This window comes from Arachis stenosperma, chromosome 4 (assembly GCF_014773155.1).
Source record: "Arachis stenosperma cultivar V10309 chromosome 4, arast.V10309.gnm1.PFL2, whole genome shotgun sequence".
Taxonomy (NCBI): Eukaryota; Viridiplantae; Streptophyta; class Magnoliopsida; order Fabales; family Fabaceae; genus Arachis; species Arachis stenosperma.
In genome coordinates this window covers 7705505-7849683 of record NC_080380.1, presented here as the reverse complement: position 1 = coordinate 7849683, position 144179 = coordinate 7705505, and the positions used below count along the sequence as shown (strand labels likewise).

The 144179-nt window shown below is 35.0% G+C and overlaps 9 protein-coding genes and 3 non-coding genes across 16 annotated transcripts; 9 read left to right on the top strand and 3 right to left on the bottom strand.

Moving 5' to 3' along the window:
* Positions 1–1390: 1390 nt before the first annotated feature.
* LOC130973303 (DEAD-box ATP-dependent RNA helicase 36) lies at positions 1391–5347 on the bottom strand. The gene is made up of 6 exons (XM_057897772.1): positions 4757–5347; positions 3972–4294; positions 2981–3184; positions 2806–2887; positions 2233–2331; positions 1391–2107 (listed from the first exon to the last, which is right to left on the bottom strand). The coding sequence occupies exons 1-6, from the start codon at positions 5345–5347 to the stop codon at positions 1874–1876; spliced, it is 1533 nt and encodes a 510-aa protein (XP_057753755.1). The 3' UTR covers positions 1391–1873.
* A 13846-nt stretch (positions 5348–19193) lies between these two features.
* LOC130974532 (uncharacterized) lies at positions 19194–19652 on the top strand. The gene has a single exon (XM_057899406.1). The coding sequence runs from the start codon at positions 19194–19196 to the stop codon at positions 19650–19652; it is 459 nt and encodes a 152-aa protein (XP_057755389.1).
* Positions 19653–29646: 9994 nt separating this feature from the next.
* LOC130976240 (NADH-ubiquinone oxidoreductase 20.9 kDa subunit) lies at positions 29647–30333 on the top strand. Its single transcript, XM_057901044.1, has 2 exons — positions 29647–29875; positions 29985–30333. Exons 1-2 carry the CDS (start codon positions 29722–29724, stop codon positions 30134–30136), a joined length of 306 nt encoding a protein of 101 aa, XP_057757027.1. The 5' UTR covers positions 29647–29721; the 3' UTR covers positions 30137–30333.
* A 23428-nt stretch (positions 30334–53761) lies between these two features.
* LOC130973635 (scarecrow-like protein 13) lies at positions 53762–57371 on the top strand. Its single transcript, XM_057898254.1, has 2 exons — positions 53762–53966; positions 55067–57371. Exon 2 carries the CDS (start codon positions 55356–55358, stop codon positions 57009–57011), a length of 1656 nt encoding a protein of 551 aa, XP_057754237.1. The 5' UTR covers positions 53762–53966; positions 55067–55355; the 3' UTR covers positions 57012–57371.
* Positions 57372–58397: 1026 nt separating this feature from the next.
* On the top strand, positions 58398–60519 carry LOC130973636 (uncharacterized). Of its 4 annotated transcripts, none has more exons than XM_057898257.1 (5): positions 58398–58848; positions 59030–59504; positions 59595–59765; positions 59954–60140; positions 60251–60519. In XM_057898257.1, the coding sequence occupies exons 2-4, from the start codon at positions 59168–59170 to the stop codon at positions 60106–60108; spliced, it is 663 nt and encodes a 220-aa protein (XP_057754240.1). In that variant the 5' UTR covers positions 58398–58848; positions 59030–59167; the 3' UTR covers positions 60109–60140; positions 60251–60519. The 4 variants fall into 4 exon arrangements, with proteins under 4 accessions (XP_057754240.1, XP_057754241.1, XP_057754239.1 ...); XM_057898258.1 differs by having other exon boundaries at positions 59583–59765; positions 59954–60079; XM_057898256.1 differs by having other exon boundaries at positions 59583–59765; positions 60258–60519.
* A 1298-nt stretch (positions 60520–61817) lies between these two features.
* Positions 61818–61891, top strand: TRNAT-AGU (transfer RNA threonine (anticodon AGU)). Its single transcript has one exon. It is a non-coding gene; the product is annotated as a tRNA-Thr (tRNA).
* Positions 61892–61987: 96 nt separating this feature from the next.
* Positions 61988–62091, top strand: LOC130978147 (small nucleolar RNA SNORD96 family). Its single transcript, XR_009085806.1, has one exon. It is a non-coding gene; the product is annotated as a small nucleolar RNA SNORD96 family (small nucleolar RNA).
* Positions 62092–63546: 1455 nt separating this feature from the next.
* On the bottom strand, positions 63547–67243 carry LOC130973651 (thymidine kinase b). The gene is made up of 5 exons (XM_057898268.1): positions 66908–67243; positions 65881–66503; positions 64497–64586; positions 64261–64382; positions 63547–64131 (listed from the first exon to the last, which is right to left on the bottom strand). Exons 1-5 carry the CDS (start codon positions 67212–67214, stop codon positions 63870–63872), a joined length of 1404 nt encoding a protein of 467 aa, XP_057754251.1. The 5' UTR covers positions 67215–67243; the 3' UTR covers positions 63547–63869.
* Positions 67244–76733: 9490 nt separating this feature from the next.
* Positions 76734–85732, top strand: LOC130974227 (heterogeneous nuclear ribonucleoprotein 1-like). Of its 2 annotated transcripts, none has more exons than XM_057899014.1 (4): positions 76734–76806; positions 82373–82601; positions 83280–84474; positions 85226–85732. In XM_057899014.1, exons 2-4 carry the CDS (start codon positions 82374–82376, stop codon positions 85237–85239), a joined length of 1437 nt encoding a protein of 478 aa, XP_057754997.1. In that variant the 5' UTR covers positions 76734–76806; position 82373; the 3' UTR covers positions 85240–85732. The 2 variants fall into 2 exon arrangements, with proteins under 2 accessions (XP_057754997.1, XP_057754996.1); XM_057899013.1 differs by lacking the exon at positions 76734–76806 and adding an exon at positions 81602–81841.
* A 1087-nt stretch (positions 85733–86819) lies between these two features.
* TRNAL-CAG (transfer RNA leucine (anticodon CAG)) lies at positions 86820–86900 on the top strand. The gene has a single exon. It is a non-coding gene; the product is annotated as a tRNA-Leu (tRNA).
* Positions 86901–109767: 22867 nt separating this feature from the next.
* On the top strand, positions 109768–113430 carry LOC130976422 (inositol transporter 4). Its single transcript, XM_057901286.1, has 6 exons — positions 109768–110071; positions 110144–110214; positions 110511–110846; positions 110944–111051; positions 111647–112252; positions 112620–113430. The coding sequence occupies exons 1-6, from the start codon at positions 109939–109941 to the stop codon at positions 113130–113132; spliced, it is 1767 nt and encodes a 588-aa protein (XP_057757269.1). The 5' UTR covers positions 109768–109938; the 3' UTR covers positions 113133–113430.
* Positions 113431–114883: 1453 nt separating this feature from the next.
* LOC130976423 (U-box domain-containing protein 4) lies at positions 114884–117202 on the bottom strand. The gene is made up of 2 exons (XM_057901287.1): positions 115666–117202; positions 114884–115331 (listed from the first exon to the last, which is right to left on the bottom strand). The coding sequence occupies exons 1-2, from the start codon at positions 116995–116997 to the stop codon at positions 115269–115271; spliced, it is 1395 nt and encodes a 464-aa protein (XP_057757270.1). The 5' UTR covers positions 116998–117202; the 3' UTR covers positions 114884–115268.
* Between the last annotated feature and the right edge of the window lie 26977 nt (positions 117203–144179).

Below are 144179 nucleotides of genomic sequence, written 5' to 3'. Positions count from 1 at the left end.
TTTAAGTGAAGTTACAAATATAAATATATGATTTTTTATTTATCAACCACAGTGAAATATTTATATTTTTTAAAAGTATAAATACCTTAACTTGATACTATATTCTAACTAAAAAAATTTTGAATTATTAATGGAACTGGAACGTAAATAAAAACATGGTTGGAAAACATGCGATGTTTTTCCTTCATAGTGTAGGTATGAATACCATTTAAAGGGCTTCTAATAAATGATAAGTGATGACATCTCTGTCTTTAGTCATCCATGCGCTGAGATCAGTTTTTCGTTTTTCTTTTTTATTTTTTATTTATTTATTTATTTATTTTTTATCTTGCAGTGACTAACGAACTAATTGTATTTTTTTTCTAATTTATTTATTTTTTTGGAAAATAAAATGGGATATTTCCGTATATCATAGGCAAAGGGCCTTTATGTTTTTGGTAGTAGAGACCACAAAGTTTGAAACTTTCCGTGTGTCCCATTGCGCCCAACCCAAGTAAAAATAGGAAAGCCCACATTGCAGCATTGGGACCCCTTCAAATTAATAAATGAAAATTACTAAATTAGTCACCAATAAATAAATAAATGAAAATTATGATAGGTTTGATGGTTGAAGCCTTGAACCCTGTATCTGCTCAGGTAAAAAGAAAAACCAACTAAGTGATAATATTTGGTAGGTAAAATAAAAGGCAATAAAAGGCTGCATTCTCCTCTGCATCATTGCAATAATAACGTTTACAAACTTTTTCTTATCTTTTCTTTTCTATTGTTCATCTCTATATTAAGTTCCCGGCTCCGTCCCCGGAGGCGGAGCCTCTTTTTCCCAAGTATATATAAGTAGCGTTTATTTTAAAGTATTAAGACGGAAGACTAAGACTCAGTATCATGTTTGTTAGCTCAGAAATTAGTACTAAAATTTCTGTCTCTGTATCCAAAATTTCAATATCTCCAAAAAGTGGAGACACAAAGAACTGAAATTTTTAAAGACAAATATAGAAACTTTAATAACACTTTATACCTAAAATACTCTCATTTCAATTAATTAATTCCAATTTTACCCTTTGTGTAAATTAAATTAGAGCTTTATTCTTATTTCAATTTTTGTCTCTTATTTTACACCAAATAAAATACTAAAATTTATTTCAGTCTCTATCTCAGCATCTCTTATGTATTGGAATTATGCGAGTTGAGTCTCGAAGTTTAATGATGATACGTAATTTAGTTCAACCGAATAAAAAAAAAGGTTTAGAAGGTTTTGGTGGACTAAATAACTCTAGAAGAGATAAGAGTTCAAATAATATACACTAACGATATATACTTATTCGACTTAAAATGCCTACATCTAATCTCCTTAGTCGGAATATCTTTGTAAGTACCGAAACCTAGAGCTCCCAAAGAGTGTTAACCCAAAATAAACCTCACCAATTGCCTCGGCCTTCGTAAAATGTAAATACTCCCACCGTACCGTGCATACATTGGAGATTCTCTCAGGTTCCAAAAAGTTCCAAACACTGGTCAAAATTTGAAAAGCAATGTGGTGCATAAATCTTTTCCTCCATAGAGAATGATAAAACTTCTTACAAAAAATTATGGTCCTAAAATCTAACGTCAGTAATACATGCATTCAGTGTAATTTTTCAAAAATTAGACCAAGTGACAAACAAAATCTGCCACCTTGTAAAGATGTGAAAACCACTCCAAATTGTTGGAACAGCCATAACTTATCAAAACACTACTATGTTTTAGTACCATTTAGCCCTCTACTTCAATGATCTTTCTCCTCTTCCTTTTGCTTTGAATTTTGACTACTTCTAGGCCCTTTTCTTTAATAATTCCAATTTGTCCTTTGAGGGGCTTTCCCCATAGTCATACCAGTTTACTCCCTCTTCTTACTCACCTTTTTTAAGGATGACTTATCTGCTGATGCTTCCACCTCTTTTTTCTGCTTCTTTCCTTCTGCAAATTTGTTTCTTTTTCTCTTATTACCTCTTTTATTTAATAATCCTTTCTCTGCTAGCATTTTCAGTTTCTGTTTTTTCCTCTCCTTTGCTTTCTCCTCAAATCCATCATCCATCATCTTCATTTCTGCCACATTTTTGGCACTGAAAACCTACAACACCACAAAGGGGAAAAAAAGGAAATTGGAAAATGTTAAACTTTGCAGAGTTTCTGATTGAACAAGCCACAACCACAAAAGAGAGAGGGGAGGGAACCAATTATGAAATTCAGCCATACCTTTTTCATGATAGAAAGAACCTCATTTTCTTTGTATTCAATCATTTCAAGTTGCCTTTCAATAAGAGCTTCTATTTCACGAACAAGTTCAACATCATTCTGCAAGAGCCAAGTTAAAATGATAACTTAGTTACAAAATCAATGCAATGAAAAATCACAATCCTTGATGTTCTCATTAATGACATGAAACAAATCAAATAACAAGGACACTGCAACAGCAAAGCCTATAAAGTTACAACACAAAAAGACACCTATCACACAAACAAATAAAAGGAGAGATATCGAGCAACTAGCAACCACCAATACCCCAAAATTTCACGGCCCTCTACAGAAAACAAGAGGACAAATAGGATGAAAAGGAAGAGGAGGAAAGTAAGCTTCTGGGAATTCAATTTTATTCGCTGGTACTTTCCACTAAGAGTGGTCAGAAGTAATAAGCCAGATAGTACAGTGGTCTTGGTTCAAGCAAAGGTAAGAATTAGAAGGGGTGAAAGACAAACAAATCAATATACTTACCAAAAGGTATTCCAAATATTATTAGCAGCTCATTATATTTCTAAGAATATGACTTACCTGGGTGACAAGGCTCAAAGCCAGTCCTCCTCTACCTGCTCTGGCAGTACGACCAACACGATGAACATAGTCTCGTGGAAACCTGCAGATGAGAAGTTGAACTACCTTTTATCAAATATCAGGTGCTTCAGAAGTCAACTACGAAATATTATAAAAAATGGTCAAGAAAAATAACCTTGGAACATCATAATTGATAACAAGGTCGACTGTCGGGATATCCAAACCACGGCTGGCAACATCTGTTGCTAGCAGTATAGAGACCTTCCCTGATTTAAACCGTTGAAGTGCCTCAAGCCTTTGAGCCTGCGATTTAAATGAATATAGAGCTGCTGCTTCAAGATCAAGCACTTCTAGCATTAAACTTAAACGATGACAATCTCTGCAATTGAGGAACAATAGATGTTATCAATCTTATATGGGGATATCAGTGACAGGCAGCACAAACAACCTTTACATAGAAAGCGGAAAAGCCAGTACAGTTAACATAAAATTAATATTTTAATTAACTAAGAGACTATGACCATTCCTTGAAAAGTATAAATGCATAACAATAATCTACCGAAATTGCAAGAATTTAACTGTATTATAGTAGTTATTCTATGTCAAAAAACCATTGTTATGCTATTATCACTCTTCCAGGTCTGGTCATAGTTAATTAAAAGTTGCATCAGATTACCTAAGTAAAGTTATATATATCATCACTTTTTTTTACCCAAACAGAAGAGTAGATCAAATTGAGGATAGTTCAACAGGTAGGCGGGATAAGGAATACAAAGAAAACTATGGACAGAAACATTAAACAAGACTTGGATTTTAATTAATGGATCGGGCACTCGGCCATAAACATGGTTTACAGTAGGACACATAATGTCATTTGATTCATAGACAGTACTCTGCTAAGTGAAAAAAAGTTGCTGTTATAACCGTGAAAGTTGTCTGGGATTAGCTGATAGTTTTCCATAGATGCATAAGTGCCAACTATAACATTAGAAAAATAAGTAGGCATACTTGTTTGAAATATTACCCAAAATGGCAGCACGGTGCTTTAGAACCCAAAATAAATAAATAAGATTATGCACCATAGATAAGAAAAAATGAACAGGAAACCATAAAACAGAAAACAAAAGCGGGTTATGAAAGTTCACTAATGTTATTAAGAGAGATACCTGCATGTAGAGATGAATACAATGGCAGATCGGATGTCCATATCTTCCATTTTTGATAAAATATGCATCAAATATACCTCCTTGACCTTTTTAGGGATGAACATAGCCTGTTGCTTAAGTGTTTCTACAGTTTTCAGGCCTTCATATGCCTCGTAGACATACAGTCTATCCTGGTAACGCTCAGACAACTTTTGCAGATTACTTGTGGTTGTTGCAGAAAAGAACAGATTTTGCCGATTTTCCGGTAAGCACTTAAAGATAAATTTCAATTCCTCCTGAAAACCGACATCAAGAACTCGATCTGCTTCATCCAGGACAAGGAACTGCATATAAATATGAAGGTAAAGAAATGCATAACATTTAGATCTATACAATGTAGTTCCATATACATATACACATATATAACCTATGTCCTACCTTCCAAGCTTCTGGGACACAGTTCTACACTACAAGCCCTCCATATACCTCCATTGAAAATCACAGCATCATTAACAGTAAACCAGAACCACAACAACATCAACACCAAAACCTCATTATCCATTAACAGAACAAAAAAACATCACGATCACTAATACATAGATTAAAATAAATCCACTGAAAGTTGCTTCCTAGAAATTCCCTGACTTTTAAACCTTCCTATAATTTAAAAATTGCAATTGAATTCTTCAAATTAAACATTTTTTAAGCACTCACTCTTCACAAACAGTACTGATAGTTTGAGAAATTATGAACAATCACATATTTTTAGACTATGCAAACACGAAAGAGTTGAACCTAGTTATTACCTTAGTTCTAGCAAAAACTAGAGGAATATCAGGATTCTCGAGCAAGGCCTTGATCCTCCCCGGCGTGGCAATAACGACGTGGGGCCTGGCAGCAAGCTCCTTGGTCTGCCGAAGCATGTCCATGCCGCCGACAACCACTGCAATGCGGAGGTGGAGGCAGGAACCGAGGGCGCGGAACTGCTCCGCTAGCTGGAACGCCAGTTCCCTAGTGGGCGTCACCACCAACGCGAACACACCGAACGGGTGCTCCGACAGGCGGTGGAGGATTGGGAGGGCGAAGGCGGCGGTCTTGCCGCTGCCAGTTTCATCGATGCCGAGCACGTGGCGGCCCTCCAGCACGCGCGGGATGCAGTGGGACTGAACACGCCGGGGACGCTTCATCCCGAGCTCGCCGCAAGTCTTGACAGCCCATTCGGCAAGGCCGAGTTCGGCGAATGTGGAGGCGGAGGAATCTGTGGTGGTGGATGCGGCGGCAGCTGGTGGCTTAGAGGTTGAGTGATTGTTGTTGACGGTGGAGATAGGGTTTCGGGAGGGTTTGGAGGTGGGTTTGAAGAGAGGGAAGTTTTGGTCTGCAAGGATTTGTTGCTCCATTATGTTTCCTAAGCGTAAGCCAACATGTTTCCCTAATATTCACTTTTTGGGTATTAGTTAATTACTAACCTCTCTTACTTTTTTTGTTATTAGAGAAATTTTGTTTCAACAACCAATATAATAATTTTTTATTTATAAATAATATTTATTTTTTGGAACCATTCAGGTAGAGAAGTTTAAAACGTCTTTTTCAAAAAATATATTTTTTAATAATTAAATTTTAATATATATAATTGATTAAATCGTGTTATTTTTATTAAAATTAGGTCAGACAAATTAGTTTGACCGAAAAAATAATAAATCAAATTTTGAACTGATATAAATTATTATTATTTTTTATAAAAAATTATTATAATATCTTTATTATAGAAAATAACTAAAATATTCATAATATAATATATATTAATTTTGAAAACTCTAAATTCTAGCCCTATAACAACAGAAAAATAAATGGCTAGAATTTAGAATTTTCAAAATGAATATATATTAAGAGGAGTATTTTAGCCATTTTCTATAATATATAAGAGTATTATAGTCATTTTTTATAAAAAATAATATTAATTGAGACCAATTTAAAATTTAATTCACTATTTTTTCGGTCAAATTAATTTATCTGACCTAATTTTAACAAAAATAATAGTTTAATTAATTATATGTGTTAAATTTTAATTACTAAAAAAACATCTTTAAAAAAAAGATGTTTTAAATGTCTTTATCTGAATAGCTCTCTTGTTTTTTATCAGCCAAAGAATTATAATTCAAATAATCTTTCCATACTTATCTAAAAAGTCGTGGGTTTGAGTTTTCTTATTTTTGGTAAAAACAAAATCTTTATCCTTTACTATAATATTATTCTTATTATTAGATTATACTACTAAAATTTATGTCTAATTTTTTAATTTGTCGATAAAATATTTTAAAATGTTATAAAAATACTCAAACGTTACATAATTATTTTTAAAAAATTTGTTACAGATTAATAATGTGAGTTTTTATAAATATGATTTAAAAAATGAGATATTTTTATATTTAAAATTTGATGATTTTATTAAGTGAATTATTTATATTTTTTTGTTAGTATTAAAATACTTTTGTTCGTTCGTCGACTTCCGAACAGGTCAGGTGAACAGAAGATGCAAAGGTGGATAGGTGAGGATGTCTTAGTCCTGGTCGCACAGATTGTGGGTCTGCCGAGCTAACGAGCACTTGGGCTGGTGAACGGACGAGGGGGGAGCCACCTGCAAAGACACTCCAACGCTCAAGTCAGTAATGTGCAGGCGGGCAGAATATTGGGGTGAGAGAATGTGACATACCCCGAGGGAAGAGCCAATCTTCCCCTTATATACATGTCAGTAGTGGGCCCCTTGAGAGGACAGGCCCATACCCCCAAGGACATTGTCCTGCAGCCGCGTGCCGACCGTACAGGACGCGTGTCCGGGTCGGTTGGAGGGCGCGTGTCCGGGTCGGGTAGGACTTGGGTCGGGTCGGCCCAAAGCTGATTCTGGGCCGGGCCGTAACAGTGCCCCCACGCGCCAATGGTAGTCGTGGGAGCTACCAATGGCGTGTCGTCTTTGCATCTCGTTTGGTCGGTCGCTCGTGGGGAGGACGTGCCCCCAAGGCGCGTCTCTTGGTTGCTCAAACAACCGTTTCATCGCTTCGTTTCCTGCGCCGAGCATTGAATGCTCATAATGGGGTAAAAAACCCCGTTTGAAAAGACCATTTTGCCCTCAGGCGTTTCGCGCTCTGGAGGCAGTTTTTAAACGAGTGGTTTTGATATTTCTGCACTTTATGCACTTTTTTCGCACTCCCTATTCTCCCTTCTTCCTCCTTGCTACAAGGCTTTGCTGTGGTGCCTTCGTTCGTGTTTCTTCTATCTTCCCAGATTCAACTTCATCTTCCTTTCATTAATTCAGGTAACTTTTGGATCATCCCCTTTTTGTGCATTATTTCTGTATGCTTGTTGTTTGGTTCTTTGAAGTTATCGTGCGGTCTCTTAGTTGCGAGTAGACGTGTTAGGGGGAAAAGTACCATTCCAGGGTAGGTTTTTTCTCGCTCTTTTAGCCATTTTAGTCTTGTTTGGCCTTAGTCGGGAAGTCGTGAGGGTGGTGTGTGTGTTCGGCTTGAGCAACCGATCTCTTAGACTAACTGGATGGTACCCCATGTAGGTATGGCTCGCACGGTCTCCCGGGCATCCGTCAACCCTGCAGCGTACGACCAGTATGCTTGGGTCGTCTCTGATGTAAGGGATTCACCCAATCAAATGGGCGAGGAGGAGCTCACCGAGTTCCGACAAGCCGGGTATCTGTGTGGCGGGACCGACGAGGAGGCCAATTACGACGTTTTCGTCCCGGCTCCTCATGAGCGATTGTACGAAATCAACTTCCAACCCCGCCAGGTCGCCGACTGGATTTGGTTCTACAAAGCCATGTTCACTCAAGTCGGAGTTCGCATTCCTTTCTCAGCCTTTCAAATGGCGCTCTTAAACCGAATTTCCGTGTCACCGTCGCAGTTGCATCCGAACAGTTGGGCTTCGATCCGCTGTTTCGAGATGGTCTGTGAATATCTCGAACTGCCGGTGTCCGTGGATGTCTTCCTCTTCTTCTTTAACCTCACAAACCCTTCCAAGGAGGGAAAACATAGAAAAGGATTCATGTCCTTCCGTGCTGCCCAGGGTCGGAAGATCTTTGGTTTGTTTGAAGATTCCTACCATGGGTTTAAGGACAAGTATTTTAAGGTCCGCCCTGCCAAAGGTCGTCACCCGTTTTGGTTGTCCTTGGAGGGGGTACGGCTCATCCCGACTTATTGGAGCTTCGGGGCAGGGTCCAATAGTTTTATTAAGGTGGTTTATAAAAACATGTCGGCAGTAGATCAGCAGATTGCCGAGGTGCTAAACGCAGTTTTTGGGAAGAACCCGGTAAATCCCCATCTCCTTATGGGTGACCGGGAGTCCGGCCGTAACTATATTTGTGAGAAGCTTTTTACTTTCCCCTTTGTCTTTTTTCCCTTTTGTTGATATTATGTGACGATTAATCGACCTTCTTTGTTTTCTTGCAGTGGATATGTCTGCGTCGGTGACGGGCCTTGCCGATTTGTTTCAAACCTTTCTTGCCGGCGGCGACGACGAGGAAGGTGACGAGCAGCCTGCTTCCGAGGGGCCTGATGCTCCCCCGGAGGGCCAGGATGTTCCCGAACAGAAGGCCGCAACCGACGGGATCGGGACCTCGGCTCAGGGCGCCTCGGTTGAAGGTGGCAAGGCGGTCCGTGTTTCTCCTATCCGTGAGGTTGTCGGGACTGGGGGTTCGGTGCCCAATCCGGATGATGAGGAGGAGGTGGTGGAGGTCTCTAGCCTGAAGAGAAAGAGAAAGAAGACATCCACGGCGTCATCTAGTCCTGAGGGTGTCCTTACCGTCATGGAAAGGAATTTCGATGCCAGCAACTTCATAGATACCCAACTCATTCCTGGCACTGAGGAGTACTTCCATGAGTCTTCCCTTGCCGGGCAGGCAAGGTGGATGTACCGAACTCTTCTGCGGGGCGCCGTGATAGCCCGGAAGGCCGAGTTTGAGCTATCCGGGATGGAGTCTCTCCGTCGAAAGTTGGACTCCGCTGGGAAGGCCAACAATGAATTGAAAAGTGAAGTGGAAACTCTCCGGGAGCAGTTGACTCAAACTTCGGAGAAGTTGGATGCCGCCGAGAAGAAAGCCACCACCGCCGAGCAGAAAGCTACCTCCGCCGAACAAAAGTTAACAGCTGCCGAGAAGAAACAGAAAGAGTCGGTCGCGACGATTGAACGTCTGGTCGAGCGTGAGATGGCTCTGGAGAAACAGGTCGGCGAGGCGCAGAAGTGTACGGCCGAAGTCGAGAAGGAGAAGCAGGCCGTGGAGGCCGAACTGGCAACATGGAAGGCCAAGTACAAAGACGTCGTCAAACAGGGTAAAGGCGCGATTTTGGGCACCGAGGAAGCCTTGAAGGCTCAAATTAAAATTGTTGCCCCTGAGTTTGACACGTCGGTAATTGGCGTTTTTAAGATTATCAAGGATGGCCAGGTTGTTGATGTTCCGAAGAAATGAACTCTTTGTTTTTGTTTAGCCGTTTTGTTTTGGCTTGTAGACAGTTGTTTTTTAGCCGTTCTGGCTTATACGAACAGTTTAATCTTAGCCGTTTTAATTTTGGCTTGTGAACAATGACTCTTTGGTCGCTTGCTCGTGTTGTCACGATGAAGTTTATCTTACTTGTCCGATTGTTATCGTTTTTAGTAACCGTTTTTGGTTTAGTTGTTTATATCGGCGGCCCGTGGGCTCTCGTGTAGTTGTTCGTTACAACGGTAGTTGATGACCTCCCGGGGTGATCAGTCCCGGGTTAGGTGTCGTTGCTAGTCACGACAAGATGATTTATCTGAAAAATGGAGATAAAATAGAATGGAGAATTTGCACAAGTGTATCTTATTCGGTATCCACATAAAAGACTTGAAAGTTACTATGAAGTTCAAATGACAAATTAACTACTTAGCTAGATTAGCCGGCAGGTCGCTCCGTCCTCTAGGAGTAGAATCTTCTAATGTTATCCGCGTTCCATGTTCTCGGGACCTCCTTGCCATCGAGCCTTTCTAACTTAAAGGCCCCTTTTCCCATCACCTCTTTGACTCTGTAAGGACCTTCCCAGTTTGCCGCTAGCTTGCCTTCTCCGGGGGTCGGTGGGCCGATATCATTTCGCCTTAGGACGAGGTCGTCAGGCTCAAATTCCCTCTTGAGCACTTTGGTGTTGTATCGCAGAGCTATTCTTTGTTTTAGCGCTGTTTCCGTCAAATGGGCCATCTCTCGGGCTTCATCTATTAGGTCTTTTTCTACAGCTTCCTCCACTCCTTTCAAAAGCAATCGCGGACTCGGTTCACCGATCTCTACGGGTATTACCGCATCCACCCCGTACGTTAATCGGAAAGGAGTTTCCTTGGTGGAGGACTGCTCGGTTGTTCGGTAAGACCAGAGGACCGACGCTAGCTCGTCGGCCCAAGCACCCTTCTTATTGTCCAACCTCTTTTTCAATCCTGAAAGGATAACCTTGTTGGCGGACTCCACTTGTCCGTTTGTCTGAGGGTGTTCTACTGAAGAGAACTTTTGCCTTATACCCAGGCCGCTGAGAAATTCTGTGAACTTCTTGTCGGTAAACTGCGTGCCGTTGTCCGAGATGACGACTTCCGGTATCCCGAATCGTGTTATCACCTGCCTCCACATGAATTTTCTACAATTGGCCGAGGATATGCTAGCCAGTGGTTCGGCTTCTATCCATTTGGTATAGTAATCAATCGCTACTATGAGATATTTGACCTGCCCAGGGCCGACTGGGAAGGGCCCTAAGAGGTCGACTCCCCACTGAGCAAACGGCCGGGAGGTCGTTAGCAAGCTTAACTCGGAGGCCGGTGCCTTGGCGAAGTTGGCGTTCTGTTGGCACTTGATGCACTTTTTGACGAACTCTTTGGAATCTGCCATCATCGACGGCCAGTAGTACCCAGCTCGGATTAACTTCCTTGCTAGGGCCCTGCCTCCGATGTGGTGCCCACAGCAGCCCTCGTGGACTTCCCTGAGGACGTAGTCCGTTTGGTCGGGGTGTAGGCACTTCAGTAGGGGTTGGCTAAGCCCTTTTCTGAACAGCTGTCCTTGGATGACGGCGTATTTGGCTGCTTCTCTCCTTAATCTCACCGCATCCTTTTCATCGCCAGGGACTTGGCCATGTTCTAGGTAGTTGGTGATGGGGTCTAGCTATGAAGAACTTAGGGTTGTTATATGTAGCGCAATTGCTGGTTCCTTTGTCATACCTTGGATGAGAGACCGGTTTCCCTCCCCTGGCTTCGTGCTAGCTAATTTTGATAGGAGGTCTGCTCGTGTGTTCCTTTCTCTGGGTACATGCTGGACCGTGACCTCTTCGAACTTTTGGCTCAAGCTTTTGACCTTTTCCAAGTACTTCTGCAACAAGGGGTCCTTGGCTTGGTAGCTGCCGTTTACTTGGGAGGTGACGACTTGGGAGTCGCTGCATACCTCCAGCCTTCTTGCGCCGACCTCTGTTGCTAAGGCCAAGCCTCCTATGAGGGCTTCGTATTCTGCTTGGTTGTTCGAGATGGGAAACTCGAATCTGACCGACTGTTCGTATACGACCCCGTTTGGACTTTCTAGGATGATCCTGGCTCCTCCGAAGGTCTGGTTCGAGGCTCCGTCCACATGGAGCTTCCACCGTGTGCCCATGTCTTCGCCTGGGTCTCCTGTTACTTCAACCAAGAAATCCGCCATGGCCTGCGCCTTAATGGCTTGCCGGGGCTCGTACCGTATGTCATATTGAGAGAGTTCGATGGACAAAGTCATCATTCTTCCCGCCAAGTCGGGTTTTTGGAGAACTTGCCGGATCCCTTGGTCCGTTCTGACGATCACTTGGTGGCTCTGGAAGTACTGTTTTAACCTTCTCGAGGAAGTTAGGAGTGCTAAGGCTAGCTTTTCCAACTTGCTATATCTTAACTCTGCTCCTTGTAGGGCCCTGCTTATGAAGTAGACTGGCTGTTGGGTTTTCCCGTCCTCCCGTACTAGTACTGCGGCCAGGGCTTCGCTTGTTATAGCGAGGTATAGGTATAGTGGTTCCCCGTCCCTTGGCTTCCCGAGAACGGGAGGTGCCGCCAGGATTTCCTTGAAGTGTTGAAAGGCTTCTTCGCACGCGGGTGTCCACTCAAAGGCCATCCCTTTCTTCATGAGGTTGAAAAATGGCAGGGCCTTTGTCGCCGAGGCCCCGAGAAACCGGGAAAGTGATGCCAATCGCCCTGCCAACCTCTGGACGTCCTTGATACAGCCCGGGCTCTTCATCTGAAGTATTGCCTGGCATTTCTCCGGGTTAGCTTCCAACCCTCTCTGAGTTATCATAAATCCCAGGAACTTGCCGGCTTCCATGGCAAAGGCGCACTTGAGGGGGTTCAGCCTCATACCGTGTTGACGGAGGGACGCGAATACACTTGCCAGGTCGTTTAGGAGGTCGTCAGGTCGTGTTGTTTTTGCCAGTATGTCGTCCACGTAGACTTCAACCGTTTTTCCTATGAGGTCGTGGAATATCCTGTTCATCAGCCTTTGATATGTCGCCCCCGCATTTTTCAAGCCGAATGGCATTACTTTGTAGCAAAAGGTTCCTCCTGGCGTTATGAACGCCGTTTTGTCTTCGTCTGGTCGGTGCATCGGTATCTGATTGTAACCGGAGTAGGCGTCCATGAAACTCAAATACCGGTACCCCGCCGCAGCGTCAACGAGTGCATCTATATTGGGGAGGGGGAAGCAATCTTTGGGGCATGCTTTGTTAAGGTCAGAGTAGTCCACGCACATTCTCCATCTGCCGTTGTGCTTTTTCACCAGCACCACGTTTGAGAGCCATGTCGTGTAATCCACTTCTCGTATAAAGCCTGCTTCTAGGAGGCCGGCCGTTTGTTTGGCTACCTCCTCGGCCCTTTCCGCCGACATTTTCCTCCTCCGTTGAGCAACTGGGCGGGCTTCTGGCTTGACGGCTAGGTGATGAGAGATGATTTGTGGATCTATGCCCGGCATGTCGGCTGGTGTCCATGCGAACAAGTCCCTGTTGGCCCTTATCATTTCAATCAAAGGCTCCTTCAACTCATGTGGGAGGTTCTTGTTGACGAATGTGAACTTTTCCCCTTCGTCACCGATGCTAAATTTCTCCAGGTCTCCTTCTGGTTCCGGCCTCGGGTTGTCTTCTATTCTGGCATCAAGGTCGGCTAGGAATACGCCAGATGCTTCTTTGGACTTCTTTCTGATGGAAAGGCTGGCGTTGTCACAAGCGACCGCCGTCTCGAGGTCTCCTCTTATGGTCCCTATGGATTCATCGTCGGTGACAAACTTCATAACTAGTAACTTGGTGTTGATTATGGCTTCAAAATCATTGATTGTTTTTCTTCCCAAGATGATATTGTAGGCTGTGGAGTCTCGGAGGATCACGAATTCGGCCATCGCCGATCTTCGGCCTTGCATCTGTCCTACCGAGATCGGTAGGGAGATGACTCCGTCTGGTTTGATGAAGTGGTCGCCTAACCCGATAACCCCGTGCTGGTGAGTCGTCAGGTCGGCATCCTTCAGCCCCAGTGCGTCGAACACATTGCGGAACATGATGTTTGAATCAGCTCCTGTGTCGACAAGGATTCGTTTGACGAGGCCGGTTCCTACTCTGGCCGTTATGACCATGGGAGGGTTTTCCGGGGCGTCGCTGAACCATTGGTCTTCTGGGCCAAAAGAAATGGACGGAGGTTTTTTGGCACTCTGCACTGGTGGAGATGAGATCGCCAGAACCTTGGCGTCTTTCTTGTGTGCCGACCGGGACTTCGGTGCAGTGTTTTTTGCCGTTACTACGTTTATTACAGTGAGGCCGTGGTCTCCGTCTTCGGGCTCCTGTCGCCGCTTGGTCGAGCGTGTCTTGCCTTCCTCATCTCGCTCACGATACCGCCTTCTCGGCTCCCTGATGAGATGGGAGAATGCTGCTAGCTTTCCTTCCCTTATCGCTTGTTCCAATGCATCCTTCAGGTCGAAACAGTCCTGTGTTTGGTGGCCATATCCCTTATGGTAATCGCAATAAAGGTTCTTGTTTCCACCCGTGCGGTCCTTGAGTGGTCGGGGCTTCGGAATAATTCCCTTTCCAGCTATTTGTTGATAGACCTCCACGATGGGGAGGGTGAGCGGAGTGTAGTTAGTAAACTTCCCGACTCGAGGAAACGGCCTAGGTGCTTTGTTTGATGCCTCCTCTCTGGCCTTTTCTTTTGCTCTATACCCGTCGCCACCGTACTGACGAGCCTGGCCGTAACCGGACTGCCGCTTATTGGCAGCCACTACTCGGCTGACTTCCTCATCGTTTATGTACTCTTTGGCTACCGTTTGGATTTCATGCATTGTCCAAACCGGCTTCGTGGTAAGGTGTTTTCGGAAGTTCTCGTTGAGGAGGCCGTTCGTCAGGCAGAGACTGGCCACCGAGTCGGTTAAGCCGTCGATTTCCAAGCACTCGTCGTTGAACCGATCTAAGTACCTCCTGGTCGGCTCTCCTTGTCTCTGGGTTACCCCGAGAAGGTTGATAGGGTGCTTGGCCTTTGCTATTCGCGTTGTAAATTGAGCCAGGAATGCGCGGCTGATGTCTGAGAAACTGTGGATGGAACCTTGAGGGAGGCCGTTAAACCATCTGATCGCTGGTCCTGCTAGGGTCACCGGGAAGGCGCGGCATCTTACTCCGTCGCCTACTCCCTCTAGATTCATCCTGGCCTCAAAGGCCGTGAGGTGTTCTAAAGGGTCTTGAGTTCCGTCGTACCTCATGTCCGTTGGCTTGTCGAAGTGTTTCGGCAGCCGGACCTCGAGGATAGATCGGTGGAACGGGGTGGCGCCCATTATCACAGGTTGTCGTGTTCTTCCGTCTTCGCGACCTCTTGTCGCTCGATGGGTCGGTCTGCCGCGGGAGTAGATAATCGTGTCATTTCGTCTCCTCACTACGGGTGACTCCTCCCGCGAGCTCTCCGCTTCCGTCCGCGGGCGGCTTCGGCGAGAGTCTTCCTCCTCGCTCCCGGGAGACGGGGTGTAGCTCGGATCGGTAGACCGCCCGTCCCGCTCCCGGTCGGCAAGCTGTCGCTCCAGGTTCTGGACTCTGTGGCGTAGCTCTTGCATTATTATGGCGCTATCGCCGCCCGTTCCTCCGAAGGGTCGGGTCCTCGTGTGTCGATGGGGGGACCTTCGCCGCCCCCCTTGCGAGGCGACGGAGGCTACCCCCTCCGCTCCGGCAGCCCGGCCTTGGTCGCCGGGACCCAGTACGACTTCCATTTAGACGGTCCCCACAGACGGCGCCAATGTTCGTTCGTCGACTTCCGAACAGGTCGGGTGAACAGAAGATACAAAGGTGGATAGGTGAGGATGTCTTAGTCCTGGTCGCACAGATTGTGGGTCTGCCGAGCTAACGAGCACTTGGGCTGGTGAACGGACGAGGGGGGAGCCACCTGCAAAGACACTCCGACGCTCAAGTCAGTAATGTGCAGGCGGGCAGAATATTGGGGTGAGAGAATGTGACATACCCCGGGGGAAGAGCCAATCTTCCCCTTATATACATGTCAGTAGTGGGCCCCTTGAGAGGACAGGCCCATACCCCCAAGGACATTGTCCTGCAGCCGCGTGCCGACCGTACAGGACGCGTGTCCGGGTCGGTTGGAGGGCGCGTGTCCGGGTCGGGTAGGACTTGGGTCGGGTCGGCCCAAAGCTGATTCTGGGCCGGGCCGTAACAACTTTTAAATAAAAAATTCTAAAAATTTAATTTTGATAATTTTTTATATATTTTTTAAATATTGTTACAAAATTTTGGACGTCCATGAGCAAGACAACAATGAGTCGGTCCTTCATATTGTTGGAGACTGCTTCATATTCAACGCTAAAAGTATGCAAACCAACACTTTGTTCAACTTGGATTTGATAAGCTGGATTGAAAATAATCTCTCTTCTCCTAATAATCTCTCTTTATGGTTTTACACTTTTTGAAGGTACTACTATCCCAATTTCAGTAGCTTTAAAGCAAATTAAAGTGCGGAACAAGAAATTCTTATGTCATGAACTATAAAACATGATACAACTTTTTGAGTGATGTCAAGGTCTAAGCAGAACCCAGGCATCTATTATGTTAGCTGGTTACATGTTTTTCGTGAAGCAAATTATGTTGCCAATATTATAGCAAAGAAAGGGCAAAATCTCCCCTAAGTTCTTTGATTGTTTTGGCACCCTTGCTTTCATGGGATCTTCATTTGCTTCCTTCTCTTTTTTCCTTTCCTGGAATCTTTGACCCCCTTCTCACCAAAAAGTAACTCTCCCAAATAGGGATGTCAATGGGGCGGGGCGGGGCGGGGCGGGGCGGGGACGGGGGATGCTTCCCTACTCCCCGTCCCCGCCCCCAAAATTAATCTCCGTCCCCGCCCCATTCCTCGTCATGGGGGATAATTGTCCCCATCTCCGTTCTCCGCATTCCCCGCGTTCCCCGCGGGGCCCCATTCCCCATCTCCTTATGTTTAACATTCATATGGAAATTATAGTAAAAAATATAAAAAAAAACAAAAAAACAAACTAAAAAATATTATTACAAACACACAAACATATCTTATCTAAGATTATAAGTCCAGAAATACAACATAGCAAATCATAGTCCATAAAATAAAATCTTAAAATGCAACTTCCATTATAAAGAAAGCAATAAAACAATGTCTTTAACATCAAATATTCTTTCATTGTCGGCATAAAACTTCCAACAAACATCTCCATGTTCTCTGTTAAAACAATAGAGACAAATATGTTAACATACAATGACAAGAATGGAAGCAAACACGCAGACGCAGAAGTGGAGAGGAGAAGGACGCCGTGCCTGAGGAGAGAGAACGACGCGGTGAAGCTGCTAGGGTGACGGCGCAAGAGTGGCCGGTGACTAGCTGTGAGGGTTTTGAAGTTTGAACAAAGTGGAGAGTGAGTGAGTGACTGGAGTCTAGAGAGTTGGGGTTTGGATGGGAATAGAGAGTTAGAGAGGGCGCAGCAACAAAGGTGAGAAGGGAATATAGGGTTAAGGTTTTTTAATGGGTGAAATTACTAAAATACCCCCTATGTTAGAAATAAAGTAAAAGTATTTAAGTAAGTTTAACAATTCGGGGAATTATCGGGGATGGGGCGGGGATCCCCGCTCGGGTCCCCGCGCCTGTCTCGGGGGAATTTTGCTCCCCATCCCCATCCCCACGGGGAAAATTCCCCACCATCGGGGCCCCATTTGGGGCGGTCCCCGCGGGGATCCCCGCCTGCTGGGGATTTTTGACACCCCTACTCCCAAAACCAAATTAGCCAACACATTCTAGACAGAAAAAATTATTAAAATAATATCTAAAAATTTATTTTGATGACAGATATAATTTTAAAAGATATTAATGATAAATAAGTTTCAAACAATAAAAAATATGATAAAAAAATTAAATATTAAATATATTTTTTTTAAAAAATAAAAATTATATTCTAATGTAATTTTTTGGAAACATCATTAAAAAAAATAAGATTTCTGAATTTTGTTAGTATACTTTTTAAATATTTATTCAAATGTTCGGTACAAAAATTCAAATTAAATAGATAAATTGTTTGAAAAATATAAAAATTTTTTTGTTATTTGTAAAAAATATAATATTTATTAATTATTTTTATCATATTTTTAAATTATTTAAAATCTGTTTTGTTAATAACATTTTTAATTTTTTTAAAGATTTTATCTGTATTTAAATCTTTTGAATATCAAATACGTAGGTAATTATTGTAGATATTATTGTGGAAAAAATACAGAGGGTCACAAATTGACCGAGGCGCTCTCACTTTCAACATCCTTTTCTTAAAAAATAAGCTAAAGTTCTGCATGTAATCTCAGGGTGATATGATGATTTGGCACTTTGTCTAAGGTTTTCTCTATCACCATCATTTTGTCATACGAAAATTTTACATTCTCTTACTTCAATGTGTTACATCTGCTAGTTTGGATCTTCATTTCCGTCCTAATGTGGAATTGCCCTCACCAGATAGGTGACAGTAAATGTAAAATATTTTAAAAAAAAGTTTAGGAGCAAGCAGTTTTTGTGTTTTTTGACTAGCACTTAATCATTAAAAGAAAAATGAGTGATTTTTTATCATTAGATATAATCTCACACCATTAAAAATACTATTAATTGGCAATTAATGGTTATAAAATACCAAAATTACTGGCCCTTAGCGTTGCTCATATTTTAATTAGATTCAAACTAGTAATGATATGTACTTTTAAATATGCTCCAAATTTTTAAACAAAGTAAAAACCGAATATATTTAATATTTTAAAAATTTACGAGAATATAATATTAAGTTAGTAACTAATGTTTTCCTTAACCAATTTGTTTTCTTAATTAAAAAAGAACTTCGGAAGTAGCACTTATTAGTTAGTTATTAAGGATTAGTGAACCTGTGGGGTGGATCAAATTAGGAATCTAATTGATCAGTTCTAGTAAGCCTTAAATATGTAAATTAAGTCTTTTTATAGGTATCTCATTAAGATGAGATTATTTTTTTTTAATGAAAAATTTGATAAAATAAAATAAAAGTTCTATTACACTTGTATTTTTTAGAGGAATTTTTTTCCATCAAAATAACCCATTAATTTGACAATTAAGCTAACTTATATAAATAAAGAAGATTAAGATCTTATAAAGTAAGAAAGTTAATAAATTAATAATAAAATAAGTAAATTAATTATTTTTAAATTAAAATAGTGGAACACATATTTCATGAAATCACAAAATCAATCATAATTAACCTTTCATTAACTTTCTTATTTTAGAGGATTTAAATTTAAATAAATAGGAATCAGTAACAACTCCCAACTAAAAAAATAGTCTTTTTTAAAAAGGTAAAATACTCTTTCTTCATGACCCCTCAAATTTTCATTTGAAAAGAAAAATCTTGGGATCGGTTGGATTAGGTGCATGATAATAAAAGATTAATCAAATGCTTAATTAATTAACATATTGAGAGCACAGTTAGCACACTAGTCCACATTTACATATACAACATTATACCAAAACAAAAGCTTATTGCATGGTTTCCAAGAAAGTGCTTCCTCTCATGTACAACCTACTCTGAATTAGGTTCTGTGAAATAATATTATGAAGCTCCTCATGCTTCTTATCCCTCAGCACCTTCCTCCTTGTCTTCACTTATTTATTCATACACACAAACAAACACAAGTCTCTATCCACAATCAAAAAATGGGGTTGCATTGTTATTATTATTATTATTATTTGTTGATCATGCTTGTTCTTGTAACTGGTTATGCAGAATCACAGCCAATTTTTCACCCTTTTAACCACACTGATTTACAAGCAGCAATATCTGACATGAGAACAAAATCTTACTATGGATTTGCAATGCTATTGCAAATGCTAAATGGAACATCACAACCAAGTAGCTCCTTAACATTCTTGATGCCAGATGATAGGGAACTATCAACATCAGCCATTGCTGCTGATGAAATTGAAGATTTCTTGCTAAGCCATGCAATTCCAATGCCACTCTACTTCAATGATTTATCTCATTTCCCAACTGGGACCCTTGTTCCCTCAGGCATAAGCACCAAAATGATTAGGATCCATAACCGTGGAAGGGGTGATTTCTTTGTTAATAATGCTCAGATTGTTTCTGCTAATGTTTGCTTGGGCTCTGTCATCAAGTGCCATGGCATTGATGCAATTATTGAATATGATGCTTGACATCATTCCATATTATTATTGTTATTGTTCTTAGGATCCTTCACTTGCAAGCAATCCACCCTGGCTATATGATCAAATATCAGAAATAAAACCAATAACAATTCTCTTATTTTGATGATTTCTACTGTTTAATTATATATAGGTATGAGTAGTAGTAACCTTTGTGGTTGGATTTTATGTGGTTACCTAACTCCTAAACACATAGAAGAGACAATTTGGACTCAATTGAACTACTTGGAAGTCATCTTCATTGTTGTACTTTCTACAAAAACCTTATTGCATGGAAACCGTTTACTTGTTCAGAGGGATTTGTTACTTCTTGTTTCTGCTCTTGAAAATAGTAATTACATGTTCCTATTTCTAAATCTATATATTAAAAGAACATACTATAGAAAACAAATTAAAACATTCTCTAAAGATCCTTCTCATCATCATGAACATACTATATATATAAGGTAGTTATATAATAGCACATAGATCATACAATAATACTAACTAGACATGATGATATGTGCCAACCCACCATATATATATGGAATGTGTAATGTGTCACATTATTGATTGTACTAGGTGTACATTTTATGTGACCCATCATCATCATCATCATCATCATCATCATCATCATATATAATATATAGTTTTAGAGATGAAGAGAAGTGTCAACACCAGAATCACCAGAAGCACAAGAGTCCCAATCATACAAATCGTCATTATTAGTATTATTGTTGTTGTTGTTGTTATTCTTCCATGGCTCTGCATGAGATGTATAGTTCTTCTGGAAGCTTCTTCTTCTGTGGTCCTGATGATGATCCTGCTCTTCCTGTGAAGTTGGCCAAAGAGAAAGAGAAACATGGGGTGGTGGGGATGGTGATGAAGATGACCTTGACGATGATGATCTTGTTCTACTACTTGTTGTTGCTGCTGCAGATACATAATTGTGATTATTATGATTATTGGGACTGAATAATAAGTGTTTATTATTGTTAATAGACTCAGTAGTTAGCATTAACTTTCTGAGCTCTCTCTCTTGTCTCATTTCCTTCACTCTCTGGAGTTGCCTAAACCTCTCTTGTAGAAGAGCAATGGAGGAATGACGAGCCACACTTGCATCATTGTTGTTGTTGTTGTGACTTTCCCTACCCATTTTGAATAGGGTGCAATAAGGGTCTAAGGAAGCATGAGTTGATGTACGTGTGTATATATAGGGTGATCATGAGATTTGCTTATATAATCATGTACTAAACTTTTTAATAACTTGTTGGAACATGTCATTGGACTACTACTCTTCTTTCTTTTCAAAATAAGCCTACTCACGTGAAGATGTAGTGTAAAAATGTATCTGAAAAAAGGTTAGATGGTTTTATAGGTAGGAATAGTAATAAACTAGGACGTCATGAGTATTTTAATATCTACACCTGTTTCTAATATTAAGTACTTATTCGGTTACTCGTTTTATTATCGAGCAAATAATTATATTTCTTTGTAAAAGATTACTCATTTTTTAAATTAATTTTTTAATTTTTTTTTAATTTGTTCCCTAAAAAATTTAAGTTAATCATTACGTTGGTTTTTTTGCCATTTTTTTATTAACAATATTAAAGTTTGTTAATATAATACGCTAAATAATACCATAATATACACTTAAGAATTTTAATTGACTATTAATATAATAAATTTATAAAATTAGATCAAATCAAAACTTAATTAAAAAAAATTTTGAGACATACATTAAAATTTCTTATGAGATTAGTTTTATCTAATTTCATAGATTTATCATGTTATTCGCAATTAAGATTATTATATATATATTGCGGTGTCACTTAACTTATCACATCCGCAAATTCTAATGTCATTAGCATCGGAGATGAAAGAAGGATTAATATCACTAACTTAAAACTTTTTAAGGATGAATTTGAATAAAAAAAAATTTAAAGACTAATTTAAAAAAATGAGTAATCTTTTAAGAACTAATTTAACCCTTTATTCAATCTTTTTTGATATTTTATTATTAAAAATTCATACCCAATAATACTTTAATTATATATAGAGTTGGTTTAAATTACCTTCACTACAATATTTAACATAATATATATGAATATCTTAATGAGAAATGTTAAGGATTATCAGTATTTATTGTTTTTTTATCAACTCAATATATTTTATCTCATACTTATTCCATTTCAATTATTATCTTTACACAAAAATATCTTATAAAGATGTAAAATTAGGTGCAGTAAAAAATAGAATTAAAATAATACTAAAAAGAGAAATAAAAATGGTGTGATGAAGTGAAGTGATTGAAATGAATGAGAATCGGGAGAAAGGGTGGAAAGTCCAAAAGGAAGAAGATGAAAGGGCAATCTGAGGGCTCGGGGATGGTGGGGGAAGGAGGGAGCTCCTTCTTTTTCGGTAGAAAGAGGCAAAAGCATTGCTAAAGCAGAAAAGGAGCGAGTAGAATAGTCCAAGAGAATGTCGGAAGCAAGCACATGGAAGGGTGTGTTTGGAGGAATAATAAGTCGAGTGAGGCACTGCCAACATGTCCCAAAAGTACTTCTTCTCCCTATTCATCTTTCCTTATGCTATTGCTTCTTTCTCAACTCTTCCCTTCACAACGATACACCAGTTCCCAGCGTACTAGAGTGAACTCGTGCTTACAAAAACATTTCGATACCAATTTAAAAAAGCTAAAATGATACTCGGTTTAGGCTTAGGAGTGAAAACGGATCGAATCGGAGTTGAATACGATCAAAATCTCGATTCAGTTCACACTAAAATCATTGGATTGAATTTAATATTTATGTTTTTCAAGTTCAGATCCAATTACTACATTTGCGGATCGGATATCAGAAATATGTGCAAAATATAAAGATTTTTAAAACGTGTATTTTTATTTAAAAATATTAATAATTTTTTTTGTACTCTTTTAGACATATTTATTTTTAAAATATTATTAAACATATTTTTTAAAATAATAAAAATAAAATAATTCAACATATATAATTATTATTAGTTAAAATAAAATATAAAAATAATATTTACTAAGTTATTTATCTTTTGCGAATTCGCGGAGAATCGATATACGAATAACTACTTAGAAATATGTAATTGAATCTTATTAATATGCGAATTAAATTAATATCAACAATTTTCAGATTGGATTAGGATAAATAGCGGCGAAGTAACAGCTATTTAGGCTTGGACGTGACCCTTTTGAGCCGTAACTTGTGTGCCCCCCAATCGCCCGTTTGGGCCTTGGCCAAGATCCAAGAGGTTGGCTTTGGGTCATCTCTTAACACTTTGTATAATGTTATTGCTTCTTCTAATCAATTTCAACTAAAATGAAAATGTTGGTAATGATACATTATTTGTTTCACCTCTAGTTATTAGATTTATTATTAGGTGTTTCTACCACAATGAACCTTTTCCTTTTGTTGGTTGAGGAATTGGGGGCAGTGTATAATAGGAAGAAGACAAGGGCTTAGAAGGAGGAATAATGTTTGGAGGTAATGATGCTTTGATTGAAGAAATTATGTATGACAAGTACAAACATCCCAACATTCCTTTCTCTCTCTTCATATCTCTATGCAACTCCTTTGTCCACAAGCATTTGGATCTCAATGGCATGCACTAATGAAAGCTGCAGATACCACTAATGCTTTACATTGGATTTTCCTCTCAGAATGAACCTAGCTACCCCCACTTCAATTCTTCTTCCCTCTATTATTTTCTAGCTTAGATCTTCTTAAATTACAAGACAAGGCGTGCATTACAAATCTTATTATATTAATTTTTCTTCTCATTGGACTACATTATGTTTAGGTAAAAATATAGATATATATATGTTGGTATATTAGTCCAAATTAGGAACATAACAAGCATAAAAAGTTGATTGGGGGTGCAATAATAATAAGGTTAAGGTGCTACCATTTTGATGACTTGATTATTATGTAGTTAGTGTGGTGTAATAATATATAAACTTGTGCATCGCTATGTCCAATAAAGAAAGAGGCGTTTTTGGAGTTGAGCTTTGAATTGGACATGCATGTAGCAGCCTCAGAAGGGAAGATGTTAGGTTTGCTTCAAATCAGAAAAGGTATCAAAACAAAATGCCTAATGAGTAATGACATTGTAAGTAGCTAGAAGTTCATGTACTTTAACAGCCTGTATGAATCATATGATCATCATGATGGGACTAATTAATTCAATCAAAACTTCAAAACTCATTTTTGAATGTTTAAATTTTCATCTTTCTTCATTTTGTTTATTTTTCTACAGTATTTTCAATTAATGGATTATTGCATAGGACGAAATTTAAACTTAAAAACTTATTTAAGTGGACTAGTGAACTAATAAGTAACCATTAATAATGATTAATATAGTTTCTATGTTGTTATTTAAATATAGATTCTTTGCACATTGGAATAATATCTTTTAAATTTTTTATTCTTATGTGTGTATATATATATATATATATATATATATATATATATATATATAAAGTTAGTTACTTTAATCAATTTATAAAATATATATTAAATTATAAAAAATATACATTAAAAAAATAAAATTTTACATAATATTTAAACACAAATATATGGTAATTATTTTTTTTATGTATGTAAATGTAACATTTTTAATATTCAGTGTCCATGTTAAAAAATCATTAAAGTTGATACCTATAAGAAACTTTTACAATTTATATTACTAGGATTGAAGATATGATTAAGTTAAAGATGATATTATGTCTCTCTATAAACTTGGACCAAATTAAGGTTTAGAAGCAGTTATTTAATGGGGAAAAGAAAGCGGTAAAAAAGTACGAGAAGAAGTGAGATATAATTTGGTGGATAGTGGAAAACATGGGTACTTCAGGAATGCAAACATGCAGATTGTTGATTGTTCCGCTAAATAATGGAATCTCGAGATTATCAACGCCAAGTTTGATTGAATCTGAGTTGTCTCCAACATGATTCATTACATTATATATTTCACCTCATCATCACATTCATGTCTACTATATGATGCTACTAAATCACCATTCTTGAAAACTTGAATATTTTTTATAAAACAAAATTAACAACTGCTATTATAATAGCTATGTTAAGCCCGAGTTCGGTCCTTGTATAATACTAGAAATTAATTTTTATACTTAACGTTATTATAAAAATTGTATTTTGATAAATTACTTTTAACATTTAAAATGAATTTAATAATAAAGAATACTATAAATATAGATATTTATTATTATATAAAATTATATTAAACTTTCAATTTTAAAAAATACAAATTAAATTTTAAAATCATAAAATGAGAGTGTCATATACCGTAAAAGTGCAGTAAAATAGTAGTAAACATAAAATGTTGTCATATACTGTATAAGAATTTAAAATTCTGTATAAGAAACAAAATTCTATATAAAAGATAATCACACAACACTAAAGGGCAGTTTTTAATTTTCATATGGATCCTTGAGATGTGTTAAACCGGGTTATGGGAAGGGGGTGCTGAACATGGATGTGGTGTTGGCATCTCATGCAAATCGGACCGTGCGACACACATAGTGCAACATAGTGCAATACGGAGGGTCCGACTTGTAACAACGAAAACGGAGGGTCCGAGTTGATGCATGGTGGACACGCGGCGCTCAATCCTTGCTCCCCAGACGGTGCCCCACATACCGAGTTGCTGGATGCAACAAAAATTCTCACCATCCGAGTTTATTCGTTCAGCCTTCACTTTCAACCCAAAACTCCATTGCTATTTTTATTTTTCTGTTGTTGGTGGGTTTGCATGTTGAAGAGTATAGAAAAATGTCAAAAAAAAATAAAATTAAAGATGCTGATCGTCCTGAACTTCACATTATGCACTATCTCAACTTGCCGGATTATGTAAGTTTGTTTAAAATTTTTTTAATTTTTATAATTATAGTTATTATTGTTTAAAATTCAGTTGTTATTATTATTGTTAGGATTTGAGTTTAGAAGTATACATAGAATGATTAGGACTAATTTTAATTTTTTTTATTTTTTCACTATTTGTGTATAAAAATTATTATTGTTAGTGTGTTAAATATTATTATTGTTAGTGTGTTAACGATGATGCTATATATATTATTGTTCTTGCAGTTCAAAAGAAAGAAACGCAATTTTTTTTAATTTGTTTAATATTTTTTTTATAATTTTTAGAATTTCGGAAGAAGAAGTGAAATATTAAAATATTTAAAAAATAAATTATAAAATTAAAATCGAGTTGTTATTAATTTTTGGATACAATTTTTTTGTTGAAATATTTTATAAATTTTTAATTATTTATAATTGTTACGATATTATTAAATGCTATTGTGACTACAATGAATAGTTGGTTGGACATAGTAATAAATAAGAACTGAATGGTTATTAGTAATGTAGTATAAAAAGTGTGTTACTTTATTGTAGTTAATTGTAATTATCATTGTTAGAAAAGTTAATTATTATTGTTGTTAGAAAATGAATTTAAGAAGATATTGGCGATAATTATTAATATTTTTTAAAATTTTGAAATATGTGCTTAAATTTATTTAAGTAATAGCTAATAGGTAATTAATAAAACAAATAATAATAATGTTATTATTTAGAAAAATTATTGATATATCGCAAATAAAAAAACAACCAACATTTTTAATTTACTAAGTTTATTAAGATTCGATTTGGAAAGTATGTATATTTATGTATTATCTATGTATTTGAATCTATTAGTTAATGTTATTAATAATTCATTTTGGAAGTAGTAATTATTTGTTTTAGTCAAATTAAGTTAAATAATTTATAACAGATGTTTGGTTTCAAGTAATATTTGTTGTTGAGTTAGCTGTGAAGATTTTGTTAATAAGTGTCTGTAGTTTAAAAATTCTTGTTTTATAGTAGTAAATTAGCAATAGTTTGTGAGTTGACTAATAACTTGTTATGTTTTTTTGTAGAAATTAAGAATGTTGACCTGTGAGCATCTAATTCCGCCGGATCGGTACAACGATCGCGTGGAGGACCATTTACGAGTCACTGGATTCTATCATGCATCTCAAATTGGTGTCGTACAAAATCAGAAAGCACTCGTGAATGCTCTAATAGACACTGCCACTAGTAGACAACCCTTGTACTTTCCGTACAAGTGAGTCCCATCCATCTAGACAACTGCCTTACAATGTCTGAAAGCTCTAATGCAGGGGTAATAACTCCAAAAGACACGATGCAATACCCGAATATCAGTCACCAAGTCATCGCCTTGGTATGCAGGCATAGTCTCAAAATGAACAACAGCTGACGGCTCCTTGTGACACATGGCCTCAAACCATATAGGCAACGCTTCGTACGATGCCTCCCAGCCTCCAAATATTTTTTCAACTACCTTTTACTTAGCCAACCATGCTTTTCGATAACTAACAGTGTAGTTGAACTTCGATTACGCCTCTGCTATAACCGATTTTACCTTTAAGGCGGGGTCAGCCTCAACCAACGGCTTAATTGCTTTTGCAATCGTGGTCGAATCCAGCTTTGAATGATCTTGGGAAATTGTGGCTCTGGTACATGTGTGACTGCCATTATACCTCCTTATAACCCAACAGTACTTCGGCTGATCATGCTAACCTGAATAAGTCAATCACACCCTGACCCATACTGTGTACACTTCGCATAAAATGTCAACGGCTCAGATTCATACACCCAGTAATCTACGTTTCTTCGTATAGTATACTCTTTTATCGCTTTAATAACAGCTTCCCTGAAACTGAATTCCATCCCAACGGCAAATTCACCATCTGCGAGAAAAAGAATTTCTGTCACCAGGACAACCATATAACCAATTTAAAAAACACAAATATTTAAACATTCGAAAATAAAGGTAACACAAATTTTTACTGCATCAATTATAATAAATTTAACCAATTTAACAAATTTTAATTTAACTAACTTACTTATATTGAATTAATAACTTCCAACTTAACCAACTTTAATTAAACTAATTTACTAGTTATATTGACTTAATCTACCAATAAATTCCTATTTATATTGACTTAATTTTAATTTAACTAAATTTAACCAACTTAACCAATTTTAATTAAACTAATTTACTAGTTATATTTACTTAATCTACCAATAAATTTCTATTTATGTTGACAATTTTAATTTAACTAAAATTAACCAATTTAACGAATTTTAATTTAACTAATTTACTTATATTTACTTAATAAATTCCAATTTAACCACTTTTAATTAAACTAATTTACTAATAAATTTCAATTTATAATTACTTAATTTACTAAATTAACTGATAAATATCAACGGATATTTAACTAATATACTACTTAACCAATACGTTCTAATTTATATTCAAGTAAATCAATAACTCTCTTATAAATTTACTATCTTAAAATTAAATACACAAATAGGTAAACAAAAAGAAATACTAATCGAGTATATTTTCAAACCTCAGTTAGCTACTTGGACCAACTATTAAGATACATTAATAAAAAATTCTAATCTTTCGTATAAATACGGAGAATTATGTACCTGCATTGATATAATCCGGAAACTCTGAAACATGCATGGCTTCCAAATTCAAAACTCGCATGAATGATGGCTCCTCAAACGGCACATCGTTTGCCAGTGCAGTTGCCACATCGGACACATTCAGAGCCATAGCTCCGTCACCTTGAACCTCATCTCCATCTAGACCAACAACTTCGTAGTTGCTTTCGAACTCTTCTTCACTGTCACTATTGTAATCCTCCCGTAGAATATTCCGGTCGGCCTCAGATTGCTCAAACTCAACATACAACTCGATGAACGAGAGTTGACTCCGATTTTCAGTATATATGGAAAACATATCCTGTATGCTCGCTTCGTCCGTTACATATTTGGTTTGAAACTGGACGAATCCACCAAACACTTGTATAGGATTTCTGTATAGAATGCATGATATCCTTCTTGCCCTCTCAAAATGAATCTTTTCATAGATCACACATTTGAGCTCTTCAAATGAGATTGTAAAGGGAATCACCAAATCTAACGGATTTTCACAAACAAATGTTACTTCTTCAGATGTTTGTAATAAAATTTGACCAAAATAATACACCTTCAATAACACTCTGTCACTCATTTCTCTCAATCACATTAACAAGCTCATAAACTTGAGTTTTAGATTTCTGGCTCCTTTACTAAACAAGTAACGAAACAGAGAAACTAAAAACCAGAAGGACCGTTGAAGAAGGAGAAGAAGAAGATGCGAGAGTGGTTGTTCTGATCCACTTTTCACCAACTTTTATTTAAAACTCCAACCAAATCGGACCATGCGATTACCTTTACCGAATTCAAAAAATAATAAACAAATGCATGTCGGACCCTCCGATTTCATAACACAACACAAAAAAAAACTAACACTTCGAGCAACTCGGATGGTACGATTTCCATCATCCAGAATTTTAGCATCTCTTCCTCCTCAAATCGGACCTACTGATTTGTTGGGCAAAATAGGATGCTCAAACAACTCGCACCATCTGAATTGTTGGACCTGACATTAACAAAAAAGCTGCCCAACATATCTGTATTGCGCTTTTATGACTCCATATCTAGATAACACACACAAAGCCTCCATATCAATAAAAATGAGCCCACTAAAGAGTTCTTTTTCAATTTGGTACCTACACCAAAATTCGAACCCAAATACAGTGTATTAAGAGACACATGATTACCATTTGAATTAAGCCCCAGCTGCCACAAAAATATGTCTTAAATACCGCGCAGGTTTCAGGTAAGAGAAAAAAAAAAGGAAAAAGAACAAGTAAAGAAAATTAAGTACTGTAGAGAAGTAATTTTGAAAGCAAAGTGAAGGCCAATATAGAGAGTGGGCCAAAAGTGTTATCCCAAAAGTTGTAGGCCCAATAATAAAGCCCAATAGAAAGCCCAACAACACAAAAAACACAGTCTCTTCTTAGTTCTGCTGTTACAGTAGCTGTGTTGGGTGGTGCGTGCGTCTGGTATAGTAATCGATCTAGAGTGAGAGATTCAGCGAAGAAGAAGAAGAAGAAGAAGAAGCGAAGATGAACACAGACATCACAGCATCGACGAAGCCAGAGTACCCTGTAATCGATCGCAACCCTCCCTTCACCAAAGTCGTAGGCAACTTCAGCACCCTCGATTATCTCCGATTCTCCACCCTCACCGGCATTTCGGTCACCGTCGGTTACCTCTCCGGTCACCTCTCTTTTTCCCTCTCTATTAGTTATATTTCAATTAAGCAATTCAATTGAATAATAATAATGATGATAAAATTAAAAATTGCCCCCAATTTGGTTGAAATTAGGGATTAAGCCTGGAATCAAGGGACCTTCCATGGTGACTGGGGGACTCATTGGGCTCATGGGCGGGTTCATGTACGCTTACCAGAACTCAGCGGGTAGACTCATGGGTTTCTTCCCCAACGACGATGAGGTAGCTCGCTACAAGAAGAAATAAGCTTTTTTTTTTTACTATTTAATTTTTTTTATTAGTTGTTATTTTCACATTTGGGACCTCTCTATTACTTTTTAACTCTACGGTGCTAGCTCTGAATAATTTGATCTCCCTTTATTGTTGGGATTGCTTGTTTCTTGAGCTGCATTTCCTTTGTGACGAGCTTGTCTTGTTGGAATGATAAATCAATGTCATGTGGATTTTTCTGTGGCTCTGTATGATTGAGGTTCGATTTAGTAATATACCAAGAGAGTTTGTGGTGTGTTTGCAAGTTTGCGGTTTTGTTCTTTCTGGAAAAGAGTTAAGAGTCATAGTCATTCTTTAAACCAGTTCCTTCGTAATGCAATGTTATCTTATCTTTGAGGGATTCTAAGGGAACACTTGTTATACAAGTTAATAGATGGTATAAGGGGGAATTTACTTACTGTTAGCATTGGTCACCATATTTGCTACCAAATTAAACATGAAGTCGTGCTAATCATTAACATGCCATCAGCCTTTCCTGATTGAGATAAAACACTAGGTGCACAGTTAACACTTAGAATGTTCAGAAGATGAGAAATAGGGGATGTGATAACACAAAAACGGTTATTGTTCCCCATATAGAGAAATCTGTAGAGATAAAGAGTGAGTCCAACTCTGGTGCTAATACTTGCAACCAGTTTCTCCATGCGGAAGGTTCTACATTGTCCAACTCTGTGCTCTGCTATTAAATTCTGAATCTAAAACCACCTTGTTTCATGCTGTTTCAAATTGTAGCAGCACTTAGTACATGCTTACGTACTACTTTTATTGCAATGAATATGTGTCATATGTTATGTGCTTGGTGGCTAAGGAGTTAAGGAGATACTGTTTTTTCTTCCCCCAGAGCTTATGTTGTTGTGAATGAAAAAATCTAAATTTGGTAATACACTAATACATAATTTATAAGCTGCTTGGGTTATTCTTCATGGGGTTATTTTTTTATCGTTTTTTCTTCAACCTGCGACTATCCCTGGTAGGAGCAACATGGTCATGTTACTGTATAAATTGGTAGGGAAAAAAAGGAAGCATATGAATGGATTTTATTACTATAGTTGAACATATTTGGATTTTTTTTCTGTACCCAATTCTTATTCTGATGCCGGAATCTTGTATCCAATATTTGTTTGGTGGATATATAGACTTCCATAAGAATAATTGAGTTGGTGAGATAGGTTGATTTTTAGCTATAATAGCTGAATGGCATCAATATCTTTAAACTTCATAGAATACTCTTGTAATAATCAATTTTTGTGTATTATTAAATATTAATTACAAGCCATGTGATCTTGCACAGTTGCTATATCTGGACTAATTACAAAAGCATGGTGAGTTTCATGGGTCATAAATGTAAATCCTAATGCCTAGTTGCCTACACATTGGTTGAATAGTAATCAACTAATCACTTAGTAAAGTGCTATTTATAAACTTTAAAGCTGACAGAGTTAAAGGGTTACCTTTATGTGACATGATATCTAACTTTCATCACCTTGTTTTGGCAAGAATAGAGAATGCGTTCACATTGATTTAGTGAATGACAAAAAGAGTTCATACTACGGGATGAACTCTTTTTATCGTTCATGTTTCTTGATTTGTGGTTATAAGGAGCCTCATTTATGAGCTTTTTGCATAGTTTTGAAGTGGAAAGAGATAAAAATCAGCTACGAGACAAGTGGGAACAAGGGTTATTACTTAATACTAGATTTGCTCCAAGTGAAGGTGACATGAGCTATTTAGAGAGCAAAGGAATTCACACCTCATAATTACGTTTATCGTTATATGGTGAGAGCTTGAATGTGTGGAGACTGGTGACATTTGAATTGCTTTGCGGCCGAAGGATGATGGGATAGGATTGGTATTATAGTACTACACCACACAAAAGTAGAAACAGGGAGATTGATTGGATTTGGAGGGCGTGGATGACCTCAAAAGTAGATAGTTATTTCTTCTTTTCTTTTTTCAAAAAAAGAAAATATAGCATGGAAATGATTGACATAAAAATTATGAATTTAATGGTTTTTTAAACATTTTTGTTATACTAATTAAAAAAAAAAAAGCTGTTGATCGAAGCACAGAATTTTCATGTATAATAAAATGATTCAGTTTCCTTTTTGTTTTGGAAACATCTCAATTTCTCTAAGAAGTGTCAATCTGCCGAAGATCTTGGGTATGTTTGTCTTAAGCTATTCATTGATGGGATAGGATTATCTCATATTTATTTTGATTATGACCAAATATATGATAACAAAAATAAACTCTCAAAATATAGTCTTCTTAAATTTTATTTGGCTTATTTTAAGTATCTTCCTTTAAATGTTTATCTATCTTTTAACAGAATCAAGTTATTCAGTCCAAAACATAAAAATAAAACTAGAAGTCATAACATGGTATACTGATATGAGTGTGACTAAATATATGGTGGCACAGCACAGGATTTTTTTTATTTTAATTAAATAAATATAATAATTACAAAAATGAATCAATGGTGAGGTATTTATGAAAATGCATTTTGGGACACTCAAATGGTGAAGGGTAATCCTAAAATGGCTATATCTTAGATGGTGTGATCCCGTGTTGTGATAGGGTGACGGCGAGTCACATCTTGAGTGCACTCGGGATATGTATAAAAGTTGAAATCGAATACTAAGCATTCGAGATAGGCGCATAACGTGTAAGGAGTCTCAGCACCCGAGATATGAGCAACTCCTTAATTCTCCCCTCAGCATCCGAGATATAGTCAAGGATTTAATTAGGGTGTCAGCACCTGGGATATGAGTATTATGGTTTAGATGTCTCTGCATCCAAGATATATTGAAGAATAAGTCTATTTATAGAGCTCATCCTAATACCTCCCCCCACACAATTCACAAACCAATATTTTCTTTCTCTTCTTTCCGTTTTGTTCTGATGGAGAATAATCAATTCTTCTTTGTTGTGGTTTATCCCAATGGGATAGTAAGAGATGGTAATGAAGGAATGGTTTTCGAGTCTGATAAGACTATGATGTTGCGCACAAATCAGGTTGATCATCCTGAACAATATGGGGGAGTAGGTACGAAGGAGGTTGGGTGGGTTGCGTATAGATTTTTGCACGTTCTTTCGAACGGTGGATTTACCAATCGGTTATCTCGGATGCTGAGACTCCATCCACGACGATTACTCATATTTCGGGTGCTGAGACCTCCTACACGTTATGCGCCTATCTCAGATGCTCAATATCCGATTTCAATCCTTTTACATACTCCGGGTACACCCAGGATGTGATTCGCCATCACCCTATCACAATATGAGGTCACAATATCTGAGATATGACCATTTTAGGATTATTCCCTCGGCGTTCGAAATGTGTCTCAAGATGCATTTTTATAAATACTTCACTGTTATTCATTTTTGTAATTACTATATTTATTTAATTTAAATAAAAAAATCCCACAGCATTACATGTATTGAGATCAGAGAACAGTTATATATTTTTTTATTTTGCTTTTTTAGCAGCCAAATAATGGTGTGAAATTTGAAATTTCATAATCTTAACATGAATATCCTACTTATAGTCATATTTTTTTCTTGGCAGTGAAAATACACGAAGTTAATTCGATTAAATAATGTTTTTTGAACATTGAACTTAGTATATTATTTAGGCTTTTAGTTTATTATTTTGAGATACAAAAATGTTATTCGTACGTTAAAATAAAAAAAGGTTAATCGTTTTAGATCTTGGTGCATTTAACATTGTAACATGTAAACTCTTCATTTTATTATTATTATTATTATTATTATTATTATTATTATTATATTAAATGAAATACTTAGATGTTAACTTGTTAACAAATAACAATTTTGTAAGTATAGAGATCATAAAATAGTAGGGAAAAAAATCTAAACCATTAAACTTTATATCTGTCACAACGATAACCGTAATATTTTTTATTAGGATTAATCTCTACATACAAGTGTTTTGCGCTTACAAGCTTTATAAGTATGAAGAAAACGAAACCCCATAAACGTGTTGTTTATGTTACGGGCCTCTTTAACAAATTTTTAAATCAATCCAAATTAATTAACGCGTGAATATATAACTTTTATTTTTCAAAAAATTTCGTTTCCTTTTTCGAAATTTTTACCAAATTTGTTCGATCTCTTTCGTGCATTCTCTCTTTGCCTTTGATCTCCTTCTGTATTTTTAGATTTTCATGGTTTCTGAAATCAAGCTTTAAAATTATTTTAAAGATAATGAAATTTTAGAAATACACCCAAACGATTACAAAAATACACCCAAAAGATTATAGAAATACACCCAAATGATTACAGAAATACACCCAAACAGTTACAGAAATAAACCAAACGATTACAGAAATACACTCAAAGGATTACAGAAATACACCCAAAAGATTTAATAAATACACCCAATATCAGGGGGGAAACAGTATATTTCTTCTTGAAATCTTTTAATGTTTTGCTGGTTAAGGATGAGGCACATGGCAGAGACAATCTAGAAAAAAACCTAGAAGAACAGTAGAATAGTATCTTGAATAATGTTTTTTTGTTTTTTTTTTTGTGATTTTTTATGGAGATTTGTATCTTTTCTTGATTTTTTCTACTCTTCGTAGAATCGTAGTTTGTTTCAAATGTCGCTTGAATCTTGACGGTTTGCGTTTTGATTGATGAAGAAGAGGAAGAGTGTGGCATAATGAACGTGTTGTAAGGCGCGTGCGTTAAACGCTCAATTTAAAAAAGTGATGCGCGTGTTTTTTTTTATTTTATTTGGGTCCACTTGTATAATTTGTAAGCCAAATATGCTTGTATATGTAGCAGGCATCTTTTTATTATTACTATTATTTTGCGAGTGATAAAGCTAGATAGATCATGCATAGATATCATCATTGTTACTCTAAATTGGATGAGATGAGTGCAATGATAGGATGGTAGAAAAAGGAACTTATTATACTTTTCTGGTACACGCATTACATAAGCAATTAAGCATACTCACTTTACTTATCTCAATCTTGTCCCTCTTTATTTTAAAGTGAGCCATTTATATTTCTATCTTCTGCACTTTCCTGGTTGTCCCGAAAGAGGAAAAAATGGCTAAGTGGGGTGACGAAATATTGTGAGACCTTCTCACGTGTTGCTAGACCTGTTGACAAACTTTGTATATTTACAAAATATGATATAATTAATAAATTAGAAATCAAATTAAATTTGTAAGGATTTAACTGTTTAAGACTTAAGTTTGATTTTCGTTATTGATACAAAGTCAATTTTAATTTGTTAAATATTTAGATATATATAATTTTGGGAGATGATGAATATTGAACCTATTTAAATGCTTTTAAAAAATGCATAATTATGACTATATGAATAAAATTGAGTTTATAACTCAATTAATTAAACAAATATTGTGCATTAAGAGATTAACCGCTTTTAATTAGTAGAATATAATTATGATTAGAGTAAACTATTAAAATAATACTAAAAAATTTACGTTGTTGCTGACCAAAAAGGAAACTCGTAAAAAGATTTAAAAATGTTCGGTAGGTCGGGTACCGGACGTTCGGGATGATCCTTGGGTGGATAGCTGGGGCGTGATCTGGAATGGGTCGTGAGGGTGAGATGGGGAACCGACGTTCCGAGTTCTCGAAAAAGAGGGGGGTGCCACCTGCAATGACACTCCGACGCTCAAGTTAGTCGAATGTGCAGGCGAAAAGGGGGTAAGCCAGTGTATGACGTACCTTGGGGGAAGGGCTGGTCCTTCCCCATTTATATCGTGTCAGAGGTGGGCCCTACAAGGCCAAGCCCACTTTCCTCGAAGCTTCCTCACAGCTGTAGTGGAGAGCTGCTAAGGACGCGTGTCCGGGTCGCGCAGCGAGCGGTACGTGCCCGACCGCTTGGGTCGGGTCATCCGATGGTCGGGTCGACCCGCGAGAAGAGGTCAGGAGTGCTAGTGCTAGTCTTTCCAGTTTATTGTACCTTGCCTCTGCTCCTTGTAGCGCCCTACTCACGAAGTAGATTGGCTGTTGAGCCTTTCCTTCTTCTCGCACTAAGACTGTCGTGAGTGCTCCCTCCGTTATGGCTAAGTATAGGTAAAGTGGTTCTTCGACCCTGGACTTTCCGAGTACGGGGGGTGCCGCTAGGATCTCCTTGAAGTGTTTGAACGCTTCCTCACATGCGGGAGTCCACTCGAATGCTATCCCTTTTCTCATCAAATTGAAAAAGGGTAGAGCTTTTGCCGCCGATTCCCCGAGGAAGCGAGATAATGCAGTGAGCCGCCCCGTTAGCCTCTGGACGTCTTTGATACAGCCTGGGCTCTTCATTTGTAGTATTGCCTGACATTTTTTGGGGTTAGCTTCTACCGCCCTTTGGGTGATCATGAAACCCAGAAATTTCCCGGCCTCCATGGCGAAGGCACATTTGAGTGGATTGAGCCTCATGCCGTTTTTTCGGAGGGACGCGAATATATTTCCCAAATCTCCCAGGAGATCATCTGGCCAGGTGGTCTTTGCGAGAATGTCGTCCACATAGACCTTCACCATCTTCCCTATGAGATCGTCGAATATCTTATTTATCAATCTCTGATATGTAACTCCCGCATTTTTCAAGCCAAAGGGCATCACCGTGTAACAATAGATTCCTTTTGGGGTTATGAATGCTGTTTTGTCCTCGTCAGGCCGGTGCATCGGTATCTGATTGTAGCCGGAATAGGCGTCCATGAAGCTAAGGTACCGGTATCCCACCGCCGCGTCGACGAGCGCGTCAATGTTGGGAAGGGGGTAGCTGTCCTTGGGACACGCCTTGTTAAGATCCGAGTAATCCACGCACATTCTCCATTTCCCGTTGTGTTTTTTCACCAGGACTATATTCGACAACCAGGTCGAGTAGTCTAGTTCTCGGATAAAACCTGCTTCTAGGAGGCTGGCCGTTTGCCTGGCCACCTCCTCTGCCCTTTCTTGCGACATCTTCCTCCTCCTTTGAGCCACTGGCCGGGCTTCAGGCTTGACGGCCAGGTGGTGTGACATAAGATGTGGATCTATGCCTGGCATGTCGGCCGGCGTCCAGGCGAACAGATCGCCGTTGGCTCTGATCATCTCTACCAAAGGTTCTTTCAATTCATGTGGGAGGTTTCTGTTAATGAATGTGAATTTTTCCTCTGTGTCCCCAACTCTGAACTTCTCTAGGTCCCCCTCTGGTTCAGGTCTGGAGTTATCGTCGATTCGGGCGTCCAGGTCGGCGAGAAACACTCCTGACGCTTCTTTGGATTTTTTCCTCATGGAGAGACTGGCATTGTCGCAAGTGACCGCCGTTTCTAATTCTCCTTTTACGGACCCTACAGATCCGTTGTCCGTGACAAACTTCATGATGAGTAGCTTTGTGCTGATCATTGCGCCGACCTCGTTGATGGTCTTCCTCCCTAAGATGATGTTGTAAGCCGTGGAGTCTCGTAGAACTACGAACTCAGCCATAACCGATCTCCGTCCTTGTTCACCTCCTAGGGAAACCGGTAGGGAAATTATGCCATCTGGCTTGATGAAGTGATCGCCTAGCCCGACGACGCCGTGTTAGTGAGTCGTTAGGTCGGCGTCTCGTAGCCCCAACGCGTTAAAAACGTTTCGAAACATAATGTTCGAGTCTGCTCCTGTATCTATAAGAATCCGTTTGACGAGGTCGGTTCCCACCCGGGCCGTAATGACCATGGGGGGATTTTTCGGGATCTCGTCGAACCATTGATCTTCTGGTCCGAAGGAAATGGACGGGGCCCTTTTAGAACTTTGTGAGGGTGAAGAGGAGATCGCTAGGACTTTCGTGTCTTTTTTGTGTGTTGATCTTGATTTTGGTGCTATGTTCTTCACAGTCACTACGTTTACTATGGTAAGACCCTGGTCCTCGTCCCTTGGTTCTTGCCACCGCTTCGCTGTTCGGGACTTGTCTTCCCTATCTTGGTCACGACCTCGTCTCCTTGGTTCCCTGATGAGATGGGAGAATTCAGCCAGTTTCCCATCTCTAATTGCTTGTTCAAGCGCATCTTTTAGGTTGAAATAGTCCTGCGTCTTATGTCTGTAGCCTTTATGGTAATCGCAGTACAGGCTTTTGTTACCGCTAGTCCGATCCTTCAGTGGACTGGGCTTCGACAAGATTCCCTTCTCAGCTATCTGTTGGTAGACTTCCATAATGGGGAGAGTGAGGGGTGTATAGTTTGTGAACTTCCCTACACAGGGTACCGGTCTAGGTGTTCTGCTCGGGCTGCCATCTCTGGCGTGCTCCTTCTGTCGTTCTCCGTTGCCGTGTTGCCTGGGCTGAGTGTAGAAGGGTTGCCGCTTGTTGGCGGCCACAGCTCGGCTGACCTCCTCGTCGTTAATGTATTCGCGTGCCACCGTTTGGATCTCTTGCATCGTCTAGACTGGCCTAGTGGTGAGATGCTTTCTGAAATCCTCGTTGAAAAGTCCATTGGTCAGGCACAGGCTCACCACCGAATCCGTTAACCCCTCTATTTCCAAACATTCGTCATTGAAGCGATCTAGGTATTTTCTGGTTGTCTCGTTGGCTTTCCGAGTGACGCCAAGTAGATTGATCGGGTGTTTTGCCTTCGCGATTCTAGTGGTGAATTGTGCTAAGAAGGCGCGACTGATGGATGACTGGGAGGCTATTGAACCACCGTATCGCAGGGCCTGCTAGGATGACTGGGAAGGCGCGACACCTTACCTTATCTCCCACTCCCTCTAGGTTCATTCGGGCCTCGAAGGCTGTGAGGTGTTCCTTTGGGTCTTGTGTCCCGTCAAACCTCATGTCCGTTGGTTTGTCAAAGTGCTTTGGCAACCGGACCTCGAGGATAGAATGGTGGAATGGGGTGGCGCCCATGATGACGGGTCGTCGCGTTCTCTCGGACCTCTCTTCTCCGTTTTCACGGTCTCATCTCATGACACACGCTCGCTTGCCCCGAGCGTAGATGATTGTATCGTTTCGTCTCCTAGGGCACTCCCGGTCCTCCCGACTGCTTTCCGATTCCAATCCCGAGACGGGAGTGAGTCGAGAGCGATTACTTCAGTGGGAGGCTCTGCCTCGACTTTTGGGGGATTGGGAGTAGTCAGGGTCGGAGGCCTCTTGGTGACGTTCTTCATCCGCTAATTGGCGTTCCAGGTTCTGCACCCTATGGCGCAACTCTTGCATTATCCTGGCGCTATCGCTACCCATTCCCCCGAAGGGGCGTCTTTCACGGACTCTTTGTTGTGGCTCGGTTCGTCGTGGAGGGGATCTTAACCGCTCCCGGGGGTAGGCGACGAAGGCGGCCCCCTCAAGACCTCCCGGGCGGCCTTGGTCCCCTGGACCTGGCATGATCTCCATTCAGTCTCGTCGTTCCCCACAGACGGCGCCAATGTTCGGTAGGTCGGGTACCGGACGTTCGGGATGATCCTTGGGTGGATAGCTGGGGCGTGATCTGGAATGGGTCGTGAGGATGAGATGGGAAACCGACGTTCCAAGCTCTCGAAAAAGAGGGGGGTGCCACCTACAATAACACTCCGACACTCAAGTCAGTCGAATGTGCAGGCGAAAAGGGGATAAGGCAGTGTATGACGTACCTTGGGGGAAGGGCTGGTCCTTCTCCATTTATATCGTGTCAAAGGTGGGCCTTACAAGGCCAAGCCCACTTTCCTCGAAGCTTCCTCACAGTTGTAGTGGAGAGCTGCTAAGGACGCGTGTCCGAGTCGTGCAGCAAGCGGTACGTACCCGACCGCTCGGGTCGGGTCATCCGAGGGTCGGGTCGACCCGGGAGAGGCCTTGGTCAGGCCGTAACAAAAAATATGACAAAATAAAAGAATTAGATATTAAATATATATTTTAAAATATATTTAAAGATAAAATTTTGTTATAAATTTTTATAATTATTATTAAAAAAAATAAGATTTTTTTTATGTTTAAAATTTGATAATTTTATGTTAAGTAAATTTTTTATTGTGAATAACTACAATTTTTTAAGAAAAATAAATTTTCTAAAGACCAAATATACTGAATTAGTAGTTCTTTACCATGACTATATTTTTTGTCCAATTTTTAAATTATTCAAAGTCTGTTTTATTAATAATATTTAAAAAAAATTTGTCAATAGCAACATTTTTTGAATACTAAATTAATAATTAATCTTATATAATTAGAAAGAAATAAAAAACTTCACGCCAATTGTGAACGGTAAAAATTAGGCTAATTTTTTTTGATATTGGAGGAGTGTGTGAGTTGTGTTTGGTTATGGTGTATATAGGTGTTAGACACAGATGTGGGACAGAGAGAAATCGGACCGTCCGAATTCTTTGTTAAAAAATTCATTGACCACAAATCGGACTGTCCGATTAGTTTTTGTTTTTTTCTTTTTTATTTAAAATCAAATCGGACCGTCCGTTTACACCTTTTGTTTTTTTTTTTTTTAAAAAACTGAAAACGGACCATGCGTTTTCAATTTTTGTTTTTTTTTTTATTTTTCCTTTTAATGAAAACGGACCCTCCGTTTTTAGGTTTTTTTTTTTTTTTTTTTAAAAATCAAATCGGACCCTCCGAGTTTTATTAAAAAAATTTTTTTTTTTTAGATCTCCTCTAATCGGACTGTCCGAATTCTTTGCTCTAAATCGCTCGGTCCGATTTCAGTTTCTTGGTACCATACACAGGGAAAGCACCCCTATTCTCCATAATGCTGTATCACCCCACATCTCCCACCATATTAAAAATAAAAAGCGTAAAAATTACCATAGAAAGATGGAGATAACATAATAAAAGCCACTCAAGAATAGTTAATTATAAGTTTTTAGAAATAATCTTTAAGTGATTTCTGAATTAAATATACTCCCTTATATATTTATTTGTTTATTTTTATCATTGAGTTAATACATTCCATGGATGTGATCAGTTGGTATGGTTGGTTGGAACTTGGAACCGGTGCGATCACGACAAATCATTTAGGATCATCTTTGGATAATTTAATCTTAGATATAAGAAATATATCAAATAATTTCTACTAAACAAAATTTTGATTTTATGTTAAATTTATTATGGTTATATATGTCACATAATACATTCTCTAACAATAAAATAAAAATATTTAAATTTCAAATTACTGATAGCTAATCAATTTTTTAGTGAAGACATCAAGAGTAGCCATTTGACCTCTTACAAATTTAAAATTCCACATTTCTGTTTATTCAATTATATGTTGTCCTATTATAAGATAAGATTATAATTTGTCAATAACTCAATATTATTTATTTTGTCTACCTCATATGACGCTCTAGCTGACGCATCTGGACCTATATTTGTGACGTGCGATCATTTTTATTTTTAATTCTCCACTAAGCAGTGACCCACTTCTATATTTTAACCTTCAATTTAGAATTTTGAAACTTTAAAACACTAAACCTAAGCCAGATGGTTATATAATATTTTGGAATTCAAAACTGGCATTTTTTAAATAAGAAAATTTATGCATATAAGACTAATAATATATATCCTATTTACGGATATCTAATTTGATTGGATATAATTGTTTATTTGATAGGATAAAATATAGATAAAATTTATTGTGAATTTAAGATATATTCTATCTTATTTTAACTGCAGTCTTAATATATTATATAATATATATTTAAAAATTATATATATGATAAAAAATTATATTAAATTTATAATTCTTTCTTATAAAAATTTAAAATAACCATTAAATTAATTATTTAAATTACTTAATTAATATATTTGTAATTTAAAGAATAATATTGTAAAAATTTAAATTAAAAAAAGGTGACAAAATATTTATTTTTATTTAAATTATTTTGATTTTATTAAGAATTTTATGATTTATAATTTTATGTTAAATTTTTTAAAAATTTTATTGTTTTCAGTTTTAATTTAAATTTAATTTTTTATATTTTATTTTATTAATTAATATATATAAATTATAGAATAATTAAATTTTATATTTACTTAAAAATATTGTATTTTTCTATGAATAAGATTGGATAAAATAGAATTGAGAATTTTAGAATGTAAGTAGAGTTAAAATTAAAAGATTTTTAATTCATAAATAAAATTAAATTAAATTTTTAAAAAAATAATATATAAATAAAATTAAAATAAAATCCAAATTTTATTCTATTTTATTCTATCTTAATATTGATGTGCAAAAATCTTACTTCAATTTTGAGGTTACATTCGATGAAAATATCTCAACACAGGACTATTTAATCATTAAATCATGAATTAAAAAATAGAAATAATATAAAAACAGATAACATATTCAGGTTAGATATTATTAGTGGCAACAATAATAAACAGAAAAATAAAGAAACATATACATATATCTGAAATAATTAATGTGGAGGAGCAAGTTTGGTACGATATTTAGGTTAAAAAATTTAGATATAAAAGTGAGATGAGTAATATATTTTAATATTATAATTTTTTGTATTTTTTAAAATGGTAGAATGTATATAAATCGGATTTTTTGATTTGTGTTTAAAAATTTTAAAAATTTACAGTAATGATTTGTATACCAAAAAATTAAACGATCCGATTTTTATATTTTTTATAAATTAAACGGTCTAATTTTAGTTTTTTGACACTATAATTATATAAAATATCGATATACTTTATAACGTAGTTATTATACTATTCTCTTTTTTATATCTAAATTAAAAAATACGAGATTTATCCAAATAAATAAAAATAAAATAGCCGTTGCCATAATATATATGTGACTCAAAATAATTATTTCTCGTCATTCTTGTAAACTTAATTTTTAAAATGTTGAAAAATTTAAGTAATATACAATACCTAATCTTTTTACGTCCTATAAAGCATAATAATAATTTTTATTAAATTAAAAAATAAAATTTACTAATAATTATTTTAACATATATTTTTAAAATTCTTAGTTAAATTCTCAACTTTTTTTTTGGTCCGGAACTTTTTTTCTTATTTTATTTATTTATTTAATTATTATAAATAACATTCTAACCTGTTGGGCACGGTGAGTGGTGATAATTTGATGATGATGGTCAGTGGGCCATAGCTTGCTCTTTCTTGGAAGCATAAAAGAAAGAACCCAGATTCTTCTTTTTGGAGTTTGGATACATCCTTACCAACCCTGTTTTTATTTTTGGATATTGGGGAATTATATTGATTTAGCTTATAATTTTTTAATTGTTATAATTTAATTTTTTAAATTTAGAAAAATATATTAATATAATTTTTTTATATTTTTTGTCGTTAGAGTTTAAGCTGTTAGTGACGTGATTCAAATTTTGTCATATTTGATATATTAAAATGATGTTATACGTATTTTAGCGTTAAAGAAGGTCTTAAATGATGTCGTTTGAGGATTAATTGTTCAAAAAAAAGGGGTATAATATTTTAGTATTGTTTAAACCTTCAAACATCATCGTTTAGTGCCTTTTAGTGTCAAAATACGTACAGTGTCGTTTTAATATATCCAGCATCACGACAATATTTGAGTCACGTTACTAACCACATTGAGTTCAGAGCGACAAAAAATACATGAGGAGTATATTGATGCACTTTTTTAAATTTGGGAGACCAAAATGTAGCAATTGAGAAGTTAAAGACGGAAACAATGTAATTCATTAATCTCATGGACTAAAATTAGGCTTAACTCATAATTACTAATAATATAATCAATTTAAATTGGTCGAACAGTTAACTCACTCGTATATCAATTTATTGACCAATAATAAAATTTTTAAATAAAACTTAAATTTACAATAAATTAATTCTTAATCTCCTATTAAACTAAAAAATATCATAAAAAGTAAAAAAACATTTGTTAATAATATTTCAACATTATTCTGATCAATTGTCTTATAATATACAAAATTACAAATTTAATTTTAATATACTTATGTAAGTTTCGGAGTTTAGCATCATATAATCTAATTAAACAGAATCATTTATGTAGTATATATATGTTGTGTGTGTGTGTGTTTTTTTTTTAATTCAAATTTATTTTCCACTAAATAAGTGCTAGACTCTACTTGAATTGAACTTACATTTTATTGATAATAAATAAAAGTGAACTTAGTATTATTTTAAATATAATTATTTATGCATGTAATATTTTTCAATTAAACAAAAATATAATAAAAATAAAGTAGTAATATTTAATTAAACAAAAAAAGGGGTACAGTTTTGTGAAGGGTCATGTTCACTTTTAAAACAATTAAAATTGAAATATTCATACAAAAAAAAATCACTTTTAATTTCTTAAAAAATAACCAAAGGCTATAATGACCAAAATTCTTGTATAAAAGCAAAGCGATGCCACACGTTGGTATTTGACAAGTCTTCTCATCAAGAAAAAGTGAAAAAAAAAAAAAGGAGAAAGTCGAGAAATATAATCGAATATTGAAATTAAAATAGTGAGCCATAAAAGGCCATAAACCGATATAAGTGGGTTAATCAACAACCAACGAGTGCTGCATTAATTAATATTTAATTAACAAGATTAGACTGAAGACTGGAGTTTGTTGAAATAATCAAGATTACATGTACTTAGTTTCAAAATAATTGTGAAAGACTCATAATAATAATAAACACACATTTTGAAAACTTTAAATGACAATTGGTTCTTTTAAAATGATATATACATAAGTTTGTTCTAAACTTCTAACAGGGTCCAACGTTGGTCACGTGGAGAGAACCAACCCCATTTGACATTTATGAGTTACAAGTAAAAAACTAATCTTACTCATATCTATGTAGGTATGGAGATTTAATTTGAAAACCCACGTGATCATATTACTCACCAAAAATATAAAGGAAAATCAAAACCACATAAATGATAGTTGACTCTACCGAGTGAAAAAAAAAAAAAATTAGGTATGACAGGGAATAAAAATAAACTCTACCGAGTACTGAAAAGTAAAAACTATATATAATCAAAATTTGACACTACAGATGGTAATTTTAGGAGAATCACTTAAAATATCACTAAAAGTTATTCTCCTAAGTCCTAAGACTAATTATATACAGCACTCTAGTTTGATGATACAAATTAAAAAAAAATATTACCTAATTTCATTTAAAACATATAAATAAAATCAATTTGAAAATATTTTCTAGTTTTTAAATGTAACTAACTTATTAGAATAAATGAAAAATAAAGATGGTGACATGCTAAATGTCGCTAATTATTTTTTATATGACGGATGAAATTATGTAATATATTAATATGAATTTAAATTGGTATATTTTACAAGTGTGATATATAATACTAATTATAAGTACCGATTTATATAATAAAAAAAATCGTTATTTATAATTTTATATATTATTATTTTTTAAATTAAAAATTAAAATTGTGATTCAATTATTTTTTGTTTTATTTAAAATTGTAATTTTTAATTTTTAATTGTTTTTTAAATTTTTTGTTTAATTTAAAATTATTATTTATAATTTTTTATTTTATATATTTTTTATATGATTATATTACATTAAAATATTATAATATTAACGAAAATCTTCAATTACATTCCAATATAAAAAGAAAAAAAATAGCCGCTAAATGTTGAGTGAGTGAAAAATTGATTCTCTTAATTTTTTTAATTTATTATTAATTTTATAAATAAAACAAAAAATAAATATAAAAAAAATAAAAAATTAAATTAAACAATTAACAACATTTAATTTTTTTTATCGGAGAGAATCTGCTCCGGATGAGTGAGGCTTCGGCGAAAGTAGGAATGGGAGGAGCTGTACAATTAATTAAGACCCCTCAAACTTTAACAAAATTTCGACAATGCCATGGAATTCATTGTTAGCACACAGAAATACTCCATTCTTCTCAAACCAAGAATTTAAGTACGGTCCTTTATTCATGGTCAAAAATATCGTACAATCATTTTTTTCTGGTCAAAATTTTCGCACAATGTCAAACACTCAAAACCCCCGATATAAATAATATTTTTATTTAAAATTTTGTGTGAAAAATATAATTCGTTTGATTAATCAGACATTGCACATTGGTAACATGGTTGCTTAATCTACTGATTTATTAAAATTGAGATTGAATAGGTCTAATTTAATTTTGAAAAGGTTTATAGAATTAAAAATATCTGATAGTTATAATTCTTTTAGAGATTTTGGTATCGAGAGATATAAAATTTATAAAATATTTTTTTTTGAAATAAAAAGTTAAACACAGTGAGGTGGAACATTTAAGAAGTTCAGAGTTATAATACAAACACTAAACAAAAAATCGTAGTTATCTCTCGGCATTGTCATCAATAATTAAACGGAACAAAGCCAACTCATTCTTTGTAGCTCCTAATCGACTTGGTAATAACTTCCGCAACGCATGTTTCTTGATTCCTGAAAATCCTGGCATTCCTTTCCAACCACGTATTCCAAATGATAACAAAAAAACCAATCAGCCATCTGTAACGTTCGACTTTTTTTTACAGGAGCTCCTGTCCAACTTTTAAAGTGTTGCTTAATAGTACTTGGAATAAACCAAAATTTATTATAGGCGTATAACCAAGCACACCACACCTACCACGTGAACTCACAGCCAATGAATAAGTGAAAATCATTCTCAATTTCTTTTTTATATAAAACAAAAATCATATCCCTATGATCAATAATGTCCAATTTAATCAATCTTTCCTTAGTATTGACCCTACCAACTAACACAAACCAGGTGAATAGCTTAACTCTTGGTGGTACTAGTCCTCTCCATATAAATTTAGTGAAACTATAACTTGTAATGTCCTCCGAGAGAGTCTCAGCCTGCAAAGCCTGCACAAATGAGTTAGTAGAGTAAACTCCTGATCTATCAAATTTTCATACTATTCTGTCCTCCCTTTCACTTGTTAACCTGACAGATTGTAGAACTCTATGAAGTTGGTTAACTAATTCTAACTCCCATTGGAATAGCACCATTCTCCAATGAAAGTTTCATATCCACTCTAACTCATCCCAAAACCTACAGTCCCCTATTACAGATCCGACTTTATTTGAAATCGAGAAAAGTCTTGGAAATACATCCTGCAACACACCACATGGTAGCTAATTATCTTCCTAGAAACGAATTCTTCTACCATCTCCTAACTCTAATGATAACCCTCTGACCATCTTATCTCTCGCTTGTTGTTCTCTTATCTGCAATTGACAAATGTCCCTCCACTGACCCTTTGTATTAGGAAACGGCTGACAAGAAAGAAGGATATTTGGATTTAAGTCATTGCAGGAGCACAATTTTTCTTCCATAATGGGCAATCCTCCTTTGAAAACCGCCACTACCACTTGAACAACAATGATGTATTCCGAAGCACTGCATTGCCCACGCCCAAACCCCCGAAACATTTTGGAGCTTGCACAATATCCCACCTTACCAAAGGTACCATATCCCTTCCGTCCTCATTACTCCACAAGAACCTCCTCTGCAAAGATATCAACTTATCTGCTACTGCTCTGTGCATTTTATATAAGCTAAGATAGTAAACCGATAGTCTATTAAGCACAGATTTGATGAGTACCAGCTTACCAGCTTTATTAATCGTTTTGGCTTTTCACAGATTAAGTTTCTCTTCTACTTTGTCTATAATAAGTTTTCATGTCTTGACCAATTTCGAATTCGCTCTCAAAGAAATACCAAGATATTTGACTGGCAACATTGCTTCCTTACACCCCAACAAGCTACACATCCTTTGTGACCACTCTCGCTTGCAATTAACTAGAATCAAGCTAGATTTATCAGAGTTAATACTCAAGACAGACATCATCTCAAAACACCGTAGAAGCCGCTTATAATTGCAAATAGTCTCTTTTTTCAGGGGTAAAAAAGTATTGTGTCATCTGCAAATTGTAAGATGAGACAACTCAATATTGTCTTTTTTAACCAACAAAAAAGAGTTTCTTCCATGTCTTACTGCCTCTCTTACCATCCTATGAAGAACCTCAACAACAAGAATAAAAAAAAAATGGAAAAAGAGAATCTTTTTGTTGTAAACTCCGTTCTATTTTAAAAGATTTAGAAGACGAGCTATTTATCAAAAATTTATTTATGAAATGATTTATTTTATTTAGTTTCTTTTTACGTTTGAATTAAGAGATTAATTATTTATCTCGTGCGAAGGACATATATACTGATTATTTTTATTTTTATTTTTTTGTGGGAAAAAAATAATAGAAGAGATCAGTAGTGATATTATGGGTTTGATTGGTTTCTCTTTTGTTTTTGTTTTTATTTTTAGTTTTTTTTTCAAGCCGTTGGAAAAAAATAAAATCAGAAAATATAAATTGAAACTACTAAGACCTAATATGGTAGGTAAAATTTAGCTACTAACAACAACAATAATAATACGTCTAATGAGTCGTATTATTTTTCACATTAACCTTTTGAAAAAATTGTCATGTAACTAAGTAAGAATTAATGATAATGTCAATTGTGAAGCTGGCTAAGTAAGAATTAAGAATAGATACTGTTTTAATTTTTAAGGTTTTAAATTAAAATTAAAATTATTTTTATTTTTTTAAAATAATTTTTAATATTATATTTAATATTAAAATTATTATTTTAATATAATAATTTTTTAAATAATATAAATATTCCTTTATCACTATAACTATATCATTGTCTGTTTTTTATAGTTACCAATTACCACTACTAATAATATTACACTTCAGATTTTTTTAATTCAACTATATAACACTTTAAATTCTTTAAATTCAACAACAATAAAAAAAATTTCTTTCAAATTCAACAACAATACCAACAAAAATAAAAAGAGTTTAACTTCAAAAATTATTGAACCCTAATTTAAAATCATTATAAATACTAATTTAAAATCTTTAAACCCTAATTTCAAAAAATTAGGAACCTAAACCTTAATTTGTCTATGATGGCAACAATGTGGAGTAGAGTTATATGTGGTGGTGGTGAAAATGAATGTGAATGGTAGCGGCAACAGGAGACAACACAAAGGCGCAGACAGAAAGGAAAAGGGAGGGGAGGCAAGGGCAGTGATACTGGAAACACGAGGAGAGTTGCCGATGGCGTGACAAGAGAGAAGACGGAGGGCCAAATAGCGTCACCAATGACGGTGTGACAAGGGAGAAGACAGAGAGCCAAATCGTATCGTTGGTAGTGTGATAGAAGAGAAGATAATGATAGAAAAAAAAGTATGATAGAGTAGCTCCGACGGTAGAAGATAATGATTTGAAAAAGGTGAAAATGAAAGAAGAATGTGAAAAAAAAGATAATAAAAAAAGAAAGAAGAAGTTTTTTTTTATTTTAGTTATAAAATTTTATAAAAGATAAATTTATCAAAAAAATAATTTTAATAATAAATGTAATATTAGAAATGATTTTAAACAAAAAAAATAAAAAAATTTTGATTTTGATTCCAAATTTTAACAGCAAAGCAGTATTTATTCGTAAAAAATTAATAACGCCAATACTATGTTAATCATTAATTAATTATACAAAAATCTCTTGTTTGTCAAAGGCCTAGAAGCGCCAACAAATTGAATAATATTACCTAACAATGTTAATTTAACTATATATCATTAATAAAAATATTATTTGTATATTAAAATTAGTTATTATGTATTTATATATATTTGAGAAAAACTACATCCATATAAAAAATATATGGATGTTATCTAAGTCTTTTTGGCTATACGTGCCTCCTTCAATTTCTAAATCGTTTGTGATTCACGCGCTACATATAACGTAAATTTTCTATGACCTTTACTCAACGTAAACCTTTTGTTGCAACCTAAACTTCTTCTTCTTCTTCTTCTTCTCTGCTTGCGTTATAGGCTTCACCGTTCTCCTCTACTCGCGTTTTCTTTCTTGTTCTTCTTCTTCTTCTCTACTCGCATTCTTCGTTATAGATCTGGATTGACTTCAACCTAATTAGTTTTGTCGTTCTTCTTCTTTGTTTTCTTCTTCGATCTGGACTTCTGAATTGAAACAATGAATGAATCAACTTCAAATCAGTTGAATGAGGTTATTACGTTGAGACAGCTAGAAAATGATTGCTGCATGCTATCACAATAATCTTAAATACTGAACAAAGTAAAAGGAGGCCACCGAACCGAACAGCATTCATCTGGTGAATCAAAATCACAAAGGCCACCGAACCGAACAATGTTCATATGGTGAATAAATGGTGGTCAGCTTTCAATCAACAAGAATAGTATTTCTCCTCCTCTTCCTCCTCCTCCTTCATTCTTCTTTCAAATTCGTGCACGTAGGTTCTTCTTCTGCTTTTTCTTCTTCGTGCACGCAGATTCTTCTTCTTCTTCTTTCGTTATAATCATCACCAACAACACCAACATTTTGCTCGGTTAAGTGAAGTTGCTCATTTTGATTCACTTGATTGTTAATGTGTTCAGTTGAGTCCTTGTGCATGCAAAAATATTTTTCTTACTGATTGAATGCTTATCACGTTTATTCAGCACATGATTGGTATTCAGTTCAGTGGTGTTGATCATTTCGGTTCACCTGATTGTACTCAGTGAACAAAACATAATCCATTACATGAAATCAAATTCGAAACACATCTGTCTACAATTTAGATATTATCAATTCAATTCAGATTCAGAATACATGCGTCCATTCAATTCAATTAAATTTAATTTAACAATTGTATTTCATTCAATTCGATTGAAAAAAATCCATTAACAAAATGTTGATGTTGTTGGTGATGACGATAACGAAAGAGGAGAAGAAGAAGAAGAGAATGAGGAGGAGGAGAAGAAGAAGAAGAATCTGTGTGCACAAAGAAGAAAGAGGAGGAGGAGGAGGAAGTATACGTGAATTTGAAAGAAGAAGAGAAGAAGAAGAAGAAGAAGATTTTTTTTGAAATAAGAAGCTCAACACAGTAAGGTGGAGCATTTAGAAAGTCCAGAGTTATAATACAAACACTAAACAAAAAAACTGAAGTTATCTCCGGCATTGCCATCAACAACTAGACTGAACAAAGCCAACCCACTCTTTGTAGCTCCTAATCGACTTGGTAATAACTTCCGCAACGCATGTTTCTTGATTCTTGAAAATCCTGGCATTCCTTTCCAACCACATATTCCAAATAATAGCAAAAAAACCAATCAGCCACCTGTTACGTTCGACTTTTCTTACAGGAGCTCCTGTCCAACTCTCAAAATGTTGCTTAATGGTTCATGGAATAGACTAACATTTATTATAGGCGTATATCCAAACACACCATACCTGCCACGTGAACTCACAGCCAATGAATAAGTGAAAATCATTCTCAGTTTCTTTTTTACATAAAACACAAATCATATCCCTGTGATCAATAATGCCCAATCTAATCAATCTTTCCTTAGTATTGACCCTACCAACTAACACAAACCAGATGAATAGCTCAACTCTTGGTGGTACTAGTCATCTCCATATAAATCTAGTGAAACTATAACTCGTAATATCCTCTAGAAGAGTCTCAGCCTGCAAAATCTGTACAAATGAGTTAGTAGAGTAAACTCCTGATCTATCAAATTTCCATACTATTATGTCCTCCCTCTCACTTGTTAACCTGACAGATTGTAGAACTCCATGAAGTTGGTTAACTAATTCTAACTCCCATTGGAATAGTACCCTCTCCAATGAAAGTTCCATATCCACTCCAACCCATCCCAAAACCCACAGTCCCCTATAACAGATCCGACTTGATTTGAAACCGAGAAAAGCCTTGGAAATACATCCTGCAACACACCACATGGTAGCCACTTATCTTCCCAGAAACGAATTATTCTACCATCTCCTAACTCTAATGATAACCCTCTGACCATCTTATCTCTCGCTTGCTGTTCTCTTATTTGCAATTGATAAATGTCCCTCCACGGACCCTTTGTATTAGGAATCGACTGATAAGAAAGAAGGACATTTGACTTCAAGTCATTGCAGGAGCACATAATTTTCTTCTATAAAGCGCGTGTTTTCACTCGTCATTAATGCACGTGACTCTATTTGAATTTGGACCAACTTGGTTATGTGTAACACGCCTCTATATATTTATATATAAATATATGAGTTGTTTAATTTATTTTTAATGTATATTTTATATTCTAATATATATTTTATATTAATAATTAATTTTAATAATTGATTTTAATATATAGTTAGTATAATTGTATAATTAATTAATAAGCAGAAATAATTAAAGTGAGACGTGGCAGCTAGGACCATGATTTTATCTTCGTTCAATAATTAACTTGCATTATTCTTCATATGCAGTTACAATGCTCCAAATTAAGCCATCAAAGTTGATCTACTCTTACCCCAAATAATTTTATTTCATAGGGAGTTGACCTTAATGATATTGTATTATAGTTAATTGTGGGGCCGTGAATTGCATGTGATGATAGTGAGTTAGTGATGCAGGCTTTAATTTGGTTGTAACTTAAATTAATAAAATATCATAAATAATAAGTCTTGTGGATATATTAATATATGATCCTAATAGCAACATATTTAATAACTTACTTTTGTTATATATAAAAAAAATAAAAAACTTATTAATGAATAATAAACTAACACTTCTAAAATCTCAAATATATCACTGAATTTGGAGAAAGCATGCATCATTATGAGTGTAACCTACTTACACTATATTTCATTTACACTATATATATATATATATAAGTTGAATTAATATATTTACACCGAAATAATTATGTGCTTATTTTATATAGAGTTTTGGTTGGTTGTTGTGTAGTCAATATATATAGCTCTTTAATTTGTCATATGTTGGCAAATATTCTTTTGTTACAAGTTATCATATTCAATTATTTAAACCAGGCACCATTTCTTCAGTTCTTCTCCCTACATATTATTATTATTATTATTATTATTATTATTATTATTATTATTATTATTATTGATGCATGAGTAATAAAGAATGCAACACTAGTTCTTAAATTTCTTGTTTTGGTGATACCGTATGAATTGAAACAGTTAAACTGATAATGTTACATAACAAAAAAAAGTACCTTTTTCTGTATTAATTATTGTATTTATATATTTTTGTTTTTCCATTAAATAACTCTTTGTTTTAAGCCATTGTATCTAGCTCCACCTGTTTAAAATTAGAAAACCGAATTTGTATATCAGAATTTTATTTATGCCTACGAAAACAAGAATACTAACTAATTAAGTTCACTCTAATTTAAGAAAAAGAAAAAGAGAAAACAAATTTATTAGTAAATTATAAATCACTTCCAAATTAATTTATTCGTAGTCCACTGAGTAGTAAGTATGAGCGCGTTTGACAAGTAGTGAGACGCCACAATAATTTTTTTTTATTAACTAATTTTTATAATAATTAATTTACTATTTATAGCAGCACATAATTTTTTCGTGTTGGTAAGAAGCTGAAGAATAAGTACTTTACTCGGTGACGAACATTCTATTGATTCTTAACACTATTCATGACCTCAAACCGAGTAACATAACACTGCCTAGGCCTCTTTTCGTAATTATAACTTATTCATAGGGGCAAATCTTACAAACCAACCATCATTTATGATATCATCATAATAATACTAATACTAATTAAGTAATTATTATTTATTTAAATTACACCAAAACTTCTAGTAACCTCATCACTATAATACATTGCTTTTGGACTCTTGAGACGGCTATCTCTCTCTCTCTCTCTCTCTCTCTCTCTCTCTCACAAAACCACTGTCTTCCTTGGCTTCCTAGGAATCTCTGCCGTACATCACACAGAAACTGAAACCTAAGACTCTGTCTCTGAATCTGAGCATCAACATACACCTCACAATCACAAACACAAAGGTAAGTTCTGTTCTTTTAAGGTTTCAGGATTGATGGGGTTTGAGTTTAGAAATGGCATACACACACGTGTGCTGTGATTTGATGTGATGTGTTTTTGGTTTCAGGGTCAAAATCTTATTTCCATTGGAACTAATCTGTTTTTTTTTTTTTTTTGGGGTTAGATTTATGTTTCAAAAGGGATTGTTTTGATTTAAAAAAAAAGATTTATTTTGCTTAACTTTGTGGTTGCTGATAAAACAATAAATAAAGTAATAATATTGGCAATGAAGAACTGAAGAGAAAACAATAAGAGTTTATTTCTACTTTCTTTCTTTTTTGTCAGTTCTTAAAACTTGTTGCTTTTGAGGTAGGCTAACGCGTTTTATCTCAATAAATGAGTCTCTATATTTATTTATTTATTTTTTTAGTATATAAGTGATTTTTTTTTAAATATTTTTACTCTCCTGCAATAAATATGCTAGCCTGATGATGCAAAATGAATTACATGTGCTATCCTATTTGGTCAAAATTCAAGTTATTTTCTCTTCAATAAGAGATTTGATTTTACTCTTCTCTGGTCCTTCATGGCTTTATAAGCTTTTAATAGTGGATGAATTTGCATGTGAGGTATTTGTTGATGATTTTTGGGGAGTTGGTTGAAGGTTTTGGCAACAAATGCTCCCATTTCCAAGAAAGATGTCCTAATTGGGGTGTGCATGTGTATTTTTAATGTAATTTGGATTGAGTTTGCATCTCATAATTCCTAGAATAGAAATCTTGAATTGTGTGGTGGAGAACTTCTAAATGGGATATGGGACCAAATAAGTTCTTATGATTGGTTCTTTTTGGCCCCCAATAGGGATCATAAATTGCATGCAAGCTGTAATTGCTCTGTTTTGCACTTATGGTGTTTGATATATTGCCTCACACAAATAGAGTTTTGCCTTGTTTGTATACACAGACTGTCTTCAAAATCTGTGTTTGGGTGTTGTTTTTCTTTGTCACATCATTTTTATCAGATATTGCTTTGTCATTTGTCAAGTTGTTTTAAATAAATTTCCTTCTTGTTTGTTTTATCAACGTTGAAGCTGAATTAACCATATTATTATCTTACTCTGCAGGTTTTGGCTTCTTTCATGCAATTTTGTAGATAGCTTACACACTAATTTTGCCGATGCTTAAAGCACCTAGAACCTTCTCAAAATGGAGGTTGATTATTTAGTAAAATAGTATTCTCTATATTTATGCAACTAACAAACCGCTGATCTGGAAAAGTTTGGAAGGATTTTCAGAGTAACATTTATTTCACTGCTAATTTTTCGCCCCCAGACAAACCGGCATCCGGGTCCTATTCCAGGGAATCCAACTAACCCAACCTATCCCAACCCGAATTAAGTGATTTGTTATCAGATGCAAACCTCCCAGAAACACTCAACCTCAGCTGGTATTCACATATACCACCAGCCAGTGCAAGGCATTGATCCTTACAATCATTACCAAATATTACAAAGCAATTCATGCCATGATATCCATGACAGTAGCAGCCAGGGGACCAATGTGTCGTTTGAAGCCTCGAAGGAGCAATACTATACCCTTGATTCATCCCCAGCAACCAATGGTCTCATAGGTTGTGATTCACCTTCCTGTGCTAGTGTATCATCCAGTAGGAGCCCTTTATCTCCACAGAATTCTCAGTCATACTATTCAGATCAGCACCAATCTTCTGACAACAACTATGGATCGCCAATAAGCGGTTACTCAAGTGCTGAAGATAGCTATGAATTGAAGAACAAGCTAAGAGAATTGGAGATTACATTATTGGGGCCAGAACCAGATATTGTTGATAGTTGTCACTGCTGCTTCAAGAGTGTTCACCAAGGAGCATCTCCAATGTCGAAGTACAATTGGGTTCAGATTGCTGAGATGATTCCAAAGTTGGACTTGAGAGACGTCCTTATTCTTTGTGCACAATCTGTGGCTGATGATGACATTCAAACAGCACTAGGGTGGATGGATAATGTGTTGGTGAAGATGGTATCCGTTGCTGGGGATCCGATACAGCGACTAGGTGCATACATGTTGGAAGGTCTTAGAGCAAGGTTTGAATCATCCGGGAGCTTAATTTACAAGGCATTGAAGTGTGAACAACCAACAAGCAAGGATCTAATGACTTATATGCATGTCTTGTACCAGATTTGCCCGTATTGGAAATTCGCTTACATATCTGCAAATGTTGTCATTGGAGAAGCAATGCAGAATGAAGCAAGGATTCACATAATTGACTTCCAAATTGCACAAGGCACACAGTGGTTCTTGCTCATGCAGGCTCTCGCTCGTAGGCCAGGTGGACCGCCGTTCATCCGTGTCACTGGTATTGATGATTCCCAATCAAATCATGCCAGAGGTGGAGGACTTCACATTGTGGGAAAAAAGCTCTCAGAATATGCTAATTCTCTTGGGGTGCCCTTTGAGTTCCACAGTGCTGCAATGTGTGGATCAGAGGTTGAGCTAGAGAACCTTGTGATTCGGCCCGGCGAAGCTCTTGCCGTGAACTTTCCTTTTGTTCTGCACCACATGCCGGATGAGAGCGTAACCACTGAGAATCACAGGGACAGGCTATTGAGGTTGGTGAAGAGCTTGTCACCAAAGGTTGTTACCCTTGTTGAGCAAGAATCCAACACCAACACCTCACCCTTTTTCCAAAGGTTTGTTGAGACCCTTAATTACTACACTGCCATGTTCGAATCCATCGATGTGGCTCGTCCCAGGGACGATAAGCAGAGAATCAGCGCAGAACAGCACTGCGTGGCCCGCGACATTGTCAACATGATAGCTTGTGAGGGCCCTGAGAGGGTGGAAAGGCATGAGCTTCTAGGAAAATGGAGGTCAAGATTTTCCATGGCTGGTTTTTCACCTTGCCCTATGAGTTCTTCAGCTATGGCTGCAGTTAGAAGTCTCTTGAACGAGTTCAATGAGAATTATAGGGTTGAACAAAGAGATGGTGCTTTATACCTAGGATGGAAGAATAGAGCTATGGCCACTTCTTCTGCATGGACATGTTACTGACTTCACTATATATCTTAGGTGCATGTATATTTTTCCTTATTGTTCTCCCTCTTTCTTCCCCTTTTTTAACCCTTAGTTATAATTCAGTGATATGCAGTTTCTGAATAGGATTTTGGATTCAGCTTTGTTCCAACATGTATTGTTGTCCCTTTTTGTAGCTGAATCTCTAAACTTGATGTACATGTCTGAATACTTGAAAGAGAAAGAACCTCAGTTTCAGTAGTCATAGACACAGTTTTTTATGTGCACTAAGCACTCAGTTTAATGTGGTATTTACTGTGAGATGAGAAAGTAATCATTTTAGGTACTTGTTTGATTCCCTTTTTTTTTATTTTTACTTTGAGCTTATGTAAGCTGCTATCTAATGTTCATAGAGCTCAAGGTCTTGGTTTATTACTGCACTTTGTGTACTAGTTTAATGTATGTGTTCTGATATAGGTGGAAATGAATTGGACTGGCCATCACACTTATCCAAACAAGAGGATCACCACAACTTTCATTCAACTTCTCCATGTGTGAATAACTGAATATATATATATATATATATATATATATATATATATTGAATTGGTGATATTAGTATATAGAAATGAGGTGTATTAATAACTAATCTTGTGTAGTCGTATATTTAAATTGATGGATTATTGTGTCAGGATAGAAAGTTGTTTTGAAAGTCAGAGAGCGGTATGTGTTATTTGACTGAACATATTGAACCGGTCCAAATCTTGAATCAAAAAAAGGAAATTCAGATATATACATCTTCAATTATTAGACAAAATATGGTAAGTATCCTTTATTAATATTACAAGATTGTATATCAAGTTAATATTGAATCCTTGACTAATTGAACAAATAAATATGAATGAGAAAGTATAAGGAGTCAATGACCTAAGCGTACAATATGTACAATAGAGGTTTAAGAAGTATTAGAGATATGACCATTAGTATTATATTGTTCTGTCAAGTTATGTTTTTGGGATGAGTGGGTTCATGACATGGTATTAAAGTTTTAGATTCGAAAGGTCAAGGTTCGATTCTTGGTGAACTCTAAAATCAACTTAAGTTTTTGGGATGATCTGGATGGTTATTTTGGATAGTATGGGTGATGCAGACACCAAAAAAATATAAAAACAAAGATTGTAAATAAAAAAATTAAAGAAACTAAAATAAAATTTACTGTTTAGTAAATTTTTTCTTTTGGAAAAACAGTGAACTCCAAACACCATTCCATAACAACCTTTTGACAAGAAAAAAGAAATGTTAAATAAAAGAAAATTTCTTCGTTACCTTTGCAATAAATTTTCAGCCACAAATAATACAAGATATTAACTCCAAAACAGTTAGACACTACTACCTGATATAACCCTTAAAAATAAAGAGAGAGATCGTTAAAAGAATTGGTATGGAGTAACGTAAAAGTTGGTGTTATTCTATGCTTATGATGGAAAAAGAATTAACTAACACAATTTCATTGGACGACAGAAAATAAAATAAAATTGAAAATATATTCAATTCAGTTACAACATATTAGTAGGGCATGTTAGATGTTATGTAATAATGTTTTAAGAGAGACCAAAATGGTCAAGTGTCAATGATGGAAGGAACGGTTATTATGGGATGTAGAAGCCACGAAACTTGTCATGCAGATCTCAATTTGGAAAAGAAAACAATAAAAAAAAAACAGTTAATAGTATTACTCATAAAAAATTAATAATATTAAATTATTAATAATACTACCATTTATTTTCTGATCATGTAAAATGTAAATTCTCCTTTTTCACGTACACACGCAAATTGCTCCTCTGCCTCCTCCACTATTCAAAATCTGCACTCTCAGGTAACAACAATCTCTTCCATTCCCTAACCTTCAAATTCTTATCTGTTTCTGTTAATGAAATCTTGTTAATTTGGATTCTGTCTCCCTAGAAAAAGAAATGATTAGGCTCTTTTTTATGTTAATGATGCCAATTATATGAATTTGATATTGATTTTGATTCAATTTTTTTTGGTGTAATCAGGGAGAAAGAAACATCACTGTCAGTGTTGTGTGTGTGTGTGTGTGTGTGTGTATATATATATATAGATAGAAAGATATTGAGAAAAAGAATCCTAATTTGTTGAGGATCAGGTTAAATTTTGTTGGAGTGTGAGTGTGCATGGAAGAGTTTGGAGAGGGAGATGTTTTGAGGAGGATGCAGAGGGAGCAAGAGAGGGAGAGGAGGAGAATTCGCGACCGCGAGAGGAGGCAGGCCATGACTCAGGAACAAAGGGAGCGCCACCTGGCCAGGAGGCGCCGGAACTACCAGCTAAGGAGGCAGAGGGCAGCAAATAACAATGCTGCCGGATTCATTCCTCTCCCTCAACCACCGCAGCCGCAGCCGTTTCTAGAATCAAGTGCTGGTGAAGCCAGTACTAGTGATGAGCTTCAAGGTGTCACCACTCCATTAGACCATACTGCCCTCTCTCATCATGGCATTGCTCTCCCTCACCAAGGTTTGTTTTCTCTCATGTACTAGTTGTTACATTTTTGAATATGTATAGTTTGTGTGTTCTAATGCTACAATTCAATAGGATCATCATCAGTTCATATGGAAAATCTAGCATATAAACCAGCCAATTCAGCAACATTGCGGCTAAATCATATTAAGCGCCTCGCGCGAAGCCTGACATCTTCAATTGATGACCCAGCAGCTGCTACTCAACAGGTTCCAGCTGAATTGATAACAAAGGAAGATCTATCAACTGCTGATTGTGGTAAATTATTATTGTTATTGTTATCTGGAGTTGTGTTGTTTCTGCATTCATAGTGTTTGATGTTATGCCTATCCATATATACACACAACATTTTTTCTATTATTTGCATCTAGTTTGAGAAAAACCATAGCTAGCTAGCTTGGAACCTTTAATTCTTAGTTTGAATCATTGAGATGAACAAATTTCAGGTGGCGCGCAGAAATCTCTGCGTTTGAATTGTGTCAAGCGCCTTGCGAGGTCAATAAATTGTGTTCCCAAAGAGATTGAATCTCGGAAAAACTATACTTCTGCACAAGAAGGGATTCAATTACTTGGTAATGAGAGCTCTATAGCCTCTAGTTAACATCTTTATGAAATCAAATGGTTCACTCAAAGGTACATTACAAAAAGTTATATATACATTATTGCAATTGATATAAGTAACCATTACTTGCTGTATTGAACACACTTTAAGGCTCTGCTAAAATAATTGTGTATGTCATTAGCTTTCAGGTAAACTTGGAAGATTGTAGAAACTGCTTTTTAGGTTTATGTCATATACACAGAGGAAAAAGAAGAAAAGGCTTATACTTGAAGGGTTTGGCTGCAGTATGGTGTATAATGAACTGTGATAGTCAACACCAACTTCACAAATAGAAATCCTTTTCAGCATTCTTTCATTTGTATTTTGCAGCTACCATTGTAGATGATGATAGATTTTTTTAGACTCAGCTTTCTTTTCTTGTTTACTAGCATATTAGACCAATATTCTTTGGATAGCATTTTGATCTCCATCAGAATATTTCTTTATTTATCATTGTCAACAAAGTTGAGAATTGAGATTTGTTCTTACATATTAGATCAATATAAACTTGCCTAGTTGAGCCACCTTTTCATATTGTAGCATGAATTCTCACTTCTCAGCACATAATTGTAGTTGTAAAAGAAAATAATTTGGTAATTGTGTGATGGACTAAGAAAAGTAATTAAGAACAAACATGCATGAATGAACATGTACACAAGAGACTAGGTTCAGCTTACCTTTCTCAGCTATGAACTTTATTCCCAGGTGAAGAGAATGACTTCAGCTGAAAGTAAAATAATTAAAGACTGTTCATCTGTTCTAATAACTTGCCCTTCAAAGATTTGGTCCCTTGAGAATCTATTTTATTAATTAATTTATTTTTTAAAAGATATACTTGATATCAATTTTTTAAAAGAAAGACAATAATAATATTTGAACAGTTTTTAATGGATACTTTTACTCATACATTGATATAAATATTTAAAAGTATTTTCAAAAAATATGTTTAAATAACATTATTAATGATAAAAGAAAAAAGCTTCTATTTCACTAAAAAAAATCTTTTTTATAAGGATATTTTCTTTTAAAAAGAATTGTGTATATTAACTTTAGTAAGAAAGTTTTCATTAGTTGGTAAATTTTGAACTTACATCCTTATATAGAATGAGACAAATCTCATTATCTTTGGTTAACATCCAATCATTTAATCTTATGATTCGGCCAACTCTATTCTAAAATATTCCTTCGTCCAAACATAATATATAACACATTACCTCAAAAATAATACTTAACCACAAATATTAAAAACACAAATTTCATACACATAAATGTATATAAACAAAAGTTATTTACATTTAGGACTTGTTTGAAAAGTAATTTTTCTAAGCTTTTAAATTATGAAAAGTAATAGTATTAATGTCTGATATAATTTTTAAAATCAAATTGCAACTTTCTAATAAGCTATTTAGGAGTTTATAGAGAAGTTAAAAAAAATTACTTCTCTCTTAATAAATTTTTTTTATCACATTTCTTTTAAAATAAGCACTTTTAGAATTAAAAACCCAAATACAAAATAACTTATTTATAAGCTATTTTTAATATAGTCATTTATTATTTAAGTTATTTTTTTCAAAAGAGCTTATTTAAGCTATTTACCCAAATTTGACTTTATCCTATGATTTTGTCCAATAACTTTTTCAGTTTTTTGGATATTACTGAGTTATTTATCAAAATTAAAATATTTATCTGTGATTATTGTAACCATCAAAGCTTTCATAGCTCAGTTGGTTAGAGCACCCGTTTAGTAAGCGGGAGGTCTTGAGTTCGACTCTCAATGAAAGCATTCTATGGTTTTTGGTCCCTCCCAAATTCCATGCTACAATTGTTCTTGATGTGTTGTTCTGTGTTTTGTCTTTTATGCCATTATTCTTAAAGTAATTAGCCAATGGTGCTAATGAGTTACCAAAAATACCATCTTTGAGGACTGAATGGCTTTATTATTGTTATTTTATGCCCTGCTCTTATTCTTCAATTCTGAGGCTTTATTCTGTCTACTTTTCCTTTTGGGCGGTTGCTTGATGCTCTTTTTCGATGTCCATGTTGTAAAGTTGGGTCATGATTTTGAAAGCTTTGAGCTTTTTAATATTTTAACTTGTTTATTAGCTCTTAACCTTGTTGGGGTGTGCAAATTTGACTGTGCTTGCACAATGGTCCTTCCAAATCCAATTGGTTGAGTTCTTAGATAATGTTTGTCTCATATTCCTTATCATTGCACTCATCATGTTTCTAGTTGCTGAATTTGCTTTGCTTTTATGGAAAATGAGGTGGAAAGAAGAACTTTATTTGGAGGATGCATAGATTCGTGTTTAGAGTTTAGATGCCAGTTTGCTTTAAGTACAGTTGCTCAATCTTTTTACTTGTCATTACTCATTCTCAATTAAAGCATGTTTGCGTAACTCATATAACTGATTCTACGTAGAATCAGTTTAAAAAAAGCATACTAAAATACGAAGACTCACATGCATTTATTTTCATATAAAGTTTATAGCTAAGAATTGTTAGATAATTTGACAAGTTTAACTAAATTTGTATTTACTGGTTCTCAACTATTAATTTCTGAAGATAACTGTTTGTGAGTTTCTACCTTAAAAATATACCAAGTTTTATATGACTTTGTTCCTTCTGTTATGGGATTTATTTATTTTTGAAGTTTCTCTTTTCTTTTTTCTTGTGAATTGATATGCTATATGCTATGCTTGTATTGCAGGTTGTCAGTGCACATGCCTCACATAGATGCAGATGCTAATCCATATAAGCATCAATTGTTGGTAGATAGTTAATGATTGGAAGGAAGCTAACATGAATTGTATTATTATACAATACTTAAAAGAAATGAGACCTTTCAGCTTTAGTAGATGGTGACTCATCATTAATTTATATATTTATTGTTTTAATCATGTTTTCCTTTAACTATTAAATAGATTACAAAACAATAATTATTAAAATATGTAAGTAGTGAATGTTGTCATTAATTAAAGTTTAGAATGCCACTCTGTGGAGTATGCAATAGATTCTGAAGTGAAGTTGCAGTTCTCAACTGCTATTTTCGTTTTGACTTGAGTATTTTTTTTTTTCATTTTGAGTTTATCAATGTTTGCTAATCATCACAATAAAGGTAGATAGAAACATGAAACATGAAACATGAAACCAAGGTGAAGGATTGTTTGTTATTTTGATTTAGGTAGAAACTCATACAGATATCTTTACATAAAATTAGTAATTGAAAACTATTAATGACAATTTAGTCAAACATTAAATTATCTAACAATTTTTAATTTTCATACAAAGACAGCTGCATGTAAACATTACATATAGTTTGTTTCTATTTTTTGTGTATTAGTAATGGTTGGAGGTTAGTTGATAGGAATTGCATTGCATCTAAGCGTTTGGTTGGATATCACATGCTAATGCAAATGAATGTGGATAAATATAAAAAGTTCTTATAACATAATCATGGATTAGCATCATTAAACCATTGAGAATTTTCATCTTCTATAATACATTATCACTTTGTTGATGATTAAATTCAGACCAACTAATCAACAATCATATAATCATCATCACAATCTAATACAGAAATAGTTTCATCTTAAAGAACAGTCAGAATGTTCAAACCCCTACCCTACTCCTTCCTTCTCTTCTCTGAAGTTCTTTAAATTCAGGTCCATCAAAATGAAGGCTATACACTACATGCTGGTTGAGGAAAAGATCCCATGTACTAGTGGCAGAAAATGGACATTCAGCTGCCAAGGAATTTGGACCTACTTATGTATATGGGAGGGACATTCAACCTTGTGAGAATCCAGAACAAATCTTGCTGCTTCTACAGCTACCTGTCCATTGACATAGTGATGCCGGCAAACCGGCATGTAGACATCCCCTCCACCAATCAACTCGACCTGTTTCTCCTGTGTTTTCCTCAGGGTAAAGAATGCACGCTTTCCACAGATTTCACATAGAGCAGTTAGTTTAGTTACAGTATCAGCAAGGGGTATTATATCAAGGACAGAACCAAAGCTCCTCCTGCCAATAAATATGTAGACACACAATTAGCATGTACTTCTTGGTACTATAACTTCCAACCATAGCAACCTTGATCCTTATCTTAAAAGGATAGGAACATTTGAAATTAGAAATTCTAAGTAATAATACCTCAAATAGTTACCATCAAGTCCTGCAACTATCACTGTTTTGCCATCATGATCAGCGGCTTCACGGCAGAAGTCATACAGGTCTTCAAAGAATTGAGCTTCATCAATACCGATCACATCCAACTGTCATTAACTATTATTTGTTAGGATAAAAAACAGAATGAAACCCTAACATTCAAGCAGTAAACTGGTATCGGGTAAGCCGATAAGAAGCCTTAGATGGTAAAAGTATGATACCTTCTCGTAAGCCTCAATTCCAAACTTCTGTTTGAAAGATGATAAGTTAGTCAGGGCCCAACATGGTAATTTTGCACCATCATGTGTAACAATTGAATCCAATCCATATCTTGTATCCTTGCTTGATTTAATTATTGCCACATTTCTGCAAAAGAGGATGGTTTATTAATACTTAGAATCTGCAGAAAAATACATCATCATAAACTCCACATACATGCAGGTACACCCAAAATTCTGTACTCATTATGCAAGATTGTCAGCACTACAAGGTACAATTGGGGTCTACAAAATTGAATGTTAGCAAATAGAATCTACCTAGTCTTCAACTCATCATGTTCATATAAAAATCAGGATTCTCACAACGCAATGGCTTGAAAATCCTTGTAGAAGATAAAGGAATTAATCTGGGAACTTTCATCATGGGTGATAACCAAAAGGCAAAATCAGACAGTATTCCTGGGAACTCACTTCCAATATGAAAATATTCCAGAAAATGCTTCAACTGACTCGGTAATGGCATCAGGTGAGGCACAATGCTTGCTTAATAGCATGGAAAAGGAACCAGAATTTGAAGACTGAACCAGTCAACCACCTAGTAAAAACAGAACATATGTCTGCTATGTATGCTTCCAAGAGAACACAGTGATACAAAGGAACATAGCTTGGCAAATGCATAAAACCAAAGGAACATTATTTCCATGCTGCTACAGAATATATGGCCATTTGTTTCACTTCCACTTTAATCCAGAACCTGCAATTAGGCAGCTTTGTTTGCAAGACAAAGCACTGTTTAAATGCCAACATCATGATGTCCATTTCCATCAAGGCAAATCCAAATTGTATCCAATGTTTCATTGCATAATGTATGAGTATATCAGTTTCCACTTGAGTCAGGAATATAACCAGCATCCTTTAAGATAGAGGTGATCTCTCTAATTACCTGATAAATCTCTTCAGCTTGTTGATGAGATTTATCACCTTTAAAGAAGAAATAAACCTCACTTTGTACCTCAATCCTGCTATAACCAGGCTCCTTCATCATCCCTGATTCTCTCATTGTAGCCCTAACTTCCTCAACATTTTCCCACAAGCCAGAAGAGGCATAAGCATTTGACAAGACAGTATACTTTCCAGCATTTACCCGTTCAAATTCAAAAAACTTCTTTGATGCAATATTCAATAATTCTACATCACCATGAATCTTACAGGCCCCAAGCAAGGCACCCCATACGACTGAATGCTCTTTACAAGGAGACTTCAGAACAAAATCATAAGCCTCTCTTAATTTCCCAGCACGCCCTAAGAGGTCGACAATTGCCGCATAATGTTTTCCTTGTGGCATAATTCCATAATCTCTTATCATTGATTGAAAATATTTATGCCCTTCATCAATTAAACCACCATGGCTACAAGCAACCAAAACTGCAAGAAATGTAACATAATTGGGTCTGAAGCCTTCAGATAGCATTCTCTGAAAAGAATCTAAAACTTCCATTACCCTTCCATGCTGACCATATCCAGATATCAGAGTACTCCAAGTAATTGTATTTCTACTCAAACATTTCTCGAATAGCAACCGCCCGTCACAGATACAACTGCATTTAAAATACATGTCTATCAATGCACTGTTGATCACTACATTTTCTGTAATTTGAGACTTGATCATGACAGCATGAGCTTGCTTCCCAGGTTCCAATGCTGCCAGAGTTGCACAGGCTCTGAACACCGATGCAAAGGTATACTGATCTGGTCTCAAACCAGCCTGTCTCATTCCACAGAAAAACTCCAATCCAACTTCTTCAAGGCCTTTCTGAACATATCCAGCAACCATTGCATTCCATGGAATTAATCCTTTGTCAGCCAAATTATCAAACAAGAAGCTTGCAGTTTCTAGATATCCTGATTTTGCATACAATATCAGCAATTTGGTCTTCAAATATTCGTTGGGAACAAATCCAACAACGATCATTTGTGCATGTATTCTTCTGCCTCTCTCATACTGTTTCCAAAAAATACATTCCTGAAGCAACAGAGAATAAGTCCTTTGATGCACCGGCAACCCTGTTCGGCACAACAGCCCAACTGCCTCAGCCAATCTCCCAGATACACATAAACCTTTTAAAACATTATCCAAGTAAGGGTCGGTTCGGCGTGGCTTGACCTGAAAGCTGAGAATACCTGAGCTGTGACTATCACAACCATGGCATTCAAAAGAATAACTAGTCTTGTTTCCATTCAGAACCAAGTCACAAACTCAACACATAATGCTTTGGCACCACCACAACTAGAATTTTCTATTTTTTTCACATTTTTCTATCTAAAAGCCTAAACTAAGTTGAAAATGAAATAAATTTCGGATACCGTTTGTTTAAACAAAGAAAGTTAAGGAGAGAATAGAAAGAGAGTTTACTTGCTGTTGGCAGATTCTGACTGAATCCGACGGAGGAGAGTGGTGGTTTTGCCGGCGAACATGGGGCCCACTATGACGTGGATTTCACCGGACGGGGGGCGAGTGGGTTCCGTTTGCAAGGTGCGATTTTGAGCTCTGGAAAGGAAGGAATTAGATGAGAAAGGCGTTGCCTTGAGGCTTGGGAATGGAAGCTGTTGAGAGTTATTGCGGAAGATGGTGTCATGGGGGCGTGAGAAGAGAGAGAAAGGAGAGGTTTTGGGAAGATGCGGTGATAAAGCTGAGAACTTTGGGTTTAGAATTGACTTCATGATTCTCTCTCTCTCTCTGTCTCAATGGTGCTCAGGGGGAAAACAAGGGTTTAAGGGTTTTGCACCTTTGGTGGCTAAGGAAGGGGGTAATAAGGTAATTATCCCATCATAAATTTATTTTTTTTAATGGTGTATGTATTTAACAAATAAATTCGTTTATATATTTTACTTACATAATAAACTTATCCTATTATTTTTATTCATATAAGAATGTAAAAAATACTTGGGTAATTCTATAATACATTTAACATGTGCTTTAAAAATTTATTGTTATTTAAACTTAACTATAAGTTAAATTGGTTAAAAGTGTGATTATTTTGTGTGTTAAAAGTTTATAAAATTGGTCTATTATATAACATTGCATGATAAAAGGTAGATGATCTTTTTTTGTTTTCTGAAAAATACCAAAACAATTGTCTTTTATTTTATTTTATTTTGTGGTAATTTTGGGAGAGTTTCACTATAGTTAAATTATCCAAATCAAGTGTACGTTAATTAGTTCAAAAAATTAGGCAAATGAATTACTATGTATTACTATTAAATTAGTTTTTTTTTATTAATTAGATAACGATCTTTTAGCCTATGTTTGATTTTGAGAGCAAACATAAGACAAAACACTAAAAGTAATATACAAAAAATAAAAATATAAAATTAATATTTTTATATTTTATTTGATAATAAATAAAAATAAATTATAAAAAATTAATTTATTATTATTTTTTTCATAAAAAAATAATTAAGAAGAAAAATATAACAATAAAAATACAAATATTAAAATTTAATAAAAATAAAAAATAAATTATATCTTTTGTTAGTATTTTTATGTTCTTTTTTAATAAAAAATATAAAATACAATAATTTAATATCTTTAAACACAATATCCTTCTTTATATTTTATCTATTGAACATAATTTTATATTTTTATATTTCTATTTTAATATTTTATGTCTATAAACAAACACAATTTAAAAAATGATCATGTTTTCACTTAAAACTAGTATTTAAGAAGTCAAAATTGAGCTATGGGAGTTTATTTATTTTTGCTTTAATTGAATTTGATCCTAGTATCCATTAAAATTGGAGCATACTTTTCTTAATTTGATGGGCACTTTAAGAGTTGTTAATGGAGATTGAGTGAGAATAAACCTAGTGTTACTTTCATTTGAATGGAGGTAATATAGTGTGTGTTTGGATTGTGGTCTCTTAAATTGGAGTTTGAATAAAAGTGATTTTATATAAATGATTTTGGATAGAAGTAAGTTTGTATCAATATGATTTATGTTTGACAACTTTATATTAAAATTGATTTGATAAAATAAATATTATTTGAATAATATTAGTTAAAATCACTCTTAGATAGATAATTATTTAAAAGGACATGACATTAAATTATAATGTTATTTTTTTATACATGTTTAATTTTCTCTTTTGTACTTTTTTTTATATGTTTTTTATATAGTATATTTTTAATATTGTTAGTACTCTTTTTAGTACGTTATAATTTTTAACTATTATTATTATTTATGGTTAATTTTTTTGTTTAATTTATTTTACCTAATGAGACCAATGAATTCTATTATAAAAAGATAATAATAAATATAATACACAAAAATTATAACTATAAAAATATATAATGTCAAATAAAAAATTAATAAAAATAAAAATAATAAATAATAAATAATTTATATAGAGAAAAATAATAAGAATTCTATAAATAATGCAATGACATGCATAAAGAATAAAATTGGTAAAAATAATAGCTAAAAACACGTTAGTGTAATTGAAAAGTTAAAAATTATTACTTTTTGTAAAGATAATTTTGACAGTAACGTTGGATCTTAAGCAAAATATTAAATATAATTCAGTTATGTATATTTTATATTAAATATAATAAAAAAACTTAATTTAATTTTTATTTTTTAATCTGAATATCTTTTTCAAATACTACTTTATAATCTTAATCTTGCATAATTTTATATATTTTGAACAAAATGATCTTATATTGATTTTTAAAATTATAAAAAAACATCAATCAAATTTGGAATAAAGTTAAAGATTGAACTAAAAAAATATAGTTAAATGATTTCATATTAAAAGTAAGTTTTTTGGCCAGCAGAATAATAAAAATTATTATGATACTAAATTGGGGGCTAGAAATAAAATATGATTTTTGGGTTATTAGAAAACCCAGTTCACCTAATCAGTTCCACTCTTGTTATTACTAAGTCAAATAATTGTTTTATCACAAAGTAATGCATACTTTAAAAAGAGAAATGAAAAAAAAAAAAAAGAATATATTGGAAACAAACTAACATGGATGATACTGTTTGTTAATTAATAGAAGACGATTCATGGTTTGCACAACCTTATCTCCAACTCAAACATGAGTCTAAATTGTGATCAATCATAGTTGGCTTATGGCTGTAACCAATCATTTCTTCCATATTATAGTTGCATCTGATCTAATATGACCAATTTAGAGTCATTGTTATATCCCTTTATTAAGATTTAATATCCACCTTATCACAAAATATGGAATCAAGGAGACATTTGACCCCTCTCCTACATTATTACCCCCACATGGTGGTCAATTATGCAAAATTGTATATATAGCTGGAAAAGGAAAAAAAATAACAAAATTATTATTATTTATTATTATGCAACGGCATATTGATTCCAAAACCTTGCAGCCACCCATTTTATTTTACCACCAATCCAAATTATCTAGACTATATTCACGAGGTATAAGCTTCATTTGGAATGTGTGTCGATGTCAATTTCGTATAACTTCCTTTTTTTTGTAATAAAAAAAAATTCTTATCAATGTTTAAATATTTAATTTTAATAATTTAAATAATTTTATTGTTTTTATATTTTGGGTTGAAAGGAACCCATTGTCTCCTTATGGTGAAGAGCAGGACCGACCTAGGTTAGAGAAAAAGAGAGTATTTGCCTCCACTGAATGATGAAATTTGATAATAATTATATATGAATGAATATATTTAATTTTATTATTATATTATTTTTGTTCTCATATTAAATTATAAATTTTGTTTAGAATTATGTTAAAAAACATATTTTGTTAAATTTAATATATAATTATATATATCATGTTAAATTTAATATCAAAACTAAAAATAAAAAAATAATAAGTAGTGATAATATTCTTTTTAAAATAGTTAATTAGTTAATTACTAAACTGATGCTTAGTTTTTAAATATAAGTAAAAATTTTTTTTTTCAAAAATTGGTTGAAATAAAAAATATATTATTTATATATTAAATAATAAAAAAATGATAAGAAGTTGACTTTTAGTTATTCAATATGAATTAATTTTTTAATTATAAAATTCTCAATTTGTTAGAAACTTAAAAGGTTTAAATTTTAAGATAAAAATAATTTTAAAAAATTGACTGATATTGATTAAAATTAGTTGACAAAAGTTAATTTTCTAATTGAATTCTGATTCATATTTTTTATTTCAACTCTTATACATAATTATTATAAATATAAGTAAAATTATTAATTTTTTTATGTATATATATAATTTTAGTTTTAAATTATAAATATTTTTTTATAACTTTTAAATTATAAATATATTGATATTCAATAAAATTTATTTTAATGTATTTTTGCCTCTACTATAAATTTTTTTTAGATCCCTTACTAATAAAGGGTATGTAGTGAATATTAAGATAAATGTATGGTATATATTAAATTATTAATACTCAAACATCACACCAGTGGCCATTCACCAAGCACCCTTTCTCCAAGTCCAACGTACTCTTACAAACACACTCCATAGGCAAACTGGATTACTCGTAGTGCTATTATAACAATTTTTGTCAATTAAAAGTATCAATTAAAATTATTTTTTATAAAAAATATCCAAAAATGGTTTTAGTGTATTTGTTATATATTTATTAAAATAAAAAATTCAATAACTTGTACTAATAATTATTTTAACATGTGATCTAAAAATATTTATTAGTATTAAACTTTTAAAGATTTAACTTACATACACATATCATAAAGACACATGTTAAAGTTATTATTGATATGTCACCAAAAAAAAGTTATTATTGATAAAAAGTTTTTATTTTTATTTTAACTAGCGGCTCAACAGGCACTATCGTGCCTGTTCAGCCACTTTTCTATTGTTTTTTTTAAATTAAAAATTATTTTTTGCTAATATATTATTTATTTTTTAAATTTATTAGATAAATATTTTTTTATTATTTTAATATTAACATGACTTTATTTATATAATATTTTATTAAAATTAAAACTATTATAAAAAATTTTTAAAATATTAAATTATAAAAACACACAATAAAGAGGTATATATATATATAGTTCAAAAAATAATGATAATAATATTATTCTGATTCAAAAAAATTATATATAAATCAAAATACATATTAGTTATTTACAAAAGATAATTTTTACTTAAATATCACAGATATTTATATTTGTGTTCATATTTTTTAAGTGGTAGGCCAAAATATAAATCTAAAAAGGTCTTCATTTTCTTATAAGTAATGAAAAAAAAAAGAAGAAATGAGAATGTTTATTTTTTTATTTTTAAATATCAAACTATAAGAATAATTAATAACAAAATAGGAGAATATAAAAAGTGTGTACTTGAAAAAAATCTTCGTAGTTCATCATACATATCCTTATTAATAACTTTTTGAGTTTTGAACAACTATCAGATTTATTTACTACAAAAATAACTATATAAACACTTTAAGATTATTCAATTAAATTGATTTCTTAATATAGTAGGGACAAATTCAATTAATTCAATTAATTATAGATTTGATAAAATAATTTAAAAATTAAAAAATATATTTAAAAATAAATATAAAAATTTTATAAGTTATTTAACTTTTAGACGTTCAAAAATTATAAATTTAAATTAAATAAGATATTAAAAAATTTATTATGTTGTTATTATGTGTAATAAAATTAAGATAAATATTTATAAAGTAATTATTTATAAATATTATAAAGTTTATTTATTTATTTTTTTAACAGTATTTAATTTGAAGTAAGTATAAAAATTTATATTTAAAGTATTTTTTTATTTTTATTAATAATTCTAATAAACAAAAAATATTTTATTTTTTAATTTTATATTCATAATTCTAATAGATAAAAAATATTTTATTTTTTAAATTTTATATTCAATTTATTAAATTATCTTTAATTCTAAGATTTTTTTTGAATTATTAATGTATACTTTTATTATATCTTCTTATTGTACCACACACTATTATTTTCTCTTACTATTATTTCTATCGCACACTATTATTGCCTTATTCTCCTTTCTCATGTTTTTTTTCTCGTCACACTTTCTCTTCACCCAATCGTAATTAATTATCACCAAGTACTATTATCACAACTTTCAATCTTGTTTATCACTTTGATCTATAATCATTTATTATGTTAATTTTATGAGTCGTTGAAGTGTTGTTAAAAGGTTTGGTTTTTATGTCTTTTGAATATTTAAATGTATAAAAACAATAGTTTTTTCTTGATGTGAATTTTAAGTTGTCTTATTATTCTATTAAAAAAATGTACCCACATAAAACATTCGAAATTTTTGCTCAAATTATCAAAATTTGATGTCAGTAATCCTTAAAAAATAATTTTAAAATATATTATTTTAACTAATATAATAAAAATAGTACATTATTGTAAGTTTTTAACTAATAATTATAAAATTAAGTTGCAATTTAATATAGGCCCTTAGAATAAAAGACTGTTACTTCTTACATTTGACTACTATTATATAAGTTGTACGTTTGTTTTATTGTGTAAATTAATTAAACTATATTTTATTATTTTATTTTGTATGTTTTAAAATAATGCGATCCTACTATAAGGATGATATTAATTTTCATAATCTAATACTAACCTTCTTACTATTTTGTTTGTCACTTAAATATTATTCATAAAAAATAGTTAGTTAAAGTAAAACACTGTATAAAGAGAGTAAAATTTTTTTTTTGAATTAAAAGTTCTAATATATTTCTTAATCATCACTTGATATAACTCATATTTAATAGGTTAAAAAATTCTCTCTCTCTCTTATATTCTTAACTTCTTCTATAATAAATTTTTTACATTATCTAATACATAAAATGTCACATCCTTACATTTATCTTAAAAGTTAAAAGTAAATTATATTATTATTTTTTAATAAAATTAAAATAAAAAGATAAAAAGCTACCGAAAAGAATAATATTAAGTTTGAGTTATGCTATGTGTACACCAAAGTCCGCCACCAGTATAAAATACATGCTAGAATACAAATACACATTGAAAATAAATTAAACTACACATTTTATTATACACAAATACATTGGTGGCTGATTTTGGTGTACAAATAGTATTATTGATTAAATTTTATGTTCTTTTGTACCATAATATTATAATTTATTAGATTATTATATTATCTTTGTACTACAAAACAAAAAATAAAATTTTATATCTTTTTGCTGTTACTTATTTTACTTTATTTTTATTATAATTTATTATATTATTATATTATTTTTGTACTATATAACAAAAAGTGAAATTCTATATCTTCTTGTTGTTACTTATTTTACTTTATATTGGCTATCTAAATTAGCTTGTATAATATTGTAAAGGTTGAAACTGTTAAAAAATATATAACAAAAAATTTAGATATTTGTTGTGTTATCAGGTTATTTAAAAAAACTAATTCATAGGTGTTATTATCCTACCATATCTTTAATGTTATATGTCAATCTAATATTTAATAAAAAAATAATATTAACCGACATAAAACTGATTAAAATTAAAAGAATAATTAGCAAAATATCTATGAGAATTTTTTCACTTTATTATTGATAGATACATATATATTTTTTTTGCATCTTTTATATGCCAATCAAATAATCAATACTATATGCCAAACAAATAATATTTAATTAATTTTTTTTGAAAAATAAATTATTTATTTTAATTGAATTATAAACAAATTTTCATGTACTTAAATGTCAGAACTCTACATCGTTAATAGTTTAAGAAATAAACATATCAATATTTTAACAAATCATTGGTAGTTGCAATTTTTTTTCGTCTTTTTATGCTAATCAAATAAGAATTTAATTTTGATGTGCTATTAGTGTAAAATAGTTTTACACGTGCATCTAATCACCATCAAAATTAAACTCATAAAATAATCAGGATTATATGCCAAACAAATAATATTGTAAAATACAAAATAGTTAAATTTCTTGCTGTATAATTTATTTAATTTAATTTAAAAATAAATATTTATGTACTCAAATTTTAATTCCAATACTCTATATAATCAATAATTTAAAAAATTAAAAAAATAACATCATTAAATACAAAGCAGTTTAAAAAAATTGAGATTTAACTAAAGGGTAAATATTGATGCACTTAAAATTTAAAAAAATATTTTACATAATTAATACTTTAAAAAATTTTAAAAATAATTTTATCCTGTACAAAACCATTTAAAAAATTAACAAAATAATTTATGAGAGTTCTTCGGTTTATTATTGATAGGTATATATATGCCAAAAAAAATTTAAAAACAAATATCAGATAAAAAAATAATAATTTTTTTAAAATTAAATTGATGAAATAAAACTTTGGATGTAAAAGATAGATTAAAAATATATAAGAATTAATACAGTTTGATAAGTAAACTGAAGAGAAAGGAAAATGAAGGTGAAAGTTATGCGTGAAATTAATAACTGCAGTAAAACGGTATAAAATTTGCAATTGTAGTGAATGGAAGCGAGGAAAAAATGGAGGCTATACAATCACGATATTAAAGGAAGGAGAATGATGACAACAGTAATAATACAGAAAAGTGCACCTAATGGTGAGATGAGAAGTACTAAAAATTGAATAATGAGATCAACTATTGGTATAAAGTACTCACATAAAGAATGTACCCAAAATAAAACGATAAAATCGATAAAAAATTATTTATCATCTCTAATTATTTTTTTTCTCCTTTCATACATGGCGTCCAAAATCAACATTTAGCATAGTCACTATCTAGTTCAGAAAATCACAGAAACTCATCCAAATAATTGTTACATACAGAAAAGCACATTCAGAATTAGAAAGAGAAATAAGAAAAATTGAAAACGGATAAAATTAATAAAAGGATAAATTATTGGAATAAAGAATTGAAGAACTTGCTCTCCTGTGTTTGGGCTACTCCTGTGTTTGTGGTACCTCCACTTATGTAGTTGTATTAGTTGATATGGCAACTTGTTTTTTTGTCGAATTATCTCCCAATAAGTTACACGTCTTCTAGTTAGGTGTTGCTGTCTTTGTTCTTCTGTCATTTTCTGTCTTCTTCGCCTAACAGATTCTGTCCAAGTAGTTGATGTTGACGTGATTGTTGATTTCGTGATAGCGAGATGCAGAGAAGAAAAATGTTTGCGAGACCAAAATTGAAAGTGAAAAAGTAATTTAATTCTCTTGGGAGTTAAGTACGACTGAAGGTGGATCAGTTTTTTATTGAAAGTGGGTCAGTTTTTAAATGGAGGACGTAGTAACAGTTTATTATATTGAATTCAGTGTTTAATGAACATAAAAAAATAGGGGTAAAATAGAGAGAAGAAATTAGATATCAAATTTTCCTATCCCATTATACATTGGTATAATCCATTATATATTGGTATAGATTTGATTAAGGAGTACTCTTCTGTATGTAATTTTTTTTAAATATAAATAATAGACATCAAAAAAATATATAAACCGTGTATTGTAATTTAATTAATTGGTATAGATTTAATTAAGAATACACATTTATATGTAATTTTTTTAAGATAAACAATAGATATCAGAAAAATATTTAAACCGTGTATTGTAATTTAATTAATTTTGTTATAGAATATCAATAAATTATGTTATTACTTGAAATAAAATAAATTAGTTTTAAACTTTGTCATGGGTAAAAACAATTTTTTTTTTAAAAAAATAAAAAATTAAATACGTAGTAACATTTTTTTTTTAATTAAAAGTGAAGTGGGTAAACCCTTTTTTTTTTGAAAAAAAGAAAGAGGGTAAAATGGAAAGAAGGAATTGGATACCAAACTCCCATATCCCCATTATATATTGGTATAGATAATACATAATAAATATATTGAAAATTAAACTTTATCTATTTTCTTATAATTTTTTAATTAATAATTTTAATATACACCTTTAGGATATACATTAAGAAAACACTTATTATTATTATTATTATTATTATTATTATTATTATTATTATTATTATTATTATTATTAAGACACTTATAATAATTTGAAGATCATCTGTCTTACCATATTAGTAGCAAGAAGCAAGTATAAATTAGTGTGTGAGTATGACAAGAACATTAATGGGTGAGGAATGATACATTTTTGTAAGCGACATGTCTGTCCCTCTCTCCAACTATGAAAATAGAAATAAATAAAATCTGAGAATTTCCGTTTTCAATCACTCATTCTCTCTGTGGGGTGTGCCTCTCATCCAATTCCAATCTATAACCCTCTTCCTTCCATTTCATTCCCACTCAATTATCAGGTTCCTTCTATTCATTCTGTATTCTATCATTGCCTCCACTTTATGTTCTTCTCAGCTCTGTTTTCTGTTATTTTTAATTTAAATTACCTGCATTTAGTCATGTATATATTATATGATATACAGTTACTTCTTATTATTAAATATAATGATCTTACTACAAAGTAGTTAATAAAAGTATTTAAATTTAAATTTAAAATGTGTCTTTTTTCTCAAAATGATTTAATACAATCAAGGTAAAATCTAACCTATCTCCAACTGCTTTTCACTCTTTTTTGGTCTCATTCACGACATTCTTTCTCACATTTCGCAGATTGTTTTCGTTTTTTATTTTTTTTTGTCTCAATTTAATATTTTAATCATTTAATTAAGCTATCAACTCTTAGATAGTAATATTTTCTTTTTTTTAAGACAATAATTTTGTTTTGATGTAGTTGAAGAAATAAGAATTTTTTTTTCATTTTAACTCGATGCAGCCCTAAAATAAGTATATTTATTTCTATGTCGCATTGTATTTTATTATTTTTATTTATCTAAGAGTACATTTAGTCATTTAGTTTAGGTTTAATTATCTTGTTTCTTGTAGTTTCACAAAATTTTTAATTAAGTTTTTATATTTTTTTTATTAGATTTCTATACTGCTTTTAATTTTATAATTAAGTCCTTCGTAGTGTAAAAAATGTTAGAGTTAATTAAATATTTGTTCGCAAATTAAATGTATTCATAATTAAAAACCTAATACGTCTTTAATTACATATATTTTAGGAGAAATATTCTGTTCATTTTAACATTTTTTTATATAAAAAGAGTTTAATTACAAAATTAAAAACAGTATAGGAATTCAATTAAAAAAAATATAAATACTTAATTAAAAATTTAATAAAATTATAGAGACCAACAAAGTAATTAAATCTTTAGTTTATTTATTGAAGGTATCCCCTCCTTAACTCCTTTCTATCTTTTATTTAGGTTTTATACTTTATAATTATATTTTTATTTTGACCCTTTTCTTAAAAAAAAATACTGTAAATATATTTTAATTAAAAAATAAAATTTTGTTAAGACTAAAATATTTTATTTAAAATTTATTAGAGACTAATTTAAATATTAACTCTTCTATTTATATAATTGCTGCAACAAAATAGATTTTATCAAAGATTACTATAAGTCAATTAAAAGTTTAGGGTAATTCACATAATTAAATAATTTGAGAATCAAAATTACACTAATATCCTAAAGTGAATTAGTTTACATGCATATCCTAAAATAAATCTATATAAATCGAATCAATTAAATTCGATTTACACTTTTTTTAATGATTGGATTCGATTTACTATATGTTATATCAATAGTAAATTGAATCTGGTTTATTCAATTTATTATTTCTGTGGCATATACATGTAAATCGAAATTAGTTAATTCGATTTAGTACTAGTTTAAGTTAATTGTTATTAACTTTAAAACATAAATGTGAATAAGAAAATATCTTCATTTGAATTTAAATAAAATATAAAAAAATCAAAACGAATAAAAATAAAATTTTTTTGTGTGTTTTTGTTCAAATTCTAGAAAATTTATATTTTTATAAACTTATGAATGTAAAACGGATTATTAACCGACTTCTAAAAATTCATTAAAAATCATCATTTAACTCATTATCATTTAAAAAATCATTACCAGAATTTTTTATGTTGGAAAAATTAATATAAAGTATAGCCCTCTAAAATAGCATAAAAGTTAAAACAAACTTCTTTAGAGTCAGAAATAATAGATATCTATATAATATATAATGACTAACTATATTTATACAATATGTAATTTGAGAAATAATTAAAATATTATATCAATTAAATTATCATTTAATTTGTGAAATTAAGTATAAAACTTATGCTTTGATGTTTTTATGCTCTGAAAAATTTAAGTTTAAGTTAGAAGTAACGTCGTCAAAGCAATAAGTTCTATACTTAGTTTCAAAAATTAAATGATAATATAATTAATATAATATTTTAATTATTTCTTAAATTACATATTGTATAATCAGGGACGGACATAAGGGGGGCGAGTGGCGGCCTCGGCCCCCAACTTTTTTAATAGTAATAAGTTATTATGTATAATTTAATTTCTTTTAAAAATTATTTATTATTTTGTCTAGTATAAATAAAAGTTCAGTCTAATTTAAATATTAATAATTTTTAATATCTACAAAATAAGTAACAATATTAAAGAAATCTGAAAAATATATTATTACTAATATTTTTTAATTAAATAAAAATTTTTAAATCTCATAAAGTGAATTCTTTTTCTTCTTGTGGCCGTCTTTTTTTATTCATTTGGTATTAATTTTTTCTGTTTCAACTGCTACAATTAAGAGATCTTTTTCAACTATGAATATTGTGAAAAATAACTTAGAAATAAAATAAAAGATGAATTTCTTGCCAATTGTCTTTTAGTTATATTGAAAAGAAAATTACTGAAAAATTTGACACAAATTCTATTCTTGGTGAATTTTATAATACGAAGATTCGACCACTTCGTTAATAAAAAGTATACACATATTTTTTTTACTTTAAAATATATTCTCTGTCGGTATATTTTGTAATACATCTTATATTATATAATTTTTTTACACAATTTTTAATATTATATGTGTTTTTGGCCCCCCATAATATCATTTCTGGATCCGTCCCTGTGTATAATATATAGTTTGTCATGATATATTGTATAACTATATGTTGTTCCTAACTTTGAAAAAATTCAAGTTTTAACTTTTATGCCACTTTATAGAGCTATATTTTATATTAATATTTTCAACATAAAAAATTTTGGTAATAATTTTTAGATGTCAATGAGTCAAATAATGATTTTTAATGAATTTTTAGAAATCGTTTAATGTTTCGTTTAACATTCATGAGTTTATAAAAATGTAAATTTTCTGACATTTGAACTAAAATACAAAAATTAAATTTCTATTTTTATTCGTTTTGATTTTTTGATATTTTATTTGAATTTAAATAAGAAATATTTTTTTATTGACATTTATGTTTTAAAGTAGTATATGTCAGTAATCTATATCAATACTAAATCGAATTAACTAAATTCGATTTACATTAGAAGATTCGATTTACTAGTTTTGCAGCATATACATGTACATCAAATAAAATTAATTTGATTTACTATTAATATAACATATATAATAAATTGAATTTATTTAATTTGATTTATAATACAAAAATACAAAATAAATTTAGTTGATTCGATTTATATAAAAATAAAATCGAATATACATATAAACTATTTTATTTTAAGATATTTATGTAATATTGATTTTTATTTGATTTGTTTACCTAATTTATGAGGGCAAATGAATATCACGGATCCCATTTAATAATTATCTTAGTGAAAAAATAAGGAATATAAGGACATTCCATCAAAATTTATCCTTTTTATCAAATTGAGAAAAGAAATATCTTAGAGCCACTGTGGTGATGAAATTGTAGAGAGCCTAAGGTTAGTTATGCACATGCATTTGCTCAAAAATACATAGTAATGATGTTTTGGTTCATGTAGCTGTTGTATTATTCTCCGGATGAGTGGTTGCACAAGCAATCCCTTCTGTCACTCACACATAACATAACCCTACTTTATTTTTATTTATTTGTTTATTTATTTCTTTAATTTGAAAGTTGATGCAAAGGTGTATATGTAGAGCAACCACTCATTTTTTTTTTAATTTTGCTTACATTAATGTTTGTGCCTATCCCACTTCCACTTCACCGATTCCATTGATTTTTTTCTGCTTCACCTCAAATTCATGTCCTTTCCCAAAATGTTCCAATCTGTCAAATTTTTTTGCATCATCACATCACAACCGTTTGATTTATCTACATCTTGTTTCCTTTGACCTCAAGAAATAGTAAATACTAGAATATGTCTGTTAGCTTCCAACTTCCTACCCAATATTGTTAGCTCAAATTGGTAGTCTATCTTTAGGGGCAAAAAATAAAAAATAAAAAATAAAAAAATAGTAAATTAGTCTTGAACAATGCTATTGCATAAATGGATAAACATAAGGGGAAAGTGTAAAAAGAAATTGAATAATATTTTGGTGATTATTATAATAGGATAGGACCTGTAAGAACAAAAGATGTACATTACTAAATACTTTTAATGTTTTTTTTTTGGTGAAATGGGGTTCACACCTACAAAGACTAAAATACAAAATAGTAGTAAACTTAGAGTAATAAATAAAAAATAATATATACAAAATGGAAATATACGGGGCAAGTTGTAATTTCAGAAGGTTATAGAATCTATAATCTAATCTCCCCATTTTCTTCGCTATTTGTGCTAAGAATACTTTTAACGTGGAGCCCACTTACTTTCTCCTTTCATCCTCTGGTTTTTTTTTCATCTAAGCTTGAGAAAATTGGAAATTGCCATAATGCTTCCTTTCAAGAAATAATTGTTTTTGTTAATATAATAATATATACATAATATAATTTTTTTTATACATCATTGCATCAAAATTAATATTAGTAATTAATTAAAAATATAAAATTACTAATATACATAAAATCTTAAATTCAAACCGGTATTATTAATGTACCCAAAAAGAGCTAAATAAAGCAACAATAGTAAAATTTTTAAACTTTTAATATATTGAATGTAATAAATTTATAATTTTTCTAATAACTTAAATGGCATTTTTCATTTTATGATATTCCAATTTTATTCTTTTATTTTAGACGTCAAAAAAGAAATGATTTTTATTTTCATTTTTTGTGCCCATACCAATTATGTGTGTTGTGTGTGATGCACAGCTTTCAGCCTTTCACAATTCATAAATCATAATTCGATACATAGACACATATATATACACACCATTGCTGGAACCAAAGCCATAATTTGCAAACGCAAAAAAGAAAAACAACAAAAGGGAAAAAAAGAAGGAGGGCCTCTCGCCCTCTCTAACTTATTCATGCTTTCTCTTGGATCTTAGATTCCCATCAATTTTCCTCTTCTGGGTTGTCTTCATTTGGTAAGCTTTTTTCTTCATCTTCACAACTTCATCACCCATTTTTGCTTTTCTTCTTGTTCAGCTCCACTCATCTTCAAAGTTCGATTCTTTTTGCAATTTTGGATTCTGGGTTCATCCTTTTTAATGATCGGTCATGAAAAATATAGTGCTTTTTCATGGATGCAACTTCTGCTGCAGTTTTCTAACTTTTATGTGTTGAACTTTTTTATTTGGACTCAATCAGCATTATGTTGCCATGCTTTTGACGATTGTTGTTTCTTACCGTGTCTGAAATGAATATGAAGTTTTGTTTTTTTATTCTATTTTTAGTTTTTTTTTGTGTGTATTTTTCTATGGATGTTATGGGTTACTAATTGGATCAAATCCAATCCAATATATCGTTTTATATATTTTGTTGTTACTGCTTTTTGTATATGCGTTTCAATGTTTGTTACATAAGAAGAATAATACATTTTTTAAAGATTTTTTTCATTTTATATATATGGGGTTAGAGATAGAATTTGATTGGGAAGAGTGTGGTGAAAAGTGCAGAATGGAAATGGACCCTGGCAGTGGCAAGCTTTTCATTGGAGGGATTTCATGGGACACAAATGAAGACCGACTCAGACAATATTTCCAGGGGTTTGGTGATGTCGTGGAAGCCGTGATCATGAAGGATCGGACCACCGGGCGTGCCCGTGGCTTCGGCTTTGTTGTTTTTGCTGATGCTTCTGTTGCTGAACGAGTTGTTATGGAGAAACATGTCATTGATGGAAGAACTGTAAGTTTGCCTGTCTCTGTTTATATGTGATTATGTTTTTCCCAATGTGCTTGTGCTTAAAGGTTCACTGTTGTATTGCTTTCTGTTGTGGCAAAATGAATCAAGATGCTTCTTCCTCACAATGATAAAGGATTCAAGCAATCAGATTTATTAAATCGGATTATTGTGATTGTTGATGCATTACGATGCAACTTCAGTTTTAGAAGAGATTGTGATTTTGAGTCAGAAAGATTGATATTTGATTAGTATTAGAAGTTTGGTTTTGCTTTTTGTTAAATCTTTGAATGAGAATTCGCATTATGTGTTCATGGTGGTGAAGTTTAGATGTTTGGCATCATATTTTAAGAATGCAGATTTGTTGCATTTGGACACGATTTGATTCCTAATCTAGATCAACAGATGCTTGAGCTGTCACATCGTTTTGTAGTTTACATCATTGAATATTTTTTCCCTTTATTCCTTGTGTCGAAGGCTAAATGTGACAAGTTAATGGTAGGAATTAATGTGAATAAGCATGGAGAAGATTGAGTCTTGATTCTAAATATGCATTCTACTACACATTTTTCTTAAATTCAATTCCTGATCCATGATCTTTGTTATTTCAATAATGCCCTTCTTAATTATTATTTAGTAACATGATCTTGAATTGAATTCTGTTGTCACTTATTCGACATGTAGGTTGAAGCAAAAAAAGCTGTCCCCAGAGATGACCAGAATGTTTTGAACAAAAGCAACAGCAGTAATCACAGTTCACCTGGTCCTACTCCATCCCGTACAAAGAAGATATTTGTTGGAGGTCTAGCATCCACGGTTACTGAGAGCGACTTCAAGAAGTACTTTGATCAATTTGGAACAATTACAGACGTGGTTGTGATGTATGATCATAACACCCAAAGGCCCAGAGGTTTTGGATTCATCACCTATGATTCGGAGGAAGCAGTTGAGAAAGTTCTATACAAATCTTTCCATGAATTGAATGGTAAAATGGTTGAGGTTAAGAGGGCTGTACCAAAGGAATTATCTCCAAGTCCAAGCAGAGGCCAGTTAGGTGGATATAGTTATGGTCTTAGTAGAGTTAGTAGCTGCCCCAACGGTTTCATTCAGGGATTTAATGCAAGTGTAGTTGGAAGGAATGGACTTAAATTAGATGGAAGATCGAATGCTGTTACTGCTGGCCATAGTGAATATCCTCTTTTCGGCCATAGTTATGGAACAGGACTCAACTTTGAGCCACCATTGACCCAAAATGGAACTTCAAACTTTACTTCTACCTTCATAGGGCGAACAATGAACTCTTCGTTCGGTGGTAGTCCAAGCAGGTACAGCAATGCCATAGGTTATGCTGGTGCAAATGTAGGCAATAATTCGGCCATGAGTTCTACAAGTCAGAACTTGTGGGGAAATGGGAATCTTAACTATGCATCTAACCTTACAAATTCTGATTCTCTTTCTGGTTATCGGAACGAAAATTCAAGCATGGCTTCTTTTGGTAGTATAGGACCACTTTGGAGTTCCTCCCTTGGAACAGATCAAACTGGAATTATCGGCTCCGGATATGGTAAGGGCAGTCTAAGTAGCTCTGGAGATGTGAATTTAGGGTCGAAAACAGTAGGTTATGGAAAAAATAGCGATAACATTGTTACGTCAGGTTCTTCATATTCCTTACCAAATGCCAGTTATGATGAGTCATACAATGTTGCTTATGATGCTGGGTCATTTTACGGGGACAGTATGTGGAGAACATCCCCTTCAGAATTAGAGGATTCCGGCTCTCTTGGCTTTGGCATTGACCATGCTGTTTCAGGCTTAATGCGCAAAAGCTCTGGCAGCCACATTGGAGCTTATGCTGTTGCCAACACTCAACCAAATAGAGGTAGTAATGAACTTCTCTTTAATAATAGTTTTAAAGTATAAAATTAGAAAGTCCTCATTGTTTAAGGTTTTTTCACAAGATTACAACTGAAGTTTGGGATTCCTCTTCTTCCCTGTCATCCTCCATATAGTGGATGTTTCGTCCACTAGATCTTGTCAGTGACATTTGGATATTAATGAGAGTTTGAGTATTAAGATACCATGTTGAAAAGCATCTGTTCTAAAAGCTTATGCTGTTAACTAGAGGTACAAGGGTACTTTGAAATTGAGATGTAGATAATGCACAAACCCACTATGTTCTGCTAAATCTCAACTTATTTTATGTCAAAGAACAGAGATATCAAGGATCAAACTTTAGAATATTTTGGTTATAGAGGCTCTAGTACCATGTCGAGATTGTGGGCGTCAGGAAAGAAGAAGATAGAGAATAAAGGCCATATTACCTTGTTATAAGATGATGCAACTACAAAGCATCAATTCCTTTATTAGTGATGGCAGAATCCTTAGCCTACTCTTAGATATGATATTAACTTTAAACATGTGCTTCAAATTGCCATTTGAAATATAAGCGTTAGACTCTTGAACTTTCCTAGTGCAATGTGAACAACTATGGGATATAATAGAACATGCATTATGGAGCCATTTATACTCATGGGAATCCAAGTTGGAATTGTAGTGTTTGTGATTACCTTTATGCTTAACTTGTTATTTATTCCACAAAAAACTGAACTCTTTTTTTTTTCTTGCTTCAGGAATTGTTGCCTAGGAAGGTTACACCAAGAAGTTTAAAGATTTCAGTGAATTATGTCTGGTGCAGAAGGCGAATGAATTCGGAAAAGCTTAAAAATTAGTGCTTCTAAAAAAATCCATAGAGCTTAGTTGGTTGCAAATGTTGAATAGCTTGCAAAATACATACAGCACTTAACAAAGGGCTTGAGTGAAACATAGGTTTTTTCTTTTTCTTTGGGATTTTGAGAGAGACTTGTAATCAGCATTCAGCAGCAGGTTATGGAGTTTGTCAAGAATGTTCATATGGCAGTCACAGAGCAGCACACACAAAAAAACAAACAGGCCTACTTTACCATTATTGCATAGTGTCTTTCTATTTCTTTCTCTTTTTCAGTGTGATGATCTCTCACAGTTTATAAGAGATACAGGGTTGATTTGTCTGTGGATTACTGAATTTTATTATCAAGGGATTTTCATCTGAGTTCACTTAATAATAATTGATTCATCTACTACCCATTTTTTTTTTTAAATCTTGGATATTTTACCTTAAGTCTTTCCATACTTAGACAACAATCCTTTTTCAGTAATGTAAGCTTCATTTCATGATGCTTTTGAAACTAAGTACAAACTATTTGAATAAAAGTTTTGTTTGTAGTTTTGATAATGGTGGAAATTTAGGTGCAGTCGATTTCACGTGAAGTTGATACCTGAGAGCCGTTAGATGATTTGACTAAATTTTTATCTAACTCTCAGCTATCAACTTCACGTGAAGTCGAGTGCACTTGAGTTTCTACTTTTGATAATTATATAAGTTCATTAAAAGATGCGTTGTTTAATCACTTTGCACAACACCTAGGGCAACCTACTTTGTCAGTTATATTTTTCCCAGAATTTTAATAAATTTCAAATCAAATGTGTGTCTTAATCCAATGGCTAAAGTCATAAATAAATAACAAATTTTTATTGTTAGTCTCTTTAAACACTTTAAGCAAATAATGTTATATTATTTGTTAACTAGATAAATTTTAGTGCTCTATTTTGTTATGTTTTGTATGATTGGTTAAGATTTAAAATGATAACTTGTTAATAGGGTCAACTATATTTTTTTTAAAAAATCAAATGATTTCTTTATATTTTTTACAAAAAGAAAAACAAATAACTTAAAAGTAATAATCGTTATTTTATTTATTATCACTCATAATATGTCATTTTTTAAAAAGGGTTATACTCCTTATTTTATTCGGAACGATTAGCATTTGCTTAGTTAATCTTATATCTTAATTACTTTATTATCAAAAGTAATAATATGCTTACCAGATTTTACTTCAAGTTAATGGGCTTGAGTGGGTCAAAAGTCAAAACAAAGAAAGAAGTTAACAAATTAAGGATGGCAATGTAGAAAACAGAAGACAATTCCCATTTTCCACCTCATGTCTTGAAACTTCTCATCTACGCCATGGGGGAAAATTCCTTGTCATCCCCAATTCTCATAGAAATTACCTTTTTTAATAAAAATTAATATCAAATATTAACATTAACTAAATCAATTGCTATATATAATATTATTATGGTTTATTTAGGTTTATAAATTTGCTATTGGTACTCAAAGCCATCAAAGTCAAGATGGCCGAGTTGGTCTAAGGCGCCAGTTTCAGGTACTGGTCCGAAAGGGCATGGGTTCGAATCCCATTCTTGACATTTTCATATTTTATTTCTGGTCTTGTGTTATACACAAACAATTAGAGTTTGGGAATTTGATTTCACCAACAAATCCACAACAAAGTTTCTTCGTCTGAGGTCATGTGATGACTTAGTGTGACTTGAATTTCTACCATTGCTTTTTATTGTAGGTGGATGCATGATATCCTCAAATTTATCCTAATTATAAATAGCACAATTAATTAGTACATTCTTTATTGTTAACTTTTTACATTTACTCATTTGATTCATAATATAGTTTGTTCCGTTCATGCTTTTGCTACTTGAATAAAATTTTGTAAAGAGGAAATTATTTTTTTTCCTTCTTTTCTTTTTTTTTTTAATTTTATTTATTTATTTTAATAAATTATATCCATAACATGAAGGACAATCTTGTAAAATAGGTACTTTGCCTCTAGTCCTCTACAAATTAGGGGTTAGTTTATTCCATTTAGACTTGTCATTTAAAATAAAAGTTCGGTTTATCTAAAAGATGTCTGCTGAGCTAAAAGGACCAATTCATTTGTTTTTTTATCTGATAAGAAAATTTTTAATTAAAAAAAACTAAAGAAATTTAATTTTTTTAATTAATTTTGAGCCAATTCTTTTCCTTTTTAAATACATTAATGAATTGGAGCTTGAGATATTTTAGTTAGAACTTAAAAGATATTTGAGTGGGATCATTAAAAAAGTTGTTAAAAACATTTAAAAATTTAGAAGAAAATAAAAAGAATGAGAAAAATTTAAACAGGTTAAATAGGACAATCTATTTATTTTGCGAATCAATTCATTTATTTCACAATTAATTAAATTAAATTCGTTAAACATTATGTTCACAAAATTTTTTTTTAGCCGAAGACTGACTCATTTAAAATGTTAAATGAACCGGCTCAAGATTCGGCCCATTTAACATACTACTAATTTATTGAGACAACACACACTTTTATTCTGACCAAAAAAAAAAAAAAAAAGAACAACACACACACACTTTTATTGCATATCTTCTCTTAAATCTCATTTTAATTTACTCCAGCACACCTTAGCTTTCCTTTTAAAACTCAATCATGATCAAATTAATCTTTAACATTAGTTAAAGCTTGACTCTGGTTTAAGTCTAATTAAACATGACAATCACTAGAATTCATTTCTAGGCTTCTAGTCAAATTAATACCTTTTACAGTATCTTTAATATATATTTTTTCTTTCCCTCTAAATTCTCCTCACATCTAATCTTATCCTCATTCTAACAAGCCAAAACTAGTTCAAATTTACTGAGCATATATTTAAATTAAATAAATTTTAAATATTCAAACAAATATATTACTATTCGCCATTAATCTAATGAAAATTTAATAAAAGAAAGGATAGATTCACCTAAATTAAAAAAAAAATTGAAAATAGAGGCACGTTACGTAAATAGGAATATAGTAGTCAACGTTTTGTAGATTACAAGTTTGACTAGCATGAGTAACAAATCTTCATGGGATTGCCACAACGATTTAGAATCTGATTTGAGAGTGAAACAAACAAGAGCTATAATCAAGGCAATAGAATAACGATAAGATAAGAAGAGGTGAAAACTCAGTTGCAGTCAACTTCACATGAAGTTGATAATTGAGAGTCGTTAGATAAAAATTTAGTCGAATCAGTCAAATCATCTAACGACTCTCAGTTATCAACTTCACATGAAGTTGACTGTACCTGAATTTTCACCGAATTATTATTATTATTATAGAGGTGACTCTCAACAATCAACATACACTCATAACACAAAATTCTCAATTCCTCCAAGAGTAACAAAATTTTTGTGACCTTTTCTTTTCTAATAACCCCCTCTGGAGTGGAACTACTGTCTAACTCTTTATTCGGGGAATAAAGAGATTAATTATCATTATTGTACAAAGAAACTTTAAGAAATATTAGCTTTGTTTTGGAGTAGTCGACAAGGTCCTAGAGATATAAAAGGTTCCTGCGAATATTTTAGCAGTGTTCCTATATTGGTAATTTGATTTTTCTTCTCTTTTGGCTTTAGCACTTGCCATTATTATTTGATTGATGTGTCTCTATAATATTCTTAGATATATTTAGCAAAAATAAAGAATTTTGTTTTGTTGTCAAACCTAGATTATTCTTAGCTTAATTATGGGATAAGTAACGGGTGGTGAAGCAAGTAAGTTCAATGAAAGCTTCTTAAATCTTAATTAACAAGATAAGAAATATGTTTTTTAGGCCAACAGGTAGAAGTTGATATCACCATCATCATAATTATAATAAATATGGTTTCTTTGGCATATGCCCATTGGCCGGCAGTTAAATTTTTTGTTAAAAATCTACATCTTCGAATTTTCAATTTTTGCACTACATGTTTTTAGCAGAGTTAAACACTACAAAAAAATATTAATTATCATCAAATTTATTATCGGATTAATTAAATAAATTTGTCGCTAAATAGACTATCGTTAGATTTACTGTTGTCTTATAGTTGACGGTATAAATGGCGTTGGAAATCTCTTACTGACAAATTTTTTCTGTTCAACATTAATTATCATCGAATTTTTTATCAGTGTGTTCAATGGATTGTCGAGTCTGAGTTGATGATTACCGTCAAATTAATCCGATGGTAACTTTAGTGCTATTTTGCTTGAAATGGTTTCAAAACTTACTATCGGATGAAGCTTTTTAATTTTAATTTTTTTTGGCATAATTTAGCCACAACTAACCGCCAAATCAAATTAATTCTTGTTAGCAAAATTGTTATCAGAAATCTAAAATTAGCAAAAATTAACAAATTATTTTATTAAAAATAAATGATATAACTACAATAAAATGTCACCAAAGTAGAGTACTGTATGTACCCTAAACAAACAAAAATGCATAAAATCCTAACCCCTATAGATCCTGATAATCGTTGTCAGCGGCGGCAGTGTCGTGGTCTCCCTGTTGAAGCGGCGAAATAGGTGCTGTCGTCGGTGCCTTACCAGCAGCGTCACCGCTGGAACCAGCAACGCCGCTGCCTCCAGCGCGCATCTGATGGCAGTACTCCTCCATCTGCTGTCGCAACCGATCGAGCTGCTCCATCTTTTTCGTTAGGTGACGGTAACGCGTGCAAGAATCTCTCGATAGCTCTGCTCAGATTGCTCCTGCTGATGATGAAACTCTTGTGTTAACTTTTGCACCTCCTCCCTCAGGTCGACAACTTCTTGGGAATCCGCAGGGCTGGTAGCAAAGGTAGAGGCAGAGAAAGTCGCCAATGCGGAGGAGCGGAGGCCATTGACGAAGAACAAGCCCAATCCGAAGTGGCGATTCTTGGGGGGTTCAGAAGCAGTCTCGTGCCAAATTCTGTCGGGATCCACGACTGAGGTCTCGGAGCCGATTTCGTCGACTCCACTAGGCGGTTGAAATTGCTAGGTCGACGGCAGTCTCACGCCAAATCCTGTCGGGATCGACGACTGAGGTCTCGGAGCCAGTTACGTCGGCTTCACTAGGCGGTTGAGATTGTTAGGTCGCGGCCTCCAACCTTTGTTAATACTCCTCCTGCGTCACACACGTTAGTTGTGATTAGGATGATAGTTAAATAATTGATTTTAAACCAAATAAAATTGAAAGTTAAGATTAATTTAAACTAACATAATGGATCGATGACCGCTCGTCAGTAAATTTCTCCTTGTTTGCCTTCAAAGTATAGGTATACTTGAAGGTCTCCGTCAGTGTCGCTTCACGATCCAACGATTTAGACTACAAATTAATATATCAATCAAACAATAAAATAAATGAACAAATTAAATAATGACAGAAAAATATGTATGAAGTAGGAAATTTTAATTCTAATTTTGAAAACATAATTTTAATTTTTTCGATTTTACTGAAAATTTTATATAAGTTTCGACAGAGTCTCTCCTGAAATTCGAATTTAGCGACTCTTTAAAGGTTCCATCCAAACCAAATATCCATCATTATTTTCACAGTCAAGCATTTTCCAAACAATTTTAGCAGCAGGAATATGCAAACAGTTCAATAATCTAATATTTTCCAACAATCTCAAAACCTAATCCAACTTACTCTCATCTATCCTAACCACATATACCCACTAAAGCTAAAAATTATACTAACTAAACTCTACTAACTACTCAAGTAACTTGATAATAAAAAAGAAAATTAAACTGACGAAACAATTCTATATCAGCTCAGCTCATTTTAGTTCATACAGGACCATATAAGTATATATCAACAGAACAAATAGCTTATAAAATAATTGAACAAATTAAAAACTAATTCAAGTAACTACTATAACATAAAACAATGACAAAATTCTTACCAATCTCGTCTTTGTCTTCATGAAGGTCGCCGACCAACCCGTATATCTTGACGACCTGGGCGAAGTCCTGTTGGCGATGTTCGTCAGACAGTGACGCTTGAACCCCTCGTTATCTCTAAAATGAGCCTACAGTTCACTCTTGATATTTGGTTGGATCCACGATGTCAGGTGGTCTTTCCCCTGACGAACATCGCTTATTATTTGTTGAAAATATTTGGCTGTCTAGTGGTCGTAGATCTTCCGGATCATGAAGTTATGTTTCTCATCACGTATGAATTTCAACTGCACAAAGTGATTCACCAATATTAGTTAGTTGGAATAAAATACAGTTCAAATACAGTAAATTAATTATAAACAAATTGGGTTCTTACCGTCCACTTTTGAAACCAACGCTTTTTGGGTCTTAGCCGGGATCTGCGTGTAGGTCGGCCATGGGTGGTCGTTGATAAACCCCATTTTTAGGGTTTATCTTGTATTGAATTTAGAGTATTTTGATAACCTTTTCTCGCATTTAACCTATGAATCAGCATGGTTTTGTAATCTCTCCCGTATTTGTGCTTAAGTGTAAAAACATGCCTTTTAAGCCTTGTTTTGATGAATTCTAATTCCTCTTTGATTCCATAAGATGTCTTGATGTGTTTGCTAGTAATCTCAGGTTGAGATAGGCTAGACATGGATCAAAGGAGCAAGGAAGGAAGCATGCAAGTGGAGAGAAGCACAAAAGACAAAGAATTGATCTCGGCCAAGCACGCGCACGCGCACAAGGCGCCCGCGCGCACATTGCAGAATCAGCCAGGGACGCGCACGCGTACCGTGCGCGCACGCGTCGAAGCCCGCACATGACTTCATTAAAGGAACACATGCCTGGCGATTTGCAAGGGTTTCTGAACCCATTTTGGCGCCAATTACTGCTAAGGAATAAAAAGGATCAAGGATAAAAGGGAAAAAAAGGAGAATAATAGGGATTCTAGCATATAGCATAATTAGGATTAGTTAGAGTTAGTTTAGAGAGAGAAACTCTCACTTCTCTCTAGAATTAGGATTAGGTTTAGGTTAATCTCTCTTCTTAGATCTAGGTTTAATTCATGCTTTGATCCACTTCTCCTTTATCAAATCTTAATCTTCTCCTCTTCCTCATTCTAGTGAGATGCTTTGATAATTGTAATTCTTCATTTTGTTTTGGATGGATTGTTGTTCATTTGTTTTCTTTCAATAATGCAATTTGAGGTAATTCATGATAATTGTGATTTCCTTGATTTGTTGTTGTTAATTCTTTGCAATAATTGTTGTTAGATTCCATTCTTGTTGTTGATTTACTATGCTTTCCTTTTTGTGCCTTCCAAGTGTTTGATAAAATGCTTGGTGGGATTTTAGTGTAGGCTTTGTTCCTCTTGGCCTAGGTAGAGTAATTAGTGACTCTTGAGTTATCTAATTCCTTTGTTGATTGATAATTAGAAGTTGCTAATTAATTTGAATGCCTCTAAAGCTAGTCTTTCCTCTAGGAGTTGATTAGGACTTGAGGAATCAAATTGATTCATCCACTTGACTTTTCTCCATGGTTAGAGGTTAACTAAGTGGGAGCAATGGACAATTTGTTATCACGATTGAGGAGGATAATTAGGATAGGACTTCTAGTTCTCATATCTTGCCAAGAGTTTTGTTAGTTGTTAGTTTATTTCCTTTGCCATTTATATTTCTTGTCCAAAATCTTAAAAACCCCAAATAACTCACAACCAATAACAAGACACTTCATTACAATTCCTAGGGAGAATGACCCGAGGTTCAATACTTCGGTTTATAAATTTTGGGGGTTTGTACTAGTGACAAACAACTTTTTGTATGAAAGGATTATTGTTTGGTTTAGAAACTATACTTTACAACGAGATTTCATTAGTGAAATTCTAAACCGTCAAAAATCCAGTCATCAAAATGGCGCCGTTGCCGGGGATGTGCAATGGTGTTATGTTATTGGTTATTGTACATATGTGAATAGTGTGAATAGGTTTATCTTTTGTTTCTTTCTTAATTTTTGTTAGTTTTATTCTGTTTTTCCATTATGAATTCTCACTTTGGCTATGAGTTTGGTTCTAATTATGTTGTAGGTGATGAGAGCTTCAATGAGGATGTGTATCAAGGATGGAACACTCAAAGGTGGGAGGAACCATATGCATAAGATCAATCTTCATGGCAACAACCTCCACCAATGCACTATGAAGAAGAGCCATTCCATGATGCATATCAATCCAATGGCTATGGTGAATCTCCTTGTGACTTTCAAGAACCACCACCATATGCCTATGAATCTCATCCTCAACATGAACCTCAACCATTCTCACAAGCCTTTCATTACCAAACACCGCCCTATGATCCATATTTACCATATCACCAATCATCCATGCCATACTCTTATGATCATTATGAGCAAGAACCTTTAGAACCACTACAACCCTATCAAGATTACTCCCAAGAACTACCTTCCTACTATGAACCCTCTCTCCAAAATAATGAACCTTCCTATTCACCCCAAGCCCCAATAGACGATCCTCTCACTTTGTTACTTCAAGGACAAGAAGCCATGAAGCGGGATACACTTGAGTTTGTGACCAATTTGACCAAGGTGGTGCATACTTTAGCCCACCAATGCTTGAATACTCAAGGTACTTCCGTGACCACATGTGAAAAGTCAAAAGAAGAGCAAAGCATGAAGGAGAAATTGAAAAATTCGGTGGAGAAGGAGGAATCAAATTTTGTGTTAGAACATTTGGAGGAGCCTATGATTATTGAAGAAAAGGGAGAAGTGGTTGAAGATTTAGGAGATGTTGAAAGTCCATGGGAATGTAGCATCATGGAGCACTCTTCCAAAAAGCTTGATATTGATGTTGAGGAGGGTGCGCAACCTCCAAGGCATATCATCGTTGGAGACTTGGAAGAGGCTTATCAAGAGATGGATTCAATCATGGACGAATTTCTCTCTACAATGGAATCCTCTCCCATTGGACATGAAGTTGAAATTATAGAAGAGTGTGTACAACCTCCCATACCCTTGGTGAGCAATGAGAAAGAGAGCTACCAAGAGGAAAAAGTTGGCATGGTGTATATCGAAATTGAAAAATATGAAGAGGTTGACCAAGAAATAGATTTATTCATCAATGACTTCCTATCCAAAATTGAATCAACCCCCATTAGGCACGAAATCAAAGTTCTTAAAGACAACACCAAGCAATGTAATAAAAAGGAAAAGGTTGAAATCGAGAAAGCTCGCAAAGAGGTGGAAATACACAAAGAAGAGCACAAGGAAGTGGACTTTGCATGGTCTAAGTATGGGGAAGTCTCCCTTCCCGAGTCACCATCCAACACAACATTCAAGTGGGTAAAATTATTATTCATAAGCTTTACTTTCTCGCTTGAATATGGTTTGATTGAAACGGATGGACAACTTAGAGCTCTTTGTGGAATTAAAAGCAAGAATGAGTTGTGTAGTGGTTGCAAGTTAGGAATTAGGCTCATTAAGGTCAAAGCTTCAAAGTATAGGAACGATGATTGGAAGAATGCCACTTTACAAGGGTCTCGACGGAAGGCTTGGTATGTTAAAGAGAATTCTATATGTCAACCACCCGGAAAGAAAGAGTATGAAGACGGGTGCGAAAACAAGATATGGGATCCCGGTTCGCTATGTGAAGACCAACTATGGAGACTCATATCTTGGGTAGAACTTTGCCCAAGCTTGGTGAAGACGGTTGGAAATTCTGTCAACCAATTGAGAAGCAAAGATCCTTGGAGATTCAAGGATGAGTACAAGCACAAGCCACCATAATAATAAGTCTCTCAACATGTCCAACTTAAGGACTTAAAATAAAAGTGCTAGGTGGGAGACACCCCACCATGGTAAACTCTTTCCATTCTCTTTTAACTGTGCTTAATAAGTGATTTGAGTTGCCATTGTAGGTAGATGTTTCATGAAAATCTGTTTGTACAACTTAATTGTTAGCTTAGTCACATGAATGTTGTGTTTAGTAGTAGATGAATAATATCAAATTGCATTTTTTGTGAATTGTATGATGGTTGATTGAATAAAGAGTTGTGAGCAGTATAGGGAGTATCTGAGCACAATTTTTCTGCTTAAAGAGCAATATAAAAAAAGGGGGTGGACGCGCGCGCACGCTGTACGCGCACGCGTCCATGAGCGGATGCACCAACACCTACATTCCAGAGAGTTGGGCCTTTTTTGGGCGAACATTATGCCCTGAGCCCAATGCATCCCACGCTGACGCGCACTACGTGCGTGCGCGCCGATCACAAGAACAAGGAAGTGCACGCGGACGCGCACCTGCCGCGTCCGCGTCGATCTGCTGCTACAAAATCTTGCGCCAATCACCAGAGAGTTGCGCTGGACCTGGGCCAATTTTAAGCCCCTAGCCCAACTCAACTCGCGCAGACACGCACTCGACGCGCGCGCGCCCATATGCTAAATGGAGGAACAGACGCGAGCGCACGCATCGCGCTAGCGCGCCCTAGGACAAATTACCAATATACGCGAACGCGCGCTTGCCGCGCGCGCGTCCTTTATATGATGCTGCCACTCCAGGCCTTTGTCTAGAGAGTTGGGCGCACGCTGAGCCCACTCTAAGCCTCCAGCCCAACTCGATGTACGCGTGCGCGCACTATCCGCGTACGCGCCGCTATATAGTTTTCCCATCCACGCTTGAGCGCATTGTACGCGCACGCGTAGGTACCTAGTCTCATCAATGTACGCGGACGCGCAAGGTGCGCACTCGCGTCGATTCAAAAATAGGATAACCCTAATGCGCGAAGAGCATTGCGCAGTCGCGCACTCCCTCTTCTTCTTCCCCCCATCACCTTCTTCCTCTTCCCTCCTCCAACCTCCGCTCAGCCTCTGCTCCGCCGGCCACCACCACCACACGGCCAACCCCCTTCTCTCTATCTCTCTCTCACTTACCCATTCCGCCCCTGTCTCTCACTCTCATCTCTGCCCGAACGCCACCTCCGCCACTCCATCATCACCGCCGCTGACAAGCACTCGGCAGCCCCTCCCCCTCTTCCCCCATTTCACATTCTCCTCCCACTTTCCTTCTCTCACCATCACCAGCTTCCCTTCACTCAGTCTCTCAACCTTCTCCACCCGCCATAATTGCCGGCACACCTACGCCGCCGTGAACCTCCGTCGCCACCATCTGAGGCGGCTAATCTCTCTATTTCTGCCCTGCCTACCCATTTTTGATTCCGCCCAGCTTCCAGGTTCTTGCTCCAACTCTGCTTTCTATTAATCTTTCATTTCTGTTAGTTTTCTGTTAGTTAGTTAGAAGTGAAATGTTGCATGTTAGGATAGATAGAAATAATTGCTGTTAGGTAGCTAGGACTGGATAGAGGATTCTAGGCCTGATAAATGCTCCGTTTGTGTATATTCGCTGTTTGTTTACTTGGGTGTTGTATGATTGATTTTGGGTTGCTCTTTTATGACATTTGTGCTGCTGCATGCTATCCCATTGCCATTGCGCTTAATTGATGTTACTTTCTATGCTGTTTGTGCTATTTTGCTATCCGGGAACGTCCAATTTTAAGCCGGAATGCTGCCCAATTTTCAAGAAATTTATTTTCATTTTAGTCTCTATTGCAAATTTGGGCTATTTCCGTTACTTTCGACTTCCGGGATTTGCATTAAACATTGTAAACATGATTTCTATGTCTAGCCACAACTCCTCTTTTCTTTGAGCCTAAACATCATCATGCCACTAATCCATTTTTTCTAACTTACTAATTTCTTTAACCATTTAACTTCTACTCACATTTAACCCTATTTAACCATTCTTTCAAAGGTATGATAATTTCACTGTTTAATGAATAAGAGTTGTTGACATTAGTGACCATCACATTGATGATTTCATTTCAATTCATTGCACCCCGTTGCTATCTCATTTCCATCATCAATAATTACACCTCATTGTATGCATTTTGTGAATCCTTTTGTTAGGCGAGCTTTCTTTCATCATAACACTAACTATCACTCTCACCTCTTACTTGCTAACTTGTTTAACCTACTCACTTCATTTTTTTTCTTTACTTAACTCATTAACCATTCTTTTGAGTTATGATGATGAATATGCCTACTCTTTAAGAATTGTGTACTTTGTTGGATGTATTGATTTCTTGGTTTATGTTTCCACTTATACTTATTTGCACACCAAGTTTTCAATACACATCATGATTGCTCGTCATTCCTCTTACATCTTGAAGTTGTTTTTAATTGTTATATGCTACATGTTTAATTGCTATCATAATTGTCTTTTTCAGGATGTCGGATAAGGGGAAAGCTATAGCCACTACCTCCAAGAAAAAAAAAACATTCTACACCCTCTATTCCCTCCATTTATAAGAACTATGCTAAGAACCCTCTGAATGATGAAGAAAAGGAAAATCAGTTGCTACCTTCTACCGATCCAACCAAGTTTCCCAATCTTTACTGTGAGCTCCGCTTGTCTAAGTATCGGACAACGAAACTAAATACCGAGAAGAAACTTGTCCTTCCCAATGATGTGAGACGGTCAATTACTAGTTGGATCCTAGAGTTGGGGTTGGATTTTGTTGACAGAGATTTGGGGGACATTAACATCTCTTGGGTGAAGGAATTCTATTGCAACTTCTTTCGTCCCACTTTGGATTCAGTTCAGTTGAGGGGTAGAGAGGTCATGATTACTGAGACTGCTATAGAGGAGGCATTGCAGTGCCGACATCTTCCTGATGGCACCTGCGCCCATCAGCAGGCTGAGATCGCTATCCACAGTATGACCTTTGACTATGAGGCGCTGAGGTGCGTGATTGGTTTACCAGATGCTACCTGGGTCATGGATGTGAACAACACTAAGCCTAAAGGGATGCTCTTTGCCCATCTGACTAGAGAGGCCAAGACTTGGCAGATGATATTTGCCCACTATGTCTTGCCCACCACTCACTTCTCTGAGATCCCTATGGAGATGTTACTTCTGATTGGGTGTGTTATGGAGGGGAAGGAGGTCTATTTTCCTCGATTGATCCGACAGTGTATGTGGCGAGCACATATTCGTGGCCTCCTTCCGTTTCCTACTTTAGTCACCAGTATGGCCGCCCTGGCTGAGGTCCCCTGGTCAGATGATGATATGATACCACCACCCCCAGATGACGATGACAAGGAGGTTACTATTCCTTGGGGTGGTTGGGTGCACGAGAAGCCCCCAGCTAGACGCCGGTCTCGGGCTAGAGCAGTAGTAGGGATAGCTGGACCTTCAGCCCCTACAGCAGCCCCGTCTTCTTCCACAGCAGCAGCTCCATCTTCTTCGACAGCTCCTCCCTCGGCACTTGAGCCGACTTATCTATTGGTCCAGCGTCTATTTCGATTCTTGGAGCGCGAGAGGCGCTATGTCAGGCGCCGACTGGACCTGATGGATCAGGCACTCATCTCCTTCGGCGCTGAGTTACCTCCGCTTCCAGACTCTCCGGTCTCCGATGAGCAGGACCATCAGGAGGAGGATGCGGATGCGCCGACTCAGCAGGATGCACCTCCGGCAGTTCCTGACACTACAGAAATTCCACAGACCCATGAGGAGCCGGTCCCACAGCATCAGACAGATTCAGCACCTACCGTTGTACCTTCCACTGATCCTCCAGTTTAGCATCGAGGACGATGCTTGGTCTTAAGTGTGGGGAGGTCACCGGTAGCATCATTAGAGGACCGGTGAACATTTCGACCATTTTCCTAGTTATCTTACTTTGCATACTTTTGTATATATTTGATGCACTTTGAGTTTATTTTGGATACTCTTACTATTTTGAGTTTATTTTGGACACCTTTACTGCTTATTTTGGATTTAGATGTTTTAGATGATAGATTTCATACTTCTAGTTGGATTTTTCTTTATACATTTTTTGCATATCTTTCTTTTTAGTTTGTGGTTGTGATTAGAAACCATATTTTGAATTGCAAAAAACTTAGTTACCCCTTTTTGCATAAGGAAGTGTTTTAAGTGAAAAGAAAAGGGTAAACTAAGGAAAATTTTTGAGATTTTTTCGATCACAACAATGCTTAGTCAAATATTGAGATTTTCCAAGAAATTTAATTATAGGGCACCAACCCAATTGATTGAAGAAAATTTTTGGTGAAACTTGCTTGAATTCTTACTTTGTGAAGCATGTATTGAATTAAGAACACAAGCTTGTGAGACTTGAGCCTATTGATGTGGTTACATTTTATAACCACTTATTTTCCATTCTTGTGTGAAATTGTTCTCTATCTATGATTGTGATCTTTGATTTGCTTGATTCTATATATCCACTTATTTCTTGTATTCATGTATTTGTATGATTGAGGTCATTATTTCATTAGCCCACTTACCCAAATAGCCTACCTTTTACTCTCCATTGTTAGCCAATTTTGAGCCTATGCTTAACCAACTTGTTCTCATTTTAGCACATTACGAGCCCAAGGCGGAAAACTAATGAAAAGTCCTTGTTTGGATCTTTGATTAGCCTAGGCTAGTGAGAGTGTTTATTACTCAAAGTTGGTGAGGCTTGGGAACATTGGATGGGATAAAAAGGGTAGTACATTTTCATATTTTAGAATTGGAAACATATCCATGTATTGATTGAATGTATAAGACCTTATGTAATTGATGTCCTTACACAAAGTATAAAAAGAAAAAAAAAGAAAAAAAAAAGGAAGAAGAATATAGAAAAAAAAGAATGAAAAGAGAAGAAAAATAATAATAAAAGGGGACAAAATGCGCCAAAGAGAAGTCAATAAAAAGGAATCAATGCGTAAGTGTTATGAATCAAGGAATAAAATGCATGAATATGTAAGAAAAGTGAAGAATGGGTAGTTAGAATAGTTTGAATTTGTATAGGTCATTATATAGGTTAGGTGGAAAAGTCTATACTAATCAAAGATCTACACTCTAGTCCACTTAACCATAAATGATCCTACCTTAACCCTAACCCCATTACAACCTAAATGAAAGACCTCATGACGAATGTGTGCATGCATTGAATAAATGTTGATTGTTAGAAGAAGATCAAATTTTGGAAAGCATGATTAGAGGAGAATTGAGTGAATTAACCCTTAAACACTTGAGTGAATAGAGCGGATACACATTCGGTGAGGGTTCAAAAGTTCAATTACATGTATTCACCCATATTATTTATATTCTTACAAGTTTGAACTCTTTTGAAGATTAAATACAATTGTGGTTTGGATTTAATTCCTATTGCCCTAACTCTTGTGCTTACACATGTTCTCTTGGAAATTGATTTGTTGAACTAAGCATTTGCATTTGCTTTAGGTAGTTGCATTTAGATAGACTCATATAGCTTAGTTGCATTCAACAAATGTCATACCCCTTAGTTCCTTCTTATTTTAGCATGAGGACATGCTAAGGTTTAAGTGTGGGGAGGTTGATAAACCCAATTTTTAGGGTTTATCTTGTATTGAATTTAGAGTATTTTGATAACCTTTTCTCGCATTTAACCTATGAATCAGCATGGTTTTGTAATCTCTCCCATATTTGTGCTTAAGTGTAAAAACATGCCTTTTAAGCCTTGTTTTGATGAATTCTAATTCCTCTTTGATTCCATAAGATGCGTTGATGTGTTTGCTAGTAATCTCAGGTTGAGATAGGCTAGACATGGATCAAAGGAGCAAGGAAGGAAGCATGCAAGTGGAGAGAAGCACAAAAGACAAAGAATTGATCTCGGCCAAGCACGCGCACGCGCACAAGGTGCCCGCGCGCACATTGCAGAATCGGCCAGGGATGCGCATGCGTACTGTGCGCGCACGCATCGAAGCCCGCACATGACTTCATTAAAGGAACACGTGCTTGGCGATTTGCAAGGGTTTCTGAACCCATTTTGGCGCCAATTACTGCTAAGGAATAAAAAGGATCAAGGATAAAAGGGAAAAAAAGGAGAATAATAGGGATTCTAGCATATAGCATAATTAGGATTAGTTAGAGTTAGTTTAGAGAGAGAAACTCTCACTTCTCTCTAGAATTAGGATTAGATTTAGGTTAATCTCTCTTCTTAGATCTAGGTTTAATTCATGCTTTGATCCACTTCTCCTTTATCAAATCTTAATCTTCTCCTCTTCCTCATTCTAGTGAGATGCTTTGATAATTGTAATTCTTCATTTTGTTTTGGATGGATTGTTGTTCATTTGTTTTCTTTCAATAATGCAATTTGAGGTAATTCATGATAATTGTGATTTCTTTGATTTGTTGTTGTTAATTCTTTGCAATAATTGTTGTTAGATTCCATTCTTGTTGTTGATTTACTATGCTTTTCTTTTTGTGCCTTCCAAGTGTTTGATAAAATGCTTGGTGGAATTTTAGTGTAGGTTTTGTTCCTCTTGGCCTAGGTAGAGTAATTAGTGACTCTTGAGTTATCTAATTCCTTTGTTGATTGATAATTAGAAGTTGCTAATTAATTTGAATGCCTCTAAAGCTAGTCTTTCCTCTAGGAGTTGATTAGGACTTGAGGAATCAAATTGATTCATCCACTTGACTTTCCTCCATGGTTAGAGGTTAACTAAGTGGGAGCAATGGACAATTTGTTATCACAATTGAGGAGGATAATTAGGATAGGACTTCTAGTTCTCATATCTTGCCAAGAGTTTTGTTAGTTGTTAGTTTATTTCCTTTGCCATTTATATTTCTTGTCCAAAATCTTAAAAACCCCAAATAACTCACAACCAATAACAAGACACTTCATTACAATTCCTAGGGAGAACGACCCGAGGTTCAATACTTCGGTTTATAAATTTTGGGGGTTTGTACTAGTGACAAACAACTTTTTGTATGAAAGGATTATTGTTTGGTTTAGAAACTATACTTTACAACGAGATTTAATTAGTGAAATTCTAAACCTTCAAAAATCCAGTCATCAGTCGTACATAGATTTAATGATCTCGGATATCTCCTGTGTGCAAGTATTGGGGTTCGGCGCAAATCTGTCAGAGAACAAACCGCACATTAACAAATACATAAGATAAACAAACTTAACATAAATAAACTTAAGACAAACAAACTTAATATTAAAAATTGAACTCACAACTGCATGCAACAAGCCAAATCCTTAGCCAGATGACAGGCGGTGGTGGAAAGGCATCCTGCCCGAGGGTATTGAAGGTATAACCCACCGCAGGCTTTGTTGACGTCGTTGCTGCATCTGCAAGGAGCATAGCAGAAGGAGGCGCCCAATTCGAATTTGGGACCATAATAAATTGTTGGTCCCATGGACCCGCCTGTAACGTCACATGGGTTAACGGGATAGTCGAAGTAGAGGGCGATGACTGGACAGCCCGAAAAGATTCGGTGGATGCCCACCCTCTACCACAACCACATGTCCCACTTGACCTACCTCTGCTGCATGGTGTTATGTTCGTACAACGAATATATTAATAACATATTAATAACATAACAAACACTAATAAATAATAACATAAGAAGAAACTCAAGAAATGACAAATAATTTGAAAAGTGGTTTAGTTTAGTAAATAAAAAAAAAAAGAAATAGCATTCTAACGTTATTCTATATCTTATTTTATTTTCAAAGTATTCAAACTTTCATAGCATTTTTACTCTCAAAGTACTCTAACTTTGCTAACAATTTTTTAAAATATTCTAACTTTTAAAGCATTCTGACAATCCAAAAAATTTGAAATGTAAACTCAAGAAAGCACAAAATAACATGATAAAACATCATTAACAATGCATACGGCAAAATGCTGTAATTAATCATCATAAACCAGCAGTTCTAGCAGCAATATAAATCAACAAAATAAATATTAAAATAGTAATTTCTTAACAAAGCAACAACAACCAGCGAATCATCAAAACAGTTAAGCATTGCTCAAACAAATTCAGTAACAATTTTTCAACTAAATTAATAGTAAAACGCAGAATTAATAATTTAGACCAATTCAAATAATCCCAACAACAAGATTTGACAATCTTAGGTAATAATTTCAAACACATTGAGCAGAGATCAGAACCTATCAATCTAACTAAATTATTCTAACTTAACCACCTAAAATCAATTACAACAAAAATTAATCTACCTAAATTAATTACTAAAAATCAACTAACTAAACAAAATTAAGATTAACTAAATAGAAATTAAACAGCGTGAAAAATAATTTTAATGAAAACCCCTAACCACCTAAAATAAACTAAAGCATAAATTAATCTCAATAAACTAATTACTAAAAATCAACTAACTAAATGAAATTAAGATTAACTAAGCAGAAATTAAACAAAATAAAAAACATATTCAATGAAAACCTGGAATGCAAAGTAATTAGAAGAGAGAAGACAAAAATGGGCGATTCAAGCAACGACGACCTTTCCAGCGATGGCAGGACAACAGCGGCAGAAACAAAGAACAGAGAAGGAGGAGTTTTGAGTAGCGACAACGACAGTCTTTCCAACGGCAGTAGGGCAGGGCAGTAGCGGCAGCTGGGGATAGAGAGACTGGGAGGTGAGAGGTTAGAGAGAGAGAAAGAGAAAGAGAAAGGTGAGAGATTAGAAAGAGAAACCAATTTTGAAATGAAGGGAAAGAAGGTTTGCGGTTCAAATTTAGGATACGCTTACCGTCAGATTTATTAGCGGATTAATCCATCGGTAACGTGGTATGTGTAACCAAAACGCAACGTTTCACTAAATAAGGTTCAACGTCAGATTTACTCGCCAATAAATCTGACGGTAGCTAGCACGTCAAAATTTTTTTCCTCTAAATTTTACTATCGACGTTACCGTCCATCAACTCTAACGGTAATATTTTATGGTGACAAATTTATTATCAAATCTGATGGTAAATCTAACAGAAAGCTCGCTTCTAATGTCCAACACTAAATCTGACGATAATCCCAACCGTTTTCAATGTTTTTTTTTGTAGTGAAAGTTTTAACGTTTCAACATAAAATTGCGAGTAAAATTATTTTACACTATCCTCTTAAGATAAAGACTTGTTAATTAAATATAATTACCTGAGGTGTGTTGTGGTGTTTATGGACATAGTGTGAGTATTAATCATTAGATAAGAGAACGTATTTAGTTTACGATGAATCTGTTTGTATCTATAAAATATTTGTCTAACTTTCTTAAAAACAGAAATAGAATGAAGTAATAAGATCCATTTTTTTATTTTTGAATTTTAAGAATATATGTTAGACACTGTAAAAGACATCTTAGTTTATTAGTCCAAATTGAATGGAATGACTTAAATTGGCCTATTATTATGTGATATGACTTTAGACTTCAAGTGTTTTAGGTTTCATTAGGAACAATTATATATTTTTTATTTTATTTATATATTTTTATTTTATATTAAATTATTTTATTTATGTTTTAAGATATTTTAAATTTTAAATCTTAAACCCATAAAAAAGTACTATCAAATATTCAAATCTTATTCAAAGTTTGAATTTAACCAACCACTTCAAACCGCTAAATATCATATCAAATGTAGTTTGATAAAAAATTGAAAATTTATCCAATCCAATACAAAGGTATAGCAAATCATATAATCCAAAACAAGGACATAACCTTATCTAATTCATCATATTGGTCATTCATGAGATGAAAGAATATATGTGAATCCTATGCCATTTTAGAGGCACAAGTTTAAAGAAAACAATATAATTGGGGTGATGGTTGGTGAATCTCAACACTCAAAACAGGGAGAAAATTCTGCCTCTAAAAAAGTTACACTAAATTCTCTTTTTATATTTTGTGCCTTCTTTCCTCCTTCTAGTGGGACGTGTATTTTAATCTCTTGTGCCTTTATTCCCTTCATCGAATATTGATTTATTATTGTACATTGTACACTCTATCCAAATTAAAAACACTCCAAGAAACAATAAATAAGAGTAGTAGTGTTTGATTTTCCTAGGCTTTTTCTATTTTTTACTTTGGCACTTGCCATGGATAATAATGCATGATCATTTAGTTTCAAAAGCATTAATTTTAACATATGTTGGATTGGATTGCATGTGTATACGATATAGTTAATGAATGTATGAAGCATATGCATGGATGAACTATGAACTCCCCTTGAGTTCACTAGCTAGTGAGGCATGCATGTACCTAAATAATTAACATGGCAACGTGTATAGTCAGAATTCAGAAAGGTGAATATTGTCCAAGTTGTATATAATAAGATAAAAGTACGCAACCATAATATACTTTCCCTTTTAATATATTGGGCGATCCTCTAGAGAGTTCTGCGCTTATATTTGTGGTTGGTGGCACTAACAATAATTGGTAGCTTCTTATAGTAGTATATGTTTAGAAAAACAATAAAATTTAGTTGATAAGGAATTAAAAAAAAATGGATACATTTAGAATATAAAAATGACACCTTTAGAGTTTGTTTGAAATACTAACAATTAAAATTCAAACAAGAATTATTTTTTTTCTTATTTTTGAACAACTAAAAATAAATAATTTAGATTTTTTTGAGAATTTTTATTTTAATTTTTTCTTCATTTGTAAATCAGATTAAAAGGAATCTAATTTCTAAATCAATTTTCACATTCTTTAAATTTAATATGTGAAATATTAAAAATATTCTTATTTATAACTAATAAAATAATTTTGTCAAATTGTAAAATTAAAAAAGAAAATTATTCAATTTATATAAAAATTATTCTAAACTAAAAAACTAAATTCTATTCTATTAATATATTATAGTCATTTCAAATTATGAAATTAAATTTAAACAGAAATTATTTTCTTATATTAAACGATTTTTAAACAAATTCTTAAACTTTATGTTAATTGATTATTGACTAATATTTATTGTTTCTTTCAAGTTTTTGTTAGATGTGAGTATACGACATGCCTATTTAATTTAAAATTTAATTTTAATATATTGTCGGTATAAAATAATTTTATATTATATTTAATTACATAATCGACATCATTAAAAATAATAATAATTATTATTTGACTAAGTAAATAGTTAATTAATTATACTACACTACACTAAGTGCATCAAAATAAATTTTTTAATTCGAATATTACTTGTGAACCTTTTGTAATTGGATATTTATATCGAAACTGAGGATTGCTAAAGTGGAATACTGCCTATAGTGGTGCTTACATCTTGTTTGATTATTTATAGCTGCTTATGTTAGGAAACTATTTTAATTTTTTAATTTGTTTGTTGATAATATATATATTAATTATAATTATAAATTATACTATTTTAAATTAAATAATTTATATAATGATAATCTTATTTATTTTTATAAATATTAAATTGAATAAGTCATTATTATTTTTGATTTGAAATTAAATGAAAATAAAATCAGATATTATCTTTTGTTCTTTAGATAATTATCTTTTAGATTTTAGATATATTATTTTTGGACTTTAGATACTATTTTATTTGGACTTTAGGGTTTAATGGTGCCATACTCAAATATAAATAGGCCTTTAGAGATACCCAATATACTAAAGTCGCTTTTGTTATTCTTTCTCTATTAAAAGAGTTGTAGTTCAGCCTTCTAAGAATACAGAAGATTTTGATTGAAGAAGATCGAAAGAATTACAAAATCCAAATTCTTTCATCAATTTCTGACTCTTACAAAGATACACTTTTACATTATATTATATTTTTTGATGATTCAATATGAATGATTTAGATTAATAAAATAATTTATTCTAACAACTTATACTGCTAGCTATACGTACGTATACCGGTGAAGTTGATTACAAATTTATCCACACTATATACGCGTATACCTATGAATATTAGTGTATTAATACTTACTAATATGCATATTGACTAATTCTTTTATGTAAAATTAATAAAAATATAATTATTTGAGATAGTGAGCTATTTATAATTTAATCAAAAGGTTTTGGATTTAAATATTTGATATAAAGAGATATTATTAATAAATTATATATAATAAAAAGTATTTCAAAAGAAGTTAAACATTTATTCTTTAATTTCATATTCTCATTATCTATAGTATAAATAGAAGTATAAATTTGTATAACAATTTCGATAGATATATATACTCACATATTTATTATATAAAATTGATAATTAAAAATTATTAAATAATAATTTAATTAAATTTATTAAATTATTTAATAATTTTTAACTATTAATTTTTCGTAAATATAACTACACGTAAATTTTAAAAAAAAAAATTGGCGGTTGATTTAAGACGATTATTGATTAACGTAAAGTTCAGACACTATTATAAATATTTATATTCCACATGATCATGATCTTATCCTCCCTTAAACTCCACAAATGTCTTGAATAACCACTAAATTAAATACGTAAACATTATTATTCTTAAAGGCCGTGTTAATATGGCACATTTTAAGAATATTACAAAATTTTGTTTTTTAAATATTTTTAATGCATCAAATGTATTAAACTTTTAAAAAGTTTTATTATTATCCTTTTAAAATATACGCTAAAGACATAAGATAATTAAATCCTATTCTTAGATAGAAATAAGTTAGGTAAAAAGTATGTTAAAATATTAATTAAGAAAACCAAAAGAAGTTGTTTAAAATTTTATATTAAATATGTAAACCTTTTAATTGTAGTATTTTTCTAAAGTAAAAAAATTAATAAAATAAAAAACTAATTACTCTAAAATCAAAACAATTTAATAATAAATAATATCTTTCCTTTATTGCCTTATAAATTCTTTTACAATTTTTTTTCCCTTTAGGAGGACTTCTTATCAAAATGCAAATAGAAAAAGTGGTAATTTACTAATTTGAGATAAGTATGTAAAACAAAATAATCCAAACATTAAATAACATTGAAGAGCGTTCCATGAAAATCATCAATATGAGAATTATACTAAGAATGCATGAGTACCAACTGGCAATGACTATGCACATTGGAGACTGTGGATAATTACCATTATCATCCACACGTCAAGCTCCATTAAATATTTTCCTTTTTCACACCTTAATTTATTGGTTCCGCCTAAATTGTGTCTTAAAAAGGAGATTGAGATTCAGATTAGATTGAGACTGAGATTTTTTTTAAAAAATTAAAAAATAAAAAAAATTAAGTTAAAGTTTTATATTATGTTTAATATAAAATATATATATAATTAAGTTATATGTTAGTATTTTATTTAATTTAAAATATCTTTAGTTATTAAAAAAATATTATTAATTTTTTTAAACTTTTAATTCTTTGTGCTTATATTTTTTAAAAATATTAAAAAATGAATTTTAATTTTTTAATTTTAATTTTAGTCTCTTAAAATAAATACTACTTAAGAATATACATTTAAAATACTACAAAAAAGTATTTTATAAAGATTATTAAAAATAAATTTTTACATTTTAAATATATTAAATATATTAATTTTTTTATTGTTATATATTTAAAATATATATTTTGAAACACAAATTAACTAAATTCTTGGTATGTATCTAAAATCTAAATAGAAATTGAATTTGCCATTGTTCCTCTACAAAAGACAGACACATACATTGACTACATGTCTACATGACACTCAACTTTGGCTGCATGTCCATCAATTCGTCACACCTTATTGCATGAATACAGTCTTAATAATTAGATAACCCAAACTTGCTTCTAAACTCAGAAATCAAATACCACTTCTTTATTCATCTTCATCAAACTTTATGCTACTAAATACTTCACAAATGACTCAATTTTACACAAGATTTTTTCTTTATTATTTTTCAGTCATATTATCCAAATAAAAAAATTTAGATATCATATATGAATATAATCATGGTTAAATTTTTATGAAAAATCTAATTATAATATTATAAAGAATTTAATTACTTTTTAACTGATAATTTTTATAAAAAATAAAATGATATATAAAAAAACTAATTACAATACACTGTGCGTGTAAATAGTTTAATAAAATTTAAACAGTAGAATAAATATATAATAATTAATTTATTATTTTTTTTTTATTTATGTGTAGCAAGTCCATTATGTCTGTTCACATTCTAGCTTGTAACTTGAGAAGTGAACAGAGGGAAGGAATCTTTTTAATTATTTTTAATAATTAAAAAATTTTATTATTAATTTTATAAGTAAGATTAAAAAAATATAAAAAATATTTAAAAATACAAAATTATATTTTATTTTTTTAATATTTTGTAACAATTGAAAGGATCTCTTCCATGAATAAGGACAAGATTATTTCAGCACTCACGGCAACAATTTCAAGTTCAGAGAACCAAGTCCTGCTATCGTTATAACGTTATTTTGTTTTTCCTTTTTCTCATTGTTTTCAACAGATCCAATTAAATATTTGCATTTAGTTATTTTTAGAAAGAATATAACTTTAACACACTACTAATAGAAAACTGTGTAAAATATCATCGAATTAGAATTAAACCCTAATTAAAAATGTCAAATTATTGGTCATACATTTTGAACGAGAAGGTCAAAATCTTTCTACGCAGATAAGGTATACAAATTAAATCTAATTATTTAAGAACAGTTTCTATAAGTAACGCAAGGGATGTTTCAAGTTTCCATTTTTATGGAATTCTTTAGTATAAAAATGAGCAAGAGTTGAGAGTTGAGTGTTGAGTGTTGAATATTGACTAAAGAGTAACGTGTTTTCTTCCGGGTTTGCAGAACTTGCACTGCATTGGTTGTGTCTGATTTTCACAGAAAGCGAGCATTTTTCAACCTCCATCAACAATGGAAGGTGGTCAACAGAGTGCAGACAAGACGGAGTTCACAGAATGCTGGCGGAGATCCATTCAATCACCATATATTATGCGCCTCGCTCTTTCTGCTGGCATTGGAGGCCTTCTCTTCGGTTATGATACAGGTTTTAATAACAGTAACTGTAACACCCCCTTCTTTCATTCCAACAATTCATAATTGTATCTTTTTCTTATAGGTGTAATTTCTGGCGCTTTGTTGTATATCCGTGATGATTTTGAACAAGTTGATAAGAAAACATGGCTCCAGGTATGCATGCATCTTCATCTTCTCATCTTTTTGTTCTTTTCAGGTTTAGAGAGGATATCATATGGTTTTATAGTATTAAGCAAGTGGCGAGGATTCGAATTTTACTTTAGGCATGAAAAGCATCTATGGAATTCCGTCATTAGGAGGGAATCAGCCGGAATTCGCCATCGATTCCGGTGGTGGATACCCTGATTTCTCTTAATTGTTGATTGATCTAAGGGGACAAGGCTTTGTTTATCGAAATACTTTGTTGTCATGTGTGTAATTATTGTTGTAATTATCCATTGTTTTGGCAGGAAACTATTGTGAGCATGGCTGTTGCAGGAGCTATAATTGGTGCAGCATTTGGGGGGTGGATGAATGACAAGCTAGGCAGAAGGAAGACACTTTTAATGGCTGATGTCGTGTTCTTTCTTGGTGCAATAGTTATGGCTGCAGCTCCAGCTCCATGGGTTATCTTAATTGGGAGGATTTTGGTTGGTTTGGGAGTTGGCATGGCATCCATGACAGCTCCTCTGTACATATCTGAGGCCTCCCCTGCTAAGATCAGAGGAGCATTAGTCAGCATCAATTCTTTCTTAGTCACTGGTGGCCAATTCCTCTCTTACCTTATCAACTTGGCATTTACCAGGGTATGCAAAAACTGACAGTGATAGATAAAAAGGAACAGATTGAGTAGTTTGATTGATTTATGTTTTCTAATCGATCTTTCAATTTGATTTGTTTAAGGCTCCTGGAACATGGCGTTGGATGCTCGGTGTAGCAGGCGTTCCTGCTTTGGTTCAGTTCATATTGATGTTATCCCTCCCTGAGTCACCTAGATGGCTGTATAGGCAGGTAAATACTAAGTAATTGCCAAGCAAAAAAGTTTCCATGATGGTGAAGATTGAAATTTCCATGCATTAGTCTTGAATGATTCTTAATCTACTGAAATTTATGCTGTCTCTGACAAAATACTCACAGATATAGGTTTGTTTTTTCTTATGTTGAATAGCAAGGACAAGGCTAAGGTTTGATATCTGAATATCTGATACATAATTATGATGAAACTCAGATGTTTGTTAACTTCTTTCCTGTGTATCTCATGAGCCACGAGCAGTCTCCTAAAAACCAATGCTGTGAAGGGTTTGCTAACAAATGCCCTTAATTTTTTTTTAAATTTCAAATGCGTTTTTTCAGAAATTAGATACCTTACCAAATCTTATGATTTAAACTAAAATTCCATAATTTTTAACATCTAGCTACTCTGTTGATGTCATGTGAGCTTATATAAGCATATAATGTTGAAAAATTAATCCCAAATAATTTATTAATAATACATGAGAATGATCAACCATGTGGAGCAAGAATTCTGATTTCATACATCTGCTAACCCCAAAAGAATTTACATTGGTGCCAATTTCATGTATACTAATTTAGTTCTTTTTGGCAGAGTCAGGAAGACAAGGCAAAGCAGATTCTGTCGAAGATTCTTCTCCCCAACGAAGTCGAAGAGGAGATCAAGTTGATGCATGAATCCATTGAAACAGAGAAGGCAGAGGAAGGCTTGATTGGGCAAAACCTAGGACAGAAACTCAAGGGTGCATTGGCTAATGAAGTTATCCGAAGAGCACTCTACGCAGGCATCATAGTGCAAGTTACTCAGCAGTTTGTTGGCATTAACACTGTCATGTATTACAGCCCTACCATTGTTCAATTCGCTGGAATAGCCTCGAATTCTACGGCTCTTGCGCTTTCTCTGGTTACTTCTGGTCTGAATGCGTTCGGCTCCATCTTGAGTATGCTCTTCGTTGATAGATTCGGAAGGAGAAAGTTGATGCTAGTCTCCATGATTGGCATTATAGTTTGCCTCGTAGCGTTGAGTGTTATATTCAACCTCGCAGCTCACCACTCTCCTACCATTAGTAACAAGGATACCCTCAGCTTCGGTGCAAACTCTACATGCCAGGCTTACACAAAGACTCCGAATTTCTCCTCATGGAACTGCATGCAGTGTTTGCAAGCAGAATGTGCATTTTGTAGCAGCAGTAGTGGTGAAGTAAGTTCTACTAGCTTCCTGTTATGTTTCATATAATAATATTAAAATTCTTTGTTCACCATTTAATGATGCACAAGTACTATACACAATCATATATGATTGGTACCATGGTAGTATATTTTCAAGAACCGTGTAACCTATTGTATGGTCATATCATGTATGCCTCATGCTTTCCATTGTGTTCCTCCATTCTAAAATATCTGTCACTTTGAGAATTTGGTATCTTGATATTATCTTATCAATTTTTTTAAGTCACAGATATTTTGAACGCGGAGAGTATATTACTTGAAAATCAGAAATTTCTCCTAATGATACATAGCTTGATTAAGCAAGACTTAAATTCTATATCTTTTTATCTGTGATCCAGTTTCATCCTGGAGCATGCTTGGCATCGTCAAAGAGTGTCAGGGGCGTGTGCCATGACCATCATCGAGTATGGTTTTCACAGGGATGTCCAAGCAGAATCGGGATCCTTGCAGTCGGACTCCTCGGATTGTACATATTGGCATACTCACCAGGAATGGGAACGGTGCCTTGGGTCCTGAACTCGGAGATATACCCATTGAGATTCAGAGGTCTGGGTGGAGGCATAGCTGCAGTTTTCAACTGGTGCTCTAATCTCATTGTGAGTGAGTCATTCTTGAGCATGACAAAGGCATTAGGCTCCTCTGGCACATTCCTCCTCTTTGCTGGATTCTCTTTTCTTGGGCTTTTGGCTATCTATATGTTAGTCCCTGAGACCAAAGGGCTTCAGTTTGAGGAGGTTGAGAAGTTGCTTCAGAAAGGGTTCAGACCTTTCCCATTTGACAAGAAAAAAGAGGATATCAAGGAGAAAGAGGATAACAAGGAGAAAGAGCTAAAACAGCAAGGAGTAGTTTGATGCTAATAGCCACTTGTCTCCTTTGCTAAACAACAAAGATAATTGGTTGGCTTTCTTTATCTTTGTGGATGAATTAGTTGGAGGTGAAAAAGCTGTTTATAAATGTCGTTGGGGAATTATCAAGTATCCGTAAATAAGAGGCTTAATTTTCCCGCAAGGTCATGGTTTAGACCTTAATATAATACTTCTGTTGAAGAAAACTATTATTATAAGTGTGTGGTGTGTGAACAATTTTAAGTGGACAAGAAACCAAGTATAGTTTGTGAATAATATTATGAACAATTTCAGTTTTTTTTTTTTATATCTTTTTCTCCTCTTGGTGTCTTTTCCTTTTTCTTTTTGGTTGGTCTTGTAGTCACACCATTGTAGAATCCAAGTTGAAAGTAACTTTGAGTAAGATATTGCAAGATATGGTGGAGTAAACTCTAAGTAGTGTAGTTGACGAGAAACTCAACAACCCAAGCTTTGTTGAGTTCCGGTAAGTCCCAGGAAACTTCAAATATTTAGATAAACCAAAGAAATCTCATTATCACTAAATAGCTTCACTTTCTGATGATGCAAGCAATCAACCTAATAATTTATATAATATTCATACTTTTAAAGTGCATGAACTATACTGCAAACACCGACACTTGGTCATTCAAAACTCTGGATTTGAAAGTGCAACCCTCCAAACAAACATCGTGACAAAACATACCTGCTCTGCCAGCTAATTGGTGATTTTTAAAAGGGACAATAAGATTTGAAAAGTTAATAGAAAATAAAAAAACAAGATGTGAGATGCTGGATGAGGAAACTTTGTACAACAAAAAATGATGTAATCTTTGGTGGAATTGACTGCAAGGTGGGGCTCTAGGTGCAACTTGGAATCTCATATGGTAGAATACAGCGGTAGTGCCGCTTCGTTCACAAGGACAAGCCACCCGAGGGACCTACAGCATGATCACCACCCAAATTATTCATGAAAACACTAATAATCATGTCCCACTCTCGTCCTTAATCTTTCTTAACACCACCAAACATTTATCTTAAGTTGAAGATCATTGCGGTAAGATAAGGTACGCAATCTAAATGGCCATTCAGAAGGAGGAAAAGGATAAAAGCTAACTCCAATATTACAAGGCCCATCTTGACTGAATCTATCAGATTCGCTCCTTTTAGGAAATTGATAATTAAGTGTTTTATAAGACTCTTGTCGTTTATGGAATAATTCTTTTGATTTTCTGTAGTATACTGATAATTGTTTGAATAATCACCACACCAACTTGGACCTTGCAGACAATTCTGAATTCTCAACAAGTTTCTGGGTTACCCTGCCTATGTCTTAAGATAAGTACATATTCCGTATTTTCACTCCCAACTTTCCAGCCAATCATAGTCCAAACCTTCAAGGCAAACAGCCATGAAATGAATAATTCCTGGGTATAAAAAAGCAGATACATTTGTTGACTTCGGATATGTTTACTTGGGGAGTTAAAATGAGTTGAAAATTTTCCATGGGTGAATGTCGCGTGTACTTTTTCACCTCATTTTTACCCTATAACTAAACATACCTTACAGAAGATTCTCTCGAATACCAGCTTCAATCGAGAGTTACATCCAAAGTGTTAAACAGATAGAGTTCATCTAATAGCCTATAAATTAGGCAATACATTCAGCAACATCCAATATAAGAAACTCAAGCTCTGTTTAGAGTTTAGACCATAGGAGACTATGGACACTAATCACTAAACATTCCAGAGATAATAGTGTAGTAAAAGGACCGTACTTCCACTAAAAGCAGGAAAATTAACATACAATGATACAATCAGCAACCCTTTTCACAAAACAAGGGTCATTAAAAACAAAGAAAATTTAACAACCTAATTAAAAAAAAAAATCCAAACACAACCAGGTAGCTCCAGGGAAACATAACGAATTGAACAAGGGAAAGCAAAATCCCAAACCTAGCTAAAATCCATGCATCTAAGGTGTCAGTCTATTATAACTCGCTAAGCTGCTTCTAAATTCAATAGACATGGTTCAAACTATGTTGGACACACTGTACAAACAAGCAAAAACACTATATATACAATAACCAATTACATTGTATAATTAATTACCTCCCTAAGTAGTAGTAGTAGTAATAACTCCACCTTAAGAACTTGAAGACGATGCTTCTTGTCTTGATTCTCTCAAATATCGAAGGAGTGTTTCAGCCTGCAAAGCCAGAAGCAAACATAAGCTTGAATACGAAAGAGGGTCATGTAAGATTTAAAAAGTAGAATAATAATAAATTAAATAGTAATGAGCAAGTTTTCAATCAAAATAGCACAATTTGCGGAGGATGGAAGACCTTCTCCTTGGTCAATTCCATTTCATATGTTGTGAATGACATGAATCACGTGAGCGTTATCAGGTCAATGCAAGCTAACTGACATTGAACACTTTTGCTAAACCGGCGTGTTTCAGTGATGCAGATATTATAATGAGAAAATATAAGCACAAGATTAAGAGTAATAAAGAGAAACTAAAGAGGGAGACTCCAACTGACCTTGTGCTTAGCTCGAGCAGTACCGGACTGGGAAAGAGCAACGAGAGGAGGAATGGCGCCTTCCCTCACAAGAAACGCTCGGTTGATAGCACTCTCACTACACAGCTGAAGAAGCGTTAATACGGCGAACTCCTTTCCCTTCATCGAACCATCTTCGATCGCTTCAACCAGAGCAGCGATTCCACCTTCCTCCACGATTGCGTCTTTTCCTTCTTGAATAGCTGCTAGGCTGTTCAGCACTACCATAGCCTTCTCCGCCATGCCAGACCCCTGTTCCGCCACAAGCTCTACCAGAGGCCTCACCGCGCCGGCGCTCACTGCCCGCTCCTTGTTCTGCTTCACCGAGCACAGCTTGTACAGCGTCGTCAGCGCGTCCTTCTTCCCGCGGCTGGAGCCGTTCATCAGCAGCGACACCAGTGGCGGAATCGCGCCGGATGCGCCGATCGAGCTCTTGTTCTCCTCCACAAGCGCTAAGCTGAGAAGCGCACACGCTGCGTTCTGCTTCGAGGTTTCTGTTCCTGTCTTGAGCACGTAGATCAGCGACTTCACGGCGCCGGCATTGGTTATCGGCGTCTTGTTGTCCTCGTGGAGTGAGAGGTTCAGCAGCGCCGTCACCGCGTGCTCCTGCGTCATCGGATCGCTGCACCGAAGCAGCGGAACCAGAACCGGAACTGCGCCTGACTCGGCGATTAGGACTCTGTTATCGGCGCGATTCTTCGCTAAGAGACGGAGCTTGGCGGCTGCCGATCGCTTCACGGCGATCGACGGCGACTGGAGGCCGTCGATGCAGAGCTTCACTGTTGGCTGAAGATCCTCCGGCGAGATGCTCTCGATGATCTCCGTGGAGAAATTCTCCCTCTGTAAGAACCCTACGCAAGGCTCTGGCTCCGTCTCCTGTTCCTGGTTACCTCCGTTGCCAGCGTCGTTGCTCTTCTGGACGTATTCCGGCGACGGTAAGCATGCGAGGCGCTGGAGCTCACCGGAAATGTCACTGCTGCAGGCGGAGAAGTCACTGAAGGCGTGCGAGAGGTCAAGAAGTTCCTCATCGGGGACGGGTGAAGTAGGCTTGATGACGTTCCTGGAGGCGAGCTCGCCGAGGCGGAGGTCGACGACGGAGTCGGAGAGGTTCTCCGATAAGCACGTGGATTTCTCAGTAAAAGAGTAGCAACTGTTGCTGCTGTTATCGTCTTGAAAAAAGTTGGAGCGTATGGTTCGCATAGACCTCCCTATACGACGGTGCGTTTTGGGAGAAATCGCCGACACGGAGTGGTAGCTCCTCTCCAACGGAAAACGGTTAGTGTTGTTGGAGCCAGATTCCTCCAGCGAAACCATATTCTCAAACTGAAAAACCAAACAAGAAACACTAACGGTTATCGCGTATACCTTTAAAACGTTTCAGTTCATAGTAGCAAGTGAAGTGAAGAAGATTGTGCTTGGAGGAGGATTGAAGGAACAAGAGCAGAATAATTAAGTTGCCTTTTATTTATTTATTTTCCTTTTTTCTTATTTTGTGAAATGAAGTTTTTAAATAGCTGGTTCTTGATGTGAGTGGGGTGGCTTTGGTATCAGGGGGAACGATAGCCTCACAGGGCGCTCAGATTTGTAGGGGTGACGGTCTGTCATGAGTTAGCTAGGGCCCACTATAATCGACGGTTCTGGTGAATCGAAGAGATGTCGGAAGGTGAACGAACCGTGGTGATGGGACTTAGATAATTTCAATTGGGGTTGTCAGCGTCGGCTTTAACCGTCGTCGTTTTGTGACCCCTTTCTACATTTTTTACTATTCTACTCAACTTGATTTCAGGTCCACCAACAAAATTACTGAAAAGTCCTCGTCACTCTTCCAAGTTCCAACTCCACTTTACCCAGTTTTGATTTTTTAACCACTTTTCTGAAGATTCTGTGGTTGGAGCTGTACGAAAAGACTAAAACACAGTTGTCAAATCCCAGGAATGTACGCCACGTGTTGCCCTCGCCATATATTCGCCGTCGGATCTGTGTACCATTGGTTATTTTTGGCAAGTCAAATCGCTGTTTTCATTCATGACCTGTTACTATACCATATGTAGCTGGGCTTGGGCTTTTTCCTGGGCCTCCGATCTTTTGTTTCTTATTCTAAAAAAGTAAAAAGTAACACTCTGTGTCTGCACGTGCATGTTGGAGGGAACTATCGGCCCCTACGCAAAACCTTATGCATAGTAGTCTAATAGTCATTTTATTTGGCTATTTAAATAATTGTTAAAAATTTAAATTTTAGTTTGTATTTATTATAAGAGAAGTGTTTGAAGGCCAAAAAATTATATAATTTATAATTATTAATTAATTATTATTAATATTTTTAATAATATAAAAGTATTTATTTTTTATTAATTAAATATTAATTAAATTTTAATAAAAATACTAATTTTTTGTATTTTTTAATTATAATTAATTGACAAATAATATATTTTTGAATAAAGATTTATTTTTAAAGAATTAATCTTTGATTTGTTAGGGTAAACAAATTAAAAATGGTAGGAAATGAAAAAGTTAACCTCGAAACCTACGAGCCAACAGTCAACCCAACCCCGGTAAAGTACAATTATGAAAGGGAAAATTAATGGGTTAGTACCTAAGTCAATATTTATTTAAAAGAATTTCAAAATGCAATCAAAGAATTAGGCATGCATGACCAAATATTTATTTATTGGATATCACTGTGCCTTTGTGTGCTGTGGAAAAAGCAATTGCTTTTACTACTTTAAGTTTGGTGGAGTAGCTTCTATATTCACATATCATTATCACTACTAGATAAAAATACATAATTATATAGTATACCACCCAAAAATATATGTACTATATTTCTTAATTTCATGTGATGTTGATGTTATAATATCAACATGATTAATAAATTATTTTTAACTATACAATCCATTATCTTGGTCAGTATGTATAATAAAAAAATTTCTAAGTCGTAATTTGGTTAGGATATATACTTTTGGAAAATCTGAAAGTAGACTAGGAACTTATTTAATTTCTGTCAAAGAGAACTAATTGATAAAAACTAATACTTGTGGTGACATAATTTATGTATATTTCTTTATTATTGTACGCAATTGTTTGATTCTGTTCTAGATAAACATATCTCAAAAGCAACCAATCAAAATGTGTAGTGTTTTTTATACCAATAACAACGTATAGTTTTGCCGGGTTCACTACTTAATTAATTAATTTGATTAATTATTTCTGTGTTAATGATTTTTGCACGTACCATTAATGTACACAACGTAACCACTAGATAGAAAATTATAGTTAATATTATTATTGTGTCTATCGTTGATGGAACGGATCTAGACTACAGATGATACAAATTAATTAAAATACTTGCAGTGCGTTCTTGGCATTATTATATATGTATGACTGCACATTAATAATTTAATTCTATTGTTATCTAATAATGCAGCATTATGAGTTGTCCACAACAAACCGTAGTCTGACATAGATTTAGACAAAATATATATTGGTTTCGTTCATATTTTGCAGGGAATGGTTTTATCTGATGCATGCAAAGTTCGATTGCCTTAATAGCAGACCAAGACCATTAAACTAATAATGAAGGAAAAATATTAATATTGTTATATATTCTACATTTTCTTATATGAATATATAGAAGTTGGAAGTAGACATCCAAACAAGAGTTTAAATAATTTCACATTAGGTTGTTATTATAGTGAAATAACTAAATTTTGTTGTTTAAGAAAATATTATTTGTCATAAAATTACTCTTCCCAAAAATTTAAATTAATAAAAAAATAATATAAATAATTATATCTCTAATACTATAAATTGAAGTAAAAGTATATATATGTTTGTAAGATTTTAAAAAGTAGTAGTATAATTTTTTTAACATGTTATATATTAAAGATTTCTATTTTTTCTTAAAAATTGCTACTTGAAAGTTTATTTTAAGAAGTGTGCTTAAGAAATTTTGTATCTAAATTAAAGTTATGAAATTATAATTTAAACAAGTAATTTGCAAACTGAATGTTTAATTAAGACGGAAATCTATATGTAGAAGATATAATTTATGTGTTTGTTTTTATCAGCTTAATAAATTTCTAGAAAAAGTAGTATCATGATATAAATTATGATATTAGAGTTTCTATGACTAAAAATACAGAGTTCAATCTTTGTTAAAAAAAACCAATTTCAGTATAAAAAATATAAAAAATAAAAATTTATGAAAAAATTCACGCAAATTTCAAAAATAAAAAAATTTGTATATAAAAATATTAAAAATATAATTATTTATAGTCTTCTCTTATTAGCTTAAATTAAAAAAAATAATATCATAACAATCTTTACTTATTATAATTAATGTGATTTATTATATATTTTTGTCATCATATAGTTATATATTCAAGGGGTAAGCACTTATAATAGTTGACCAACATCTAATGGAAACGATTAATTAAGCTTAATTTTGATAGTTGATTGATATGTACACTTCCAAGAAAAAAAAAAATCCTATGTATTATATATTTGTGTTAAGATATATTTAAAACTTCATTATTAAGAGAGTTTATTATGAGTTGAACTACGAGCGTTGTTGTTCATGATAACGCGCATTTGACCTAAAAATATCGCTTATTAGGTACCTAATGATGAAATGATTAGAAGAATTAAGGAAATGTGAATTAAAGTGTTTGATAGAGAAATTAGTTATTGCTCGAGTCTTGAGACACGCAAGGAAGCAAGATCACAAAGAGTGCGATATAGAGTAAGATCATTTCAATGTTTATGAGGCTAATGATGATGGTTGCGAACCCTTAAGCTTATCATCGTCGCACTTTAGTAAATGCGATACATAATTAACAAACTTGTAGCAAAGTAAGAAAAGCAACCTAAGAATACGATGCTTATTGGTGTGCTCATCACTACTCACTAGTCACTACATTCGTGCAATGTTTCATTCACCTAGATTTTTTTTTTTTTTGGCAGAATTGTTGTCTTGAATGTTCCATTTGTATAATTAAATTTGGAATGTGAAATGTGTATTACTCCCATCCTTGTTTTAAATCCTGTCTTTTAGTAAAACCATTAAAATAGACAGATTTTACCTTTAAAATTAAATGCGTTTAAATGTTGGACTAAATAGGTTGAGTCCGATTAATTCAAAAAAATGATGGATTATAAATGAGTGACCTATTTATTTTTTTACATTTTTTTTAAGAAAAGTTATATTTTTAGCCGATATTTCTTCCGATTTGATCCGAAAATTCGACATATCAATTAAAAAAATATTTTTTTAAAGTTTTTAACCCAAAACTGGTATTTTTTGTCAAAATATTTTTCAAAAAATAAAATAAAAGAATAAATGGGCCAGCCCGTTTAACCTATTGGACTGACCATAAACGATACGAGCTAAAAAATTGTAACCCACGAATAAAATTAGCTTAAACATACCAGCCTATTTAATTCGCATACTTAAGAATCTGGACTTAAATGGACCGAGCTAACCCATTTGACAACTCTAATCTTTAAGGCCGTATATATATATGTAAATTATCTTTAGAAAATTATACGTATAATCCATTCGACTAATCCTTAAACACAGTGATTTGACCAACTGATGAATTATAAAAAGAGAAAATAAAGAAAATTTTTATTTGTTAATTAATATTAGTTAATTTTTTTTAACTATAAAAAATCTCATTCTTGGGAGGATTTATTTAAAGAGTATAATCTAAGATTTAAAGTTAAGAATTTATTGTTTAAAGTTTAGAATTTAAAATAAAAATTAATTTTAAAAAATTAACTAATATTGATAAAAAAAATTGATTTTCTATAATTACTCTTTTAAAAAATAATCCTTTTTTTTGCAGCTAGTTCAACTCATGACAAATTATATGAATCATATACCGTAAAATCTTAAACCTAAGGCATCAAATTAAAAGCTAGCGACTAGCGTAGCCGTTAATTAATACATAGAATTTTATAGAGCTTACATTGTGTGTTCTATTTTGTGTGTTCTATTTTCTTTCTCTCGTTTTCTTCGAATACGTACGATTCCATTAAATTTTCTAACAAAACAAAATATATGTCAAACCACTTTACATATAGACTTTTTGAAATTAATCAAAGTTGAGAGCACAATAATATATATGGAGGTTGTTAAATGATGCAACATACATAATTCGTGATAATGAATAATGGGCCATTTGAAATGGACAATGAAGCTTTGTTCACCTCAAACTACACTATTATATATTGTTGGTGTTCATCACAAAATTAATTAATGACCCTACTACAAATATGTAAGCTAGTAATAATTGAAAATTTTCTTCTTATAAGAATCCACGTGGGGGCAGCATATTCAAGACCAAGAGTTTCATATCATATGTTACAAATCCAAAGCATATATATATCCAATAAGTTGAAGACTCTTCTAGCTTTTTGGATTTATTTTTTTATTTTTTTTTCCTACTATTATTTTCCCCATTCTTTTTGTCACTTTATCTACTTTCGGTTTTTGTAGCCTTTCCAAATTTTAATTCATCTGCCTCTTCTTTTGTGATATCCGTGTAGCATGCATAACACGACTCGACTCTTTTTGTTTTTTTTTTTTCTTTTATCTTTCCCAATTAATATTAAACTAATGAAAACGATTACATATAATATAATATCAAGCAAAGTAAGCATGAAAAGTAAGTAATAGTTTGTGTAAAATATTATTCTTAGTTCTAACTTCTAAGTTAAATATTCATGGTAACTGATTAACCGAACCTGAAGTCGCAGGTTATAGCTATATTTTACGTAAAATTTAAGGAAGATTCCGTACGACTAATTATTAACCTGCATCATCTGCATGTGGGTTCAAAACAACATAGAGTAGTTTGCAGTGCTGTCCTTCTTTCTTAGCATGCTTTTCATTCTTCACTTCTCACCGACACTCTAAACTACAACACAAAACTGTAAAATCTCTTATGTTTTTACAAAATTCGGTAGTTTGAAAGTGGACAGTTGACTTCACGTGAAGTTGATATTTGAGAGTTCTTAAATAATTTGACTGATTTGACTAAATTTTTATCTAACGGCTCTCAGATATCAACTTCACATGAAATCGATTTCATCTGAGTTTTCACCTTTACTTTATCATACCAAAATAAAAATTAAAAACAATCACAACAACAAAGTCTTATCCTATTAAATAAAGTCGGTTATATAGATGAAACGATACTTATATCATATCATGTTTACACTAAAACTGTTGACTTGTAAATTTTCTTAGATCAAGCTAAAAATAAAAAAAAAAATCAAAGGAATAAAGTAAAAAAATAAAAAATTTAGATTGAATACTAAAAATAAATATTAAATTAAATTACTATTAAATTTGTAATTTTTATAGTATATAAATCTACTATTTTAATTTAAAAATAATTATTTTTTATTTTGTCACTTTATAATTTTTCCATTTAAAAAAAAAAAAAAACTTGATTCGGATAGAGATTTGATGGCTGGGTGGAAAATTGAAAGGAAGAGTTATAAGAAAAGTCCAAAAGAAGAGGCACATCAGCATGAATCCATAACCCATAAGGAGCAGTCCCATAGAGTATGGGCCTAGCTAGTTCTTCACTATGACTTAGGCTACAATAGAATCGTATAAATAAAAACAACTTGAGTGGGCCAAACTTCATTTTAAACTTTTATTTATAGCGTCAGGATATTTACTTTTATAAAAATACTATCTACATATTTAAAATTAGTTATTATTACATTTTTATATTTGTGTGTATAAATACTAAAATATATATCATTTAATTTATTTTTTATATATAAATAGTATGATTGTTAATAAGAATTTTATTAACTTGTGTCTTAATAACATAAGTTAAACATACTATAAAAAAATATTTTATAAAAATTATTGTAAAAATTAATTTGTTTTACGTTTTTAATATATTGAATAATAAAAAACATTAAAAAATTTTATTATTATATTTTTATTAAATATGGCCTACTAGTTAAATCCTATTAATAAAATGATGTATGCTAAAATGATCTAAATTTTTGTGTCTCCAATTGTATGTACTAAAAGAAATGATGATAAATATAGTGGTTGCAGGGATTATGAGATTTGAATATGGATGATGGAGCAATGAGGAAGTATGATGATCATAGTTTGATATAGGGACAGGTGGAGACATAGGCCTATTTTATGGCCTTAAAATGGAACACGAATCATCACATGTCCAATTCAAATAGCAGTGTTTGGTTTTGCTTCTTTTCTTTGGTGGTCAACAACGCACCGGTGACTGATTTTCTTGTAACTCTAAATTCATAGTATATTGTAGGTTTAATTTCTAGGCATGCCAACCCTTCAAGTCACTCACTATTATGACTTCTTATGCTGCCAACTACTTTGACCTTATCTCTTCTTATGAAAGCATTTCATTATTGTAATAATGATTCTCTCTGCTCACCCCCATCAACTTCCCATACCAATTGTTCATATCATGACTTAATATTATGGTACAGGATTAAACACACTAAAAATCTCAATTTAAAAATTGGCTTTCATCGCCTATCAACCTCCTCATAAGAGATTGAATTTTACACAGATTCTATTTTAAAGAAGTCTGACTCAAAGAATAACTGACAGATAACACTAATTTAAATGAGTAAATGTCTCTAAAATTTCTCAATTTATTTTTATGAACCATATCTCAACTATCTTAAGATAAAGGGATGGTTATCCATCTTTTTAAGGTAAAACTACTCCAACGGTGGTTATTGGTTCACCAATATAAATACACTGACACCTCTCAGGTATCTCTAAGTTTCAATACTCTCTAAGCCTACTTACCCCTTTGCTGACTTAGATATCGAAGTGTCTTTGCAGGTACCACCCCCATTCCTTCATACACACAAGTCGAACGGCGATTCCCAGACATAAACCAAGTCGTATGCCGCTTCATCTTGGTGTTGGGGCCAATCTTGCAAGCCCAGTCCATTAATCTTCGGTTACCCACCGAAACATTGGCACCGTTGTCGGGGACCTGGAGATCAACTCATGATGGTGGACGACTTAAATGAAGATGGAAACACAGCGTTCGATTCTGAGCAAGAGAATCAAGACGCTGGTAACAATGATAGAGCCATAGTCACTCACTAAGGGGCGACTAATCAGCACAGAGAAGGCACTTCAGGGGTAAAGGACCCAAAGAAAAACTCCTCTGAGGGGCGCGAATCAAGAAAGGAGGGACAACCCCATGCAGCTAACTTCATAGGATTATTTCATGGCCACCAGGAACGGCTGGAACAACTAGAGCAAAAATTGGAGTGGCAGTGAAAGGCAGAGAGAAACTTGAGAAGTGAGATCGAGCGACGAAAAGAGCTTGAAGAAAAGCTCTTGAGGCTAGAATCTGCTCTTCGAGGTCAAAATTCTCGCAATGACCGAGAAGACTCTCTCTTGGGGGAGAGGACCCATTTAGTGAGGACATAATGAGGACAAAAATTCTCAGAAACTTAAAAAACCCCGATATGGACCTCTACGATGGGACTACCGATCCAAAGCATCACTTGAGCAATTTTAAAAGTCGGATGTACCTAGCCGACACCTCTAATGCTACTCATTGTAAAGCATTCCCGACAACTCTGACGAAGGCAACGATGAAGTGGTTCGATTGCCTTCCCCCCAGATCGATCACCAGCTTTGACGACCTCTCGCGTAAGTTCCTTATGCGTTTTTCGATCCAGAAGGATAAAGTAAAGCATGCACAAAGTCTCCTAGGAGTAAAACAGGAGGTAGGAGAACCTTTGAGGGACTACATGGAAAGGTTTCAACAAAGCGTGCTTAGAAATCCAAGACCTGACCACGGAGGCAGTGATTATGGACCTAGAAAATTGACTCCGAAAAGGTCCCTTCTCCCAGTCCATCTCAAAAAGGCACTCGACTTCTTTGAGTGATGTACAAGAAAGAGATGAGAAGTACATCAACATGGAAGAAAACGCTAGGCTGCGTGAGCCAAGCTGGCGACCTGGGCACTCTCACTCCTCAAAGGAAAAGGAGAGAGAGCCCAAGAAAAAAGAGGAAGTCAACCTTGAAAGGCCCAAGAGATATCACTCCTATACTCTTCTACGAGTTTTCCTAGTTGATGTCTACAGGAAAATTTGTCATACTGAAAGGCTACCTCCCCTATACTGATCAAAAACAAAAAAGGGAGAAGTCGTGGCGAATACTGTGAGTACCATAAGCTATATGATCACTCAACAAATGAATGTTACAACCTAAAGAATGTGATAGAAAAGCTGGCCAGAGAAGGTCGGCTTGATAGATATCTCATAGAAAGGTCGAACCATCATGGCAAGAGAAAGCACTGAGGAGGACCGAAGAAACCCACCACTGCAGACCCCGAAGAGACACAAACACATGATCCCAGGAGGGTTTGCTGGAGGTGGTCCAACAAAATCATCTCGCAAAAGGCACCTAAAGGAAGTCTACCAGGTCGGGGGCGAAGTCCCCGACCTCCCAACCATATCTTTCACTGCAGAAGATGGGCAAGGCATCATTCCTACACATGATGATCCGGTAGTGATAACCATGATCCCTGCCAACGCCCATCTACATAGAACCCTGGTGGATCAGGGAAGCTCGGCCGACATCTTATTCAAACCAACGTTTGATAAGTTGGGACTGGATGAAAAGGAGTTAAGAGCTTACTCTGATACCCTGTACGGGCTGGGGGACACACCAATAAAGCCATTAAGATTCATACCCTTAAACACAAATTTTGGAAAGGGGATGAGATCCAAGACTCTAAGCATCGACTTCATAATCGTCGATGTGGGTTCGGCCTACAATGCTCTAATAGGCAGAACGACCCTCAATCATCTCGGAGCAGTAGTGTCTATCCCCCATCTCTGCATGAAGTTCCCAATTTCAGAAGGAATAGCAACCATCACAGAAGATCAGAAGCTAGCAAGGAAATGCTACAATGAAAGCCTGAATCTGAGAGAAAAAGGCAAGGAGGTTCACACAATTGAGCTTGGAGGAGTCAGAGCTAAAGAAGAATTACGACCACAGCTTGAAAAAAAAAACTGAAGAGGTATAGGTAGGGAAGGAGGAAGGAAAGAAGACTAACATAGGAGCCAACCTAAAAGAAGATTTGAGTTAGAATCTTATAAAGCTCCTACAAGAGAATTCCGACCTCTTAGCCTGGAAAGCCTCCGACATGCCCGAAATAGATCCCGAGCTCAGGTCGCATAAATTGTCAGTGTACCCCGGATCGCGACCTGTACAACAAAGAAGACGGAAGCTCAGACCTGAACAAGTTCAAATGGTGGAAGAACAAATACAAGCCCTCCTAAAAGCCGGCTTTATCAAAGAGGCCAAATACCCGGCTTGGTTGGAAAATGTAGTGCTAGTCAAGAAGCAAAACGGCAAGTGGAGGATGCGCGTCGACTACACCAACCTAAACAAGGCGTGCCCAAAAGACCCATACTCACTCCCAAATATCGATACTCTAGTAGACTCCGGCTCGAGATATCAATACTTGTCGTTTATGGATGCCTACTCGGGGTATAATCAAATTCCGATGTACAAACCGGTTGAAGAAAAAACATCTTTCATCACGCCAAGAGCAAATTATTGCTACGTGGTCATGCCTTTTGGGTCGAAAAATGCAGGAGCCACATATCAAAGGCTGATAAATAAGGTGTTCGCACCTCACCTTTGGAAGCTAATGGAAGTGTACGTAGATGACATGCTAGTAAAAACCAAGGATGAGGCCGATCCCCTGACCGACCTCTCGCAAGTCTTTGACACCATAAGGGTGCATGGGATGAGACTGAATCCTGCAAAGTGCACTTTTGCAGTAAAGGCTAGGAAATTTCTAGGATTCATGCTAACACAAAGGGGGATTGAAGCTAACCCCGACAAGTGTAGAGTAGTCCTAGAAATGAAAAGCCCGATTTGCATAAGGGAGGTCCAACAGTTGAACGGCCGATTTGCACCCCTCTTCAGGTTTTTGGCAGGATCAGCGTTAAGATTCCTATCACTTTTCTCTCTACTAAGGAAAAGATGCCAGTTCGAATGGACTCCTGAATGTGAAGAAGCATTCCAAGAGTTCAAAAGGTTTTTAAGCCAACCTCCAATTCTGACCCGACCTAAAATCGGGGAGGAAATCGTCCTGTACTTATCCGTAGCCGACAAAGCTGTAGCATCAGCTCTAATACGGAAAGATGAGGTCGAGCAGCATCTAGTATATTTCACCAGAAAAAGTTTTACAAGGCCCCGAGTTAAGATACCAAAAACTCGAGAAGTTTGTGTATGCCTTAATAGTGGCCTCTCGAAGGCTACGGCCTTATTTTCAAGCTCACACAATAAGAGTTCGAACGAACCAGCCCATGAAGCAAATCCTTCAGAAAACAGATATTACGGGCAGAATGGTTCAATGGGCCATAGAGCTCTCCGAGTTCGACCTAAAATACAAAATACGGACTGCAATTAAAGCTCAATGCCTCACCGACTTCGTAGCAGAGTATGCAGGAGACCTAGAGGAAGCCTCTACAGCATGGGAGCTGTACGTGGACGGCTCTTCCAACAAAGTCAGAAGCGGTACAGGCATAATATTGGTCAACCAAGAGGGAACTCAAATAGAAGCTTCCCTCAAATTTGAATTCCCAGCTTCTAACAACCAGGCAAAGTATGAATCCTTGATCGATGGGCTAAAACTAGCAGAAAAAGTCAGTGCAACCAAAGTACTGGTATTCAGTGACTCTCAGGTGGTGAGCTCCCAAATAAATAGAGAGTATCAGGCTAAAGACCCCATTATGAAGAGGTACTTAGACAAAACCTTGGAGTATCTTAGGAGATTTGCAGAGACCAAGGTCAAACACATAACTTGGAATCTCAACAGCAGAGCAGACGCCCTTTCAAAGTTAGCAAGTACCAAGCCCGGAGGGAATAATAGAAGCCTGATCCAAGAAACTCTCCAAGAACCCTCTGTCACAAAAACAAAGGGTAGACAGGATGTCCTTGAAATATCCAGATTGGACTTCGGATGGATGAACCCACTAATCGAATATATGAAATTCGACATCCTTCCCAAAGAGATAAAAGAGGCCAAGAAAATTCGGAGGAAAGCACAAAACTACACTTTGGTGAAAAATATCCTCTATAAAAGAGGAATATTCACACCATTATTAAAGTGCATCCCGACCTCAAGGATGACAGAGGTCTTAGAAGAGGTGCATAATAGAATCTGCGGAAATAATCTCGGAGCAAGGTCTTTGGTTAGGAAAGTCATACGAGCCGGGTTCTACTGGCCCACCTTGCAGAAAGATGCCACCGAATTCGTAAAGAAATGTCTGCCATGCCAAATGCATACAAACTTTCATGTTACTCCCCCCGAGGAGCTCATTAGCATAACTTCTCCTTGACCCTTTGCAAAATGGGGGTTGGACCTATTAAGGCCCTTCCCCCAAGCGCCTGGACAAATGAAATACCTAATAGTGGGAGTAGACTACTTCACGAAGTGGATCGAAGCAGAACCATTAGCCACCATCACAGCCTAGAGAAGTCGGAAGTTCCTCTACAAGAACATTATCACAAGGTATGGAGTTTTCCACTCCATCACCATTGATAATAGAACTCAATTCACTGATTCTACCTTTAGAAACTTAGTAGCCAGTATGAGGATCAAGCATCAGTTCACCTCGGTAGAACACCCACAAGCAAATGGGCAAGCCGAGACAGCTAACAAGGTTATACTGGCTGGGTTAAAAGAAAGGTTGCAAGATGCAAAGGGAGCCTGGGTCGAGGAACTCCCTCAGGTATTATGGGCATATCGGACTACACCTCAGTCTGCCACAGGAGAAACACCCTTCCAACTTGCTTATGGCATAGAAGCCATGATACCAGTAGAAATCAATGAGCAAAGTCTAAGAGTGAGCTTCTACGATGAGGTTGGCAATATACGGGAGCACAAAGAAGAGATCGAACTACTCCCTGAAGTCCGAAAACAAGCCCAAATAAGGGAAACGGCGTTGAAACAAAGGATGACAAACAGATACAACAAGAAACTCATTCAAAGAAGCTTCGCCCCAGACGACTTGGTCTTGATCAGAAATGATATCGGTGTTAACAAGTCGGGGGAGGGAAAGCTCGCTGCTAATTGGAAAGGGCCATATAAGATTAGCGAGGTCTTAGGAAAGGGGTACTACAAGGTAACTGACTTAAACGGTACCGAGCTACTAAGATCATGGCATGCTTGTAATATGAAAAGGTACTATAGCTAAAAGCGAACTCCACTCCTTGGTGTACTCTTTTTCCCGACTTCATGGTATTTTCCCAAAAAAGGGTTTTCCTGAAGGGAGTTTTAACGAGGCATCAAAGTAGAGGCTAAGGGGCAATAATTTTTAAACCCCTTAGTAGCAAAAGGTACCTTCATCAATAAATAAATATCTTTTTACTACATCCCTTTACAAATCCCATTAGTTGTTATCATTTTCCTACGAAATGCACTAACTTAAGCTCGAAAAAGAGTAAAAATCCCATGACCGACCTAAGTGGTTGGTAGGATGAAACGACGAGGTAGAAGTCGGTGTAAAGAGGTTATAAAAGCCGATCATGGTAACTCGAAAACGTTGCGACCTTTTAGTAAAAAAAACCGAGAAGAATTGAAATGCGTCATGAAAATAACCTAAGTTATGAACAATTCAAATGAGAAAATTTGAATTTACGAGGAAAACAAAAAGAGATAAAGAAAATCCATCGAAAACAAAGGCAAAAGCTGTTCCAAGTCTTTGACAAAACCACAAGTAATTTAGACAACTAATAGCCTGCCCAATAAAAGGTTTTTCCAAGGGAAAGATCAAAAGGGTTTTTATGGAAAACTCATAAAGCATGCACACACAAAATTTTTCTCAAAAGCCCTTATCCAAAAAAGGGAAAATTAAAATAACGCAATTTTTTGTTAATGGTCAGAAGGCCAGAAGAGTCAAGAGTAACTATAACCAACAAAGAAATAAAAATTGTTTAAAAAAGGAGCCCACAAGCTGGGCCCCAAAGTAGCTCAAATCAATCACTGGGAAGGTAGAGGGGAATCGCCAATAAGAAGGGAGCTCGGATCTGCATCAGGAGGGGTCGGAGTGGTCTCTTCAACAGCAAGAATCGGAACCTCTGAAGAACTCGGCAGGTATCCCGATTGTTGCTCCCCACGAGGAGGCAAGTCTTCAACTCGGAATCCGTCTCAGGACGAGGAGGGGAGACTATAGCTCCATTAATAACGACCTTATCGGGATGGAGGGGAGAAAGGTCCAGGCCGGGGGCAATCACTCCGACCTGCTCCTTGAATATCCTCCACGTCTCCTCCGAGCTCTCCGCCACGGAATCCTCCAAGTCCTAAGACGCCTCTCGGTTAAACTCCAACTGCTTCTGAAGGTCAATATTCTCAGAAAAAAGCTTAACATAGTTTTGTTCTGCCTTCTCCTTGAGACCCTCCGCCATGGCACAATGAGCCATTAGCTTCTTCTCCTTTTTCTGAAGTCGGGCCCGCTCCTCCTTCAGCCCGGCAACCTCCTCCTGAAGCCTCTTCTCTTCCTCTTGATAGAGGACAATTCTCCCCTCCAATTCCTCAACCTTTTGGGTAGAGCCCAAAGAACTAAGGGGAGTTTTGTCTAGAATATCAAGGAATTTTGTGCAGACCCCAGTAGCCCGAACACTCCTTGAAACCATAATTTGAATGTGGTTTCGAAGGGAAGTATCATCCATACTAATTTGAGTATAGGGGAAGATGTGATTCCAAATAAACTTGGGACCATCGAAGTTGGCCTCCCCCGAAGTAGAAGAGCCGGACTCTGAGGTCTTCCATTTTTTCTTTTTAGGTTCGGAAGGAAGTCGGACTGGGGGGATAGGAGGAGGAAGAGGAGAAGCAGAGGTAGAAGTTACCGAGATAGGGCGGGAAGAAGTCCCCAAGTCCCAAGGAGGAGGAGGAGAAGCACCAGCAGCCCTCGCAGCATCAACACGGGCATGCGCCTTCTTCTTTGCCTCTTGGACCTTCTGGTAAGCAGCACTTGAACCACTCTTCACCATCTCTGAAAAAGAGAAAACAAGCAATTAGTCTACAAGTCGAAAAAAGACCACAAGTCAGAAACTTCAAAAAATGACAACAAAAGACTACCTAGTTGGGTCTGTATGAAACTAGGAGAACCCAGAAGAAACTTTTTTGTGTCCAAATTGGTGGCTCTCCCCCAAACTTTCCGGAAGAACCCCACTACAGCCTCCTCAACCTCGTCCGAATCCTCCAATCCATTTTTTTATACAGGGGAAGCCTCTAACCAGTAAAGAGGAAATCGGGGGTTGGAGTTCTCATCAAGAAAAAAGGGATGGTGACCCTTTATGGCCCAGACTTTGAAGAAAAAGTTTTTAAAGTCATGGAAAGAATTGTCAAAAATGGAGAAAACTTTCTGTTCTGAGGGTTACCTGAAACTGTAGGTCGATCTTGGATGAGATCGTCTGTGTTGGTCGGAACCGACGTGTCCGACAGGTGGGTATCGGCCGGAGCTGGTGTGTCCGACTTGTTGGACTTGGTGGTGGTGCTGATCCTTCGTCCCCGGAGGGTGGGGGGTACCTGCAAGAGACTCCGATGCTTAAGTTAGCAAGGGTATTAAGCAGGTATTAAGTAGAATCAGAGTATGAGTTATACCTGGGTGCTCCAGTGTATTTATAATGGTGAGATGTGGCCTCTTGTGGATAAGATAAGTTAGTTATCTTATCTTATCTTTATCTTTATCTTTTAGTGAGGTCATCTTTAAGGGAACCGCCTTTATCTCTATGGGCTTGGGTTGCCCTTGGATTTGGGGCGCGTTCCTCTATTTGGGCCCTTCGTTTGGGCTTTCCTGTGACTTGGCCGAGCTCTTTGAGGAGAGGTCGGGTTGTCCTGACCTGAAGAGGTCGGTCGCTTTGTCTGTCGAACATCCCGGGTCGGACAGCTCGACCCAGGGTATGAACAGTGCCCCTGCGTGAGCTCGGTCTTTCTGTTGAGGTCGAGTTTTTGACTTCGGTCCTTTCATGACGAAGCCGAACTCAAGCATTTTGTCGATTTCTTCTTTTTGTAGAATCTTTTGAATGTAGAACGTTTTCCTCTAAAGGCGCGCGTTTTTATATCAGCGCTTTGCTTTGGGAACGTAAAAGGGTTTAGTACCTTCATTAATTGGTATTAATTGCCCCGTTTTCTCCTAGCTTTTATTTTAAATTTTCTCAAAAAACGGTTTTTCTTCTTCGCTTTTCTTCGTAACTTCTCCCTTTACTCTCTCATTTTCTGTTTCTTTCGTAACTTCTTCCTGCAACGTCTGTTCTATCATTGCTCTCTGTGGAAGAGGGGTGATTACCAGATTTTCTCCTTCTATCTTTGCGGTTTTTCGCTTCGAGGGGTGGCTTTGTTGCTTCTGCTCTTCGGCTCTCCTTTCGAGATTTTTATTCTCTTTCTCCAGGTTCGATTTTTCTTCCTCTGTTCTTTTATATGTCGGTAGAAAGTTTGAATTTTGCTCAGAGAAAGTTGGGATCTTTCTGTTTTTACCATGCCTGATTGTTTGCGTGTTCTGGATTTTCTTCGTTTTTTGGTGTGAGTCTTTTGCTTTTCTCGCTGCTTGAATCTTTTCTTAGGGCTTTTGCATGTTGTCGCCGCTTCTGGTTGCGCCTTTGATGATGATTTTTGCTTGATTCTGAAAAAGTTTGCGTCTTTGGTGATTTTTTGCTTGGCATTTTTTATGTTTGATAATGCTTTTTGCTGATAGACTGTAGAAAGGTGGTGACTTTGTGTTTCCTTTGTTTCCTTTGAGACTTTATTTTCTTTCTGATGAGTGCCAAGGCGTAAGCTGTAGAAATTTCTTGAATCCTTGCTTTGTTATTGCCTCCAAAGGATGCCCCAGGACTTTGGTTTGAGTCTTGGGGTTTTCCTTTTCGTGGTTTCATCATCTGAGAAGTATTGACCGAGTTGTTTTCTCCCTATCCGAGATATTTGTAGTAACCCCTATCTTTTTTTTTTCTTACTTGTAGGATTTAGTTGGCCTCATGTCTTCTCGCAATAACATTGTAGAGATGTCTTCCAGAGTTCCCGAGGGGATGTCTGATTGGCTGGACTCCCTTATTTTGTTGTGTGTTTCCGTTGTGGATGCTGAATTTTGGACAGAGCTGAGGAAGCGTCATAGGATTTGTGGTGACAATGCTCGCGAGGGGGATTACGATCTTGTTGCTCCTGATTCTGATGAGAGGGTTTGCTTTCCGACTTCCATTGAGAGGGAGCGTCCCTTCTTCTATGCCTATGAATACTTTTTCAGCCAGTTGAATGTTACTTTTCCTTTTACTGCTTTTGAAACCGACCTGTTGTGGTCGTGTAATATAGCTCCATCCCAGCTTCACCCCAATTCCTGGGGTTTTATTAAAATTTTTCAACTTCTCTGTCGTGAACTAGATGTAACACCTTCCCAGACTCTGTTTCTTTACTTGTTTGTTTCTGCCAAGCCTGGCGGTTCTTCAAAAAAGAAGGCTTCTTGGGTTTCTTTCCTGTCCGCCCAGGGCCATAAAGTGTTTGCGATGTATGACGAGTCCTTTAAGGACTTCAAGAACTACTTCTTTAAAGTTCGAGCTGTCGAGGGGGCCGCCCCTTTTTTCTTGATGAAAATGACGAGCCTGCTTTTCCTCTAGAGTGGCAAAAGAATGTAAGAGTGCCACGTTACACATGGGAAATGCTTAGTGAGGTTGAGCGGGCCTTTGTAGTTGTTCTTGAATATTTGTGGGGGAAGCCTCCCCATCTGGATACGAAGAGATTTTTGAGTGATCCATCTTTGGTTCGGGCTGCTTTGGGTACTGTCTGCTTTATTTTATACTTGCTTTCCGAGCTTTTTTCTTCTCCTATGTTGTAATTTGTTTTTTGTGGTTGATTTTATGTTCTTCAGAGATGTCGAAAAATAATGACTCTATGAAGGCCTTCAAGAAGGCGAAGAAGGCAACTGCTGCTTTAAACATTTCGGCCAAGGCGGCCGGAGAGGGATCTTCCCAGGTTCCAGTTAAACCTCCTGTACCTAGTTCTCCCGGGCCGAGGAAAGCAATTCCTATTCCTCGGGTTCGCTTGGTCGATCCTCCGCAATCTTCTGCTGCAGCTCCGGGTGCCCCTCCTTGTAAGAAGCAAAAGTCATCCGAGCCCTTTAACCTGGATGCCCCAGATTTTGATGCTATCGAGTTTGTCTACCAGCAAATTGCCCTCTATGGTGGGCTTTCTATGGACGATGTTTCTCTTCTTCAGCATCTGGATTTTATCACTAAAAGTAGTGTGAAGATGGCTCATATGGGTGCCGCTATATTCCGAACAATTCAGGGGATTCCGATTCATGCCACAAAATCCTTTATGGAAGAGGCCAAGTCGGAATTTGATCGAATCAAGGGTCTGAAGGAGGAGTTGGAGGTGAAGTTGGCGAAGGTGGAGAAAGAGCTGGAGGGTGAGAAGGCCAACTCTATTGCCCTTGCTGCTTCTTTGAAGCTGGCCGAAGACATGGCATTGAAACATAAGGATAGCTATGTCTCGGCTTATAGGGAATTGATGCATCTTCGGGAAGATTTGGAAACAGTTCGGGTTAATTATGGTGAGCTTCAAGGTCACCTTGTGGGTAGCGTAACTGCTGCCTCCGAGAACCTGATGGAGCAGTTCCGGGTTGTTGCTCCTGATGCCGACTTGACTCTCATCAGCCTGGACAATGTCGTGAAGGATGGTAAGATTGTCCCTGATGACCAGGATGATGATGAGGCTGATCCTCCCCCAGTGCCTTCTCTTAAGGTGTCGACCTCCTCTGTTCTTCCCGTTACATCTGATCTGGATTGCCAGATTCTGAACCGGGATGATGGAACCGTAGATGCCGTGCCCCTTCAGACTCGTCCTCCTTCCCCTTGTCCTGACGCTGCCAAGAAGGCTCCAGATGTTTGCTGATCTCTTTCTGGATGTATAGTTGGCCCGGCTTGTGGGCTTTTAAAACTTTTCATTGACATTTCTTAGTTGCTTGTTTAGCAACTTTTTATTTTGAAAAACAAAAGGTAGCTCACTTTTCCTTCACGGTAGGTTTTGGTGGCCTTCCGGGCCTTATAACTTTTGTGGAGTAACAGAGGTAGTTTTTTGACTTGGTATCTTCTCAGTTTTCTACTGATGTTTGAGATCTTGTATTTCGACCTCTTCGGATTACTTTGTTTTATTGTTTGTAGCTTGGATCCTTTGAGGTTTGTGACTTATGGGTCCAACTTGTTTCTAGGTGGTTCTTTTGCGTTGGTCCCCCTTTAAGTTATTTATGTAATCCTCTTTTTTGGACCTTTGTCAGGTCTCTTCCAGGGATTACTTTGATAACTTTTTAGTGGCAGGAGTCCGATTTGGTTATGTCGGTCTCCTTTAAGTTATTTTTTGTAGTCCTCTTTCTTGGATCTTTGTCAGATCTCTTTCAGGGACTACTTGTATAACTTTTTTGGTGATAGGAGTCCGACTTGGTTATGTCGGTCTCCTTTAAGTTATTTCTGTAATCCTCTTTTTTGGACCTTTGTCAGGTCTCTTCCAGGGATTACTTTGATAACTTTTTAATGGTAGGAGTCCGACTTGGTTATATCGGTCTCCTTTAAGTTATTTTTCGTAGTTCTCTTTCTTGGATCTTTGTCAGATCTCTTTCAGGGACTACTTGTATAACTTTTTTAGTGATAGGAGTCCGACTTGGTTATGTCGGTCTCCTTTAAGTTATTTCTGTAATCCTCTTTTTTGGACCTTTGTCAGGTCTCTTCCAGGGATTACTTTGATAACTTTTTAATGGTAGGAGTCCGACTTGGTTATATTGGTCTCCTTTAAGTTATTTTTCGTAGTCCTCTTTCTTGGATCTTTGTCAGATCTCTTTCAGGGACTACTTGTATAACTTTTTAGTTTTGGGCTGACTTTGTTATGTCAGGCCCTTCTAAGTTAAAGTAATCCTCTTTAATAGGGTTGGCCAGACCTCTTTCCAGGGTTTACTTATAACTTGGGTTGACTTGGTCCGACTTCTGAACGTCGGCCAGTCTTTAAGTTATTATATTAGCTATCCGTAAGACCTCGTCAGGTTCTTTTTTTGGATTGCTTTCGATAACTTCTTACATTATTCTGTGTTCATCTTTGTCGATTTGTAGAAAATGGTTGGCGTCTTTAGATCGTCCTTTGGGTGAATCGTGTTTTCACCTTTATCGGACGATTGTCTTTATCGTGGTCGCGCAGTGAATTTGTTTTTCACTTTCTGCCGACCTGTTGCTTTATAATCGGACGATGAATACTTCAGATTAATGCGTCTTGGAATCTTGTAGAATATCTAAATAAACTTTATTCAAAGAAAAAATGCAAATATATACATGTGGGAATTTTCTTGTTCCTTTAAGTCGGGTATGATCTAGGTCTCGACATGGTGCCTCATTAAAAAACCTTTTCAGGAAAAAGAGCGCATCCATTTAGTGAGATCCTTTACCTTTTCTAACTGTAGTACCTTCTTAGGTTGCAGGCGTGCCATGATCGAGGAAGCTCTCGTCCATCAAGCTCGGACAGTCTGTAGTAGCCCTTCCCCAATACTTCAATGACTCGGTAGGGTCCTTTCCAGTTTGCTGCCAGCTTTCCTTCTCTGGATCGAGTTGTTCCAATGTCATTTCTGATTAGGATGAGATCATTCTCTGCAAAACTTCTCGGCACTACCTTTTGATTATATCTGGAAGCCATTCGTCGCTTTAGAGCTTCTTCCCTGATCCGAGCTCTTTCTTGGATTTTGGGTAGCAAGTCGAGCTCTTCTCTCTGAAGTTGGGAGTTTGCTCGTTCATTATAGTGGACTACTCGGGGAGATCCTTCTTTGATTTCTATTGGAATCATTGCCTCCGCTCCGTATGTTAGTCGGAATGGTGATTCGTCTGTAGTAGAATGGAGGGTTGTTCGATACGCCCATAGGACTTGTGGAAGTTCCTCGGCCCAGGCTCCCTTTGCTTCTTGTAGCCTCCGCTTTAGTCCGGTCAATATGACTTTGTTGGCCGCTTCGGCTTGTCCATTGGCTTGGGGATGTTCGACGGAGGTGAACTGGTGTTTTATGTTCAAGTCGGCCACTAATTTTCTGAAGCCTGCCTCTGTAAATTGGGTACCGTTGTCCGTGGTGATGGAGTATGGTACCCCGAACCTCGTAATAATGTTCCTATATAGGAATTTTCGACTTCTTTGAGCGGTGGCGTTGGCCAGGAGTTCTGCCTCGATCCATTTTGTGAAATAGTTTACTCCTACTATGAGGAATTTTACTTGTCCCGATCCCTGTGGGAAGGGTCCGAGAAGGTCGAGTCCCCATTTCGCAAATGGCTAGGGTGAGGTCACACTGATGAGCTTTTCTGGTGGGGCAATGTGAAAGTTGGCATGCTTCTGGCATGGTGGACATGTCCTTACAAATTCTGTAGCCTCCTTTTGTAGAGTTGGCCAATAGAATCCCGCCCGGAGTATCTTTTTGGTGAGAGCTCGTGCTCCGAGATGATTTCCACAAATGCCGCTGTGTACTTCCTCCAAGACTTCCTTTGTGTTGGAAGTTGGTACGCATTTTAGTAAAAGTGTTGATATCCCTCTTTTGTACAGCGTGTTGTTTATGATAGTGTAGTACTGTGCCTCCCTTTTCAGCCTCTTTGCCTTTTTTTCATCTGTAGGGAGTTCTTCTGTTTTGAGGTAGTTTATTATGAGGGTCATCCATCCTTGATCCCGACCTATTATGGCTAGGATTCTTTCTTCTTCCGCTATTGACGGGTTCTGTAATACCTCCTGGATGAGGCTTTTGTTGTTGCCCCCTGGTTTGGTGCTGGCTAATTTTGAACGGACGTCAGCTCGGGCATTTTGCTCACGAGGTATGTGGTGGATCCTATATTCCCCGAGTTGTCCGAGCTATTCTTTGGTTTTATCCAAATATTTTTTCATGGTCGGATCTTTTGCTTGGTAGCTTCCTGTTATTTGTGAGGTGATGACTTGTGAGTCACTGTAGATGTTGAGTTTCCGAGCTCCAACCTCCCTAGCCAGCTTCATACCAGCTAATAGTGCTTCATATTCTGCCTGGTTGTTTGAGGCCGGAAATCCGAATTTAAGGGAGAGCTCAAGTTGAGTTCCTTGGTTGCTCTCAATTATCACACCCGCACCGCTTCCTGTTTTATTCGAGGATCCGTCTACGTATATGTTCCATTCTATGGGGATTTCCGGGATGTCTGTAAATTCTGCAATGAAGTCGGCCAGGTGTTGCGATTTGATTGCTGTACGCGCCTCGTATTGGAGGTCGAATTCGGACAACTCGATTGCCCATTGTAGGATTCTACCTGCTAGATCTATTTTCTGCAATATCCCTTTTATGGGTTGGTTGGTTCGAACTTTAATGGTATGCGCTTGGAAATATGGGCGAAGCCGCCGGGATGTGAGGATCAGAGCGTAGGCAAACTTTTCTATTTTCTGGTAGTTCAGCTCGGATCCCTGTAGTGCTTTGCTAATGAAGTAGACGGGTTTTTGCCCATGTTCGTCTTCTCTGACTAGTGCTGAGGCTATTGCCCGGCTCCCTACTGCGAGATATAATATGAGTGGCTCTCCTTCTCGTGGCCGAGATAGGATAGGTGGCCGTCCTAAGAACTCCTTGAAGTTTAGGAAGGCTTGCTCACATTCTGTCGTCCATTCGAACTATTTTCCCTTTCTTAAAGTAGCATAGAAGGGAAGAGATCTTATCGCAGCTCCTGCTAAGAATCGGGATAGAGCGGCCAACCTCCCGTTGAGTTGTTGTACTTCTTTGATACAGGTTGGGCTCTTCATGTTGAGTATGGCTCGACACTTGTCTGGATTTGCTTCAATCCCCCTCTGTGTGAGCATGAAGCCCAAGAATTTGCCGGCTTCTACTGCGAAGGTGCATTTTGCGGGATTGAGCCGCATGTTGTGTTTCCTGATAGTGTAAAACACTTGAGTCAGGTCGGATAACAATGTATCTTCGCTTTGTGTCTTTATCAACATATCGTCTACATAAGCTTCCATGATTTTTCCGATGTGATCTGAGAAAACTTTATTCATTAGCCTTGGATAAGTAGCTCCTGCGTTCTTGAGACCAAAAGGCATCACGATGTAACAGTAGTTTGCTTTCGGTGTTAGGAACGAGGTTTTTTCTTGATCTGGTGGATACATGGAGATTTGGTTGTACCCTGAATATGCGTCCATGAATGAGAGATACTTATATCCTGATAAAGTATCCACTAGAGCGTCGATGCTTGGGAGTGGGTAGGGGTCTTTTGGGCAGGCTTTGTTGAGGTCGGTGTAGTCGGTGCACATTCGCCACTTCCCATTTGACTTTTTCACCAAGACGACGTTTGCTAGCCATAGTGGATATTTGACTTCCCTTATGAACCCGGCCTCAAGTAGCGCTTGTACTTGTTCTTCTACAGCCTAAGCTCGTTCTGGTCCAAGTTTTCTTCGTCTTTGTTGTACCGGCCGGAATCTCGGATAGACTGCCAATTTGTGGCTCATTAGTTCGGGATCAATACCTGGCATGTCAGCAGCTTTCCATGCGAAGAGATCAACATTATCTCGTAGGAACCGTATTAGTGATTCCTTTACGTCTCCTTTCAGGATCGTGCCAATATTAGTTGTTTTATCCGAGGTGTCTCCGATCTGGATTCTTTCTACTTCTTCTTCGGGTTGTGGTCGGAATTCTTCTCGCCTCTGAACTCCACCGAGCTCGATTGTGTGGAACTCTCCTCCTTCACCTCGAAGGTTTAGGCTTTCGTTATAACAGCGACGTGCCATTTTTTGATCTGCCTTTATCGTAGCTATCCTTTCCGCAGTTAGAAATTTCATACATAGATGTGGGGTTGAAACTATTGCGCCGAGTTGATTTAACGTTGTCCGACCTATTAAGGCATTGTAGGCTGAGCTTACGTCGACTACGATGTAGTCTATCTTGAGTGTTCTGGATTGGTTCCCCTTTCCAAAGGTTGTATGCAGCGATATGTATCCCAGCGGTTGAACTGGGGCATCTCCTAGTCCGAACAGGCTGTTTGGGTATGCTCTTAGCTCTTTTTCGTCTAGACCGAGTTTGTCGAAGGCAGTTTTGAATAAGATGTCGGCAGAGCTTCCCTGGTCAATTAATGTACGGTGAAGGTTGGCGTTTGCCAGTATGATCGTAATGACCATGGGGTCGTCGTGTCCCGAGATGATTTCGGATGCGTCTTCCTTGGTAAACGTGATTGCTGGGATGTTTGGGGCTTCCTTTTTTCCTTCGACATGGTATACTTCTTTGAGGTGTCACTTTCGGGATGATTTGGAGATTCCTCCTCCGGCAAATCCGCCGTGTATTACGTGAACGTGTCTTTCCGGTGTGCGAGGTGATCGTTCAGATCGTCCAACATCCTCATCCCTTCTTCTTTTTCTTGGTTCGTCATCCCGATTGGCCAAAAACCGATCTAGCTTTCCTTCTCTTACTAGTTTTTCTATGACGTTTTTCAAGTCGAAGCATTCGTTGGTGGAATGCCCTCGAAGTCGGTGATACTCACAGTATTCATTCCGATTTCCTCCTCCTCTTTTGCCTTTAAGTGGCCGAGCTGGAGGGATTTTCTCTGTATGGCAGACTTCTTTGTAAACATCTACCAAGGATACCCTAAGAGGAGTATAGTTATGATATTTTTTGATTTTCTCTCCGGAGCGATCTTCCTTTTTCTTGGATTCTTTATCTCGGTAGGCAGAGCCGAACCTTGAGGTTTCGCCAAGTCGAGAGTTTTCCTCCATGTTGATGTATTTTTGTGCCCATTCTTGTACTTCGTTTAAGGATGTAGGGTATCTCTTTGATATAGATTGGCTAAATGGTCCTTCTCGTAGGCCATTTATAAGGCCCATAATGGCAGCCTCTGTTGGTAGACTTTGTATGTCCATGCATGTTTTGTTGAATCTTTCCATGTAGTTGCGAAGGCTCTCCCGATCTCCTTGCTTGATCCCTAGTAGGCTAGGTGCGTGTTTGGCTTTGTCCTTTTGTATGGAGAATCGGGCCAGGAACTTCTTGGCCAGATCATCGAAACTCGAGATGGATTTTGGAGGTAGGTTGTCAAACCATTTAATGGCTGCCTTGGTGAGAGTTGTTGGAAAGGCTTTGCAGCGGACTGCATCTGAGGCATCTGTGAGGTACATTCTACTTCTGAAGTTGCTGAGATGATGGTTGGGGTCCGAGGTGCCGTCATATAGAGTCATATCCGGAAGCTTGAAATCTTTTGGAATTTTAGTCTTCATAATTTCTCTGGTGAATGGATCTTGATCTTTCTGAGAGCTATCTTCTGCGGATGATCGAGTAGCTTTAGTTTTAAGATCGGCTTCGAGTTTTACAAGCTTATCTTCTAGTTCTCTGCGCCGCCTTATCTCCCGGCGTAGATATCTTCTTCTTTTTTACGTCGATGTTGGGCTTCTTTCTCGAGTTGCTCCAATCGATTTTGAAGTGCTTCTATTACTCCTGGATTTGATGAATTTTTGTCTCCATTGGTTTCTGGAGTATCTTTGAGTATTGTGTCCGCGTTTTTATGCGGCGTTCTGTCTTCCAAACCTGAATCGTGGTCGTTGTCATGGTCATCTGCCATGTCAATGGGATGACTTCCAGGTTCCCCGGCAACGGCGCCAATGTTCTGAGGGTTACCTGAAACTGTAGGTCGATCTTGGATGAGATCGTCTGTGTTGGTCGGAACCGACGTGTCCGACAGGTGGGTATCAGCCGGAGCTGGTGTGTCCGACTTGTTGCACTTGGTGGTGGTGCTGATCCTTCGTCCCCGGAGGGTGGGGGGTACCTGCAAGAGACTCCGATGCTTAAGTTAGCAAGGGTATTAAGCAGGTATTAAGTAGAATCAGAGTATGAGTTATACCTGTGTGCTCCAGTGTATTTATAATGGTGAGATGTGGCCTCTTGCGGATAAGATAAGTTAGTTATCTTATCTTATCTTTATCTTTATCTTTTAGTGAGGTCATCTTTAAGGGAACCGCCTTTATCTCTATGGGCTTGGGTTGCCCTTGGATTTGGGGCGCGTTCCTCTATTTGGGCCCTTCGTTTGGGCTTTCCTGTGACTTGGCCGAGCTCTTTGAGGAGAGGTCGGGTTGTCCTGACCTGAAGAGGCCGGTCGCTTTGTCTGTCGAACATCCCGGGTCGGACAGCTCGACCCAGGGTATGAACACTTTCCGACCTTGAATGGCCCGGAAAGAAATCCATTGCTGCTTATTGTTTTGCCCACTAAAGGGCTTGGTCAGGTGAAAAAGATAGAAAAAAATCTTTATGGAAGTCGGGAAGTCTAGCTCTCGGCTAACAAGTTGGTAAATTTTTATGAAACCCCAAGAGTTGGGGTGGAGTTGAGTGGGAGTAACTCGGCAATGGGATAACACTCCCATTTCAAAGTCGGAAAAAGTTAAAGAAACCCCCCAGATGGGTAAAAAAGCAATCGTACATGAAGAAGAAGTGAGGATCAGAGGCAGTAACCCTGCCACAACAAACCCGATCTTCAAGATCTGGGGCCAGCAATTCATACTTGGGCTCATCCTCCTCTAAGACACAAATCCTATGATGAACACGAAGTTCAAAAAGGTAGTCAGTGTCCACTAAGGGTTCTTCCTCAAGGACAGTATCATCTACCCACTTCGACAGAGACTCGGGAATATGAGAAGAAATCTTTTCCATTAAAAAGAAGTATGGAAAAAAGCAACGAGACCTACAAAGAAAAATGGGAAAAAGATCAAGAACAGGGCTTCTAAAAGACAAAATAACCTCCCTCAAAAACTAAACAAAGAATAGATTCACCAGACCAACAAACTCACTAAGGAACTAAGCGTCAGCATGCAAACCTCCTATTAATATACAAAGCAAAGTGCCAACGTAAAAGAGGAAAGGAAAGGACTAACCTTTGTTTGGAAAAGCGAAAAAGGAGCAAGAACAGCAGCAGCAAAGAACTCCAAGAAAGGAAGGCTAAAGATTTTCTCTTTGAAAAAAATAAGGACTGTAGGCAAAAAGTTTTAGAAGTCGAAAGAAAACAGAGAAAAGAGAGGGAAAAGTATTTATAACAAGCCAGGGGCATTAGGGTAAACTGACGCGATAATTAAAGAAACGCGTCGTTACCAATGTAACTGCTCCCACGTGTAAATACGAAAACCCCGACGGACGCGACGTTTGATTAGACACGACGGTTAAGAAATTTAAATCACGTCGATTTTAAAAATCACGCCGTCTACGCACTCGAGTTTAAATACTCGAATCCAACTCATGAATAAAAGAGATCAGACTCGAGTAGGGGCACTGTTCATACCCTGACCCAACACTATGGCCCAGGTCCAAACACACCAAAAGGCAATCCAAAGATTGGCCTTCGCCACCTACCGACCTCTTCAGAAGAGGTCGGATTCCACATAGACTCCATCCCAAAGAAGTCGGGCTCGAAGGATAGCTGGCAAATAACACTCGTTCAAATGAATAACTGCCCATAAAATCTC

Excerpts from the sequence above, each read along its gene's own strand:
- LOC130976240 (XM_057901044.1), top strand. The coding sequence starts at position 29,722 with ATGAACACAGACATCACAGCATCGACGAAGCCAGAGTACCCTGTAATC. Across the intron at positions 29,876-29,984 it reads CACCGTCGGTTACCTCTCCG|GGATTAAGCCTGGAATCAAG; the intron begins GTCACCTCTCTT and ends GGTTGAAATTAG.
- LOC130973651 (XM_057898268.1), bottom strand. The coding sequence starts at position 67,214 with ATGAAGTCAATTCTAAACCCAAAGTTCTCAGCTTTATCACCGCATCTT. Across the intron at positions 66,504-66,907 it reads GTCAGAATCTGCCAACAGCA|GGAAACAGTATGAGAGAGGC; the intron begins AGTAAACTCTCT and ends AATGTATTTTTT. Across the intron at positions 64,587-65,880 it reads ATGGTGGTTTAATTGATGAA|GTTACACATGATGGTGCAAA; the intron begins GGGCATAAATAT and ends TTGGATTCAATT.
- LOC130976422 (XM_057901286.1), top strand. The coding sequence starts at position 109,939 with ATGGAAGGTGGTCAACAGAGTGCAGACAAGACGGAGTTCACAGAATGC. Across the intron at positions 110,072-110,143 it reads TCTCTTCGGTTATGATACAG|GTGTAATTTCTGGCGCTTTG; the intron begins GTTTTAATAACA and ends TTTTTCTTATAG. Across the intron at positions 112,253-112,619 it reads GTAGCAGCAGTAGTGGTGAA|TTTCATCCTGGAGCATGCTT; the intron begins GTAAGTTCTACT and ends TCTGTGATCCAG.
- LOC130973303 (XM_057897772.1), bottom strand. The coding sequence starts at position 5,347 with ATGGAGCAACAAATCCTTGCAGACCAAAACTTCCCTCTCTTCAAACCC. Across the intron at positions 3,185-3,971 it reads GTATTCATCTCTACATGCAG|AGATTGTCATCGTTTAAGTT; the intron begins GTATCTCTCTTA and ends CCTCAATTGCAG. Across the intron at positions 2,108-2,232 it reads TTCTTTCTATCATGAAAAAG|GTTTTCAGTGCCAAAAATGT; the intron begins GTATGGCTGAAT and ends GTGGTGTTGTAG.
- LOC130974227 (XM_057899014.1), top strand. The coding sequence starts at position 82,374 with ATGGAAATGGACCCTGGCAGTGGCAAGCTTTTCATTGGAGGGATTTCA. Across the intron at positions 82,602-83,279 it reads ATGTCATTGATGGAAGAACT|GTTGAAGCAAAAAAAGCTGT; the intron begins GTAAGTTTGCCT and ends TTCGACATGTAG.
- LOC130973635 (XM_057898254.1), top strand. The coding sequence starts at position 55,356 with ATGCAAACCTCCCAGAAACACTCAACCTCAGCTGGTATTCACATATAC.
- LOC130973636 (XM_057898256.1), top strand. The coding sequence starts at position 59,168 with ATGGAAGAGTTTGGAGAGGGAGATGTTTTGAGGAGGATGCAGAGGGAG. Across the intron at positions 59,505-59,582 it reads CATTGCTCTCCCTCACCAAG|GATCATCATCAGTTCATATG; the intron begins GTTTGTTTTCTC and ends ACAATTCAATAG. Across the intron at positions 59,766-59,953 it reads TCTATCAACTGCTGATTGTG|GTGGCGCGCAGAAATCTCTG; the intron begins GTAAATTATTAT and ends AACAAATTTCAG.
- LOC130974532 (XM_057899406.1), top strand. The coding sequence starts at position 19,194 with ATGCTTGTTCTTGTAACTGGTTATGCAGAATCACAGCCAATTTTTCAC.
- LOC130976423 (XM_057901287.1), bottom strand. The coding sequence starts at position 116,997 with ATGGTTTCGCTGGAGGAATCTGGCTCCAACAACACTAACCGTTTTCCG. Across the intron at positions 115,332-115,665 it reads CTGCTCGAGCTAAGCACAAG|GCTGAAACACTCCTTCGATA; the intron begins GTCAGTTGGAGT and ends CTGGCTTTGCAG.